At 38.3% G+C, this 144179-nt stretch overlaps 4 protein-coding genes across 5 annotated transcripts in view; 2 read left to right on the forward strand and 2 right to left on the reverse strand.

The window, feature by feature from the left end:
- Positions 1 to 57263: 57263 nt before the first annotated feature.
- Positions 57264 to 101226, forward strand: LOC105438798 (exonuclease mut-7 homolog). Its single transcript, XM_030985575.1, has 17 exons — positions 57264 to 57295; positions 68392 to 68875; positions 72305 to 72478; positions 73145 to 73198; positions 75727 to 75866; positions 76314 to 76485; positions 78552 to 78751; positions 80625 to 80781; positions 87313 to 87380; positions 88200 to 88336; positions 89175 to 89284; positions 89544 to 89691; positions 92309 to 92496; positions 93078 to 93224; positions 97059 to 97112; positions 97938 to 98056; positions 100136 to 101226. Exons 2-17 carry the CDS (start codon positions 68567 to 68569, stop codon positions 100155 to 100157), a joined length of 2199 nt encoding a protein of 732 aa, XP_030841435.1. The 5' UTR covers positions 57264 to 57295; positions 68392 to 68566; the 3' UTR covers positions 100158 to 101226.
- Positions 101227 to 104439: 3213 nt separating this feature from the next.
- On the reverse strand, positions 104440 to 118383 carry LOC757273 (neuroguidin). Its single transcript, XM_030985576.1, has 12 exons — positions 118265 to 118383; positions 112705 to 112761; positions 111894 to 112006; positions 111116 to 111350; positions 110489 to 110591; positions 109489 to 109581; positions 108461 to 108492; positions 107949 to 108004; positions 107458 to 107506; positions 106299 to 106414; positions 105381 to 105399; positions 104440 to 104566 (listed from the first exon to the last, which is right to left on the reverse strand). The coding sequence occupies exons 1-12, from the start codon at positions 118295 to 118297 to the stop codon at positions 104504 to 104506; spliced, it is 969 nt and encodes a 322-aa protein (XP_030841436.1). The 5' UTR covers positions 118298 to 118383; the 3' UTR covers positions 104440 to 104503.
- Positions 118384 to 127194: 8811 nt separating this feature from the next.
- LOC100892443 lies at positions 127195 to 138119 on the forward strand. Of its 2 annotated transcripts, XM_003730247.3 has the most exons (10): positions 127195 to 127604; positions 129040 to 129557; positions 130745 to 130828; positions 131583 to 131705; positions 132196 to 132291; positions 133129 to 133215; positions 134869 to 134997; positions 135505 to 135681; positions 136306 to 136389; positions 137490 to 138119. In XM_003730247.3, exons 2-10 carry the CDS (start codon positions 129516 to 129518, stop codon positions 137538 to 137540), a joined length of 873 nt encoding a protein of 290 aa, XP_003730295.2. In that variant the 5' UTR covers positions 127195 to 127604; positions 129040 to 129515; the 3' UTR covers positions 137541 to 138119. The 2 variants fall into 2 exon arrangements, with proteins under 2 accessions (XP_003730295.2, XP_003730294.2); XM_003730246.3 differs by lacking the exon at positions 136306 to 136389 and having other exon boundaries at positions 127198 to 127604.
- A 5136-nt stretch (positions 138120 to 143255) lies between these two features.
- The window catches only part of LOC590061 (pantothenate kinase 3), a 14124-nt gene continuing 13200 nt past the window's right edge, over positions 143256 to 144179 (reverse strand). Inside the window, exon 8 of the mRNA XM_789681.5 lies at positions 143256 to 144179. This exon is cut by the window's right edge and continues 140 nt beyond it. Within this exon, the coding sequence (XP_794774.2) occupies positions 144122 to 144179 (58 nt within the window). The 3' untranslated portion in view covers positions 143256 to 144121.

Here is a 144179-nt window from a genome sequence, read left to right on the forward strand (position 1 = left end):
ATCCTGAATACTTTTATGACAATTAATGTTGATCGTCAATCGATATTCCAGGTCTTTAATTTCTTTTTCCAATTTTTCCATTCGGACTCTTCTGAGTTTTGCTCTTTCACGGGAGAATTTCATTATATATTCTCTTAATTTCAATTTCATAAAATCCCAAAATTTAATTTTGCTCGTTATATGATTCCGCCAAGTTTCCTCTATTTCAGAAATTTTCTTTTTTACCCCATCTACAAAATCTTTTTCATTACATAGACTACTATTAAACTTCCAATCCGATTTCCCATAAACAAAACTATGGACTAAATTGTTAAATTCTATTCTAACTCCAGCATGGTCAGGTGTAACAGAAGGCAAAATTTCAGACTTTCTTATCAACTTGTCTACTTTCGAAGAAATGAAGATATAATCCAATCTACTCTGAACTAATGGCTGCTTCTGTCTGAAAGTGAATTCTTTCTTATTAGGATGACGCTTACGCCACACGTCAATTAAATCAAGCTTATCTAGAAAGTCTAATAATGAGTCCCTATATTTGCTTTTCGAAATATTACTTGCACCCATGTAATCCAAATTATGATTCATAATAACATTGAAGTCTCCTCCAATTATCAAGGAATATTCTTGACTAAATACAGAACAAATTATTTTATTTAGATCAGACAGAAAATCACATTGGGCGTTTTCTTTATTCCTTGTGGGAAAGTACACGCTTCCTAATATTAGCTTTTCGCCTTGACATTTGCCTTTAATGATGACGTATCTTCCCCCTTCGTCAATTAAGGTTTTTTCCACCACAAAAGTAATACCTGGTTTAAACATTACAATAACCCCCCTACTGTGGTTACTCCCGTGGCTAAAAAACATTGAGCCTTCCCAATCACCCTTCCAACTGTATTCAATGTCTTCTGTGCTAAAGGTTTCCTGCAAGAATATCATATTTGCCGACATTTTGCACCATTGAAAAATCTTCTTTCTTTTGACTCTATCTCTCAGTCCTCTGACATTAACTGAGAGTAATTTTAAATTAACCGACATCGAGAACTATGAATCTATACCAGTAACAAAGAACCTTTAGAAATGTACATAGTGGTGACAGTTTCACAGTAGATGGGAAGCTTGATGCATTTCCAACTCTAGGAAAAACAAACACTTTCAAGTTAGATTGCAAATTAAACAAGTACAGGCAGACATCGGAACTGGAAAACATACCACACATACCATCACCCAACCCTTCAACACTATCAACCACATTCATACACATAAGCATAATATATGCTGTCATGTTCGAAACCCCTCCCATCACTTATTCTAAATCTAATGGCGTGGCAGCCTTTTAAACAAAGTATTAATACAGTCTTCTTATTACTGTGACAAAAAAAAAAAACCAACACCGAAAATAAAACAATAACTCCAGACGATATAACTTGACCTCATAATTAACGGATTCAGATAATGTGTAACTAATGATACTTTCGCCCCAGGCTCAAACGGCTATATATAATATTTTAAAATAAAGAACGTAATAAACGAACGTAATAAATAAACCCCGTGCATACTTTAAGCTTCAACAGCTTGTACCCCACCAAATGGCTTTTGATACCATTATAAACTTTACAGTATATAAGGTGTTTCTTCCCCTCCCATCTTTTTATTTTATTTTTATTTTAAGAAAACGAATTAATTAACTTCTGAACTATTCCTCTTCTTTTTTTTCTTTTTTTACTGTTAACGACCGGCTTAAGGTAATCGTAAAAGGGCATTATTTATTTTCCCCTTTTAATTTCTCTCAAAACAGAGTCTAGATATTAAATGTATAGTTAATTTAAAGACCTCGCTGGTGTCTAAGACCGGCTGGGGACGAGACTTTTCTAAATAAAAGAACAACGTCCCACCCACCTGCCGTCATAGACAGTGGCCACAAGCAGCCGGTGACGAGATCTAAAGAGCCACTCTCGTCCTCCAGCTCTCGCAGGTCAATCATAGATGAAAAAGTATCTCGTCCAAATCATTTATGCTTTCCAAAAATATTTCTATTCATCAGCTGTGCTTCACCAGGCATTAACGTTAATCCTCCTGCTAAGATTGTAAGATTACATGGATATTTACTATTAAAGGGGGGGGGGGAGAGCAGAAACAAATCGACGATTATGTTGTATATTTCAGGTGCCATTTGTCTCGATCAACTGAAGTGTCTAGGACCAGCTGGGGACGAGACTTGTCTCAAAACACGTCCCGCCCTCCTGCCGCCGCAAAGACCATTCAGCCAATCAGCATGTCCGGCGTTGGTGACCACGAGAAGCCGGTGACGAAAAGAACAAAAGAAACACTTTCGCCCTCCAGCTCTCGCTGACCAATCATAGCTGAGGAAGCCTCTCACGTGTTCATGGCTATTGATTAGTTGGATTACTTTGCTTACCAAATGGAAAAGGAAAGAGAAATGCGATTGTATGTAAGTTATACACACACACACACATGCACACCAAACCACTCCCCCTCTCCATTTGTAAATATCTTTAAAAGGAACCCGTTCTATAATTGCGTTGTACAGTGTTCACATTCCTCAAATAGCACATTTTAAAGATTAAGTAACAAGCTAGACATCTCATGGAATGCAATAAGGCAAACCTATGCCTATATTAGTACAAATTGGCGGGTACTATTTTCTCTTTACATTCATGAGTTTTGACTGGTGCTTTAAATTGCATGGTACTTCCAACCAGATTACATCTCATGGAATGTCGCAAGGCTTACATTCTTGAGTCTTAAAATCTATACCTCCAAGTACGATATGGCGGGAATTTTTTTTTCTTTTTCACTTTATACATTCCTGAATTTTCGACGTTTGGAGAATTCGTTAATGCAAAAACAAAAGTTCTCACAACAGTTCTTTTCCAAAATACACATATCCAGGGATTGAACTTTAATATAATATAATTACAGTTTTTGTAAGTATATTTCCAGCTGGAGTAAAATACATCTCTAAACCCACCAAGGTTGCATAGATTTCCACTCAATGATGGAGACTAAGGGGGAGTAATAACCTCTTCCTTCCGTTAACCTGACTACATTCTCAGATCCATACCTATGTAGCCATTTCAGGGTTTCTAGCGCCCTCTATCATTGTAAACCTTATTTCTTATTTTGCAGATGATATTTATAGATAGTAAAAATAGACAAAAACCACCAACTTATTTGGAGATTAAGAAAAGATTATTAGAAAATAGAAAGGAGGAGAAGAAATTAGCTGGGGACCGAGGTACACTCACATATCATTTTAGAAAGTGGGACAATTTAGAATAGCTTCGTGCAGAATAAATAAAATAAGGAAGGCGAATAGAAGCAATGAAATGGACATGGCTGATATAATGGTCGAGATTCCCACAAAATGTAGGCATGTTTTAAGTGGGTGTTTGTGTGGGTGTCTGTGCACGTGTGTGTATGTAAGTAATTTTTTTTTTCTTCTTCTTTTTTTCTTCTCTTAAATGTCTTTTTATCTTCATGCATGCATGTTTCATGCTTTTTTTGATGTAAATAGTAAAATTTCATTTGTATTATTTAGATGTGAATGTAAAATCATATTCTATATAATAATATTAACATGCAGATTATTTTATGTATTGATTTTGTTATTGTTTGCGAAAAGCAATGGAGAAAATAAAATATCATTGAAAACAAAAGATTGCTATAAAAGAATATTGTTACATGTTAAATTGAGATGGAATAATAGGAGTAGGAGCAATGTTTAGGGTTAGACCAGGAGATTATTGGAGTTTGTTTGGTAGTAAGAAAAGTATGGAAGATAACTGAATGTGTTGCTCTATATGAGGTTTATATTGACTGTTACTTCTAGTTGTTTAAGTATTTGGGTCAGGTATTTACCTGTGTTAATGTTGAGAGTTTCAGCTACATTGTACTGTGGCCATTGATTTTTAAAGGGCAAATTTACTCGTTTAATATTTGATAACATGACATGTTTTGGAGAATGCATGATCTCCATGATTATCGACCTTAGTGATTCGAATGAGTCTGTTAATGGTTACTACTAATAAAGACTCTTTGCTTGGCCCTCTCACAGGATCTGTCTGTCATTGATTTCGAGTTCTCGACCACCTCACATTACGGTCAGATGAGCATCAAGGGGACCGCCTTAAGGCCCTTGGTGGGGTTCGGGGCGGAGCCCCCGTAAGCTCTGGGGTTTAAGATATTTAATTACAATTTTTCGCTCGACTGTAATTTGGGAATTTCTTATCGTCCAACAAACGCATAAAAAGGTAAGACCGGAAAATCATGTCATAACAACAACATTTGTAAATCACTGGTATCAAATAAGAAATACACCCCCCCCCCCATCAGTACGCCAGCGTTCGGGGGCTCATGTCTTCTCACCCCTATAACAAAAAAAACAGACACGCTTTCCCATTATCGCACAATATGTCCACGATATGCGCGTATCGCTATTAAAAAGACCTCCATTGATAAATACCGTATAGGTGGCATGCGCAATGTTTATGAAATTTAATTCCTGTGAACTTTTCATTTCTTTGAATGGAATTGTATATGTGATTTAATTCAGGATTTTATTATTGTTATGTTCTTTTGGGTTAAAAATACAAACCATGTTTACTCTTTTACTGCTTTTTTTTTGGGGGGGGGGGGGGGGGAGGGGGGCAAAAATGCGTTTTGTCCCCCCCCCCCCTGCCCCCCACTTCCGGCGCCTATGATATAGATGGTAATATCAAACTTATCTATTAGAGAAGAGAGTTGCGACGAAAGTGCGTCTCTTTGCTCATTTACCACTACCCCTCGTGCCTATGACATTCATAGTTAGCAACTGGGAAAGTATTACATTCAGATACTGTACAAGATTGTACATTAATTTCAATTTTGAAGAGATCATAATGATGATTGTTAGCCGACACAAACAGCCTTTTTACCATCGCAAATCGGCCTGCATATATGACGTACTGTCAAGTACATGATCAGGAAACGTATTAACATGTTAAAGTACAAACACTTTTCCCATAATTATACACGACATAAATAAGATAAGACAACGTTTCAAACAAACAACATCAACAGAAGGAGCTTCCTTGCATTCTGTAGCATGTGTCAAATGTGCCTGTTGGTTATGGAAAAGGGATTAATGGTATTTGCCCATTTTATTGTATGTCTGTTTACGTTTATATACACAATCATGCATGTACGCTTTTAAACTCTCATACGAGTTTATTTTTCTTACTAGTATATTCAAAATGTTAATTACTTCGCTCAATAACGATTCATCACAATTAACTCCTCCCTCTCCAGCTCATGTTTTACCAAGACAACACAAACTTGTTAACAAATTCGTTGTTATTCACATTCTCTCTAGTATAATTATATGGGAGATAAATTCAATGTTGTACAGTCAGTTTACATCTCAAATGCAGCTGTGCACATGTTTAAAACATTAGACATGGCAACCAAGTCACAATGAAAACCACATATTATTAAAAACATTTACGAGACCAGCTTTGCCTTCGTGCTTCATTATGTTGTCATCCCTTTGGAATTAAGTATTGTGTGGAGGTCCTACATAAACAGCACAACAATTTCGCCGTTCATTTCCGATTCTCTTGAATTCATAACGACTGAAATAAGATCCATTCAAGTTGCAAACTTCCGACGAATCAACAGTTTCCCAGTTGCATGTACCTGCATAGGGTCTTGCGGTACCGCAAAATATTTCGGGAACAAGGTGTAATTGCGCATTTGCCAGGTATATTGAGGTTCATTTGTAAAATATATTCCACATATTACAGAATGTTACAATATATGTTTTCTCTACAGTTGTATTAGAAAAAGATATACAGGCTAGTACAATAGAATTTTAAATTATTGACGATAATATTTTGGAGAGTACAAGTTTTATAATTTGTTTGATAGTCTGTTAAATAAAGAGGACTGTTTTTTTTATTTTAGCGCTTAGAGACTTCGGTGGTAAGCGCTTTATAAGTAACGTTTTTATTATTATTATTATTATTTCATTGTTAATGTATCTCACCCGTCTACATATCAAGCATATCAAACTGTTTATTTCAGTTCATCCTCGTGAAGCAATTATTGCTTATACATAAACCCACCGATCGGAAATAATAAATCTCTTAAAGGTTTTGTTTGAATCCCATGATCTCTTTTTCAGCCAACATGAAAGTCTGAAGAACTTTGCAGGAATTGTGAATATGTCACGTATGTCCTATCTGTCAGCAGTGTCCTATAGAATTCAAATTATGCAAGGAAACCTGTTTACTTTTAAGACTTCACCGTCAGACGCTATTGAGTGAATGATTGACTTGCTTTGGTAATAAATAGAGCTGTAAGGGGTACACGAGCATTTGTCTACATGCAGGCGCGGATCCAGGATTTCTTAGGGGGGGGGGGCCCAAATTTGAAATCATGCGAGCCAAATATTGGTACGTTAAGGTGACCAGCAGTGACGTAATTGGGGGGGGGGGGGGGGGGTGGGTGCAAGGAGGGGCGAGTTTCCCCCTCCCTCCTGCGCGAAGCGCGGACGCTTTTACGTTTCATTAAATCATTAGAGAAAGAAGACGATTCGTTGTACCGTTCTCGACTCTTAATCCTTGTCTAAATTCAGTTCCCCCCCTCCCGTGCGAAGCGCGGAAGCTTCGACGTTTCATTTAATTTTTAGAGAAGACGATTCGTTGTACCGCTCTCGAAAATATTCTTCGTCTGAATTTATTTTCCCCCTCCCGCGCGAAGCGCGGAAGCTATTACGTTTCATTAAATCATTTGAGAAAGAAGACGATTCGTTGTACCGTTGTCGACCCTTAATCCTTGTCTAAATTCAGTTCCCCCCCCCCGCTCCCTCGCTACGTGTTTTTGGGGGGACCACCCCATCGCCCCCCTGGCTACGCGCATGTGGTCAGATGAACTTATGTTGATACCTTGTCTGCCCCCGGAAGCTCAGGGGTTTAAGGCAATAATTTACGGTCAGATTAGCATTCAGGGGTCTGCCTTTGGGCCCTAGGCGGGGTCAAGGGGGCAGAGCCCCGGAAGTTCAGGGTTTTAGGCATTTAATTACGGTCAGATGAGCATTATTTTGATACCTAATTGTGACACTTGCAGGTCACTAATTGGCGTGGGGTTCAGGGGGCGGAGCCCCCGGAAGCTCAAGGGTTTTAGGCACTCAATTACGGTCAGATGAGTATCAAGGGGCCCGCCTTGGGGCTTTTGGTTGGGGTCAGGGGGCAGAGCCCCCGGAAGCTCAGGGGTTTTAGGCGTTTACTTACTGTCAGATGAGCATCTAAGGGCCCGCCTTAGGGCCCTAGGTGGAATACAGGGGCAGAGCCCTCGTGGTTTTAGGCATTTAATTTAATCATGGTCAGATGAGCAGATTTTGATACCTCATTATAATGTTACACTGGCAGTTAACTATTTTTTATTTCTTGCTCTCTTTCTTTCTATTTCTCTCTAATATACTTTTTCAAAAAAAGTTGGGGGGGGGGGGGGGGCTCGAGGATCCCGATCCCCGCCGTTCCACGGGCCCTGACATGTAGGCATCTCAAGATGCATTTTCTTGCCTGGCAGTAAATTTAGGAATTTGTCATTTTCCAACAAACGCATAAAAAAGTACAATTTACTTAAAAGTGATGAAAAATCTCGGAAAATTATGTAATTTCAGCATTATTTGTAAACCACCGTTATGGAATTAGAAATAAACCACGTTTGAATTTTATTTCCCCAAAGCCCCCCTCCCCTATCAGTACGCTAGTGCCTCCCCCCCCCCCCCCCCCCCGATTTACACCTTGTTGACGAGAAAATTACAACTGATATCCCTTACCTTTCTTCATTCTCTTTTTGTTCTTTCCCTTTCTCTCCTCTTTCCCTTTCCCTTCCCTTCCTTCTCTCTCTTTTAAGTTTGCCTGGGGGGAGGGGGGCAAGGTCATTTTGGCCCCCACTCCGCTCCACATGCACATTGTTGACTGATCTCCCCTTCTTGTCTCCCTTTACTTTTCTTCCTCCTCTTTTTTGTTCCCTTTTAGCTCTCTCCTTTTCCTTTTCCTTCCTTCTCTTTTTTTTTTAACGCGGGGACGGGGGGGGGGGGGGGGGGGGGCAAGGGCCTTTTGCCTCCCCCCCCCCCCCCGATCGGGAAAATTGCAACTGATATCCCCCTTCTTTTCTTCTTCCTCTTTTTTCCTTCCCTTTATCTCCTCTTTCCCGTTTTTCTTTCCCTTTCCTTCCTTCTCTTTTATTTTTTGATTTGGGGGGGGGGGGGGGGGGGGGGGGGGGGGGGGAGGCAACAACCTGGGAGACAAAAGCCTGGGAGGCAAGTCCTTTTGCCCCCCCCCCCCGATCTCCTTCTTCCCTCTTTTCTTTTCTTCTTCCTCTTTTTTCCCTTTCTCTCCTCTTTCCCTTTCTCTCCTCTTTCCCTTTCCCTTCTTTTCCTTTTCTCTCTCTCCTTTTTTTTCGGGGGGGGGGGGGGGGCAAGGCCCGCTCGGCCCCCCTGGATCCACGCCTGTCTACATGTACTAAATGTACATTTGTCTATTATGTATGACCATTGAGCATTCGGTACAATGGTCTAAAAATCAGACTAATTGAACGAGCGTGCTCGTTAAATTCAATTCGACAACTAATGATCATTATTTTCTCACAAAAAGACATTTTCAAACCTTTTGGTTTTGAGGGAAGTTCTAAATTATTATTATCTTTCAAATTACATTGGAATTTAACCTCGTCATTATTTTTGGCCTGCACATAGGACCAGGCGCGGATCCACGTGGCGATTTTCCGGCCTAGGCCCCCCCCCCCCTAGCCCAACAAACTGTTTAAAAAAAGGACAATAACGCAAATTCAACCTTTTTTTAAAACAAAAAACAAAAGCGGGCCCCCTCCCCCGAATTTTTTTTTTTCGCCCACACTAGCAAAAAATTAGTGGTTCTCCTTTCCATCACCCCCCCCCCCTGCGTATTCACCGGCTGGATGAATCGCTGCTAAACATTCTCTCACGAATTGCCCCCCCCCCCCCCACACACACACACACACACCAAGTCGGCGCTATTTTTTTCTCAAGATTTGCCCCCCCCCCCCTCTTGTCGTCGGCTGGATCCGCCCCTGCATAGGACATAATACCCGTTTAAATTCAATAAACTGTATTGTAATTGGGTGGCGAAAAGTTAACGTAAGGTGGTGAAGAAAAAATATTCCACTTTATCCATAGACAATGTACATGACGCTAGGGTGGTGAAAAATTAATATTCCAGTAATTTTATCCATAGACAATGTACATGACGCTAGGGTGGTGAAAAGTTAGCGTAGGGTGGTGAAGAGTTAATATTCCAGTTTATCCATAGTCAATGTACATGGCGCTGTACATAGGGTGGTGAAAAGTTACCGTAGGGTGGTGAAAAATTAATATTCCTGTTTATCCATACTAAATGTACATGGCGCTAGGGTGGTGAAAGTAAGCGTAGGGTGGTGAAAAATGAATATTCCAGTTTATCCATAGACACTGTACATGGCGCTAGGGTGGTGAAAAGTTAGCGTAGGATGGTGAAAAATTAATTCCAGTTTATCCATAGTCAATGTACATGGCGCTATAGGGTGGTGAAAAGTTAGCGTAGGGTGGTGAAAAATTAATATTCCAGTTTATCCATAGTCAATATACATGGCGCTATAGGGTGGTGAAAAGTTAGCGTAGGGTGGTGAAAAATTAATATTCCAGTTTTTCCATAGTCAATGTACATGGCGCTATATAGGGTGGTGAAAAGTTAGCGTAGGGTGGTGAAAAATTAATATTCCAGTTTTTCCATATACACTGTACATGGCGCTAGGGTGGTGAAAAGTTAGCGTAGGGTGGTGAAAAATTAATATTCCAGTTTATCCATACTAAATGTACATGGCGCTAGGGTGGTGAAAAGTTAGCGTAGGGTGGTGAAAAATTAATATTCCAGTTTATCCATAGACACTGTACATGGCGCTAGGGTGGTGAAAAATTAATATTCCAGTTTATCCATACTAAATTTACATGACGGTAGGGTGGTGAAAAGTTAACGTAGGGTGGTGAAGAGTGAATATTCCAGTTTATCCATAGCCAATGTACATGACGGTAGGGTGGTGAAAAGTTAACGTAGGGTGGTGAAGCTATATTCTAGTTTATCCATAGACAATGTACATAACGGTAGGGTGGTGAAAATGTAGCGTAGGGTGGTGAAAAATAAAAGAATAAATATTACCATTTATCCATAGACAATGCATGACGCTAGGGTGGTGAAAAGTTGAGATCGTGACAAATTATATCCATAGAAAATATGTACATGACGGTGACATAATGGTGAATAGTTGATGTGATTTGGTATTTAAAGAGTTAATGCCCCCTTTCCCAGAGAAAAGGCATATATGCATGACTTGCTTATAATTATGGTGCGGGGATATATTGCAATTCGAAAGAAGATAATAACTTTTTAATTTCGAACATACATGAGGTGAGGTCTTAGTATAATTCTTTGATTTGCCCCTAAGTACTGCGCTTTACCCCCCCCCCCCCCTCCCTCCATCACGATCTACTCTGATTATATCCGACCACCATGCCTATTTTAATTGGTAGCCAGCCATCGTTGCACTGATCATTCCTGATGGATACAATACACAAAGAATATATTGCGTGTGTGTAGTAAAGCGGTTGTACGTGTACAATGCGATCCTTACACTTATCAAATTGGCATTTTTTACACATTGGATGGGCTACCTTCATCTCCGATTAGGTGTGTGAAGAAAAGCTTCTGTATCTGTATGATTTGGTCAGCAAAATGTCCTTTCCAGACACATCCACGCTAACGTATTTGTAGACAGAGCACGCTGTGTGTGGGTTGACTCAAATCAAATTATTGGGAATGTTTAAGTAGATTGTTCTTAAAAGTGGTTAATGATGGGCTGTTTACTATGGAGGTTGGGAGGTTATTCCAGTCCTTGATGGTTGACACAAAAAAGGAATCCTGGTAGGCTCTAGCTTTGTGGCGAAGTTGTAGGAACTTCTGGTTGTTCCCCCTGGTTTCTCTGGGATTCGGTTGTACATAGTCATACAAAGGAATGTCGACCAGTCCATTCTTCATTTTGCATAACATGCCGAGTCTCTGGTTTCTCCTTCTAGTTTGAAGCGATTCCCATCCTAGGTCTTTTAGCGCATTGGTGACTGTGCCTTCTTCTCTACTGTAGTTGCTAGTACAGAATCTGGCTGCTTGTCGTTGGACACGTTCTAGGGACTTGATATTCTGCTTGGTAGAGGGATCCCAAGCTGACGATGCATACTCAAGAAGCGGTCTTACTAACGCCAGGTACGCAGTTGATTTCACCTTCTTGTTGCAACTCCACAAGTTCCTGCGGACTACATTCTGTATTCTCTGGGCTTTCTTGGTAGCTGCCTGAGTATGAGTATTCCAGCTCAATGTATTCGATATGTGAACACCCAGGTATGGATGAGAAGACACACTCTCGAGACTATGGTTACAAAAGTTATACTTGTGATGAGGGGGGTTTCTCTTACCAATGGTCATGGTACAGCACTTGGTTGGGTTGAAGTTCATCAGCCATGTGTCTTGCCAGCTTTCCAGTTGTCTAAGATCTTTCTGCAGTACGCTGGTATCTTGATCAGCTGATACGGCTGTATACAGCAGACAGTCATCTAGCTGCGAACAATCTGGTTGTGCAGGCCATGTTGTTTGGTAGATCGTTAATGTACAACAAGAACCATAGTGGGCCGGTCACTGTACCCTGCGGTACGCCAGATGTAACAGATGCAGGTAGAGATGAATGACCATTGATGACAACTCGTTGTGTGCGGCCCATCAGAAAACTTCTCACCCAAGAAGTGATTTCTCCCTCAAGACCATAATATTGTAGTTTAGAGATTAGGCGACGATGAGGGACCTTGTCGAAAGCTTTTGTAAAATCAAGCACTGCCATGTCGACTAACTTATTTCTATCCAGTTCTTGGCTAATATCATTGATTGTGAGAATAAGCTGCGTTTCAGTAGATCTTTTAGCACGAAACCCATGTTGGAAGTATGATAGGATATGTTGATTTTCTAGGTGTTTCATTACGTGGCTATGTATGATGTGTTCCATGACTTTACTCAATACTGATGTTAACGAGACAGGTCTGTAGTTTGCAGCACTCTTCCTGCTCCCCTTCTTGAAGATGGCGGCTACGTTGGCGTCTCTCCATTCTTGCGGTACTATTCCAGTGTTGATGGAAGATTGGAACAGGTCTTGCAAAGGTGCAGATAGCTGCTCAGCTCCGATCTTCAGGAACCACGGTGGAATGCCGTCCGGCCCTTGTGCTTTGTTGGTCTTCAGCGTGCTGAGTAGCTTTTCGACCCCTTTCCTAGTAATGTTGAGATGTCCAATCTTCTGGTAAGGGCTGTAATTGCCAAGGGACTGTGCTAATCCAGGAGGCTCGTTGGTGCAAACGCTCCGGAATTGTTCATTCAAAACGTTTGCCTTGTCTATGTCGTTGCTTACAGTCTTCTCCCCTTGCTGGAGATCTGCTACTCCCGAGTTTTCTTGTTTCAGTTGCTTAATGTAAGACCAAAACCTTTTTGGCTCTTCTAGAATTGCCGATTCAAGAGTGTCCCTAACATATAAAGAACGGGCTTCTTAATGAGCTTGTGGGTGCTTTTCCTAAAGGCCTTGAACGATTCCCAGTCATCCGGCTTTCCTGTCCTGCCTTGTTGTATAATCTCTGTTTCTTCTTAATCGTACGACGTAGTGATCTATTGAACCATGGTAAGTTAAATCGGCTAGTGGAAAACTTGTGCGGGACATGTTTTTCCATTGTGTGTAGTATTGCACTTCTAATTTCTTCCCATTTGTCCTCTACACTTTTGTCTTGGTTCGTTTGGAAATAAGTATCTGAAAAGTCCTGAAGTGTCTCCTTGATACCCTGAGTATCTGCTTTACCCCTGAGGTAGATTTTCCTTCTTATCGGACGCTTCCTAGTAGGAGCTACTCTTAAGTGCACTATCACTGAGCTGTGGTCAGCAATGCCATCTGTAACAGATATCTTGTCCACTATTTCAGGGTTATTGGAGAAGATCGAGTCCAAGATGTTTTCTGTGTTTCCCTGAATTCTTGTAGGTTGGGTGACATGCTGAGTAAGTCCCAATTCTTCCACTAGAGTGACAAGCTTATCAGCTGCTCTGGTGCTGTATCCACTCCTGCTGGAGACAACATGATCATCCCACGAGATGTTGGGTAGATTAAAATCCCCTGTGAGGATGACATTTTGAGAATTGATCTTATTTCCTAACCTTGTAAAGGATTGCGCCAGGTGGTCGATTGCTTCACCATTGCTGTCATTCGGTGGACGGTAGAAGACTCCCACAAGCAAGGGTCTACACCCCTTTATTTTTGTTTCAGTCCATAATATTTCACAATCAGAGTTAAGTTCATGCACTGCAGTGCGTTGTAATCAAATCCCCCTTCACTGCTTGGAAGACTCCACCTCCAGTCTTTAGCTGTTCACGATCTTTCCTGAAGATAGAGTGGTTGTCTGGGAAGATTTCACTGCTATTAACATCTGGGTCAAGCCACGATTCTGTTCCACAAATGAAGTCTGGTTTAACGGAGTCGATGAGCACTTCGATATCACCAGCTTTAGATCTTACACTCTGGCAATTAGTCAATATCAATTTAACTTTGTCTCTCTTCTTGGCATTACACTTTCTATTCTCTTTATTATGTCTCTTATTTCTTTTACTGTTGGGCTTGGGCTGCGATGCACCCACATCCTTCTGGCTTGCCGGCTGGGAGCAGACATCAGCATCAGCATCAGTATCAAGAGCATCAAAAGGGTTTTCAGTTGAGATTTCACCTTCGCTGAAGAATGAGTCTGAAAAGTTTAGTTCACTGCAGAGTGGGCAAACCCACGTACAATTGTTGGCCATAAGTGATGTGTACAACTGGTATATCACAGCAGGCTGTGTGTAACCATTTATCGCAGCTATCGCACTGGACTGCGTGGTGATCCCTTAATACATTTCCATTGCACATACTACACGGGGCGCAACGATCAGAGCAATACCACTGTGCAGAGTTGGCTCTCAAGTTCGATAATTGCTTTTGTTTGACTCTAACACAACTAGGATGGAATAATAGTTGGCAATCAGAGCATGTAAGTTTGTTCTTGCCGATCACAAGTTTACTGCAAGAGCTGCAAGCCTTCGCTGAGCTCTTCTTTCTGTTGGAAGGTCGAGCTGGTCCAGGGTTGGGTTGTACATCCCCAGCACACATGATTAACCCCAAAATAATAGTTCTAGGTTGGGAACAGCTTAGATCTCTTTGACTAGTCTGGTTATACATGGTAACAACATGATCCAGGAATTTGTTTCTGTTTGATAATCTCGAGTTCCAAATAGGATCAAATACATATCTTGCTGCTAATGTAGTGGTATCCCTTCTCGGCATGCAGAAGGCATAATTGCATACAGCATGGTGGCTAATGATTGTCAATTTAGGTCTACTTACAGTCTGTAATCCCTTCTCCCCAGCATGAATATCTGTCAGACCTACCAATAATTTGGCAGTCACAAAGATGAGCACGGCCTTGTTGAGGTTGAAGCGGCGTCGTTCGGTCCCCATGACGTACACGTAAGCAATACAAAATGGCGGCAGAAATCCAAGATGGCGGAGTCCGCGAAAAATTAAAAAGTTAAAACTACACAAATAACTCAAAGCGAATACGATTACAAAACTGCAGATAATCAGTCTAAACGATTTATTGCACTCCAGATAAAAAACGCTATCATAAAATCCATATCATTGAAGCTTGCACATGTAGATATAATGTCGAAATGTCTCGTAGAAAAGGTTGCGGTGGTAGAGTAGATCTCCGTAGTATACGCTATTGCACTGTAGTATCGCGTAGGTGATCCACTGTGACTCGCGAGCTCAATCCCAGATAACAATACGACGTTACGCCAACGTGGGGCCAACGTAAGCTGTTACGTTGGTCCAACGTCGCCAACATGATGTTGGGCCCACGGCTTTTTTTGCCGGCGGGCCAACGTTGGCCCGACAGTGACAAAATGACATTAAGCCAACATCGGGCCAACGTTATGCCAACCCCTATCCGACCATATGTGCCGATGTCCTCCCGACATTGAACCAACGTTATGCCAACCTTTTTTCCACCGTATGCCGACGTCCTTCCGACATTGGACCAACGTCATCCCAACCCTTTTTTAACCATGTGCCGACGTACGACCAACGTTATGCCAACCCCTATCCCACCATGTGCCGACGTCGTTCCGACATTGGATAAACGTTATGCCAACCCTTATCCCACCATGTGCCGACGTCTCCTCGACATTGGCCCAACGTTATACCAACCCCTTTTCAACCATGTGCCGACGTCTCCACGACGTAGGGCCAACGTTATTCCAACCCCTATCCCACCATGTGCCGACGTAGTTTCGACATTGGACCGACGTTATGCCAACCCCTATATCCCACCATGTGCCGACGTCGTGGGCTGTTACGTTGTGCCATCGTCGCCAATATGATGTTGGGCCAACGACTTTCTTGCCGGCGGGCCAACGTTGGCCCGACAGCGACGAAATGACATTAAGCCAACATCGGGCCAACGTCCCCCCGACGTATGACCAACGTCATGTCAACCCCTATCCCACCATATGCCAACATAGGACAAACGTAATGCCAACCCCTTTTCCATCATGTGCCGACGTCTCCCTGACGTAGGACCAACGTAATGCCAACCCCTTTTACACTATGTGCCGACGTCTCCCCGACGTTGTCCTAACATAATGCCAACCCTTTTCCCACCAAGTGCCGACCCCTCCTCCACCATGTGCCAATGCTAGACCAACGTTATGCCAACCTCTTCTCCACCATTTGCCGACGTAGAAGCAACGTTATGCCAACGTTGTACCTCCCCTTTCCAGTTCATGCCAACATCCTTCTGACATTACCAACACCAACTCAAAAACATATTCACACCAACATCAGTCGTCCGTTCATAAGAACATCGTCAAGATCATACTACATCGGACATGTACAATCATTCAAACACATGCATCACAACGTGACAAGGAAAAGCCAAGTAGTTTAAGATTGGATTAAATAAACAAACAGAGCAAAATCCACAAAATGAAAATAGTAACAATTTCATCAAAATTAGACTGAATTTGAGAAAGTTCATTATAGAACTCGACTTAGATCCCTCTGGAACATATGTATAATAACAATATTGCAGCAAGAAGGACATGTTATTTTAATTTCGTCATGTCTATTATCTGGTACATTTTAATCACTATCAAAAATTGATAACAACTTATTTGTCCAATTTTAATAAAAAGTTCACCATCTTGCTTCTTAGAATTTGCTCTGAATACATCCCCCTCCCTCCAAAACAAAAGAACAAGGAAAATAAACTGATTTTGTGATAAAACATACTTTATTTTATGTGTAATAAACAAACTGTTGTAAATGTGAATACAATTATTGTACATCTTTCTTTGGTATTTTCGTTTGAATTAAAAAAAGATGTAAACATAGTTTCAAGTTCAAGGTATCTCAATGTGTCACAATATAGGCCTACTATCAATGAATGCTAGGACGATAGGAGCTGTTATAAAATGAAGTGTTGCTTACACGTAACACAACATAACATACTGAAATTCATTGTACGAATACAATAAACAATCCTCACAACTTCACGAGTAAAACAAAACAAACTTTCTGGCAGACGAACACGATTGCTTATGACAAGATTCCTCTACATATGTACAGCACAAAAATATAAAGAAATGAATAAAGTGTCCAACATTTGCATACCAAGAACTAGGCAATTAATGTAAACAATTTTCCATAAAAAATAAAAAAGAAAATTCAGAGAAATTGCCAAAATTTTTTATGCTTAGGCATTTCAGAGATGCTGATACATTTCGTCGCCATATCTATTGTTAACACATCTACAAACTGTTTTTTCAGGAGGAATAGGTTACATTGCTTGAATGTGTGAGGTAAAGCAATCGCTAAATGTTTATATAACAAGAGGGGAAATTTGAAAGAGAAGAAAGAGCAGAGCTTGTAAAGGGAAAAACACAAGTTTCTTCACTTTCAATATTTCTTTAAATTGAGAAGAAGGTAGTACGAAAAACATTCAGTCACTTAGATATATGAAATATTTTTTTCTTACCTTTGACATTCTTTATAGCATGCATTTAGTTGACACGCTATACAGGCATTCAAATCAATTACGACCTTCTTCGGTTCATGGTATAGCTCTCTTTTTAAAATTGGGCCATTAGTGAAATTTCACCACAACAAATAACAAGTAAAGTTGCATAGCACATTATTTAATAACAAATTTTATTGTTTATGTTGTGTACAAAACATATGCCTGCAGAGCTGGCTAGCAAGTACCGTAGCTTGCCTAAGCCGAGATCGTTCTTGATATAACATCACTAATCCTTTGGTCAATCATTCCGAGGAACTCTGAGAATTGTAAGGGGCGGGGTCCACCATTAGACGAGCAACTTGGAGAGGTTTTCAAAAAATTTGTAAAAAATATAAGGAGGCATTTATTTACCAAACAATTGTTATTATGTTGCTTTAAAAGGGTCTTGATACAGGACATAAAAGTTTTAATTTCCTAAGGCAATGGACCTTTAAAGAATGGGTTAGTCGGAATCAAAATCTTGTCTAGCTTGTGGTGGTACAACTTCGGCATCTGCGGCAAAAAAAAAAGAAGGAGAAAGAAACCAAACAAGATTTAAAAGCAGATCATGGAAACATCACCTTGAAATAGAACGGATATTAATCAAATAGTACAGCATTCAAGGGAAGTAGTCCTGAGTGCCACATCCTGCCTAGTTTTGATGAAATTTCATGGATAGAAGTACTTTGTCATGAAAATAACTTCGTTCAAACTTTAGAGCGAATGACCCAGTAGAAAGGAAATTAGAAAGGAATGTATTTCTTTTATTTTTGTCTTGTTTAATTAGAATAGCATCAAACACTCTTCTTAACAAAGGAAATATACATTTGAGGTAAAATGGCAGTAATATTCTTCAATAGAAAGAACCAATTTATAGTATCTGCTTGCTCAGTGTTGAGATGCTTGATTGATAACATTTTAAAGCCCCTCTTAAATGTTGGATCCCAAAATTAGCAAAAGAATAGATGGCACAATCTCACTTAAATGGTATGATGTAAAAGAGGATGTCATTAACACCCGGACACTTCTGCAAATAGAATATTGCCCAAACAAATGTGTTTGAAGTAGAATATGGATGAAAGAATACAAAATTTGCGTTTTCTGCATACAACACAAAACCCTTAGTAAGTTTGTATTCTTTCTAATTTTTAGGACAAATGTTTGAAGAAGAGTGGCATTCTCTTTCGCATCATTATAAAATTGAAGTGAAATGTGAAGCTCCCAATACTTGAGAGAGCTCGAGAGGCTTCAAAGTAGAAACAAAAACACAAAGCTATATCGTTAGTTGCTTATACAAGAAACAAATCAATTGACAGTGTTTTGTTTTTTGTGGCGCCCTGCATTCAGAATTGTTTCCAAAAAAAATACTGCCATAAGCAGTATTTCATGATTTGTTGTTGTTGAATAGTTTTGTAAGTAATCACAATGCAGTTTCTCAATATAATCAGGAAAAAGATACTTGCATCCGTTAGCAGCTATGTCATACACAAACGTACATTAATCCAGTACATTTGTACTTTGTGTGCAGGGCACAACTATAACGAATACTAAGAAGTGCTATCCTGTCTGCATGTATAACTAAATACAAAATGAATAAAATGCCAAATGACATACCCATATTTCTGAATGTTGAGGTCAATGGGGTCGTTGGGGTCGACAGTGTTCTGGAGGTTGATGGGGTCGATGTCTAAGGGGTCCTTGGTGATGTTGATGCTGTTCTGGATGATCGAGGTAGGGGTAGCTGGATCTGGAAGGGTAGAGGAATCTGGAATTTGTTGTGAAGTTGACGATATGAAATGCAGGATTTAATATTTAAATTTCAGAATTGTAGGGATTATAGGAGAAAAAAGTATTGGGATTTGGAAGAGCTATATAGATTTGAATGTATTAATAAAGAACGTCAGAATTTAAAAATAAATAATTAGAATATTTACCTTCAATTCAAATTATAGCAATTTAATATACATGTGCATAAACAATAAAAACTAACTTGAAAATGAGAATAAAAATGCAGCAATAATCAAATTTGTGAATGAAAATTGTGAATGAAAATTATGGGATCGATCAGTGTTACCCCCGTCCCCAATAGTTTTGCCTATTTACTATTTGATCAAATTGAGGTTCTTGGCCAATTGCGACTTTAAATGATTGCAAATGCCCAAATGAGGGTAATTCCCACCAGATACCTCTTTCACATCACACTCACAATCCACTAAATGTGTTGATACAAAGTTATTGCATATTTGGCAGACTTGGCACACTCCCTTGTAAGCGGGATATCTGAATTCACAGCCCAATCTCGTAATTTATTCCTTTTCGAACTGAATCATCATCAGCATTATCTATATTGAGCTACTACAGAGTATAGTATAGACCTACTTCTAAATCTGAAAGTATCAGAGACTATAATATCATTTAGATATGCATAAAAAAATACGCGTCTTCCCATTCAGCTCTATATATCAAGATCAGTATTTGATTCAATTGGTCTTTCAAACAATGCATCAGCACCTTCAACACTTGTAACGCCAACAGATTCACAATCATTTGATTCATGGTCGATATTGCATATTGGGATGAACATCATCACTGTCACGGACGCTGCAACATAGTGCATCAATACATCACCTAGGTCTAACTCTAAGTCAGGAACATATCAACATTTATCACGGCAAACACTCAATGCATCTGATGCCGACACTTCGGCCCCCATCATAGCCATCATAGCCATCACTCACACTTCAATTGCACGCAGCGGGTGGGCATGCTAAGCGTACGCCGAGCGGTACACTCGTAGCTCACTTTCACTTTCATTCGGACAGGGAATTATCAATGATTACTTTAACAATTTCTCATGCTATTTCCCTCGCTTTGTGACGGGGAGTTCTCACACTATACAATTTATCAGTTTCACGCGACATGCTCACAAAAATAACGTTGAAAGAGAAAGAAAATCATTCATTTACCATGCAGTGTTGGTAATCCCCGGCAACTAATCCAGACAAACTGACGAACGTTGCAATTGCATGAGCACATGGGCATGCGCACGCATGCAATTTTTTACCCGGATGTAGCGGTACTAGATCGTATTTGCTACGTTGGCCCAACGTCATATAGCCAACCAATATATACATGCACTATTTATCAGTAAAGATGTAGACGATATAGACCAACGTTAAGCCAAGGTTGGCCCAACGTCGCGTATAGCCAACATATCCACCATTTCTCAGTAAAATTTGAAACGATGGACCAACATTGAGCCAATGTTAATAGCCAAACGTCAAATAGCCAACCAACAGCCAAAATTTATCAGTAATAATTGAGACGATGGACCAACGTTCAGCCAACATTGGTCCAACGTCGAATGGCCAGCCAAAAGCCAACATTTAAAATTTAAAATTGAGACGATGGACCAACGTTCAGCCAACGTTAGCCCAACGCCGAATAGCCAACCCAAAGCCATCATTTAAAAGATAAAATTGAGACGATGGACCAACATGAAGCCAACATTGGCCCAACGCCGAATAGCCAACCAATAGCCAACATTTATAAGTTAAAATTGAGACGATGGTCCAACTTTCAGCCAACATTGGCCTAACGTCGAATAACCAACCAAACGCCAACAGTTATCAGTAATATTTGAGACAATGGACCAACGTTCAGCCAACATTGGCCCAACGTCGAAAAGCCAACCAATAGCCACCATTTATCAGTGAAAATGACGACAATGGACCAACGTTCAGCCAACATTGGCCCAACGTCGAATAGCCAACCAAAAGCCAACATTTATCAGTGAAAATGGCGACAATGAGCCAACGTTAGCCCAACGTCGAATAGCCAACCAAGAGCCAACATTTATCATTAATAAGTGAGACAATAGACCAACGTTCAACCAACATTGGCCCAACGTCGAATAGCCAACCAAAAGCCAACATTTATCAGTGATAGTTGAGACGATGGACCAACATTTAGCCAACATTGGCCCAACGTCGAATAGCCAACCCAAAGCCACCATTTATCAGTGAAAATGGCGACAATGGACCAACATTGAACCAACAATAGCCCAACGTCGAATAGCCAACCAAAAGCCACCATTTATCAGTGAAAATGGCGACAATGGACCAACGTTCAGCCAACAATAGCCCAACGTCGAATAGCCAACCAAAAGCCAACATTTATCAGTGAAAATGGCGACAATGAGCCAACGTTAGCCCAACGTCGAATAGCCAACCAAGAGCCAACATTTATCATTAATAAGTGAGACAATAGACCAACGTTCAACCAACATTGGCCCAACGTCGAATAGCCAACCAAAAGCCAACAGTTATCAGTAATATTTGAGACAATGGACCAACGTTCAGCCAACATTGGCCCAACGTCGAAAAGCCAACCAATAGCCACCATTTATCAGTGAAAATGACGACAATGGACCAACGTTCAGCCAACATTGGCCCAACGTCGAATAGCCAACCAAAAGCCAACATTTATCAGTGAAAATGGCGACAATGAGCCAACGTTAGCCCAACGTCGAATAGCCAACCAAGAGCCAACATTTATCATTAATAAGTGAGACAATAGACCAACGTTCAACCAACATTGGCCCAACGTCGAATAGCCAACCAAAAGCCAACATTTATCAGTGATAGTTGAGACGATGGACCAACATTTAGCCAACATTGGCCCAACGTCGAATAGCCAACCCAAAGCCACCATTTATCAGTGAAAATGGCGACAATGGACCAACATTGAACCAACAATAGCCCAACGTCGAATAGCCAACCAAAAGCCACCATTTATAAGTGAAAATGGCGACAATGGACCAACGTTCAGCCAACAATAGCCCAACGTCGAATAGCCAACCAAAAGCCACCATTTATCAGTGAAAATGGCGACAATGGACCAACGTTCAGCCAACATTGGCCCAACGTCGAATAGCCAACCCAAAGCCACCATTTATCAGTGAAAATGGCGACAATGGACCAACATTGAACCAACAATAGCCCAACGTCGAATAGCCAACCAAAAGCCACCATTTATCAGTGAAAATGGCGACAATGGACCAACGTTCAGCCAACATTGGCCCAACGTCGAATAGCCAACCAATAGCCACCATTTATCAGTGAAAATGGCGACAATGGACCAACGTTCAGCCAACATTGGCCCAACGTCGAATAGCCAACCAATAGCCACCATTTATCAGTAAAAAATGGCGACGATGGCCCAACAATTAGCCAACGTTGGCTTGCCGACTGCGACCCTGCCGACCGTGGCCGACGTTGGCCCAACGCCGTATTGTTATCTGGGATGCTGGCTACAAATTGCAGGTAAAAATCCTTCCAAAATATAAGTCTAAAATTCGAAATAATCACACAACTTAGGTTTTTAATATTAAAAGAGCATATATTGCTCGGTTAAAAAGCAGGATGGCAGTTTAAAAAGGCAACATTTTAGCGATTTTGTTGAAAAGCTACGAGCGAAAGTTTTTTTAGCGTCTATCCCAGGCCCCCCAAGCTCCGCCATTTTGTCCGGATCCATTAGAAGCCAAAATAAGCCACCTAGCTTGCATAATTCATGAGCCTTATGAATTATGCATTCTGTAGGATGCTCCCCGCGAAAAGTGTACTGGAATGATGTTCACTACATGGTAAAAGACAATGCGCGTATCAGCGTAATAAGAGAGGTCAAATGATCTACTGTACGGAATTATGGGTAATTTATTCATCACGCTGCGCGCTAGCAACGCAAGTGATTCAGCGAATCAGTGTGGACTATTCTGATGCGATCACCGTTAGGTGAAATACGCGCTCGAACTTGTATTATCGATCACCAGTATAACAGCTGGTGTACCCAGGATGCATCGGGAAGTGGACCTTAAAAGTTCCTCTCGTTGTATGTTGTTGTTGTTTTTTAATATGGGGGAGTGGTCTTAACTTCATTGAGAAAATGTCTCGATCTTATTCCCTTTTTAGTCTGTCAATAACTGGGTCTGTTTATGTTTTATTAAATCAAACATGCTATGAGCCATATAACAACACATTCTCTGGCTATGATTATACCATGGACCCTACTACAGATGGACTAATAATGAGATTCTTTCTTTGATCACATCATGACCACCGCCACCTGAAAATGTGTATGTTGATTAGGACATTCATTTGACGCGACAATGTTGATTATGTAATCACGCATCATCACAGACAAAGGAACCTTTTACATTTCTTTAGATTCTTTTCACTGGGCCAGGGCCCAGAGGGTAGTTTTCAGGAAAAGTATCGTGATTTAAGACTAGTTAGAGGAGCAGTGAACCCCAAAATATGGCAATTTGTGTGATTTTAGATTGATTATTAAAGAAGTGGACACTGGTGGACATACATCTGGACCTGCCAAACTTTGAAACAAACATATTCTTTACTGTCCTATTACCTTCTATTCCTTGGAAATGGATAGGATTAGTTTTAAAAAGAAGTTTAAAATCATTGTGTTATAGCCAAATTTACAGGTTTCTCTTGTAAACTACTTTTAATTTTCTGTTAAAAACTTCATATACGTTAATATTCATATGTACGCCACAACTGCACATGCATTTCCTTGATTTTAAGCGATTCAGTTTCTTTTGCGCAGGGATTTTGTAGATTCTTCAAGTCACAGTTCTGTCTTTTTATGGCTGACTGGCGGCGGTCGTGATGAGATCAAAGCTTGGAAGTATGCTCGGAATGTCATTATGATACTTTTGACAGAGTCAGGTGCATGAATATATTATGGTACCGTTCAGTGTCCATTTGTAGTAGGGTCCATGATTATACATTTCAAATATGCTAATGTATAAAGTTTCCTTATTTTATTATTAGACAAACAAATTATGTGGCAAAGTGGATGGTTTTCTCCACCCACTCTCATCGTACCTTAATGATTCCCTTTCTCTCTCTTTCTCTGTCTTTCGTAAATTATCTTCTGCAACTAACGGTTTGTTGTCTTGACTGAACAACCTGTTGCAGTTCCTTTCTGTCTCACTTTCAGTCGTAGTTGTTATTACCACTCATTTACATTTACTCGTTATCAACTACGATCAACCATTCCATATTCACTCCATTACTGTCCACATTTCACTTTGATTCTTCACTTTTCCTTTATGCAGCCTTTGCAGGAGCTTTGAACATTTTTAATGTAGAGACCAGAGAGATCGGAAAATATGTTAATCATTTTATTCAAATTTTCTAACTTGAAAACGGAAAGTGAAACATTGTTTTTCAACATCTTGACATAATTTTTGTTTAAAGACAATGGAATTTAACACTGGAAATTTTGAATTGGGTTGCCCCCCCCCCCCAAAAAAAACAAACAAAACAAAACAGAAGTGGTACTAGGATTAGTTAGTTAGGAGGCCCATGTCCTTTATAATTTTATTTTTAAGAATAGTTTTCTCTTTTTGTATTAATTTTACAGTGGTATACCGTCAATTCACTGGGAAAACCACCCCCTTCCCTTACACATCAATACTGCCATTACTTCTAGCAACAGTAATTTTATAATTCAAAACGTTTTCATTTTCTAAATCCTTCTAATATAAACATATAACAAATATAATATTGTTTACACTTTTGCAACCTGTTACATGGTCCATTTAGAAACAGCACCAGGAAGAGGATAACAAGCCCCCCCCCCCCTGTTTTCTTAAGCTAGGAAGTATCAAAACATGATTCTATTAAAATTAGCAGTTTGGATACAAAAGGCAATGATGATTAGCAGTTTCCATATTTAGTGCATTTAGAGGGTTGTCTTTCAAACCTTCTTACATACAATACTTGAAGCAGCAATAATGTAATAATCTACAAAACTTCAAATACAGAAGTCCATAGACTGAGGTAAATGAATTTCAACATGTATAATTATAATTATAAATATCATTGATTGATTCAATCTTTGATATAGACTGATAAATCTTTATCACTCAAATTTCAAGAAAATTTCCTCTGATGTCTAAGCTTTAAGTTGATACCAAATTTGGCTGCCCGATCTTGCCCGTTGTGTTAGAGCCGATTTCCCTTGCCACATTGCCCCGAAAAATGTGGGTTTTGGGGGTCCGCGGCTGAATCATGAAGGATTCGTGGTCATAAATCACGGCGCGAGGGGCGCGTGACACTTATTCTGACACCGCGGACCGAAATAAACACATTTTCGGGGCAATGTTGCAAGGAAAACGGCTCTAACATAATAACGGGCAGAATCGGGCAGCCAAATCTGGTATCAACTTAAAGCTTAGACATCAGAGAAAATGTTGGTAATAAAATTTTAGCGCAAATCCCTGGAAATCCAAACATTTCCTCTGGATTTATAAAAAATAAATCCCCAAACATGAGTTTTGGCGCACTTTGGTTCCTCCCTGGCCTACTGTGCGACGTCGCCATCTTATATCTTGGATTCAGAAGAGTTTTGACTGCAGCTAGTGAAAAATTGGTACGCATAATTATTCATATGGTTTTAAACGATGCTTTTTATGACTGGATTCGTGGGCTTATTATACAAAATGATGCATGCGTTCATTTTACGATATCCGCACTCGAGTTGATGAGGCTGTGTGTAACTTAACTATATAGATTCTACTGTATCGCACGAAGCCGTGTCGAATGAAAACATGCATGATCTTGCATCATTGTTTTATACAACGAAACTCCTAGATCCTTGTTATTTGATGTAAAACGAATCAATTCAAGATTGTTTCGTGACAGTATGGGTGACAAATAAATCTCAAGTTAAGGCTTAATTTAGTGCGTACAAAGTAGATTTTTCAGATTCGGGTAGCGGGACCACCGATTACATCGCTAAAATGTGATATTTTAGGATATATTTTCCATTGCAAATGTGGACAGTGACTCTGGCATGGTATGGTATGTGTGTGATAGGCCTAGGGAGTAGGGGGTCTATGTCATGATGCACCCACAACAAAAAGTGAGTCACCCTTACTCAAATTGATGAGTCACTGGTTTGTCCGTACAGTGAAACACTTGAAGGATCGTGTGAGTCACTATGACTCGATACAGACTCATTTGTATCGAGTCATAGTGACTCACACGATCCTTCAAGTGTTTCACTGTACGGACAAACCAGTGACTCATCAATTTGAGTAAGGGTGACTCACTTTTTGTTGTGGGTGTACCATAATTCATCGTATAAACAGACTTTCGTTAATCTTATGTTGTGTTCTTCTTCATCTTCATTGCTCAAGAAGTGAAAGGACCACTTACAAAAAAAAAGTAATGAGTGGTCCTGTGTATACCCTACATGTATGATCATTATCATTATTATGTAGTGCTTTGAATGTGCATTTGACATCGTTCTTCTACACACAGGACCTCCTGTAAATAAGGACAAACCCCTTTGTAAACAAAGAAAGGGAAGAACTAGAATAAAATATTCCCTCCACTATACACACTTGAAACATACACTTAGTTCCACTTCCTTTTTAGTGAATTAATAGTTGGTCGTTTAATATTTGTGTGCTAAATATCCTGAAAATTTTTACCTCCATGGGACTTTCAGCTTCATCTTGAAAATATAAGAAATGTTGTAATGTCTACTCATCAGTTAGCTCCTTCCAGCTCTTCATCAGTTTCCATCTGTTGGAACAAAAAGAAAACAAAATAAATACGACAATCAAGGCATCCCTTTCTCCTTAACAAAATAAAAATAGATCTAGCATAAAAGCTATTTTTCATGTCATGGTTGGCCTTAATTTTAATATAGTGTGGAAATCAACATTCCAATTTAATGGACCACAGTACAAAGTACAATCAAATGGAAGATTTAACTTGTGCCTCAAAAAGTGCTTCATATGGCCTATATAAAGTAGTCTTAAGTAGAAGTTGGTTTATTAAGACAAGAAGAAGTGGACTTCATAAGTAAACATAATTGTGGACAAGGGGTCTTCTCTTACACAAATAGATTTATCAACATGAACTGCACAATTCAAAAAAAAAAAATCTCTAATAATATATTAAAAGTAATAACAGGAGTCAGAAGCGTACGCAGGGGGGGGGGGGGTAAACCCCCCTACCTTCATTTTTTTTTATGTGTATGTTTTTCTGGAACCCCCCCCCTTTTTTTTAGTGTTGTGTTTTGTTTTGTTTTGTTTTTGTTTTTTAATACAAAAAAATCCAAATGGATGACCTAAACCCCCCCCCCCATGCTTATTCAGTGGCTGGCTGAGTCGTTGCGAAATTTTTGGTCCGATTTCAAAATGTTAACCCCCCCCCCCCCCCTCCCCCTTGAAAAAATCCTGCGTACGCCACTGATAGGGGTCTAGATCTAGATCTAGTAGTAAGGTCAAGGTCTAGACTCTAATGATAACTTGACAAGCATGCTGGACCCACACAAAATCTAACTATTAAATAAACAAATCCTAGTGTTGATGTTTTTTGAATACTTTTTATTAATAAGTTCCAGGTTTATATCTAAATGAAATAGGATTTGGAGTTGTTTGATTATCAATGGTCACAGATAATTTTGGGCTAGATCTATATAAAGTTGACACGGATGCAACTGAGCGAACGGATGGCACTGATAAGTAAAGCCATCAGAGTCAACATCTACTAAAGATTTTAACAAGAATTAATCCACTTGGATTATCAAACAGCTAGATTTTTGGGGAAAAGACTAGGAAAATATTGCTCTTGAAATTGCACTTTGATTTTCATCGTCATGAAGTAGTTTGACTGCGCGGTTTGCCGTCATTTCACCGTAGTAGTCCGGTTAGGGCCCCGGGCTTCCGGCAGGCCCATCCCGGGAATTTCGGTGCTCATTTGCATCAAGATCAAACTTTCTAATAAAGTTTTATTTGAGATTTGATCGTCATCGTGAATCTAATTCACCAATCACCGATTTAATTTAAATCTAGATTTAACGTTACACCATAAAATATTCTACGAGGCATGATTTTTTTGATAATCCAAGTGGATTAATTCTTGTTAAAATCTTTAGTAGATGTGGACTCTGAATCTGATGGCTATACTTATCAATATCGGTGCCATCCGTTCGCTCAGTTGCATACGCGGTGCGTGTCAACTTTATTTAGACCAAAATTGTCTGTGACCATTGATAATCAAACAACTCAAAATCCTATTCATTTAGATGTAAACCTGAAACTTATTAATAGACTCTAAGATATATTTAAAAAACATCAACACTAGGATTTGTTTATTTAATATTGAGATTTTGTGTGGGTCCAGCGTGCTCGTTAAGTTGTCAATCATACTAGGCCTAGATCTACTATAGAGTCTAGACCTAGGCCTAGACTCTACTACTAGATCTAGACCCTGGCTATCAGTGGCGTACGCAGGATTTTTTCAAGAGGGGGGGGGGGGTGGGGTTTAACATTTTGAAATCGGGCCAAAAACTTCGCAACGAATCAGCCAGCCGCTGAATAAGCGGGGGGGGGGGGGGGGTAAGAGGATTTTTTTTTTTGGGGGGGGGGGGGGTGGGGAATCAACTTTTTTAGGTCATCCATTAGGATTTTTTTTTAAAATTTTATTTTAAGCTCAAGGGGGGGGGGGTTAACCCCTTGTTGTAAGTGGTCCTTTCACTTATTGAGCAATGAAGATGAAGAAGAACACAAAATAAGATTAATGAAAGTCTGTTTATAGGATGTATTATGGTTGATATGTATCTATTATTATCACTTTTTAATTGAAGTACCTACATTGTTTTCTCTTATGTAGGATGATGCTTCTCTACAGTGGATGATGAAGGCATGCTGGTTACAAACCCAGGAGAGGAACAAAGAACAGATATTGACAGAATCATATCTAGAGATGTGGGCCTACTACACTTCATACGAGCAAGAACTTGTCTGATCCAAGCTCCATCAGGCCTATTGTCTGAATGGGATCATCAGAAATAATCTAACATGTGGTCAGTAACTAGTTTTGTAGGAAAAAAAGTTTAGGTTTTCCCACTAGAACCCCAAGTGAATATTAGTCCTTCCTCTTTTTGTCAGAGCAGGTATCAGGGTGTATGTTATTAGTTGTTGTTTATTTTCTTATACACTGTATCTTATTTCATTTTTCCATTCAACAGACTTGGGTTATCATCACAGCCCTTTCTTCTGAAAACTAGCCTACAACTTCATCGATGAATGCAGAAGACATCTACATGGGACTACGTCTTAAAGATGCCCCCTCATATAATGAAAGAGGACAGTAGAGATGGGTTTAATCTTGAATATTTACATACTATTTATTTATTATTTGTATTATATGTTTGTAGAATACCACATTTAAAAAAAGCTAATGAATTTATCATCTTGTCAATTTTCAAATAATTAAAGATAACTAATCATCAATGAATAAACATTAATGACATTTTAACAATGTCAACTACCATCTTATAGGATGAAACTGAGTGCTGGGCAGAAAGAAATTTCCTTGAAATTTGAGTGATAAAGATTTATCAGTCTATATCAAAGATTGAATCAATCAATGATATTTATAATTATAATTATACATGTTGAAATTCATTTACCTCAGTCTATGGACTTCTGTATTTGAAGTTTTGTAGATTATTACATTATTGCTGCTTCAAGTATTGTATGTAAGAAGGTTTGAAAGACAACCCTCTAAATGCACTAAATATGGAAACTGCTAATCATCATTGCCTTTTGTATCCAAACTGCTAATTTTAATAGAATCATGTTTTGATACTTCCTAGCTTAAGAAAACAGGGGGGGGGGGCTTGTTATCCTCTTCCTGGTGCTGTTTCTAAATGGACCATGTAACAGGTTGCAAAAGTGTAAACAATATTATATTTGTTATATGTTTATATTAGAAGGATTTTAAAATGAAAACGTTTTGAATTATAGAATTACTGTTGCTAGAAGTAATGGCAGTATTGATGTGTAAGGGAAGGGGTGGTTTTCCCAGTGAAATTAACGGTATACCAATGTCAAATTGATAAAAAAGAGAAAACTATTCCTAAAAATAAAATTATAAAGGACATGGGCCTCCCAATTAACTAACCCTGGTACCACTCCTGGTTTTTTTTTTTTTTTTTTTTTTTTGAGGAGGGGGGGGGGGGGGGGGGGGGCGCCCCAATTCAAAATTTCCAGTGTTAAATTCCATTGTCTTTAAACAAAAAATATGTCAAGATATTGAAAAACAATGTTTCACTTCCCGTTTTCAATTCGAATAAAATGAATAACATATTTTCCGATCTCTCTGGTCTCTACATTAAAAATGTTCAAAGCTCCTACAAAGGCTGCAAAAAGGAAAAATGAAGATAATCCAAGTGAAATGTGGACAGTAATGGAGTGAATATGGATCAATGGTTGATCGTAGTTGATAACGAGTAAATGTAAATGAATGGTATTACGACTGAAAGTGAGACAGAAAGGAACTGCAACAGATTGTTCAGTCAAGACAACAAACCGTTAGTTGCAGAAGATAATTTACGAAAGACAGAGAAAGAGAGAGAAGGGGAATCATTAAGGTACGATGAGAGTGCATGGGTGGAGAAAACCCATCCTCTTTGCCACATAATTTGTTTGTATAAAATAAGGACACTTTATACATTAGCATATTTAAAATGTATAATCATAGCCAGAGAATGTGTTGTTATATGGCTTATAGCATGTTTGAGTTAATAAAACAAAAACAGACCCAGTTATTGATAGACTAAAAAGGGAATAAGATCGGATCAGTATTTCTTATTCAATGAAGTTAAGGCCACTCCCCCATATTAAAAAACAACAACAACACAACAACGAGAGGTCCACTTCCCGATGCATTCTGGGTACACCAGCTGTTATACTGGTGATCGATAATACAAGTTCGAGCGCGTATTTCACCTAACGGTGATCGCATCAGAATAATCTACGCTGATTCGCTGAATCACTTGCGTTGCTAGCGCGCAGCGTGATGAATAAATTACCCATAATTCCGTACAGTAGATTATTTGACCTCTCTAATTACGCTGATACGCGTATTGTCTTTTACCATGTAGTGAACATCATTCCAGTACACGTTTCGTGGGGAGCATCCTTCAGAATGCATAATTCATAGAGCTCATGAATACACCAGTTTACAGTTGTATCAGTGTGCATGCGCATACAGTTGACCTCGGGTCATTGGCCCCGGAAGCGGGGCCAATAAAGTTTGACCAGTGGTATTTATGCGTAAATTAAGATTGCGCCCATGCAAATGATGATGTGCGCGCACAACGCAGCGCGTAGGGCAGGGATATCATCAAAATTTGCATGGGCGCAATCCTAATTTACGCATAAATACATGACCTCTAGGTCATTGGCTTTGTTTAAAATGGCGCACACAACTGTAAACTGGTGTATTATGCAAGGACGCTTATTTTGGCTTCTAATGGATCCGGACAAAATGGCGGAGCTTGGGGGGCCTGCCCTACCTCATCCTTTTTTCTTTGTTCTGACCAAAGAATATTACTGATTGAATGAACTCTAATTTAAGTCGTCGACGGTAATATTTTTAAAAATAATCAGGAGTTTACCGTAGGTTATTTCATCACAGCACATCTCGTAATTTTAAGTTCAGTTCATAGCTTGATTACCGATAGGAATCGGTAGTAGATGTAGACCTGTTGTAGACTGCGCAAATGGCTCATTGCTAGTCCAAGCCGATGAGATTTCGTGAAGCGGTTTATGATTTTCAATTCGCCGGTGCTAGCCGCCTGTAACACTCCACCAATAAGCGACTGCGTTTCCTGAGCTGGCGCGGCTATAACTGGCTACACTTTAGTGTTACTGTAAAGCCTAGGCTGGTATTCATAGCATAGAGTCTAGCCTGAATTTTCTGTCTCTTTCGTTCGTTAGCCTCTGATTTGGTAGAGTCGGCTTCTCTCTTTAGCCAACCCTACCCAAATCAGAGGCTAACGAACGAAAGAGACAGAAAATTCGGGCTAAGGGCAAGGCATAGGCCCTGGCCTAGGCTAGGGTCTAGTCTAGATCTAGTTATGCTGTTGCTAGTGTGGCATTATGTATCCAGGTCCAGCTTAGTTTGGATGTAGGCTAGATAGACTATATCAACAACAACAAAACAAAACAAAACAAAAAGGTGTCCCTTCCTAGCTTCCTAATTTTACCCCCCCCCCCCCACCCCCACCCCCACTCCTCTTTTTTCTTCATTGTGCTCTAACTTCTAAGTTATGGCACTGTGCCTAATTGTTTGAAATATTTAGAGGAAAATGACATGTTTAGAGAGAAAATAGGTTTATATTATTTACGTATTACTAATGTCCGAATATTTACCTTGTTTACAGTAAAGTTTCAGGACTAGATTCTATTTGCTACCCCCTTTTTATTTGGTATTGCATGGGTATTTCTAACTCTAGTCTAAAAGACATAAACCAAGTTATAAACTGATAACTAATGCAAGCATTTGATACTATTATACTTGCACGAACCTTACTAAGTTTCTGTTTTCTTTTAATTGTAGATCCTATGCAACCAAAAAGCAGATAATGACCACAGATGTGCAACAGAGACTACCAGTACCTGATCATCATATGTTATGGTGTAGATCTCAGGAACAGGACACCTAAGTTGAACTCTGGCAAGGTATGTTTGTATAAAGTTCGAAAATATTCAGGCTGTATAATCTAAGGCTAAGCCCATGCCAACATCGCACTCATCTTGGACTAATCACCAATTACCATCTTAATTATAATAATGTTGCATTATATCTTGTAATTCTCATTTATTCTCTAGCTTTATTTAGGTGACAAACTACGGTGTTGCTTAATAAACAAATCACTTTATTCTCTCAGCATGATATTACAATACGTACTCAAAGGTTTTTTTTTTTCTTCTTCAATATTACATATCTATCAAAATTTTTCTCACAAAATCAGACAACTAAACAGTAGATACTCCTATGTTTATAAACAACTTAAAATTATTCAATAGACTTCTACCTCTACATGTACTGCCTGTTGTATGCAGCAAATGTTTCACAAATAATAATAATATTATAAGAAAAACAATTTTAAAGTTCCTTGTTCAATAATTGGAAATGAATATAAACCTTTACTCTACTCTTCAAAAAAGGCCCTATCAGATAGACATAAGTCTATCATTTTGTAATAAAACTAAAATGTAAGACCCAAAAGTGGGAAAGGGTACTATTAAACAGAAAAATCTAATGTAGTGCAGCTAGTTTTAATCTCATTTGCTTTCTCTCTTTTTGTTTGTATTATGCAGGTTGTCCCATGCAGAAGGTTTGATACCCAGGCTTCTTTCTATCCACTCTCATCTTGAGAACTCTTGAGATCTCTACATCAGCACGCTACATCACAATGGAAAATACAAGAAAACCAGCAGTGTGACTGAGATGATCAGCACATTTTAGTGCATACATGCCAACTGTTCAGATTAAAGAGGAACATTCCTCTTTTTGGGAGAAGATAATTATCATTTTAATGCAGGTGTTCCTCTTCCTGTACAAATTTGTCTGTAGTATTGAATAGGAGAGTTAGGATTGTTCCTCTTTTTTTTTAAAATAGCATAATTTGTACAGATTTCTGATTTTCAAATGTTGGCATGTATGTTAGTGGCATACCTTATCTACAAGGCACTCTGCATGTAGACTGGGAATTGTGCACAAGGTAGTCAATGGTCTCTCTGCCTTTCCCTTGAAAGCCCTATTTTCCTTCACATATCACAAACATGGGAGAACCAAGCCAGAAGCGACATAGATCCGTTTGTATTTGCCCAACGCTCCGTCCCAAAGTTTAATAATGGAACTGGCTTCCAGCAAATGTATGCCGACAGTCCTGCCAGGTCGAACTGCAAGGGACTACTCCTGAGGCATCTAATGCCCTTATCCCATTAAAAAAATATCATCTGTCTTCCTCACACCCCTTCACTAGTTCATCTTCGTGATAAGCTGTATAGCCCTTTGAATAAAAGTATTTGTTGTTTTAATGTGTGTACATGTAAGATACAGGTAGCTTTTTGATATTTAATCTGAATTCAAATTCTGACCAATATATTAGGGATGCTGAACTGGATATTAAATTCAAGGTGGGGGAAATAAAATAATGTAGGAATAGTACAATAGTAGTACTCTAATAGTATTAGTAATAATTAGAGGATAACAATAATGATATTAATAATGATGACAATGAACAAAAATGTTCAATGTAAAAGAAAAAGTACTCGTACCAACCGCCCAAGGGAAACACAAAAAGTGGTCTATGTAGACAGGCTCGTTTAGTACATGTTTCAATGAGAAACCATTTTCAAGGGAAACAAAACAAATGTGGTCTTTGTAGACAGGTGGTCACTAAAGCAGGTTTGACAATATATACCCATGCTTTACATGTTGATAATTGAATAAATCATATGGATTTTATTTTAATATATCTAATTTTCTAAATCTGTAGTAGAATTATACATCTGAACAATTTGAAGTTCAAGAGACGACAGCCACCCCTCCCCCGTTCATTTGTTACCTTTCTTTAGTTCAGGTTGTATTTTAAAAGATCATTATAGAAACATTTATGTTCATAAATGTTAATAAAATTAGTTAATACTGCTTAATTCTTTTCTTTTCATTTTCTTATTTTTTGGAAGTTATGTGATGATGCTGGTGATTATAATCATCTTTCCTAATGAGAGAAAAAGCGGAAATGTAACAAGAGAGTGGGCAAGACTTAAGTATAAATGCAATATAAAAATTGGTTTACAATAGAGATGGGGGTGGGGGGGGGGGTTAAATAAAGAATAAGTCAATGCCAAAATGACAGCATAGGTAATGGTGGTGGGGTTGGAGGAGGGAGGGTAATAGAGCCTAGTGAAATGTCAATATTGGAAGAGGTCCTGTATTGAAAATGTAACTGTAGGGGGGGGGGGCGGGGTGGCAAATTATTAAACAAATCAGTGGCGACGAATGCAAGAATGAAAAGAACGAGGCAAAATTGAAATTTCATTGGGGATATGGGGCACAATATAAAAGATCATTGATGGCGAGGCGAGAATGATTCATTATTTGGACACTAGAAATATGAAAATATCATTTAAGTAAATAAACGAACAAAATAAAACACACAAAAAAGAGGTAAAAAATGAATTGAGGTACCACGGTGAAATGGGGTCATCATTTTTGCTTTTTAACTGAACTTAATTTTTGTCAATGTACTTTCCATTCTGGTGACAGTGAAGTTTGTGGCCTTAAGTCACAACCATTTGAAAGTTATTACTCCCCCCCCCCCCCCCACCCCGCCTCCCCGACTCTGACCTTTGTTCTACATTTATCGGCCCAATTAAGGATTCTGTCGATATAGTAACGCATGCGCATTGTCTTTTTTTATTGCGATAATATGCTAATAAGTGGAAAAGAGCTCATGAATATTCCAAATTTTAATTTAAATATTTTGCGCGCTGCGCGCAGTCCAAAATCCCCATTTCGCTGGTGCACTAAAAAGTTGTCGTCTCCATAGACTAATACACGATAAGTGGAAGCAGTGTGCACTTTTGACCCTCCAAAATTTCCCCATGGATGCAGAAGCGGAGTTAAACCATATTGTATTACGTCTATGGTTAAAGGTAGGCAATCTTTTGGAACCTGTAGAGGTTTGCGCACGTGACTACGTAAAGGAAATGTTGACGCCCCCTAATGAATATGCATTATGCTTGTGCCGCGGCTTGTGTACACGCTGTGCATGCATATCTATCTAGGCTATGACAGCACATCTGCACTACCCATTCAAGCAAGAGAATATATGTATTTCACTACACTTGCATAGGCGCCGGAAGTGGGGGGGCAGGGGGGGCAGTTGCCCCCCCAGTCAAAAAAGTGGGGGGCAAAACGCATTTTTGCCCCCCCAAAACGCCCCCCCCCCCTCCAAAAAAAAAAAAAAAAACAGTAAAAGAGTAAACATGGCTTGTATTTTTAATCCAAAAGAACGTAACAATAATAAAAACCTGAATTAAATCACATATACAATTCCATTCAAAGAAACGGAAAGTTCACAGGAATTAAATTTCATAAACATTGCGCATGCCACCTATACGGTATTAATCAATGGAGGTCTCTATAATAGCGATACGCGCATATCGTGGACATATTGTGCGAGAATGGGAAAGCGTGTCCGTTTTTTTGTTATAGGGGTGAGAAGACATGAGCCCTTGAACGCTGGCGTACTGATGGGGGGGGGGGGGGGTGATGTATTTCTTATTCGAAACAATTGATTTACAAATGATGATGTTGTGACATGATTTTCCGGCATTTTTTCTCCATTTCTTTTTTAAGTCATACCTTTTTATGCGTTTGTTGGAAAATAAGAAATTCCCAAATTACAGTCAGGCGAAATACGCTAATTTAGAAGCCTTTATGTCATGGTCTGCAAAGTGGCTGGGCTCGAGCCCCCCCCCCCCCCCCCCCTCCTTTTTGAAAAAGTATGTTAAAGAAAAAAAGAAAGAAAGACGGAGAAAAAAATAAGTGACCTGCCAATGTCACAAATAAGGTATAAAAAATGCTCATCTGACCGTAATTAAATGCTTAAAACCCCAGAGCTTACGGGGGCTCCGCCCCCGGACGCCACCAAGGGACCTAAGGCGGGCCCCTGGATGCTCATCTGACCGTAATTAAATACCTAAAACCCCCTGGACCCCACCAAGGGCCCTAAGGCGGCCCCCTGGATGCTCATCTGACCTTAATTAAATACCTAAAACCTCTGAGCTTCCGGGGGCTCTGCCCCCTGGACCTCACCAAGGGCCCTAAGGCGGGCCCCTGGATGCTCATCTGACCGTAATTAAATACCTAAAACCCCTGAGCTTCTGGGGGCTCTGCCCCCTGGACCCCACCAAGGGCCCTAAGGCGGCCCCCTGGATGCTCATCTGACCTTAATTAAATACCTAAAACCTCTGAGCTTCCGGGGGCTCTGCCCCCTGGACCCCACCAAGTGCCCTAAGGCGGCCCCCTGGATGCTCATCTGACCTTAATTAAATACCTAAAACCTCTGAGCTTCCGGGGGCTCTGCCCCCTGGACCTCACCAAGGGCCCTAAGGCGGGCCCCTGGATGCTCATCTGACCGTAATTAAATACCTAAAACCCCTGAGCTTCCGGGGGCTCTGCCCCCTGGACCCCACCAAGGGCCCTAAGGCGGCCCCCTGGATGCTCATCTGACCTTAATTAAATACCTAAAACCTCTGAGCTTCCGGGGGCTCTGCCCCCTGGACCCCACCAAGTGCCCTAAGGCGGCCCCCTGGATGCTCATCTGACCTTAATTAAATACCTAAAACCTCTGAGCTTCCGGGGGCTCTGCCCCCTGGACCTCACCAAGGGCCCTAAGGCGGGCCCCTGGATGCTCATCTGACCGTAATTAAATACCTAAAACCCCTGAGCTTCCGGGGGCTCTGCCCCCTGGACCCCACCAAGGGCCCTAAGGCTGCCCCTGGATGCTCATCTGACCTTAATTAAATACCTAAAACCTCTGAGCTTCCGGGGGCTCTGCCCCCTGGACCCCACCAAGGGCCCTAAGGCGGGCCCCTGGATGCTCATCTGACTGTAATTAAATACCTAAAACCCCTGAGATTCCGGGGCTCTGCCCCCTGAACCACACCAAGGGCCCTAAGACGGCCCCTGGATGTGTGTGTGTGTATTGGGTTTTTACAGACGTGTATCAATCAGATATGATTATTTACGTCTGGGACCGACCTTTAAACGTCACCATCCGAAAGACGTGACTCAGTTTCGAACCTGCGTCCTCGGCTGAATCAGTTTGTAACTTCCACTTTTTAGCTGGATTACAGGCGCACGCCACAACGCCTGGATGCTCATCTGACCGTAGTTAAATATCAAAACCTCTGAGCTTCTGGGGGCTCTCCCCCCCCCCCCTTGGAACACGTCAATTGCCTTACAGAGGGCCCCTGGATGCTCATCTAACCGTAAATAAATACCTAAAACCCCTGAGCTTCCGGGGGCTCAGCCCCTTGACCCCCTGCCGAGGCTCATTCCCTGGACCCCACGCCAATTTACGCTCTACCTGATCGATAATACTCCACTTTGAAAAACGTTCCGCGGGACCTGCATGTAACGTGTAAGACTGGTGGTGATGCAGAAATTTCGTGTGCCCCCCCCCCCTTCCGAACTTTTTGTCTCATTACGTCACTGCCCCTGGAAAGTGAGCCCCCTGGAATGTTTGCCCCCCCAGTCCCAAACTGCTTCCGGCGCGCCTGTACACTTGTATTGTTTTGAATACATTATTTGCATCTATACTTGCATCAATTAAGTTAGTGCATTTCTATATTTGTATTATACTGTTGTGACTTCATACTTGCATCAATATAAGTTGTTGCATCTAACCTGTTCCAAACTGCATTTTGCGTGTCCCAAATTGATATCTTTGTCATGGGTGCGTTGTTTGCATCAATCAAGTTATTGCATTGTATATGTTCCAATCTGCATTCTACGTGTTTCAAAATTTCTGTCTTTCGGTAATTTTATTGTTTTGCCTACACACTCCAATTATTCAAATTATTGCATTGTATATGTTCCAAGCTGCATTCTACGTGTTTCAAAATTTCTATCTATGGGTAATTGTATTGTTTTGCCTACACACTCCCATCATCCAAATTATTGCATTGTACATGATCCAAGCTGCATTCTACGTGTTCCAAATTTTCTATCTTTTGGTAATTGTGTTGTTTTGCCTACACACTCCCATCTTTCAAATTATTGCATTGTACATGTTCCAAGCTGCATTATACGTGTTCCAAATTTTCTGTCTTTCGGTAATTGTATTGTTTTGACTACACACTCCCATTATTTAAGTTATTGCATTGTATATGTTCCAAGCTGCATTCTACGTGTACCAAAATTTCTATCTTTGGGTAATTGTATTGTTTTGCCTACACACTCCCATCATCCAAATTAATGCATTGTACATGTTCTAAGCTGCATTCTACGTGTTCCAAATATATCTTTTGGTAATTGTATTGTTTTGACTACACACTCCCATTATTTAAGTTATTGCATTGTATATGTTCCAATATGCATTCTACGTGTACCAAAATTTCTATCTTTTGGTAATTGCGTTGTTTTTGCCTACACACTCCCATCATCCAAATTATTGCATTGTATATGTTCCAAGCTGCATTCTATGTGTTCCAAAATTTCTATCTTTGGGTAATTGTATTGTTTTGACTACACACTCCCATTATTTAAGTTATTGCATTGTATATGTTCCAATATGCATTCTACGTGTTCCAAAATTTCTATCTTTAGGGGATAATATTGTTTTGCCTACACACTCCCATCATTCAAATTATTGCATTGTACATGTTCCAAGCTGCATTCTATGTGTTCCAAAATGTATATCTTTGGGTAATTGTATTGTTTTGCCTACACACTCCCATCATCCAAATTATTGCATTGTACATGTTCCAAGCTGCATTCTACGTGTACCAAAATTTCTATCTTTGGGTAATTGTATTGTTTTGCCTACACACTCCCATCATCCAAATTATTGCATTGTACATGTTCCAAGCTGCATTCTATGTGTTCCAAAATTTCTATCTTTGGGTAATTGTATTGTTTTGCCTACACACTCCCATCATCCAAATTATTGCATTGTACATGTTCTAAGCTGCATTCTACGTGTTCCAAATATATCTTTTGGTAATTGTATTGTTTTGACTACACACTCCCATTATTTAAGTTATTGCATTGTATATGTTCCAAGCTGCATTCTACGTGTACCAAATTTTCTATCTTTCGGTAATTGTATTGTTTTGACTACACACTCCCATTATTTAAGTTATTGCATTGTATATGTTCCAATATGCATTCTACGTGTACCAAAATTTCTATCTTTTGGTAATTGCGTTGTTTTTGCCTACACACTCCCATCATCCAAATTATTGCATTGTATATGTTCCAAGCTGCATTCTATGTGTTCCAAAATTTCTATCTTTGGGTAATTGTATTGTTTTGACTACACACTCCCATTATTTAAGTTATTGCATTGTATATGTTCCAATATGCATTCTACGTGTTCCAAAATTTCTATCTTTAGGGATAATATTGTTTTGCCTACACACTCCCATCATTCAAATTATTGCATTGTACATGTTCCAAGCTGCATTCTATGTGTTCCAAAATGTATATCTTTGGGTAATTGTATTGTTTTGCCTACACACTCCCATCATCCAAATTATTGCATTGTACATGTTCCAAGCTGCATTCTATGTGTTCCAAAATTTCTATCTTTGGGTAATTGTATTGTTTTGCCTACACACTCCCATCATCCAAATTATTGCATTGTACATGTTCCAAGCTGCATTCTACGTGTTCCAAAATGTCTATCTTTAGGGGATAATATTGTTTTGCCTACACACTCCCATCATTCAAATTATTGCATTGTACATGTTCCAAGCTGCATTCTACGTGTTCCAAATTTTCTATCTTTGGGTAATTGTATTGTTTTGCCTACACACTCCCATCATTCAAATTATTGCATTGTACATGTTCCAAGCTGCATTATTCGTGTTCCAAAATTTCTATCTTTGGGTAATTGTATTGTTTTGCCTACACACTCCCATTATTCAAATTATTGCAATGCACATGTTCCAAGCTGCATTCTACGTGTTCCAAATTTTCTATCTTTGGGTAATTGTATTGTTTTGCCTACACACTCCCATCATTCAAATTATTGCATTGTACATGTTCCAAGCTGCATTATTCGTGTTCCAAAATTTCTATCTTTGGGTAATTGTATTGTTTTGCCTACACACTCCCATTATTCAAATTATTGCAATGCACATGTTCCAAGCTGCATTCTACGTGTTCCAAAATTTCTATCTTTGGGTAATTGTATTGTTTTGTCTACACATCACTCAGGCGCGGATCCAGGATTTTCCAATAGGGGGGGGGGCCGGAAATTTAAAAATTGCGCAGACCGTTTTTGTCCAACTCAATATACCAATACTGACAAGGTCATAATGGAAGCACGATACCGGAACATCGGGGGGGGGGGGGCTATAGCCCCTTGCACGAAAAAGTAATTTTCTGGTTTCACAATTCGGCTAGAGAGTGAAGCGAGCGAGCAAAAATTTGAGCATAAATTGTATTTTGTGAAAGTGTCATTTGTCACCAAAATAAATGAGAAAAGATTAAAAAAAAAAAATCATATTCGGGCAGTTCGCTGTTCCCCCTCCTATTACTGGCGAAGTGCATAAGCTTTGACGTTTTATTAAATTATTAGAGATAGAAGATGATTCGTTGTTCCATTCTCGACTCTCAATCCTTGTCTAAATTCAATTTTTCCCGCCCGCGCGTAAACTTCTGACGCTTTATTAGATTATGAGAGAAAGAAGACGATTCTTTGTTCCATTCTCGTCTCTTAATCCTTGTTTGAATTCAGCTTTCCCCCTTCGGCACGAGGCGTGGAAGCTTTGACGTTTTATTAAATTATTAGAGAAAGAAGATGATTCGTTGTTCCATTCTCGACTCTTAATCCTTGTTTGAATTTAGTTTTCATTAAATTATTAGTGAAAGAAGACGATTCGTTGTTTCATTCTCGACTCTCAATCCTTGTCTGAATTCAGTTGCCCCCGAGCGAGCGAAGCGCGGAAGCTTTGACATTTCATTAATTATAAGAGAAAGAAGACGATTCGTTGTACCGTTCTCGACTTGTCAGAATTTCCAAAAATGTTGCTTTGTCTGCTCCTTTTTCGTCCTATGTCCTCTTACTGCCCCTACCGCCCCTAGCTACGCGCCTGCTTTAAAGGGAAAATGAAACAATCATGATTGTGATAGCACATAATTAGTGAGGAAAATCGTAACGCAAAGTGAATGCAATTTTATTTCACTACCGTCACTTCGTGAAAACAGCGACAAATTAGGTTAGTAGAAATGAAAGAAAAAACAGATCTATTACACCAACCATGGATAAATCACGGCCCGGGAGCGTCATATCATAGTTTTGTGTTATCGGGCGAGGACCGGGGTGTACGTAGCGACCAAGCGAGATTTTGCAATGTTGAATGCTGAAATCATGTATTCTAGAAAATCCCTAAGCTCAATATGTACCTTCTTTCCGCTAGATTTCTTTCTAGCTATATTACTAAATTTCCTGGGGGACGTGTCCCCGTATCGGATCCAGGATTGCCGCCCCTGTCCATGATTACTACCAACATGAGTTCAAATATACAAACACAAGCGAGTTGGTTGTGAGCTGAATCCAAATGAAGGGCAAAATAAGAGTTGTGAAGCGCCCTTCCGTTTATTTAAAATCGGAATGTTGAGTATATAGCTTCTATTTAAAAGAGATCCAACATATTGTGCCCTTTTCAAATTTCTCACTAAAGAGTGATGACCTTTGTAGCGCAGGGGCTGTTTTTAACGTTTAACTTTGAATCCGCGGCTCGAGATTTTATGCGGCCGGCCCGGCCCCCTCTATTCAATAACGTTTGCCAAGCCTTCAGGAATGACCCCCAAATCTCCGGATTACAGTTTTCCCTTATTCGTCGTTACTGTCACTTAGCGCCATTTCCTTGTCTTTCCCCCTTTTTTCACCCGACTTTTCTCTTCCCCACCCACTCAGTGTTATCTAGGGTACGCACAGGGGCGTCGCTAGACCCTTTTTCTCTAATAATTTTATGAAAAATAAATTCAAACAAGGATTAAGAGTCGAGAATGGAACAACGAATCATCTTCTTTCTCTAATAATTTAATAAAACGTAAAAGCTTCCACGCCTCGTGCTGAAGGGGGAAGCTAAATTCAACAAGGATTAAGAGACGAGAATGGTACAAAGAATCGTCTTCTTTCTCTAATAATTTAAAGAAAACTGAATTCAAACAAAGATTAAGAATCGAGAATGGAACAACGAATCATCTTCTTTCTCTCATAATTTAATGAAGCATCAAAGCTTATGCGCTTCGCCAGTAATGGGGGGGGGGGGGACTGCGAGCTGCCCGAATATGATTTTAAAAAAAATCTTTTCTCATTTATTTTGGTGACAAATAATACTTTCACAAAATACATATTATGCTCAAATTTTTGCTCGCTCGCTTCGCTCACTAGCCGAATTGTGAAACCAGAAAATTACTTTTCCGGGCAAGGGGCTATAGCCCCCCCCCCCCCCCCCCGATGTACCGGTATGGTTCTTCTATTATGACCTTGTCAGTATTGGTATATTGAGTTGAACAAAAACGGTCTGCGCAATTTTTAAATTTCCGGCCCCCTCTATTGGAAAATCCTGGATCCGCGCCTGAGTGGTATGTAGACAAAACGATACAATTACCCAAAGATATACATTTTGGAACACGTAGAATGCAGCTTGGAACATGTACAATGCAATAATTTGAATGATGGGAGTGTGTAGGCAAAACAATACAATTACCCAAAGATATACATTTTGGAACACGTAGAATGCAGCTTGGAACATGTACACTGCAATAATTTGAATGATGGGAGTGTGTAGGCAAAACAATATTATCCCCTAAAGATAGAAATTTTGGAACACGTAGAATGCAGCTTGGAACATGTACAATGCAATAATTTGGATGATGGGAGTGTGTAGGCAAAACAATACAATTACCCAAAGATAGAAATTTTGGAACACGTAGAATGCAGCTTGGAACATGTACACTGCAATAATTTGAATGATGGGAGTGTGTAGGCAAAACAATATTATCCCCTAAAGATATACATTTTGGAACACGTAGAATGCAGCTTGGAACATGTACACTGCAATAATTTGAATGATGGGAGTGTGTAGGCAAAACAATATTATCCCCTAAAGATAGAAATTTTGGAACACGTAGAATGCAGCTTGAAACATATACAATGCAATAATTTGAATGATGGGAGTGTGTAGTCAAAACAATATTATCCCCTAAAGATAGAAATTTTGGAACACGTAGAATGCAGCTTGGAACATGTACAATGCAATAATTTGGATGATGGGAGTGTGTAGGCAAAACAATACAATTACCCAAAGATAGAAATTTTGGAACACGTAGAATGCAGCTTGGAACATGTACAATGCAATAATTTGAATGATGGGAGTGTGTAGGCAAAACAATGCAATTACCCAAAGATAGAAATTTTCGAACACATAGAATGCAGCTTGGAACATGTACAATGCAATAATTTGGATGATGGGAGTGTGTAGGCAAAACAATACAATTACCCAAAGATATATTTGGAACACGTAGAATGCAGCTTGGAACATGTACAATGCAATAACTTAAATAATGGGAGTGTGTAGTCAAAACAATACAATTACCCAAAGATAGAAATTTTGGAACACTTAATGCAGCTTGGAACATATACAATGCAATAACTTAAATAATGGGAGTGTGTAGTCAAAACAATACAATTACCAAAAGATATACATTTTGGAACACGTAGAATGCAGCTTGGAACATGTACAATGCAATAATTTGAATGATGGGAGTGTGTAGGCAAAACAATACAATTACCCAAAGATATACATTTTGGAACACGTAGAATGCAGCTTGGAACATGTACACTGCAATAATTTGAATGATGGGAGTGTGTAGGCAAAATAATATTATCCCCTAAAGATATACATTTTGGAACACGTAGAATGCAGCTTAGAACATGTACACTGCAATAATTTGAATGATGGGAGTGTGTAGGCAAAACAATATTATCCCCTAAAGATATACATTTTGGAACACGTAGAATGCAGCTTGGAACATGTACATTGCAATAATTTGAATAATGGGAGTGTGTAGGCAAAACAATATTATCCCGTAAAGATAGACATTTTGGAACACGTAGAATGCAGCTTGGAACATGTACACTGCAATAATTTGAATGATGGGAGTGTGTAGGCAAAACAATATTATCCCCTAAAGATAGAAATTTTGGAACACGTAGAATGCAGCTTGGAACATGTACAATGCAATAATTTGAATGATGGGAGTGTGTAGGCAAAACAATATTATCCCCTAAAGATATACATTTTGGAACACGTAGAATGCAGCTTGGAACATGTACATTGCAATAATTTGAATAATGGGAGTGTGTAGGCAAAACAATATTATCCCGTAAAGATAGACATTTTGGAACACGTAGAATGCAGCTTGGAACATGTACACTGCAATAATTTGAATGATGGGAGTGTGTAGGCAAAACAATATTATCCCGTAAAGATAGAAATTTTGGAACACGTAGAATGCAGCTTGGAACATGTACAATGCAATAATTTGGATGATGGGAGTGTGTAGGCAAAACAATACAATTACCCAAAGATAGAAATTTTGGAACACGTAGAATGCAGCTTGGAACATGTACAATGCAATAATTTGAATGATGGGAGTGTGTAGGCAAAACAATGCAATTACCCAAAGATAGAAATTTTGGAACACATAGAATGCAGCTTGGAACATGTACAATGCAATAATTTGGATGATGGGAGTGTGTAGGCAAAACAATACAATTACCCAAAGATATATTTGGAACACGTAGAATGCAGCTTGGAACATGTACAATGCAATAACTTAAATAATGGGAGTGTGTAGTCAAAACAATACAATTACCCAAAGATAGAAATTTTGGAACACTTAATGCAGCTTGGAACATATACAATGCAATAACTTAAATATGGGAGTGTGTAGTCAAAACAATACAATTACCCAAAGATAGAAATTGTGGAACACGGAGAATGCAGCTTGGAACATGTACAATGCAATAATTTGGATGATGGGAGTGTGTAGGCAAAACAATACAATTACCCAAAGATAGAAATTTTGGAACACGTAGAATGCAGCTTGGAACATGTACAATGCAATAATTTGAATGATGGGAGTGTGTAGGCAAAACAATACAATTACCCAAAGATAGAAATTTTGGTACACGTAGAATGCAGCTTGGAACATATACAATGCAATAACTTAAATAATGGGAGTGTGTAGTCAAAACAATACAATTACCCAAAGATATATTTGGAACACGTAGAATGCAGCTTAGAACATGTACAATGCAATAATTTGGATGATGGGAGTGTGTAGGCAAAACAATACAATTACCCAAAGATAGAAATTTTGGTACACGTAGAATGCAGCTTGGAACATATACAATGCAATAACTTAAATAATGGGAGTGTGTAGTCAAAACAATACAATTACCAAAAGATAGAAAATTTGGAACACGTAGAATGCAGCTTGGAACATGTACAATGCAATAATTTGGATATGATTGGAGTGTGTAGGCAAAACAACACAATTACCCAAAGATAGAAATTTTGGTACACGTAGAATGCAGCTTGGAACATATACAATGCAATAACTTAAATAATTGGAGTGTGTAGTCAAAACAATACAATTACCGAAAGATAGAAATTTTGAAACACGTAGAATGCAGCTTGGAACATATACAATGCAATAACTTGATTGATGCAAACAACGCACCCATGACAAAGATATCAATTTGGGACACTGACGCAAAATGCAGTTTGGAACAGGTTAGATGCAATAACTTATATTGATGCAAGTATGAAGTCACAACAGTACAATACAAATTTAGAAATGCACTAACTTAATTGATGCAAGTATAGATGCCATTAATGTATTCAAAACAATACAATTGTAGTGAAATACATATATTCTCTTGCTTGAATCGGTAGTGCAGATGAGCTGTCATAGCCTAGATAGATATGCATGCACAGCGTGTACGGACAGTACACACGCCGTGTCGGCTCAAGCATAATGCATATTCATTAGGGGGCGTCAACATTTCCTTTACGTAGTCACGTGCGCAAACCTCTACAGGTTCCAAAAGATTGCCTACCATGGTTAAACCCCCTGTTAAACGTCACACACAGCGCCCTCTCTCAGCTTCACCCATGATGCACCAACTAAAACCAAGGATCCATGTCAGCTCGCCTAATGTCAGCCCGCCCCCTTACAAAGTCGCCCTCAATTGGTCATGTCGCCTCCCGATTTTGTTTGCCGATTTTGGGATTCTTGGTCAGCTCGCCCCCAGTTTTTTGGTCAGCTCGCCCCCTAATTTGTTGTTTTAATTTGATGTCTTTTACAAATTCAAAGTCAAGCCATTTTTAGTTCCTGGCATCTCAGTTCTATGATATTACTAAATATTGAAAAATTTCCTCGAGTTTTCCATTGTAACGCATATTTTCGAGGATATTTGCATCTAAGTTTCCACCAGCTTACGTACTAACACATCGACCAATCTCTCAATATTATTGTCTCCTCTCTGTCAGTGCTGTGCTGCGGAGCGGGGAGACCCTCTTCATGGCTTTCTGGCTAGCTCACTGTCTTGTTACTCTCACTCTTTGCCCCCCCCCCCCCTCTCTCTCTCTCTTTCTCTCTCTATCTCTCTCTCCTCTCTCTCTCCCTCTATCTCTCCCTATCTCTCTCCCACCCCCCCTCTCTCCCTATTCTCACTCTCCTTCTTTCTCTCTCTCTCTCTCTCTCTCTTTCTCTGGTATAAGTTCTTAAATAAAAGGGTGACATGTGAATGCATTTTTTAATAATGTTACTAGGGTTAGAATATAGAATTTTACTTTTTTTTTAAACTAAATCAGTTTTAATTGTATAAAATCCTGTTTGACTTTTTAACAATTCCCAAGATGATGCACACTATATCGAATATTACAATGGCAAACTTTTACCTATGTTTTTTATGCGAAACTTATCTTATTTTTATGCAATATCATATTCTACATGTACCTTCTAGTAAATTGGCCCAAATACAAAATGTTCTGCATTTTGCCTACAATGTATAATTTGTTTAAATCATTGTAGCATCTATTTGATTTTATAATTCCTGGATTTGGTTTCTGTTGTTGTCTTTGTTTCTGTTATTGAAGAAAACACCATAACCATACCATAGTAACCATACCCATCTGGCTATGCATTTTCCAACTAAAACATTTAATTCTTTTGAATATCAAAAATGTATCACTATTCATATATTGTATAAGTTCAGTATATAATTTAATTGCAAATATGGTAATACAATTCAGATTTCACTCTAAAAACTGAAATTTTAAATGTAAATTTAAAAGGGCCGAGGAGTGACCACTCTTTTAAAATGTCAGATTGTTTCTTTTAACCTGCTAGATTCGACCTTTATAGTGTTGGATCCAGCATGTTCAAAGTGTTAATCTACCAGTTTGAAAGAGTGGTCACTCCTCGGCCCTTTTAAATGGTGATTTAACATTTCAGTTTTCAGAGTGTACCAAGCAATTTGCCAAGGTCGTTGAAGCACAATTATGTACAAAAGAATTGCAATTTATTATGCTACCATGCATAATTTTTATGTGTAATTTTACTTTGTCACTGATGTATACTTTGTAAAAGAAACTGATTCGGCTCTCGGGCCGCGAATGTTTTTTAATGAAATAAACCATTTTAAATAAATAAATAAATAAATCGTTCTGGCTGGCTTAGTGACGGAACTTAAGGGAGTATCCACATGCTATAGAGATAATAAGGATTTAATAGATTGGCTTTCTTAGCTTTTCTCAAGTGTACACGCAAGCAAATTAGAGCATTTTCAGATCCCTTTTTAATCCCATATAGTTTGTGTTCACTACTTACAAGACCCATACTAGAACGTGTCGTCATGATCTAGTTGTAAAAGTTTAAAAATAGAAATAGAAGAGAATGTCTCTACATTGAATTAAAAGTGAGCTATAATTAATATGATTTATATAAGTTTATTATGAAGCAAATAGATCGAAATAAAAGCTTTCGGCGGTAAACCCAAATGAACGAAACGTTATCTAATTTTACTCTCAATTCATTATATATATATATATATATATAAGTGCGTGATTTTGTTTAATGAATATTGTAAGGGACGACCATGCGTGACCAACATGAACATCTGCTCATCTTTTCAAGTATTCGAAAGCACTAGTAGGTTCCAACCTTAACCTGTATAATAATTTGTGTTTATTTTGTGTATAGATGTCACTTTTCTTTTAATCTGTGCACAAATAAAAAGCAGTTATTCTTCCAAATACATACCTTATTACTATGTCGCGGCGCTTTTGTCCTTCATTATTATAAAGCGCGCGGAGGATAACGCTGAAACAATAATAATAACAAAGAAACATTTTTGATAATTCAAACAATGATGAAGAGTCGGTACAACGAATCGTCTTTTTTGTTCTTTCTCTAATAATTTAATGAAACGTCAAAGCTTCCGCGCTTCATGCGGAAGGGGGGGGGACCTAATTCAGACAAGGATTAAGAGTCGAAAACCATTCTCTAATAATTTAATGAAACGTCAGCGCGGTGAGGGAAAACTGAATTCAGACAAGGATTAAGAGAAAAATATCATAATAATAAATACAGTACAGACTACGTCCAACTTTCTATCTCCCGCCAACCCACACTCCCCCTCTCTCCCTCTCTCTGTCTATGTCCATCTTCATCTTCCATAATGTTGTCTATTCCGCCATTTGCTTGTATCCCGGCATCATCCCTTCCTTGAGATTAATTATTATAACATATTCCTGATGGTATACGTCTGACATTATACTTTAGCGACAAGATATAATCACACCAAAAGAGAAAAAACTAAAGAACAAAATCAGAGCCGGAAGGGAGTGATTGGAGGAGGAGAGACAAATATCATAACAATAAATACAGTATACAGGCTACGTCCAACTTTCTATCCCTTCCCCCTCTCACATGTTATACCTTATATTTAGTTTAGGGAACGAAATAGAGAACGAGGGGCTGATAATATCGAAATGAGAAGAATATTACTGTAAATCTCTGTTAATTCAAACTGATAAATAAAAATAAAAAAAATATTATGCTATATTGACGGTATATACGTCGGATATTATACTTAAGCCAAACGATATAAACAAACAAAAAGAGAAAAACTAAAGAAAAAATATGAGATGGGGGGGGGGGGGAGTCGGTGAGACAATTATCATTATAATAAATACAGTACAGACTACGTCCAATTTTCTATCTCCCGCCACCCCCTCTCTCTCCCTCTCTCTCTCTATGTCCATCTTCATCTTCCATAATGTTGTCTATTCCGCCATTTGCTTGTATCCCGGCATCATCCCTTCCTTGAGATTAATTATTATAACATATTCCTGATGGTATACGTCGGACATTATACTTTAGCGGAAAGATATAATCACACCAAAAGAGAAAAAACTAAAGAACAAAATCAGAGCCGGAAGGGAGTTGGAGGAGGAGAGACAAATATCATAACAATGAATAAAGTATACAGGCTACGTCCAACTTTCTAACCCCCCCCCCCCTCTCACATATACCTTTTATTTAGTTTAGGGAATGAAACAGAGAACCAGTGGCTGATAATGTCCGAATGAGAAGAATATTACTGTACAATTATAAAAAGTAAAACCTTTGAATGTAAATCTCTGTTGCATCAAAATGAAATGAAACGTCATTATATTAAATAACCTGCTTCTGACCGCTGCGCTAGCGTACTGCCTTTGTACGTAGGGGGCGACTGTGTATATAGGGGGCGACTGTGTATAGGAGGCGACTGTGTATAGGAGGCGACTCGACCACACAATTTGGGGGCGACTACGTTAGGAGGCGACTGCGTATAGGAGGCGACTGCGTGTAGGAGGCGACCGGCTTGGTAGCGTACTAAGGTGCCAAGGTACCGGTATTGCGGCCTCATGAATAAACATGAGTATATGACGTCACGAACTCGCTACGAACTCGCCACGCCTACTCTACCCCTTACCATTTAGCGGGTATCTATGTTAACGTTGTCGCCTCTATAATCTATTTTTGTTGTACGTACGGCCGTACCTACACCCCGACTATATTTATATATACCTACCTATATACCTACATATACTTACCTACCTACCTACCTACCTACCTATATATATGTCTCATTTTGAAGAACTTCAGTCATTAATTTATTGTTCTCGCTCATAATAACTCCATATATATAATATATATCCTAGCTTGATAGCACCCCTCCATTAATTATATTGAGCAATAGAAATATTAACTCCATCACTATCCATCATTTAAACTTGCTCGAACTTCATCCAACCTAGCACCTCCTCTATACAGCCTAGCACCCCCTCCATTGAGCCTTAGAAATATTAACTCCATCTATCTCCATCATCTAAACTTGTTCGAACTTCATCCAGCTAGCTAGCCTAGCACCCCCTCTATACAGCCTTGCACCCCCTCCAATGAGCCTATCCATCTATCTCCATCATTTAAACTTGAACTACATCCATGCTAGCACCTTCTCTATACAGCCTAGAGCGACCATTAAGCTTGCATGTTTTCAGACCTAGCTATGACGATAATGTGTATCTGTCCAACCTAGCTTGCACCAACGATATCCTGGCCCCTATATAGCAACAACTCCATATGTAGCTATTGGTATACGGGTAATTTAACAGAACCAATTTCATATATCTTTCATCAATATCTAGCTATAGGTGAAGGATTTGAAATGTGATTTTAAAGATATTCTTTCATAATCAGTAATGCAGGATCATACATGCACTTTTCTTTTCCCTCTCAAGACTTACATTACCATACACCTCACTGGTTATCAGTTGAGAAACGGGTCATCCCGGTAACAAAGTAATTTGCGTTCTAAAAAGTCAGAAAATCAGTAACTGAATAAGTGAAATTAGAGACATATCTGAAAATTATTAACTAATTATGAATTTCTAAATATTACAAATTTGCAAAGTGATGACACTGCCTGGCTTCCACATTTTCTACATACCTATTCCAAATATACATATTCATGTTCAGCATGGATAATTTTGAATGGTTTTGAAAGACCTTAAATGGATCATACCGGTAACTGTTTTTATATTGTTATCGAGTTTTCTCGAACTGATGTGTTTCATTTTTCCATTTTCATAGCAAATAAGTTATTTTTAACTGGAGTATGTATTCATTAAGATATACTCATAATACTTTCAAAGCTTTGAATAATACCTCGCACAAAAGTACACAGATTTTGCAAACGAACACACTCCAGCACACACCCTAGGTTAATTAAGTCCAGAACATGTTATTTCACATATGGCAACAGAACATTCTCATCATCTGACCCTGTACTCTGGCACTCTTGGTCAACCGAAATTACAAAAATATAATGTTCAAGACTGCTCATAATCACTTGCCAGTTTTCAAATATGTAATTTATTGTAACGAACCTGTGACTGCCAACTACATGTATGTTTTCTTTCCCTTCAAATTTTGTTGAATCTTACTTTGTCATAGAGTCAACTCTGCTCAGTCAAGTAATCGTAAGTCAAAGGTTTTTAAAGTCCTGCTCTTCATTTTCCATTGCTTTTTTTTACCCAAGTCAGATTTTGTCTAGGTGAAATCTATATTTTTTCTATAGTCCCAACGGATTCGACTATGACAGAGTGAAGTGTACATGTCACTAATTTGTTTAAAGTGAATGGAGAACAATTATTATTATCATTATTATTGATCTAGCAATTATGCAATTGATAGAAAGATCTTCACTTCACACCACCTTCTACACCATCCAGCCACGCACAATAAATATAAAGTATAATATAAGGATTAAATCAATTTCAAATAATTGGATTATAAGTATTGTTTTATTTAAAAAACAATGTACAGAAAAAAAAACATGACTGCATAATTGTCTTAATTTTAAAGATACAGTACATGTATTAGGTGACTGATTTGCATGAATAAAATTCAATAAAAGGAGTACACAAAAAAATCAAATAGTAACATTTTTTTGTTGTTCGGAGTTGAACTAGCTACAAATATTGTCCCCCTTTTATTAGTTAGTGTAATTTTAAAACCATTCATATTCCTCAAAAACCTGCAGATTTCATTGATTATTATCCTGCACCCAATTCTCACAATACATCTGAAGTGATTGCACCTGTTTTACGTGCATCATAATATGTGTTTCTATGATAAAGACATCATTTTATTCTTTTTGTGTGTGCCTTGAATTTACTTTTTTATGTATGTTTATAAGGTTCTTGCAAGCACTGCATCACTAATCAGCATGCCTGCAAAATGCATAAAATTGTTATGCTTTTGGTTCCAAAAATATGCTGAGAAAAACCCTATTTTTAAAAGTTATTTCATAAATATTTCTTGAAATTCTTTTACTATTCAGAAAAATATCTTACATAAATATTTGAGGTTATATTTCATATTAATTTCAGAGTCCTTTTTTTGGTTGCATTATTGGAGTGTTCCAAAACTGGGCAAAAATATAAAACAGGGGAAACGCTCTCGGCGGTGTCACCTGCATTACACAATTCAATATGATTAAAAATTGAGGTTAGGACATTATTTATAGGCAGGGTGGCCCGTTAGCAGGCCCCCCAAATTGAAATCCTCTGAATACAATCGGCATTTGAAGTGAATATTGACTTACAATCACCAAAGGAATTATTTACTCTAATTTTTACCAAGATTGATATCTTTAATGAAATAGGAACAAAAACCAAAAATTGATTTATTAAGTCTCATATTAAGTTGTGAAAACATAATCCAAGTCTACTGACCTAAAATATCCTTGACTTTGTGACCTGGAATTTGTGTCATATGATTTGTGATACTTGATAATCCTTGGGTACAAGTTTCATGGAATTTAAACAAACACTTTTGAAATCATGATAACATTAAACAGGTCAACGCAAAGCGTAGCATCCCCTCGGAGGGTACAAATGGCCTATATACATCAGAACATTGGATTATTAATAGGCAAGAAACCACAATTTCACATATATAATTAGGTGTTTTGCATATTTAATGAGCTATGATTGGTGATACTTATTAACCCTTATGTTCAAGTTTCATGGAATAGGAATGTATACAAAATTATGATAAAAATTCAAAATCTTAACCTTTGGTCAAGTTTTGATGTTGATGCTACAACATACTTGAGTCAAAGTTTGTTCACCTGAAATGACCTTTGACTTTGCAACCTTAAATTCTACTCACATGATTGGGGATACTTTACAACCCCTATGTTCAAGTTTCATGGAAGAAGATTATACACTTTTAAAATTATGTTAAAAATTCAAAAACCTAACCCCGGGTTAAGTTTTTGATCATGATGCCACAACAGTCTAATTGTTTAAATCTGAAATGACCTTTCACCTTGACTTTGTGACCTGAAATTGTACTCACATCATTGGAGATTCTAGATAACTCTTTAATCAATGTTTCAGTGAATAAGAACTTACACTTTAAAAAATTCAAAAACTTAACCTGTTGACGCCGCTGCCGTCAACGGAAAAGCGGCGCCTATTTCCAAGTATATTTTGTCCAAATATATGTTTTGATAAATATTCTTACTAGTATTTTGAAGTTGCAAAAGAACTTTGCCACTAATTCTCAAAATATCTTCCTTATTATGTGGGGGGGGGGGGGCCTATCAAAGATTCACTTTGTTTGTTTAGGCATGTTCCATTTTGTCAAATTTGGAATAATAATTTGCCCATGATATCTGGGCGAAAAACGTATGTAAATGTATTGAAATCAATTTCCTAGTAATCATGGCACAATCAGCATAAATACGATCTAACAATATTATCAAATAATGGTAATAATAGCATACGGTACTTATATAGCGCATATCACAATATGTCTCTATGCGCTGTAGGAAAGAGTAAGAAGGAAAGGTGGATAGATTAACATAAGAGAAATTTAAGATATGCTCAACATACTAGGCTGTATAGAGGAGGTGCTAGGTTGGATGAAGTTAGTGTAATTAAGTTTAAATGATGGAGATATAGTTATTTTTCCAAGGCTCAATGGAGGGGGTGCTAGGCTGTATAGAGGAGGTGCTAGGTTGGATGAAGTTCGAACAAGTTTAAATGATGGAGATAATATTTCTAAGGCTTAATATGGAGGGGGTGCTAGGCTGTATAGAGGGGGTGCTAGGTTGGATGAAGTTCGAACAAGTTTAAATGATGGAGATAGATGGAGTTAATATTTCTAAGGCCTATTATGGAGGGGGTGCTAGGCTGTATAGAGAGGGTGCTAGGCTGGATGAAGTTATAGTGCAATTAAGTTTGAATGATGGAGATATAGTTATTTTTTCAAGGCTCAATGGAGGGGGTGCTAAGCTGTATAGAGGAGGTGCTAGGTTGGATGAAGTTCGAACAAGTTTAAATGATGGAGATAGATGGAGTTAATATTTCTAAGGCTCAATGGAGGGGGTGCTAAGCTGTATAGAGGAGGTGCTAGGTTGGATGAAGTTCGAACAAGTTTAAATGATGGAGATGGATGGAGTTAATATTTCTAAGGCTTAATATGGAGGAGGTGCTAGGCTGTATAGAGGAGGTGCTAGGTTGGATGAAGTTCGAACAAGTTTAAATGATGGAGATAGATGGAGTTAATATTTCTAAGGCTCAATGGAGGGGGTGCTAAGCTGTATAGAGGAGGTGCTAGGTTGGATGAAGTTAGTGTAATTAAGTTTAAATGATGGAGATATAGTTATTTTTCCAAGGCTCAATGGAGGGGGTGCTAGGCTGTATAGAGGAGGTGCTAGGTTGGATGAAGTTCGAACAAGTTTAAATGATGGAGATAATATTTCTAAGGCTTAATATGGAGGGGGTGCTAGGCTGTATAGAGGGGGTGCTAGGTTGGATGAAGTTCGAACAAGTTTAAATGATGGAGATAGATGGAGTTAATATTTCTAAGGCCTATTATGGAGGGGGTGCTAGGCTGTATAGAGAGGGTGCTAGGCTGGATGAAGTTATAGTGCAATTAAGTTTGAATGATGGAGATATAGTTATTTTTTCAAGGCTCAATGGAGGGGGTGCTAAGCTGTATAGAGGAGGTGCTAGGTTGGATGAAGTTCGAACAAGTTTAAATGATGGAGATAGATGGAGTTAATATATCTAAGGCTCAATGGAGGGGGTGCTAAGCTGTATAGAGGAGGTGCTAGGTTGGATGAAGTTCGAACAAGTTTAAATGATGGAGATGGATGGAGTTAATATTTCTAAGGCTTAATATGGAGGAGGTGCTAGGCTGTATAGAGGAGGTGCTAGGTTGGATGAAGTTCGAGCAAGTTTAAATGATGGATAGTGATGGAGTTAATATTTCTATTGCTCAATATAATTAATGGAGGGGGTGCTAGTTACTAATATATGAGCGAGAACAATTAATGACTGAAGTTCTTCAAAATGAGACATATATATAGGCAGGCGCGTACGCAGGATTTTTTCAAGGGGGGGGTTTTAACATTTATAAATCGGTCCGAAAATTTCGCAACGACTCAGCCAGCCGCTGAATAAGCGGGGGGGGGGGGGGGGGGGGGGGGGGGGGGGGGGGGGGTAAGAGGACACATTTTTTTTTTTTTTTTGGTCCCAAAAAAATCGCAACGACTCAGCCGACCGCTGAATAAGCGGGGGGGGGGGGGGGGGGGGGGGGGGGGGGGGGGGGGGGGGGGGTAAGAGGACACTTTTTTTTTTTTTTTGGTCTCGAAATTTGGAAATTTGACATTTTGCTCCGTTGGGGGGGGGGTAAGGTCACCTTTTTTAGGTCGGCCATGGGAATAATTTTTTTTTTTTTTTTTTTTTTTTTAATAATTAAAAAAAAAAAAAAAAAAAAAAAAAAAAAAATCCAAAAGGGGGGGGTTTTAGGTTTTTTTTTAGGGGGGTTTACACACAAAAATTTTCCAAAGGGGGGGGTTTAACCCCCAAACCCCCCCCCCCCCCTGCGTACGCGCCTGTATATAGGTAGGTAGGTAGGTAGGTAGGTAGGTAGGTAGGTAAGTATATGTAGGTATATAGTCGGGGTGTAGGTACGGCCGTACGTACAACGAAAATAGATTATAGAGGCGACAACGTTAACATAGATACCCGCTAAATGGTAAGGGGTAGAGTAGGCGTGGCGAGTTCGTAGCGAGTTCGTGACGTCATATACTCATGTTTATTCATGAGGCCGCAATACGGTACCTTGGCACCTTAGTACGCTACCGACCGGCTTGGGGGCGACCTGACCAGACACCAAAACGGATATGGCTGACAACGACTACGAGATGAGACTTTCTCGGATTAGACTCTAATCATTAATTTTGGAGCTGAATAAGCAAGCTATCGTAAGTCAAAGTATATATTTAAGTTTTCGTTATTGTATAGATAACGGGGGTGTAGAATGGAAGAAAAATTACATTTGATGAAGACGTAAAAAGAGAAAAACCTCGGGAGCATTTCGTTCATCTCTGTTCGGTCACTCTATCCTCACGGTCCCCATAGAGGCCGTAGATCTAGAGTAAAACCGCCGAACTTCGGACACAAGTCAAAACGGGGGAAAACATTAAATTCTTTTTTAATTATTGAAAGATCATACAAGTCTAGTCTAGTCTACTATTATTGTACACATACTGTTTATGGTAGAGTGCCCAGTATTCGGTCACTTAAGGGGAAATCACTAATATTTTGAATTCTTAGTAGGGCCTAGAGTAAAGTACCCGGTAATCGGTCAGCTCCGGTTTTCGGCCAATTGGTTGGATACATGGTAAAATCACTTTAAAATACATCGCATAATAGCATAACACATATCCCACACATACCATACCATGCCAGTGTCACTGAAGAACCACATTTGCAATGAAAAATATATCCTAAAATATCACATTTTAGCGATGTAATCGGCGGTCCCGCTACCCAAATCTGAAAAATCGAGTTTCTTACGCGTGTATGTAAGAAATATGGGTACCATAAAATGAGCTTTATTTCAAGTATTTTTGAGATATAGAGCCCGATTTTGTGCTGGTCGCAAGCTCAAAAGTATCTCATCGCATGTATTAAATCAATGCAGCCGCACACCGCGACGCACACACGATATGTCCGTCTAATTCAGATTCCAACTTCCGATCACCGCTGTGCCTGTATTCGGTCAGGCGAGCACCCGGGAGCTCCGGCGTGGGATACCTGCTCCGCCCGCTTGTGCTATACATCAGCGCAGAAACGCACGGCGCGCGCGAGCGCTTCCTATTGACTTTGTACATGCGGCCGTAAACTGAAACGCTTGGCCGATAACCGGCTCCAAAACAGTGAAAATTGAAATGAATATTGTCATGGCAATTCGTGATTTTTTTTTGGATTCTTTTTTTGTTTAAATAATAATAATATTTGCTTCATGATTTGAACAAGAAATGATAATAAATAGGAAGTAAAGAGTCCAATAAATAGGATTTTGTCTTAAGTGGCCGAAAACCGGGTACTTTACTCTAGAGTAAAGGAGCCCGTTTTCGGCCACTTAAGACAAAATCCTATTTTTAGGACTCTTTACTTCCTATTTATTATCATTTCTTGTTCAAATCATGAAGCAAATATTATTATTATTTAAACAAAAAAAGAATCCCAGAAAAAAATCACGAATTGCCAAGACAATATTCATTTCAATTTTCACTGTTTTGGAGCCCGTTATCGGCCGAGCGTTTCAGTTTACGGCCACATGTACAAAGTCAATAGGAAGCGCTCGCGCGCGCCGTGCGTTTCCGCGCTGATGTACAGCACAAGCGGGCGGAGCAGGTATCCCACGCCGGAGCTCCCTGGTGCTCGCCTGGCCGAAGACGGGCACAGCGGTGATCGGAAGTTGGAATCTGAATTAGACGGAGATATCGTGTGTGCGTCGCGGTGTGCGGCTGCATTGATTTAATACATGCGATGAGATACTTTTGAGCTTGCGACCAGCACAAAATCGGGCTTTAAATCTGAAAAATACTTGAAATAAAGCTCATTTTATGGTACCCATATTTCTTACAGACACGCGTAAGATACTCGATTTTTCAGATTTGGGTAGCGGGACCGGCGATTACATCGCTAAAATGTGATATTTTAGGATATATTTTCCATTGCAAATGTGGTTCTTCAGTGACACTGGCATGGTATGGTATGTGTGGGATATGTGTTATGCTATTATGCGATGTATTTTAGAGTGATTTTACCTTGCATCCAACCAATCGGCCGAAAACTGGAGCTGGCCGATTACGGGCTCCTTTACTCTAGAGTAAAGGAGCCCGTTTTCGGCCACTTAAGACAAAATCCTTTTTTTAGGACCCTTTACTTCCTATTTATTATCATTTTTTGTTCAAATCATGAAGCAAATATTATTATTATTTAAACAAAAAAAGAATCCCAGAAAAAAATCACGAATTGCCATGACAATATTCATTTCAATTTTCACTGTTTTGGAGCCAGTTATCGGCCGAGCGTTTCAGTTTACGGCCGCATGTACAAAGTCAATACAAAGCGCTCGCGCGCGCCGTGCGTTTCCGCGCTGATGTACAGCACAAGCGGGCGGAGCAGGTATCCCACGCCGGAGCTCCCTGGTGCTCGCCTGGCCGAAGACAGGCACAGCGGTGATCGGAAGTTGGAATCTGAATTAGACAGAGATATCGTGTGTGCGTGGTGGTGTGCGATGTGCGGCTGCATTGATTTAATACATGCGATGAGATACTTTTGAGCTTGCGACTAGCACAAAATCGGGCTCTAAATCTGAAAAATACTTGAAATAAAGCTCATTTTATGGTACCCATATTTCTTACAGACACGCGTAAAATACTTGATTTTTCAGATTCGGGTAGCGGGACCGCCGATTACGTCGCTAAAATGTGATATTTTAGGATATATTTTTCATTGCAAATGTGGTTCTTCAGTGACACTGGCATGGTATGGTATGTGTGGGATATGTGTTACGCTATTATGCGATGTATTTTAGAGTGATTTTACCTTGTATCCAACCAATCGGCCGAAAACGGGAGCTGGCCGATTACGGGCTCCTTTACTCTAAGTTAGTCTTGCCTCTTTTATTGGCAATCTAGTAAAGGAGCCCGTTTTCGGCCACTTAAGACAAAATCCTATTTTTAGGACTCTTTACTTCCTATTTATTATCATTTCTTGTTCAAATCATGAAGCAAATATTATTATTATTTAAACAAAAAAAGAATCCCAGAAAAAAATCACGAATTGCCATGACAATATTCATTTCAATTTTCACTGTTTTGGAGCCAGTTATCGGCCGAGCGTTTCAGTTTACGGCCGCATGTACAAAGTCAATAGGAAGCGCTCGTGCGCGCCGTGCGTTTCCGCGCTGATGTACAGCACAAGCGGGCGGAGCAGGTATCCCACGCCGGAGCTCCCTGGTGCTCGCCTGGCCGAAGACAGGCACAGCGGTGATCGGAAGTTGGAATCTGAATTAGAGAGAGATATTGTGTGTGCGTGGCGGTGTGCGATGTGCGGCTGCATTGATTTAATACATGCGATGAGATACTTTTGAGCTTGCGACTAGCACAAAATCGGGCTCTAAATCTGAAAAATACTTGAAATAAAGCTCATTTTATGGTACCCATATTTCTTACAGACACGCGTAAGATACTCGATTTTTCAGATTTGGGTAGCGGGACCGGCGATTACATCGCTAAAATGTGATATTTTAGGATATATTTTCCATTGCAAATGTGGTTCTTCAGTGACACTGGCATGGTATGGTATGTGTGGGATACATGTATGTGTTATGCTATTATGCGATGTATTTTAGAGTGATTTTACCTTGCATCCAACCAATCGGCCGAAAACTGGAGCTGGCCGATTACCGGCTCCTTTACTCTACCCATCAAAAGAAAAGAAATTTATTCCTCTAACAGTAGGGTGTCTGATCGCGCACCCGATGTTGTGTGCTAAAATTCTTCCCATAGAGATTACACGCATCCCTATGCAGCCTACGTGCATTGCGCGACCATGCAAAAAAAGTCAATTTTTTTTTTTAAATCGAGATTCAAACCTTTATCTGTTGTGATCCTGAAGGTGATAATCAATGAATGAGGTGTCATATGAAAGAGCAGGTGAATTCCAATATTTCCAAAGGGGCGTAGCCCCCGAAATTCTAAAATATCTTGGTCAAAACAGCAATTTAAACATTGTGTCCTGGCTAACTCTGAGGTTTGTCACTTTTGAGATATGACGCCCCGATTGGTAAGTAGTCCCAGTCCTAAGGAACAATTCTATGTGATTATATTTTCGCTAGCCCCCAGGGATCACAACTGATAACAGTTTAAAAATACCCTTCTCGCTATTTGGTGGATCAGCTAATTAGGGGGCGTGCGCTCCGCTCAGTCCAAACCATGGTTACATCGCGTAACATCTCCGCGCACGAACGAAACCCCAAATTCAATTACACATTATAGTGACTGAAATTATGGTTGGCAATTCCCTCGATAAACCCGGAAGTGAATACACGTTATAGTCAATGGCAATATCGCGGAGATATTGCCACGATATTGCCATTGACTGCAACGTGTATTCACTTCCGGGTTCTACGGCGGGAATTGCCAACCATACTAGTCAATGGCACATATCGCGGAGACAGCGTGGCTCAAGCTGCAAGTCGCGCATTGGCTTAGCAACATGCGTACTATATGCATACGCTTGCATATCGCGCGATACAGCTGTTTGTCTGAATTTAGCAAAACAACATCACTCTGCGTGGACGTCTTTTTCGTCGATTTTGACCAAAATGATATGAATATACCAGCGCTTTGGAGGGGCTGTAACTTTTGATAGAAACGTCGGTGAGACTTGAAATTTGAAATGTATTATTCTGATAACATTTTTTATTCAAATATCAAACAAAAATGGTGAAAAACGATCCCAAATTGACAATTGAAAAATCGTTCAGACACTCTATTAAAGGTAGCCACAGTAGGTGCAGACACTATGTCGTTAGATAAGCTGTTCCAAGGTTGGACCACTCGATTTGAAAAAAAGTGGCCAGCTAGTTTTGTGCAAGTACGTCTTTGGTAAAGTTTTTTAGTATGACCTCTTAGATCTTTGTTTGGAGCAGAGAAGAACTTTTCTGAACTATTCCTATATATACTGTATCATGGAGATATTTAAAAGACTAAGTATCAATCAAATCTGTCTTCTGTCTCCTCTCCTGTAAGGACACTATCTTAGTCTTGGTCTCGTTACTACAAAGACGTATACACCTCGTCTGCACCTTCTCTTATGTCTCAATATCTTTCTTAGTGTAGGGGCTCCAAGCTGTTGAAGAGAATTCCAACGCTGGTCTCACAATTGATTGGTAAAGAGTCACAATCTTGTCTTCATTTAGATTTGTAAAACAGCGACGAAACATAGCCATAGGTCGCAGCTACCATTGTACGGCCGTAGGAGCTATTTTAAATTTATCAAAATTTACCTGGAGCACCGGTACGGTACCATAAATCTTATTCAATTTTTCTCGAAAGCAGAAGTGTGTTAGGGGCTAAAATTTCTTGTAGTTTTAATACATCCACAGGGGCATCCAAATATATTAAAATTGTAAAGAATCACTATCCACCCATTTTTCAAAATTCACCAAAACTTTGTAATACCTTTAAGGTAGGTCTAGTATTAATATAATATAACTTTATTTGCCCATCATTGATTTGTAATTGTGTTATTTTGTAGTCTTACCCTTCAATTTAATGACTCAATTTTAATGAGATTTTGTATTGATAATATTAAGAATTTGTGGACTAGCTGTAGATGTAGATCTAGACCCTCTAGTCTAGGCCTAGATTATCTGTAATCAAAATGGAAAATAAAGGTGGAGGTTCATATATAAAGGGATCCGGTAACTTTGTCTTGGATCCTATAGATATAATCCTTGATTGAGCTCATGATCATGCTGCAATGATAATTATAAAGCTTTAGGTCAGTCAGGAACTCGATGACTTTTACAAGCCGATCGCCTGTCTGATTATCAAGATATTAATGATTGGAATTACATATTTTGAAAACCGTTCACCGAACGGTTTTCATAACACTACAGTCTATTGGGGAAAATGAGTATGGTAAAACTGGTCACTCAAAGATTTTTACTTTTTTGAGGCACTAGCTTCTTGATCATTTTGAAGCGTGATTTTTATAGGGCTTCAATATTACACCATATCACAGACGCTGGTAACATACATGTATATGTACATTGTAGGACCGTGTATCTCAGATTTAACATTGTTAAACGATCCCTTTAAAGAGAAGGTTGAGTTCTGGGAAGACGTGAACAATAATTTGTGAGCGTTGTCATTGTTATAGAACATCAGATAAATCATGTTCTCTGCAAAGCATATGGCTCCGGCTCTTCAATTGCCAGCTTTGGCATATAACAGCATAGAATTTGGGACAGAATTTTATTCCACATGTTCATGTAGTCCCATCAGGCGCGCCGGAAGCAGTTTGGGATTGGGGGGGGGGGGCAAACATTCCAGGGGGCTCACCTTCCAGGGGCAGTGACGTAATGAGCATAAACATTTGGAAGGGGGGGGGCAGAAGAAAAATATGCATCACCACCACTCTTACACGTTACCTGCAGGCCCCGCTGAACGTTTCTCAAAGTTTAGTATTAACGATCAGGTAGAGCGTTAATTGGCGTGGGGTCCAGGGCCTGAGCACCTAGAAGCTCATGGTCTTTAGGCTAGGCTTGAGTCGGTACGGTCGATCACACCGGGACCCGACCGTTGCCGTCGGGTCCCGGTTTCGTTTTTTCAGAACCGACGCTCCGAAAAAAATAACGAAATATGTAAGAAATTGCAGATTTGCACACCACTAAAATCAATCCACCTTAAAACTTAAGTATTTAATTGTTACCAATCATATTCTAGCTCATCCTGAATCAATCCGAACTGCTGATATAAATATATGGGTTCCAAGGCAGTTCGCCCCATGGGGTTGTTGTTGCCAGCTGCTAGCTAGCTACTGTACTGGCCGGGTCTCTCGGCAGGATTAATAAATCAGGTTGAAAGAAACATTAATGTTTGAATAATAAAACGGCTTTCTAAAAAGTACTTCTTTACAACATACCGATCGAATCATTTTTAAAAGACAAAATAGATATTTTTTCTTTGATTTTGAACACCGCATGCTTCTTTTAAAAGCTGAAAATTACTTGGTAATCACAAGAAGTTTCGATACGGATAGCTGTTGCAAGGCAAGTTCAGACTAGTCTCGGAAAAATGCGCAGTGCTTCTCGTTAGCTGTAATGCGTGCCAGAACGAACCCAAACAAAGACGTGATCGTAACGAGAAAAAAATCACTAAAAACTACGAGAGCACAATTGGAAAGACAACTACTCAAAATTATCGTAAGCAGATACATAACTTGGAGGAAGAAAACAATAGTTGTCCAAGGAAAGCCACATAAATAGTGATATTTAAGGAGTTACTATAGGTGCAATCATTATCGGAAGGGCCTGCTGCAATATCCGAATTACACGTGTTTAAATTGAACACGAGGCTATATGAGGCAAATAACGCCCTCTACGGTAAAAAGCAGTATAACAAAGGATTAGAGTATTTGCAGCAGGCCCCTTGCGATAAAAATGTACCCAGTTACTCCTCGATTATCACAATTTCTGAGGCATTTCTTGGGCGATTATTGAATTCATTGTCCAAGTTATCTATCTGATTATGGTAATTTTGAGCAGTAGTTGTCTTTCCAATTGTGCTCTCGTAGTTTTTAATGATTTTTTTTTTCTCGTTACGATCACGTCTTTGTTTGGGTTCGTTCTGGCACGCATTACAGCTAATTACGAGGAGCACTGCGCATTTTTCCGATACTAGTCTGAACTTGCCTTGCAACAGCTATCCGTATCGAAACTCTTGATTACCAAGTAATTTTCAGCTTTTAAACAAAGCATGCGATGTTTAAAATAAGAGATAAATATTTATTTTGTCTTTAAAATAATATGATCGGTATATTGTACAGAAGAAATTTTTAGAAAGCCGTTTTATTATTCTAACATTCATATTTTTTGAGCAGATTTATTCAACCTGCATAAATCAAAATGGCGGCTCGAATGCTGTCTTTCTATTTCTGCTCCAGTTTTTTTAATTTTTAGAGGCACGAAAATGGCACTAAACATCGCCAATCATGGATAAAAAATAATGTCAAATGGAAGAATATACCGATCTGAGCAGAGGTATGCATGTGTTGATTTATTTAATTGATAAAAAAGGTCACTTTTAAGGGACATACTGATGATATGCGCTTTTTATAGAGGCAAGTGGCAAATCCTGCGAGCTGATTTCGGGACACCGGGTCCCGATCGGTACAAGGCCGTCGGGACCCGGTTTATGAAAATCCCGATATGACTCAGGCCTACTTTAGGCATTAAATTACGGTCAGATAAGCATATGTAGATACCTTATTTGTGACACTGGCAGGCCACTAATTGGCGGAGAGTACAGGTAGCAGAGCCCCCAGAAGCTCAGGGGTTTAGGTATTTAATTACGGTCAGATGAGCATCCAGGAGACTGCCTTAGGGCTCTTGGTGGGGTCCAGGGGCAGAGCCCCCATAAGCCCTGGGGTTTTAGGTAGTGCTGTAGCCGAACCGCCGAACCGAACGGAAGTTCGCCGAACATGGCACTTCCGAACCATACTGAACCGAACCGAACGCAAAGGCCTGATTCGGATGTTCGGCAGAAAAATTTTTAACGTTTTTGCAAGCTATTAAACTTGTCATTTTGTACCTAATTTTTATGTCATGATTGCTCATTTTATATATACTTTTTTCCCATTTTCCGCCTTTGTGATTTATGCCTATCCAGTGGTAGGCGCGACTTCACTGGCGCCATTTTAATCCCGAATCCTGACCACGCTACGTCGCGATCGCAAGCCATAAACAAGAATACATGTGCGTGATCAAAACAACTTCAGCTCAAACCCATTCAACAGAAAAAATATTTTAATTGTAACAATATCGGACAAATTTTACAATATAAATAATTAAATTAATATATATTATAGTATGGTATTTATTTATTCAGGAAAAATAGGGATTTTATATTTTTCCTATTGAAAATAAAAAATTATAAAAAACAATTATTGACGAGCCTGAATCTCTATTCAAGATGGCAGCTTTCATGACTCTAACATTAGGCAACAACCGTCTCGGAAAATCTTTAAAGAATATCTTTTAAAATTGAAAATAAAACATGATTCAAGACGGAAATACAAATGTAAGTACGGTAGTATATTTCTTCACAAATAATTACGTTTAGAGCAGTTTTTTAGTGTGAAATTTGTGCTGGTCGGGAGCAGTGTACAGATGTCCTCCGTGCTGGTCGGGCAGGGCACGCCGGCCGACCCGCCCAGTGCCGACCGCCGTGGCTATAACGCTGCTTGCTATTATATTACTGAACCAAGTTCGGCTGAAAAATTGCCGAACCGAATCGAACCGAACCAAACACGAACATAGCGTCTGACTTACAGCACTAGTTTTAGGCATTTAATTATGGTCAGATGAGTATATTTTGATACTTCATTTGTGACATTGGCAGGTCACTTATTTTTTCTCTTTCTTTCTCTGTAACAATCTTTTTCAAAAAGTGAGGGGGGCTCGACCCCCCCCCCCCCCCCCCCCCCCCCCCCCCCCCCCCCCCCCCCTCTAGCCGGGCCGGTTCTGCAGACCTTGACATAAAGGCTTCTAAATAAGCATATTTTTCGCCCAACTATAAATTTGGGAATTTCTAATTTTCCAACAAACACATAAAAAGGTATGACGTACAACAAAATTGAGAAAAAATACTGGAAAATCATGTCATTTCAGCAACATTTGTAAATCACTGGTATCGAATAAGAAATACCCCCCCCCCCCCCCCCCTATCAGTATGCCAGCATTCAGGGGCTCATGTCTTTTCACCCCTATAACAAAAAACAGACACGCTTTCCCATTCTCTCACAATATGTCCATGATATACTCGTATCATTATAAAAAAAACCTCCATTGATAAATATAGGTGGCATGCGCAATGTTTAGGAAATTTAATTCATGTTAACTTTCCTTTTCTTTGAATTGAATTTTATATATGTGATTTAATTCAGGTTTTTATTATTATGTTCTTTTGGTTAAAAATACAAACCATCTTTACTTTTTTCTCGGGGGGGGGGGGGGGCATCTGTTTTTGAGGGAAAAAACGACTCAGCCAGCCGCTGAATTTTTTTTTGTCCTGGAAATTGGAAAATGACCTACGTGTTAAGAGTCATCAGTGTCTGTGATATTGAAGCCCTAAAAATATTGTGCTTCTAAATGATCAAGAAGTGCATCAAAAAAGTAAAAATCTTTGAGTGACTGGTTTTACCATACTCATTTTCCCCCATATGCTATAGTGTTATGAAAACCGTTAGGCAAACACGAAATTTGGTTTTGATTTTCCAATCATAAATATCTTGATAATCAGACAGGCCATCGGCTTTTAAAAGTCATGGGTTCCTGACTTCCTGACTGACCTAAAGGTTTATAAGTATCATTGCAGCATATGAGTATGGGGGTTGATTAAACAATTATTTTGAAGTGCTCACTACCCCCTTCGTTAAAGTAAAATATTAAAAATATTGGTGCTCTTGATAAATTTCAAATAGCGCCTATGGCCATACAATGGTAGCTGCGACTATGAACATCTTGGAATATGCAGTATGTGCTATATATATATATATACATGTATATAATTTCCAAACGGGAATAGAAAATCAATTTTAGTCAAATTGCATTGTTTTGAAGCAAAAGTAATATCAATCTTGAATAGTGTAGCATAACTATCCAGTAAATTAGTAAGACATAGAGGGCGTTATAGTTAATTGTACAATATATATATGGACATCGTAAGATGTTGGTGAGTTAGCGTTGAGCTGTCGTTGCGACAGGTACGTTACAAGGAACAAGATAAAGTTACTTGAACTGCAGATACTGTGCAAGAGTTGTTTCTTGAGTTCCTGTCAAACAGTAAGTGGTTGCGGGAGTGAGTGAAATGAGAGCTAGTCCACGTTTTTCTTACACATGTCGATATGCTTTTGTGAGAGCCCACTGAGAGATCATAATGACTGATTGTCAAGAGCGTGGACTGGGTTTTGAGAGTCTGCACAAGGCAGAACGCTACCCCGGCAGAGCCCATTTACGCCACAATAGGAAAAATAAAAGTATACAACATAAAGAGTTTATAATTCACAATTTCATCATTTAGACTCAAATTCAACCGTACGACAATGATCATTGAAAATTGTAGGATCGCATATAATATTTGCTTCCAATATGTTGATATTAAGTTTTGAACCAAATTCATATGACTCCATACCAAAACTTTGTATTACCTTTAAGCTTCGTACTGGTAATTATGACCTTTTCCTTCTCTATGTTTTACTTATTTTTTTGCAGCTGGTAGACTGAAGGCGAAGCAGAGTAAACAAAAAAGATTCAGGGAGATCATTTACCAAAGAATTTGAACTCGGTCTGTAGGATTCATAGGGCTCTCATCCGTGGGAGAAAATCAACATTTATTAAAGTGACCTGAACATATCCTGCAACAAAGTACTTTTGGAAAGCAGGAAAAATGAACAATCCAACAAGTACCAGAAGTGGTGGAGGAGTTGAAACTGATGCTTCTTCAAAACATCAGCGGGAGAAACCTGTTGACATGATGGAAGTGTGGATTAAGCCTTTTGAAAACCTGTGGAAGGACCAGAAGAAGAAGGAATTATGCCAGATGTTCCATGAAGCTCTGTCTTCCATGGATCGCAGAGTTCAGCATTCCTTTGTGTTAGACCTGGTAGGTCATAGCCAGGATCATTGCAAGAGAATGGCATTTCTGATCTTGACGGAGTTTGAAACCATGCTCAGTGTCAAGAAAATGACTGATGAGGTGAGTGTGCATGCTATAATTATGAAACCATTTGTATTTCACTTGGTGGAAATCTTTTGGCAAGGGAATTTCTAAATCTAATATTTAACAAGTCAACGCAAAGCGTAGCATCCCTTCGCAGGGTACAAATGGCCTATATTCGTCAGAACAAGTTACATGTACCTCCATTGGCCATACTATTATATTACTAGGCAAGGAAGTTTACCACATCATTTTCACATACATAATTAGGTGTTTTTGCATATTTAATGAGCTATGACCTTTCACCTTTGATCTACAGTACATACTCAGAAATCGAACTTTGGCTGTACATGTACTTTTATACCATGTACCTTTATATCAAATTTCATTAAAATTTGTCAAACATTACTCAAGTTATCGAATGGAAACCAGATTCGCATATTTAATGAGCTATGACCTTTGACCTACCGGTACATATTCCGAAATCGAACTTAGGCTGTGTTTTGATACCATGAACCTTTATATCAAATTTCATTAAAATCCGTCAAACATTACTAAAGTTATGGATCGGAAACCAGATTTGCATATTTAATGAGCTATGACCTTTGACCTACATATTCCAATATCGAACTTAAGCTGTGTTTTGATACCATGTACCTTCATATCAAGTTTCATTAAAATCCATCAATTTTTACTCAAGTTATCGAATGGAAACCAGATTTGCATATTTAATGGCTATGAACTTTGACCTACATACAATATATATGTAGTATACAAATATTGACTGCTCATGAGGATGATGGTGGGAACTATCACTCCCAAGGTGGTGTTCACACCGGTCCTTCTATCACCCCCGAGGCGAAGCCAAGGGGGTGATAGAAGGGCCGGTGTGAACACCACCGAGGGAGTGGTAGTTCCCACCATCATCCGATTACAGAGCAGTCCATATTTGTTTTATATACCTCATCCTTTTTATTGATTCATGATTAGGCCTAAAAAAAAAAATTGATAACTTGGCGTAACGGGTCACTGAAAATTAGGGTAGGTAGGGCGATTTTTTTTTTTTTTTTTTTTTTTTTTTTTTTTTTTTTTTTTTTGTTGTTGCTTATATTTGCATACATGAAATTAGCCATTCATACACATACATACATACAGTGGCGTAGATAGGTCCTCAGACCTTGGGGATGATCTGATGAGAGGGGTAGACCACAATATGTTCAAATAACTCCACGCACACACACACACATATATGGACACACACACTGTGGGAGCAAAGTGAGCAAGAAATTGTTGAAATCTTGATCACCTTGGGACCTGGGGGATGCATACATACACCTGGGCCCCCCCCCCCCCTGCATACATACATGTACATGTACATACACCCTCATGCACATAAAATGCAAACATACGAACGCATTAATAGGTTTCCAACAGACCCCAGTCTGAGATATCTCAGACACTGTCTTCAACAGGATAAACAGGTGAATATGTAGGTTTAGAAGGGGCTGTTCACAAATATTAGTATTTTTACAATGTATTGACTAGCATTTTTATAACTTGTCTAGAGGTTAACATGTTAACATGTTAACATGTATCCAAAATCTTGAAGAATGAGGGTTGAAAAGAGTAGCCAATTACAACTTGTGAAAATATTTACAATTGTGAATGGCTCTGTAATAACAAACAGTTAAAAAATGTCTCCAGTATTTCAGAATCCTTAATCCAAAAAAAAAAAAAAAAAAAAAAAAATTAAAAAAAAAAATTAAAAAAAAAAAATTTAAAAAAAAAAAAAAAAAAAAAAGCGTAGGGTCGGCGATAAAAATAGGGTCGGGCAGGTTACGCCAAGTCATCAATTTTTTTTTAGGCCTTAGGTCTAGCTGTAGGTCTAGATCTAGCACTAAAAAACAGGAAACTAGATCAAGAGGAATTACTGTACTCACCAGAATAAGAAAAATCCAACATCAAGTCCAAGGCAAGAGTATTAAATTCCTACGCGCGATTGCGGTAGCCTAGCAACTCAAACAATTTGTGTGCGCAACTAAGTCGCTGGAGGGGTTAGGGGTCCTATCCCGGGGTTTGATAGTAGCTATCAAACCCTCTGACGTAATGATACTTGATAGATCGAAATGCTCCTTGACATGTGATATAGTTTTGACCAATCAGTGAATGGCAATCTATGTATGAGGTATATAATAGTAGTAGTAGCCTTAAAAGCCTTTTTTGAAACGGAAAATCAGTATCCCTATTGATTTCCCCATGTCATTTGCCAGGTTATATGATTTGTATCATATTGTGCGCATGACATTGTGCGCATGACATTTCACAAAATCTTTATGAACTTTGAAGAATTGATACTATTTTCTGAATATTGTATATTCATAATTATTGATTTTTATATAAATGGTTTATGAAAATTCACATTTTTCATGATTTAACTGGACAAAATTAATCTAAATTAGTGCATACACACATAAAACATATTGCTATCAATCTAAATTGGATGCTGGTGTGAAGAATAAGATTCTTAGGGGGAAAATAGGAAATTTATATTATAAATAACAAAGAAAGGAATTAGTGGATAAAGAGGAATATGATGTCACAGATTCATGAGTGAGTTGCCAATTTGTCCTGTGATTTTCAAAGTTTTTTATGTCATAAAAGATTCATAACTTTCTTATTAGTTATCCGATTTTGCTCAAACTTTTTTGATTGGTTTGTCTGATTTTTCTGCTTCTATTGAAAGTTCGTTATTTTTGGAGTGGACGTGCCCTTTAAAGGTACTACAGTTTGTCCAATTTGCCGGCCCAAAAAATTAACTTCCTTCAAAAAGAAAGGGCTTGAAAATGTCTTTTTGTGGGAAAATAACGACTGTTAGTTGTTAAAATGACTTTAGTGATTGCATTCCATTTAGTAAATAGTCTGATTTTCAGACCCTGTATCGAATGGTTGTACGTTTTGTGCTGCGCAAATATTCAATCAGTTTAATTTTGGCCATTACAAGCAGTGGGATGTATGTGTACCCTTTACAGCTCATTTTATGTATGTTATTACCAAAGAAAAAAAGAAGTCAGTTAGTCACTCGATTCATGTAGTGTCTGACAGTGAAGTCTGGAAAGTAAACAGGTTTCCTTGCATAAGTTGAATACTAGGACACTGCTAACGTTAAAATGTTACAGATAGGACATACATGTAGATGTATGTGACATATTCATAATTGCTGCAAAGTTCTACAGAATTTGATGTTGGCTGCAAATGGGATATATAGTACCTTTACATGGAAGTCTCTGTCTACTCAAGTGGACTAATAAATCTAATGCTGTATATTTTTTATAACCATGAAACATTTTTTCTCAAAGAAATTACAATTATTATGTCTACAACATGAAATTCTAAATATATTGCAAATTAACTAATCAAGTCAGTATTGGAAATATATAAGAATCTAATCTTGTTCTCTTATTTGTTAAGGAATTGACCAGAATCCTAACCCCAGAACTGAAGATGCAAGCCCTTCACCTGGCAGCCAGTGCTCACTCCAACGTCTTTGATATCCTGTCCAAGCTCTTCAACCTGCAAGGACCAGACAACTCTTTCCTGGTGTCCGGAGTCAGGGTCATGCTGGAAAAGAAACTGTTCAAAGAGGTCAGTAGCTCTCTAGACATTGTAAAAATAATAATGAGTTCTTGTATAGCGCTCATTTCTTACAGACCTGACACTCTAATAGCACTCTAACAGTTATTACCCCAGCTTTGGCATTTACATGTACACCATTATGGCGCTCTAGGATTCCAAAGAATTAATTCTTGCCGGGTACCTATTTACGTCACCTGGGTCGGAATATTGATATCTTGCCAAAGGATGTTAGAGCTCAGACAGGTATTGTAAGAAGAAGAAGAAGAAGAAGAAAGAGACGGAGAAGAAGAAAGAGGAGGAGAAAGAGAAGAAGGAGAACGAGAAGAAGGAAAAAAAAAGGAAGAGAGGAAGAAGAAAAGGGAGGAGCAGACAATGTATTTTCAGAGAATTTTTAAGCACATATTTTTCTGTGCTTTCAATTTGTCTCTGCTCAATCTGTAACTAACTCTTTATTCTTTCCTTATTCTTTCTCCCATTATTATGTCTTGACTTTGTCCTTTTGTTTTTATTAACAGCTTCCACAGTTCTACAGGCATTTTTATATTTTAGAGTTTATCGTGATATATCCATTTTCACTCTTAGCTGGATCATAGATTCTTTGCTAAAGAAAAAGAACCCAATACTTCACCCATTTTTTTCTCTCTCTCTCTCTCTTTCTCTCTCTCATTTTTACAGGCTGCAACATGTGTTACTAAATGTAAACTTCAGAACTGCTTTTCATTGGAGGATGTAAGTATACATCATGGGAACAGTTTTTTTAATTCAACATTAGGAAGGGTTAATCTGCAGTTAGATATATTGTGGCAAAACCAGAAAATGGGCGAACTGGGGGAGGAATCCGTTCCAGGGGCAGATTTTTTATTTTTATGCCTCCGTTACGAAGTAGCCGGAGGCATTATGTTTTCTGGTTGTTCGTCCTTCCGTCCGTCCGTACGTCCCGTTCTCGTGATCGCGTTATCTGAAGAACCGATTGATGGATTCCTGCCAAACTTTGGTCATGTATGTATCTTGCAGAGCCGATGAACTGAATAGATTTTGGGGTCACGAGGTCAAAGGTCAAAGGTCACAGGGCTCATTATGTATGCAAAAACAGCTCGTGATTGCGTTATCCAAAGAACCGATAGATGGTTTCCTGCCAAACTTTGGTCATGTATGTATCTTGCAGAGCCGATGAACTGATTAGATTTTGGGGTCACGAGGTCAAAGGTCAAAGGTCACAGGGCTCATTATGTATGCAAAAACAGCTCGTGATCGCGTTATCCGAAGAACCGATTGATGGATTCCTGCCAAACTTTGGTCATGTATGTATCTTGCAGAGCCGATGAACTGAATAGATTTTGGGGTCACGAGGTCAAAGGTCACAGGGCTCATTATGTATGCAAAAACTGTTCGTGATCGCGTTATCTCAAGAACCGATTGAAGGATTCCTGCCAAACTTAGGTCATGTATGTTACTTGCGAAGCCGATGAACTGATTAGATTTTGGGGTCATGAGGTCAAGGTCAAAGGTCATGCGGCTCATTTTGTATGCAAAAATAGCTTGTGATCGCATTATCATTAGAACAGATTGATGGATTCCAGCCAAACTTAGATCATGTATGCATCTTACAGAGCCAATGAACTCAGTAGATTCTTTGGTCATGAGGTCAAAGGTCAAAGGTCATGGGCTCATTATGTATGCAAAAATAGCTTGTGAACGCATTCTCATTAGAACTGACAGATGGATTACTATTTAACTTGGGACATCTTGCAGAGCCAATGAACTGAGTAGATGTTAGGTTCATGAGGTCAAAGATCAAAGGGTCATATATGTATATGAGAAATTGCTTGTAATCACAATATTCTGAAAACCTATTAATGGATTACAATTGAACTTGAATTTGAAAAATTTCTTCTGTTTTGGTTTGTAAATTACTATGACGGAGGCATCATTTCGACTGCGCGCAGTCGAAGTTCCATCTAGTTTTATTTATTTATTATTATTCTTTTTTTTTGGGGGGAGGCTTAATGTGCCTGGCAAGCCTTGTTTGCTGCATCCCCAATAGCAAGGTTTGTTTTTCCTAGATTTATGAACAGGAAATAGGGATTATCAATTTCTTTTGTTATTGAGGAATCAGCTTGAAGTTGAATGAATTGATTATCAATTTTGTCTTATACCAGCTATCTGCATCAAGAACAAATTTTCCACCTAGTCCAGTATACTGTGTGAGTCAAAAAAAAGTTTACACCTAGAAAATTGCTATTATTTTAAAAATCATCTATGAACAGTAAATTATTATACATCTTATGAAAAAGCGTTTTTTCCCAAATCGTTTGGTATCATTTTTGTGTGGTATGTGTTCACGCTTGGATGAACAGGAGGCATTGTTTGCGAGAGTGCAAAAATTGACTTGCGCCAACGTGATGCCTACAGTATATTGGGATTGAGTGAGAGAATGAGTTGAATGTATCAAATGAGATGCATTGCATATGCCTTTTGCAGAAGCAAAGTCACACAAACACACACACGCTATTTGATATTTGATACCCAATTAATACCCAAATCCCAATTGTTTTATTCAAACATCACATAAGCAACTTTGGCGCAAGTCGATTTTTGCACTCTCGCAAACAATGCCTCTTGTTCATCCAAGGGTGAACGCATACCACACAAAAGTGATGCTAAACGATTCAGAATAAAACACTCTTTCATAAAATGTTTAATAATTTACTGTTCATAGATGATTTATGAAAAAAAATTCTAGGTGTAAACTTTTTTTTGACTCGCACTGTATTGACCACCACAAAAACTCCAATATGTTTATAAGGATTGTTATTATCAACCGATAGTCGGATACCGATATAATCGTGATTATGATCTGGCAGTTGTAAAATGGAGACTTCGCTGTGATATTCTTATCGTGGTTTTCGGAGGCCGTTGTCGCTGAATTAAAAGTGTTAAATCTCCAATTCCTGTCTGATCTCAGGTCAGTCCTGTTTGTACTTTGGTGAATCGTTACATGTTTACATAATGTTTGTTCCAGTGTACAAATACTTTTCTGTCCATGGGAGCTCTTTAAAGATTTGGTGTTGTATAAGCACAATTTTCTTCACAGTGATATTAAAATTCTTCACCAGGGTTATTTATCAATTTACCAGTGCTAATTTCTAGAGCTATTAATTGTTCACCACTCCCATTGACTTTTTTTGCTGGTTTGTTCCTACTTGCACAAATTGTTACTTCTTCTTCATCTTCTCCTTCTTCTTTTTGTTCTTCAGATCTGTCTACCTCTCATGATTCAAGACAAAGCCAACATAGTAGAGAAATATGTCCAAGGTTTTCCAGAATTGCAAGAGGCTCTTGTACGACAATTGGATGTTTTCTGTGAGCTGGGCTATGATATAAATGCATATCTGAGGTATGTTTGTATTCGCAGTGACTATGTATTTGTGTTATCTAGATTTGATGATTTATAAATAATTTAGACGTTATGAATTTAAACATAGAGATGAAAAGCATCATTTTTTAGGGGATGGGTAGGGGGCAAAATTGTATATATCTACTTTGCACTTAGAAAAAAAAATGAAGGCATTTAAATGCATGCAGTAAAGCAACTGTGCAAAGTGTGGATGCGATTCAAAGTATTACATAGAGAGGCTGCTAATTATACCTTTTCCATAGACTCTGGACAGTAAAAAGGTATTGCAGGATAAGTACCCAATAAGTCAGTACAGTGTTTGAGCCTCCTTTATTATGAATTTATGTTTCAATTTAATCAGAGTGACGAAATAGAACCACTGTGAAATTGTCTACAATGGAACTAAAGCCTGACAAAACTTGTAAAATGTACCTTTCAACCATGCAGAAAGATGGAAAGCAGTGTCCCATGGGTGAAGGTTGAGAAGCTAAAGAGACGTCCCCTGACCAAGCTTATACTTCAACTGGTCAAGATGTTCAAACTGGACAGGTCGATCTGTCCCAACACTTCCAAGTCCGAAATCGCCATCAAGAACCTCATTCATGAGAGGTATAGCAAGGTAACTTTCCATTTGACCAGGAATTGTTTTAAAAAAGCAATGTACAAAATATAATAGATGTATGAGGCCTGATCATAGTAATCAAATCTCAGGATGTTCTCAAATGCTAGTGAATGAACATCATTACATGGCTATGATGGTCTGCACAGGGCGGGCCCGACCAGCACGGAGGACTTCCGCCCACCACTCCTGATGAAAAATACTGCTTCCGACCGGCACAAATTTGACATAAAAACTGCCTTACATGAAACTATTTGTGAAGAAAAGTAGTACTTACATTCATATTTCCGTCTTAATCGTGTTTTATTTGCAATCGTACAAGAATCATGTTTTCAATTTGACAATAAAAGATTGATAAATATGATTCATGCTAGCTGCCATATTGAATTTACCGATGTATACGTTATAATACACAGAGATAGTAGCCCATGCTCGTCCGATTACTGTTCTTATAAATTTTTATTTTTGATAGGGTAAATAACAAAAATTGAAATTTTTCAGAATAATTAAATTAAAATACTATAATATTTATTTCATTATTTATATTGTAAAAAGTTATCCGATATTGTTACAATATTTATTTTTCTATTGATTGGGTTTGAGTCGAACCTGTGTTGATCAGCGCCTAGTACACTTGTGTACCGTATTTGCCGGCGATAAGGCCGCACCGCCGCATAGGCCGCAAGAAGAAGGAAAAAAAAAAAAAAAATTGTCGAAGACGGGATTCAATCTCTTGCGTACAAATGTTGATGTGACTAAAATCACCGCCTTAGACCGCGCGGCCATCCTGCACTGATGCTATACCCTGCTGTTTTCTCAGATGTATACATTGAGATGGATTGAAAAAGGTGACTTTGCATGCTGGATGCTTCGCGGCAGCTCCGTTAAACAGGCCCTTCTTTTACTTTTGCAATGCATTGGCACGAACTTAAATCAAGATCTATCGGCAGATGTTGTTTTTGGAAGTTTATTTTGGTCTTCATGTCAACAATGCAAGATAAAATTGTCGGTAAGATATGTTGAAATGTCCTGTACCATAGTGGTATAGTTATTTTACCGTTCGTAGTCCCATATGTGCAAATTCGTGCTGGTTTGGACTTACATTTTTAAATTTTTTTTTTTACTGATTCGCCGTAAAGGCCGCACCCGACTTTTTGATATTTTCTCTTCCAAAAATACTGCGGCCTTTACGCCAGCAAATACGGTATTCATGTTTGAAGCTCGTGTTTAAAGCTCGCAATCGCGATGTTGCAGAGGTCAGGATTTGGGATTTAAAGGGCGTCAGTGAAGTCGTGCCCACCTCTAAAAATCTAAAAAAAAGTCTCTAGTTATAACCCTGATTGACGTTATAAAACAGGTTACATAATATGTACGATAAAACAGGTTCAAGAATGTAAGAAGTCTAATTGGTCACATTCCACCACATGACCGTGCATCATTCATCCTACCATGCCTACTGTGCAAAAAAGGTCCCATCCAAAAGTGAGAATGCATGGCTGAGATGGGGGTATGCGTATCTCTGACGCATACAGGTACAAAATATAAAGGATGATGAAATGCACTTAGCTTCAAATGGCAAAGATATTGATGCGCACACTGAGACATGCACTACACTGTTTGACTGTGTTTATGTACTGCAGTGTTAGTCAAAGACAATGCCCCCCCCCCCCCCCCATGACTGTAATTCTTGTCATATTCATCAGATTTTCGGCTTATTTCTTGATTTATGTTTATATCAAATAATTCATGTTTTGAAGCTCGTGCATTAGTGATAGGCAGCACTGCACTTGGTTGAGTCACAATTAGCTGGATAATGAACTTGACAAGTCTCGTTTATTATCCAATTGTGACTTCAACTGCAATTAAATTGCAAGAGTTTCTTTTAAATTAATGCTAATTTAGATTTTATCGTTGTTCAACTGTGAATTTGATAAACTTTGTGCCTATAATCTTGAATATCAGTGAGTTTACCCCTGATGTGTTAATGTGGGGGGAGGTGGGGGCTCAACAATATTCCAAGATTTATGGCAATGACATGTGGTTTCTTTTTCTTTTTTTCTTTGCAGGAGTCCATGGCGCAAGATGTATGGGAAGAGCTTATAGTCTTCACCATTGGAGATAACAAATCCTTCCAGATTTGTTTCATTGACCAACTGGTATGGTACAAAGATGTCCCAGCAGCCGCTCGCTGGGCAAGGCATTATGGGATTGATGACAATCAACTACCTGAGGCTGTCTTAAAGGAACTGCAGAGGTCGGATGCCAGGTATGCTTGTTGTAGCCTTGATTCAATCAGGGAGGTGGGAGGGAAAGAGTGGACTCTTTATTTTACAACTTTTCAAGGGGTGTTAAAAAAGCTTATTTTGCTGCAATTGATTTTCCAATCTCCTGATAGGCATCGCTCAGGCAGCTGCTCAATGCCCGCTGGTTATGAAAGTTACGCAACAATGAGCGCTTGGTCGTAAATCAGAGCGATAACGAAGTCCTACGTTTTTGAAACGTCAAAATCTGACCAGATATAGCCAAGTTACACGTTAAGTTAAGATTATTTTTGAAAATATGAATATGAATATTAAGGGGAATTTATTCAACCTTGCGCTATGATAAATTTTTCCTGAGAATGAGGATAAAAGCTGTTCTTAAGAGTTTGCAATCGGCACTCATATGCACATCTTACGTTCTTGTCATAGGATGTGATTTTCTGCATAACAAAGGAGATATCCCGTATATGTATTAAGTTTTCCATAACAGGAACTCCACAGATACAGACGGTTGTTTCCCAACTCTCAATTTCCCATCTTCCGGGTAAAAATACTAATCTCCGGCAGGGCTTTTGGACTGAATCTCAGGAGCACACACGGTCGCCATTTTTACATCCCTACACTGAGCGAAGGCGCATGCGCAGAAACTTTTTGTGACCTCGCCTGTCACTTGCTTCGAAGAAATTTATGAGCGGCAGTAACTAGGATCAGTTGGGATAACATTCTGCAGTGTCGTGGATAGAGCATGGGGACATAGGGAAAATATCAAGAGTCCACTCCTTCCCTCCCACCTCCCTGATTCAACCTTAATAGCAAGCTGTTCTGAGTGATTTCAGAAAAATCAGAGCATATGATAAGTGGAAGTTTGATAAGTTGGAAATGTAATAAGAAAGTTAAAGCCCATAAAAGTGTAATTCCGGTTTATTTTGGATCTTAAATAGGTGAGGTCATGAGGGTATGGTGACACTTTTCATGATTCTCACATTTAGTTGCTTATAACAAATTTTGGTTGTTAAGCAGTTAGTCATACATGCGATGGTCTCTGTTTCTATTAATTTAGTCAAATCGAGTGACACTGTGCAAGCAGCTTAAAGGTCGGGTGACATCCAAATATAAGTTGATTCTTGCTGATGTGCAGGGCTGCATACAACTCATATTAGATTTTTAAATATTTTTTTTAATAATTTTATCAGACCTTCTAAGCTCAACCCTAAAAAAAAGCTCCAGATCTCATTCATCTTGTGACATCATCTGTCAATCATTAGTGAGCTAACAAGAGACAGTGGTTTGTAGCTTCACCAGAGCTGACCACCTGTTTACAATACATCATACAATACCAACATGGGAGTTGCTATGTCAGACATGCTGTAGCATCACCAGGAAAAGAAAGGTAATGTTGGGGTATGGTATGAAAGAATGCAATTCTTTTATGAGCATGTGCTAAGCTTGGGGAAGGTACATACCACTGTCTCTTGATAGCTCACTAATGATTGACAGATGATGTCACAATATGAATGAGATCTGGAGCATTTTTTTAGGATGGAGCTTAGCAGGTCTGAGAAAATTATTTTTTTAAATATTCAAAATCTACGAAATATATTTAGATGTTTGAATAACAAAATATGATTTGTATGCAGCCCTGCACATCAACTTATATTTGGATGTCACCCGACCTTAATTTTTAACATAATTAAGTAGGGGTCCATATTTTTGGAAGCTTTATAGAGTTTGAAGCAGAACCCTTGAATCTTTCTTCTTTGTGTGTGTGTGTGTGTGCAAATCTTGATATTTGGGGGATGAGAATATTATGACCTTCATAAACGTTTCATTGCAATTTCATGTCAATTTCATAACAGTACATGTATCTTTCTTATGAAGCAATGCTGAACAAGATGGAGTAGAAGAGAACTGGGATGAAGAGTTGCCAGATGCTCCTAGTGTTGATTATTATTCCCTCAATCTGCCAGGAGGAAGGGTCATTCTAGTCTCCACTGCGGCCGGTATACAACAGTGCCTTGTAGACATCACGAGTAAGGTAATGAACACTTTGATTGCTTCCTGCGCCCCAATGCACAGTTGCTTGTTTGCAACACATGCAAAATGTCAATTGAGAGACACTGCAGTAGCTTAATGTTTGTTTTAACATCACAAGTAGCAAGATTATTTATTTATTTATTTATTTTAAAATATTTCATAGCGCCTCTGTAGATTAATTTATCTGTTAAGGTTGTTTTAATAATAACGCTTAAATTTATGATACATGTACTTGCTATAGAAGGCCTGATACATGTATTTCATAGATTAAGATTAGAGACAGTTGTACAGGAAATATATACAGTGCGTCCCAGAAAAAAACGAAACCAAGAATTAGCGATGTTTTTGCATAACTTAATCACAATTATAATTAATAAATGACACATATTTGTAAAGCTTAGATCCTCCTCTTTCATTTCATGCGGCTCATATAATGCATATTTCATGCATAAGTGATTAAAAACAATTTGAAGAGAAGGTACCAGAAAGTCGTTTGGCGGACGGTATCTGAATTTCAAAGAGAAAATCACATTTCTAGAAAGTTCATTTTCTGCCCTTTCATATGACACCTCAATCAGGAAAAATGAGCCTGGAATAACAAAGTTCTGTTTGTTTTAAGTGATGCTTGCATTTCCATGATTTGATGTAACAAATTTGTTTTCACTGGCTGCCTGCCGTAGCAACAAACTAAGGCTGCGACGGGTAGTCGAATGCTCGAGTACCCGCACGGTTAACAACTACTCGGGTACGATTTCTTGTACCCGAATATTCGGCCGCAAAAAAAAAAAAAAAAAAAATTTAATTTTTAAAAAAAAGTCCAGGCCCACGCTTACCCGTGCCAGGGAGAGCGGCAGCCGCTGGCATGGTACCGTCGGTAAAAATGTTTCCCAACTCAAGCGCTGTCAAACTCACCTTTCAGAAACTGGGACCAAATGTCCAGATTTCTGTTTGGACTTGGAGGAAAATGAATTATTCCATCTTTGGTTTTTAAAACAGCATTGTTTACTGTTATTATTCTTATTAAATCGGCGCCTTCAACTGCAACTCAAAGTAAAGTTGCATGCAGTTTTCGGCGAGGGATCTGGGAAACTGCCGAGTGGTATGGTAGTGGCAAAAAAAGAAGAAAAAAAAATCAAAAAATCAAAAAATTAAAATTTTTTTTTTTTTTTAATTAAAAAAATTCTAAAAAATTATAAAAAATTATAAAAAATTATAAAAAAACATGGCGTCCGAATATTTGAGTATTCGCTTGTGAGCCTGGGAGTGTACTCGGGTACTTCATTACACTGTTGTGCACAGCCTTACAACAAACAGAGTTGACAGAAGACTTAACTCTGTTTCGTTAACGATCAGCCATGCACAAAGAAGTCAAAAGACTTGATGTCAACTCTGTTTGTTGCTACAGCAGGTAGCCAGTGAAAACAAATTTGTTTTTTATTTGACTTGACTTGACTTAGGTGCATAGAACGGTGTGTCCCCTTGCTCCCCTACGAGAAATCATGCTCCAGTCTGATCAGTTTCGGGCTCGTTGCTCTGACTGTTGTGTGGGTAATCCCACATCGCATTGAACCTGGTCCTTCCATCTCTTTGGAGGGCGTCCCCGAGGTCTGCGTCCATCAAAGTCATTATGGAATGCTTGGTATGGTAGGCGGTGATGCGGCATGCGTAAAACATGGCCAAACCATTTCAAGCGACGTGTGATTATTTCCTCGCATGTGGTGCTTGGGATGTTCAGTCTCTGCCTGATCTCATCGTTCCTTATCTTGTCCATTAGGTGAACTCCAAGGATGGTCCGGAGACACCTCATTTCAAATACCTCAAGCTTATTTCTATCAGACTTTCGGAGAGTCCAGGATTCTGCTCCATATGTGGCAATAGGGAGGATAAGTGCTCTGTAGATCCTGACATTGAGTCTCCTAGAAATATCTTGGTTGGACCAGATGGCACTTTTCAGTCTTCCAAATGCCCAAGCAGCCAGTCTTGTACGTCTCTTCACGTCCTCTTCTATGGAAGGAACTGGGCTGCCGAGAAAGACAAATTTTTCTACTTTCTCAATGTTGGTGTTGTTAAGTGAAATATCTTGTTGATCCTCTGACTTTGTATTTTGTTGCATTGATTTTCATACCCCATCTTCTACATGCCTTCTCCAGTTCATTTGTTGAGATTTGGAGGTTTTCAAATACGAGATCCATAAGGGTGGTGTCATCTGCATATCTGATGTTGTTGATACGCATGTCACCCATCGGTATTCCACTATCTAGTTGTTGGATGTCCTTCATCACACATTCCTGGAATATGTTGAAGAGACTTGGAGAGAGGAGGCAGCCTTGTCTTACCCCAGTTATGACACCAAACCATTCACCATAACAGAGCATTTGGTTTGTTTGTACATGCTCTTTATAAGGACAACTAAGGACTTGTCCACTCCAATGGAACGCAAACATTTCCAGAGAGCTTCTCGCCATATGGTATCAAATGCTGCTTTAAAGTCAACGAAGTGTAAGTGGATTGGTATCTTTCTTTCTCTGGCAGCTATTTTGTCCCACCCGCAGGCCTTGTTGTTCTTCAATAGTTTTATTGCCATATCTACTTCTTCAATTGTGAAAGGTTCACTTGGGTTATCAGTAGGTTGTGGGTCAGGTATGGTCTGAAGAGCATTTTCGTCCCTTGGAAATTGCGTGTTAAGGTGAACCTAAAATGTACTTCCCAGCATTTCAACACATCTGCAGGAGCAGTTTTTAAGATGCGGTCCTTGTTCTTCATGGCAGGTTGCATTTTGTTTCTCTCACCAGATAGTTTCTTCACCTTCTTGAAGAGCTCGTGGCTATTGTTCTTTGCGTGAGCTAATTCCATCTCTTCCACCTCCGTGTCAAGAATTTTTTAGTCAAATCATAAGTGAAGTTCATAAAAATATTTCTATCCTTGTTGAGATTTTCATACTGTTAAACAGTTGCCTAGAAATGGCTTATTGAATAATAAATTCCTTACTTGACTTTAAATTGATTTCAAGTTATATATCTTGTTAGTCTGGTTTGCCTAGTAAATTAAGTACCGGTATGCATTGTTGATGATAGTATATGAAATCTAGAGTAGATTTGGAACTACTATAGAATTTAAGAGGATATTACTATTTCTAAACAAGAACACAAAGACCTTCGTCTGTGTATTTCAGACAAATGGACTCAGGTCATCGTGCCTTATAAATCGCTTGAGTGTGAAAGGGAATAAGATACTATTTTTGTTATTACCAAGTGACTGAGTAAAAGACTTGATACTGAGTGAAAAACTTGATACACAGAAACGAACGAATGGGACATGGTTATGGTCTTAATGATGTATGAGACTTACGAGAGGGACAGAATCATGATTATTTCCTACTGATGTGATACTTAGTTTATATCAGCAGTGAGAATAATACTCACCTATACAAGAATAGAACTTATTGTGTAGTAGTTTGAGACCCTAGAAGCTACCTTTAAGGGGAAAATGGCCAAATCAATGCAGTTTTCTCAGAGAGTGAAACAATGTGTGTTGCACGTGGTGAGAGACGGATTGGAAAGTGCGAGACAGAGCATCCCAAAAGGAAAACAAATTGCCATACGTAACAATGAGTTTCAGCGTATACTAGTAGAAGGACGCATGGTCTGGTTTACATTAGGATTGGTGTATGTATGTGAGAGTGTATCAGATTACTGAGTGAATCTAAACACACAAAGTGTTGTTTTGAATATCCTAGCTAGCGCTCTAGATTTAAAGACAGAATAGGCCATTTTCGTAATGTAACCAAATCTTTGTGAAGTGCCTCAATACAAATTCTTTCATTCACCTGATAAGAATAATATTATTTCAATAGTCAGAATGCAAACTGCATATATTAAAGCCCCACTGTCCTACTTGTAGCTACTTGCTCCCTCTATATAGAAAACTTCCCCAATCGGTGCCTGTTGGTCCCCCATGATCCTCTTTTTCTTATGTTAGTTGAGAGCTGAGTTAATGAGATAGCCACCTGTCAGTGACCTCGCTGTGTGGTCTAATCACTTCTGGCCCAGTAGTATTGACGGTCTTTAAGTGTTGCTAGGTAGGTCAAGTCATAATGTTTGTCCAACCTGGCAACAACTAATGTATGCAGTTCGGATTCTGTCTATTGAAATATTATTATACTTATCAGGTGAATAATATAGTAATAATGTCTGCTATGAGAGACAAAGACATGCCAAAACCGGTCAATAGTCATATGGCGCGGACACCATTCAGTGCTTTTTTTCTGCGACTCCCAAATGATGAAACTTTCAGTCACATTTCTAGTGAAGATTAACAGATAGTGTCTCAGATTTTCCTTGATGTTTTAACCAATCATTACTCAATAAAAGGATAAGGTAAGAATTCTTGGTAGATTTTTGTGTCAATTCGGCATACAAAAGACATATCGATTGTTTTAATATTCGAGGTCTGTCTGTTTTATAGGCTCTCGGGAACTTGCACATCCTACCATGACCCCTCGGTGCGACGCCCAGCCAGGCGCACCTCGGGGTCATGGCAGGATGTGCACATTCCCTTGAGCTTATAAAACAGCTAGGCCTCTCAAAGCACTATTGACCGGTTTTGGCATTTTACGTATATGCGTGCAATCTCAAGGGAAGAATTTTAGCAAACAAACTCGAGTGGTATATAAAATAGTATAGAGATATCGACTGCATTTTCTACCCGATTGACAACCAGCTCATCGACCACCGTTTTCGACTAGCTAGTTTCTACACCTAGAGGTCTACTCTGAATTCGACTCCCATGACTCACGTAACGTTGATTATATTGTGATTTATGCATTGCATTGTTTATCATTGTGATGGTTATCTTGACTAACTTTGACTGAGTGCCTGTTATCGAGTGTGTACGCATAAATCGTAACCCATACTTTACATGTTTATAATTGCACTAGTCTAGACTCTGGTCTAGGTCTCGACTTGCTATAGACCTAGTCTAGATCCACCGATCTATTGTTATTTTCTTGTGTTGTGCATTCAGTACACATACACAAGTAGAGATTTGTTTAGTGGGTTTTTAAACCACAATATTCCGTGCCTATTTAAGTAAATCTAAACGCTATAAGTCTAGCTAGATTTGAGTAGTATTTTCTTGGTTATTATTCATGCAGTGTGAATGATATTTAACTGACTCTGTTTTAGTACCGTCTTAAGTTGTACTGAACAGGACTCCTGATATTTCGAGACTTGTATAAAGTGGTAATCATTTATACCATAGTGACTATGTTGAGTCTCCTTTACATAAATTTGCTTTTGGAAGTTATCGATGTTTGATTATTAATAGTAACTACCAAGGGCCTAGCTATAGTTTAGTTGTCTGTCACTGTTGAGATAGACAGAGGAGGTTTTTGATAATTCAGTAATCATTGTTACTTATGTGAAATTATAGAATATAGAACCAGTTTTTAACCATAATCAATTTGTCTGAACGTGATCATTTATTATGTGTTTCATTGTCTGGAGGGATGCTGCTTTTTAGTAGTTTAATTAAAAAAGGAATTATGTGAAATTACTACCGGTAGTTAACACGCAACATAATCCATACCCCATGTAGTTTTCTTTTCCAGACCTGGGATCAACGTTCTGTCGTCTCCATGGATGACTGGGTGGAGGTGGGCCCAGTGGTGGTCGGAGAGATGGAGAGATGCAGACCTACAAAGTGTCCCTCTTTTTACGGGACGTGACAATCCCCCCCCCCCAAAAAAAAAAAAAAAAAAAAAAAAAAAAAAAAAATTAAAAAAAAAATTAAAAAAGGAAGAAAAAAAATGGAAAAAAAAAAATGAAGAAAAAAAATGAAGAAAAAAATGAATTGAGAAAAGAAAATGGAAAAAAAAATGAAGAAAAAAAAAAGAAGAAAAAAAAAAATGAGGAAAAAAAAGAAGAAAAAAAATGGAAACAAATAATGAAGAAAAAAATGAATTGAGAAAAAAAATGGAAAAAAAATGAAGAAAAAAAATGAAGAAAAAAAAAATGGAAGAAAAAAAAAGAAGAAAAAAAAGAAAAAAGAAAGAAACAGAATGAAGAAAAAAAAAAGGAGAAAAAAATGAAGAAAAAAATGGAAAAAAAAGAAGAAAAAAAGAAAGAAAAAAGAACTATTAAATTAAGCAGTAAAATATGGTTTCCAAATTTTTCATCTTTTGTTTGTTTTAAGAAATCTGATCTTTTGCTTTAGTCATTACTTAGTCAATGGAATAATGCCCAGTTTTTGTAAACTTAAGCTTTAAAAATCCTTATTTTTAGGCCTCTGGAAACCCTTTCCCGCATGCCTGAAAGTGCCAAAACCCATGATTGTCCATGAGTCCTGATCTAGGAGTTGTGGGGTGCATCTACATTTAATGCACAGTGCTTCTCCATTAGAATATCAAATGTGTACTTTACCTATATTATGTGAGAAAGAACAGTGAAAAGAGTTTTATTTCTACTTTGAAAATGATTCTTGTCACAAGTATAAGATATCATCCTCATTTTGGGTTTATTTTTCTTTCTTTCAGAAGCCAAATGCAGTAGTAGGAATTGACATGGAATGGAAACCACCATTCAACCGAACACAGAAAGTCAAGTAAGTATAAACTTATAAAGCAGGTGTGAAACCCATTTCCTATACAGTCAAACCTGTCTATAGTGACCACCCAAGGGAAACACAAATGGGAGAGTCCATAATGAAATGTGCAAGAAACCATATCCCGTCGGTATATATATATATGTTTTTATTAAAGTTTTGATAAAACTTAAAAGCTAGAGGATAATGGACTCACCCATGCATTCATGTTGGGGTTGGATAGTTTTTTGTGTGTAAATGACTGTTATATCTAGCTTTACAGGTTGCCACTGTGTCGCCGATTGCCTAGATGTGAACGAAATTGCTCAAGCGCTGTTGTTGCTGATCGCTACACGGCTGGCACTGGCGGTCGTTGTGTGGGCATTTTTGGTGACCAGCGGAAGCAAAATGTGTTGCTGCTGGTCGTGTTAGGCAGGTGGTCGTTGTGTACAGGTTCTTAACTACATGAAATCTGATGGGGGGAGGGGGGTTTTAAGTGGTCATTACAGACAGGTGGTCGTTAAGACAGATTTGACTGTACTTCCTTCCTGTTGATTTCCCATTGTGATCTAGTTTCTTTGCAGAAGGTTATGCTATAGTATCTAATTACTTCCAGCGGGGCATGTGATTAAAGGGAAGGTATCTCTAATTTCTTGTAATGAAAGCGTACTAATCAAGGAAATATATATTTTTTAATAATCTGATTCACAAAAAAATCAGTTTCGAACTTTTAAAGTTGTACATATTAATTGGCAAGTCTCTCCTGCTGCCGAATGATTTTGGTATTGAAGTATTCAAAACAGCTATGGTATTTCATAATTTCCTGTACTGTTTTTTTAGGGTGGCCGTGTGTCAGATTGCAACCCATGAGAAAGTCTACCTACTAGACATGAGAGCCTTGTGGGTACCGGAAACCAAGGATATTGTCAAGACTTTCTTTCAACGGTTATTACAGTCTGAGGACATCCTTAAACTTGGTGAGGAAACAGATGGATTTCTTTGTTTGAGTTTAGTTGTGATCTAAACTTATCTTCACATTAATTCCCTGAGAAATTGGTGCTATGACATTTGCTTCAGTGACTATCAAACCTATCGCAAATATAAAAAAATAGATGACGACCTTCCTCCCACACTGCACAGGTCAGCGCATGCGCACATACGATATGACACTGGGCAAGATGATAAAGACAAGGTTTCTTCCGGCTTCTATAGAGAATGTACAGTAGTGTCAACTAATTCCTCATTTTATTAACCTGTTCAAGTTTCATGAACTCCCACAATGATTTGATGAGATCTATGAAGGCACCATCATATTCTATTACTTATAGGTTATTGGTTGCGAAACTATAATTTCTATCAGACTTTCCAGTTCTTGACCTGTTGTATTTGTATGGGAACTGGAAGTGCCTTTGCCAAACATGCCCATGGCCCATGCTGCCCTCAATGGCCAAATATCATTGTTTCGATAGAGAGAATTGCTCCTGGTTTATTTTCTCAGAAAATATAGGGTTGGGTGAGGGTTGCGGTTCGGTTTAATTAGGTTCGGTTTATGGTTAGGGTTATGGTTGCAATTCGGTTTAGGTTAGTATTATGGGTTTTAAATTAGGTCAAGGTTTAGGGTTATGGTTAGAGGTTAGGTGTAATGTTTGGTCAAGGGTTAGGGTTAGGATTTGGTTAATGTAGGATATTGACTACAGAGCAATTGTTGCGGGATTATGTGACATAGAACCATTAAATCCTAATTAGATTAAACAAGCCATTATAATGTTATATCTGATTGAGAACTTTTCTTTAATACTTACAATATTCTGTTAGGCTTTGGGATATCAGGAGATTACAAGATGCTAAGCCAGTCCTTTCTAGAAGTCCAGGAAGCTCTGAAGGGAGAGAAGAGGACTGTGGATATCAATGGATTAAGCAAACGGGTAAGACTTTTCTCCTGTCAGTTGTGTGATCACTTTTATGTAGAATATGGGAAATTTTCAACATTCATAGTCTTTGATGAACTTTACATATTCCTTATACTTGCTAATTTTATTGAAAGATATACTAAATCAGTGTTGAGATTTTGATAGGTTTTGTACTCGAGACTCAGTCCAGGACTACGACCAAAGACAATGAAATATGGCCTCCAGGCTGGCCTTGACTATTAAACACTGCTTGATATTCTATTGTTTTCTGTAGATCCTCCAGATGATTTCAGCCCCTGTGAACAGTTCCTTTGGACTGACGGACCTGGTCCACTTCTGCTTCGGAAAGAACCTTGACAAGAGGGACAGGATGTCTGACTGGGAAAAGCGCCCTCTAAGTCAGGCCCAAATGACATATGCTGGTAAGTTGTAGGGTTTGGATGATGGCTAGGTAAAATGATAAAAAGTACATTCGCTTTTTATTATAAATATATATATATATATATATATATATATGTATATATATACATATATAATGTAAAAATAAATGGTTCTGCGTCGGTGCATAAAATGAATAGGACACAAGGTAGATAAATAAAAACACCGGAGAAGTGAATATTCCACTGACGTTTCGGGCATAGCCCTTTATCGAAGTGATTCAAGCATAAACAACAATATACAAAATCAAAAATATATAGGCGACGCTTGGTAGTCAAGATGCAAAGGCGCGTGAGAGTACGCGAAAGAAGAGAAAAAGAGATAGAGAAACGTCACAAAGCTCAAAAGTTGGACCATTGTGACGTGAGAAAATAGGAGAAAATTTGAAATATAGGGAGCGTTAGAAGAGCGTATCTCCAGGGGAGATACGCGGAAAGCAAAAGAAAAGGAAATCGAAAAGAAGAGGCGCACAGAAAGAAAAATAAGCAATTGAAAAAGCATTATGACGTAATAAAGATATTAAAGTTCAACAAAGTTCAGTGTGAGTTAGGGAAAGATCTGAAAGTGGCGTTCATCCCGTCCGGGTGGAGAGTGCCAAGTTTGAAGATTATCCTCTCCTCCATCAGCTTCCTTTCTTTCTCATCTCGGCAAGATTTCAGCACACATACTTGAAGGTCATCAGCATTATGATCTCCGATGTTGAAGTGGTGAGCTACAGGTAGTCCGGCTGTCTTCAGGCGTATGGAACGCAGATGCTCCGTGATTCTATCGGCTAGGCGTCTCTTTGTCTCCCCGATGTACACCATGGAACAGCGGGTACATGTCAATCCGTAAATGACATTAGTGGTGGTACATGTGAATTCTCCTCTGATATGCCAAGTTCCTCTGGGGCCCACCACATCATGGGATGAGACATGGGCGCAGGTCTTGCAACGAGGACGCTTACACCGAGTGGTACCAGGATTAGTGATGCTGTGGGGTATCTGACTGGGAAGTCTTGAGCAGACAAGTTCGTTTTTGATGTTCTTCCCCCTTCTTACATGATGGGGGATGAATCCCCCATCATGTAAGAAGGCCATCCCCTTTTCACAATTTCTGAGACTAAGACGAATTTGCGGCGACGACACTAATTTCAAGTCAAGAGCGAAGGAGATGAGAACTTTCTTCTCTGACAGAGGCTATCCCGACAAGATCGTCGAAGGGGGAATGATGAAGGCTAGCCGAATCACACAACATGACGCTCTGACTAAGAGACGTAAGGATTCTAATTCCCGCACCCCTCTTGTACTCACGTACAGCCATACATCTCAGCGAATTGCTAAGGCCGTACGTGAAAACATCAACATCCTCCGGGCTGACGAGACGACTCTTAGTGTATTTGGGGCCAACCCATTCATCACGGCGTACCGGAGGGGGAAGAACATCAAAAACGAACTTGTCTGCTCAAGACTTCCCAGTCAGATACCCCACAGCATCACTAATCCTGGTACCACTCGGTGTAAGCGTCCTCGTTGCAAGACCTGCGCCCATGTCTCATCCCATGATGTGGTGGGCCCCAGAGGAACTTGGCATATCAGAGGAGAATTCACATGTACCACCACTAATGTCATTTACGGATTGACATGTACCCGCTGTTCCATGGTGTACATCGGGGAGACAAAGAGACGCCTAGCCGATAGAATCACGGAGCATCTGCGTTCCATACGCCTGAAGACAGCCGGACTACCTGTAGCTCACCACTTCAACATCGGAGATCATAATGCTGATGACCTTCAAGTATGTGTGCTGAAATCTTGCCGAGATGAGAAAGAAAGGAAGCTGATGGAGGAGAGGATAATCTTCAAACTTGGCACTCTCCACCCGGACGGGATGAACGCCACTTTCAGATCTTTCCCTAACTCACACTGAACTTTGTTGAACTTTAATATCTTTATTACGTCATAATGCTTTTTCAATTGCTTATTTTTCTTTCTGTGCGCCTCTTCTTTTCGATTTCCTTTTCTTTTGCTTTCCGCGTATCTCCCCTGGAGATACGCTCTTCTAACGCTCCCTATATTTCAAATTTTCTCCTATTTTCTCACGTCACAATGGTCCAACTTTTGAGCTTTGTGACGTTTCTCTATCTCTTTTTCTCTTCTTTCGCGTACTCTCACGCGCCTTTGCATCTTGACTACCAAGCGTCGCCTATATATTTTTGATTTTGTATATTGTTGTTTATGCTTGAATCACTTCGATAAAGGGCTATGCCCGAAACGTCAGTGGAATATTCACTTCTCCGGTGTTTTTATTTATCTACCTTGTGTCCTATATACATATATATATATATATATTGTGTGCTTTTCAATGGGTCCTCATGAACTCTGTCCTCTCTTCTTTTTCCTTCTCTTCTCTTCTCCCTTTTTCCTCTTTTTCTACTCTCTCTCTCTCTCTCTCTCTCTCTCTCGCCCATATTATTCTGACTCGCAGCTGAAATCTATTATATTCATTTTCAGTTTGTATAACAAATTAAGCAAAGTACAACAGTAGAGATTTGGATGCTCTTCCATGTGGTGGTCTCATGTCCTCATGAGTATTAATAATCCTGTCATCTTTTTTTTCTAGCCCTGGATGCCTTCTGTTTGCTAGAAATCTATGCTCATCTCAAAGAGATAGTATCAGACCATGGCTTACAGATGAACATGGAACCATGGATCTCTAGTAAGACAAACGAGAAGTCCAAATCCAAGACCAAATCCAAATTAAGCATGTCACCCAAAAAGAGGCCTCCAGTTGATGAAGCCGTTAACCAGGTTTGTAATCCTTCTATTATTGTATGTTTTTCATAATCTTCTCTTCATGCATCCCTTCTGCTCTCCAATTTACTACCTTCTCTTCTCCCATCTTTGTCTTGCTACTTCTCCTTCTTTTACTCCTTCTCCATTTCCTTCTCTTTCTTATCCTTTTCCTTATCTTTCTCTTCCTATTTCTTCTCCTCTTACTTTTTCTTCTCCTTCTTCTCCTGTTCTTCTTTTTCTCCTTCTTCTTCTTCCACTCCTTCTTCTCCTCCTTCTCCTCCTCCTTCTTCTCCTCCTTCTTCTCCTCCTTCTCATCCTTTTCCTCCTACTTCTCCTCCTTTTTCCTTTCCTCCTTCATCTTTTCATCCTCATCCTTATTCTTCTCCCCCCTCCCCATCCTTCTTTTCCTATCCTTCCCCTTCTCATCCTTCCTTTTTTTTCCTCCTCCTTTTTCTTCTTATGTTTTAAATGTGTGTCATCTGTGTAATATTCTCGTTAGTGTGATGGTGAATAAAAAGATAATTATCGTCCATCTTATCATGAGAAATTCTATTCTAGTCTCCTGTTTTTCCTCCTTCTTGTACTACCACCCATAGCCTCCACGAGCTCCTCGTATATCATCGGATAAACTAGCCGTGGTATGCGACAACATGCTGAAGGGGTTAGGGAAACATCTCATCTGGAAATATGGAGTGGATGTTATAAATCTTGATAAGGAGGATGAACATGAGAAGGCTGTTGAGGTTAGCTAAAAACCCTCTCTTTATAAAACTCTTTGATAAGTGAGTCAAATAGCTCACTCATGTTATCTGACATGTGTTCTCTGGACATGTGTCGATGGTAACGGCTCTAATTAGTGATTTACATGTTCAAATCAGATTCCTTTGCCTTATGAGAAAGTCTTTCGTAACAATTTAGCATTACATTCATCTAGGAAAAATCAATTTTTTGTGAATGCAAATAATAATGATAATAATAATAATGATAAGTATGGTGTTGTGGTGTAGCGGATACAACGTCGGACTGTGGATCACATGGTTTGTGGTTCCAGTCCCACTGCGGCACTAATGTCCTTTTGGCCATTCTACATTTATCACTTTCCACCCTGGAGTAATATGGGTACAGGTAGGAAGGAATTCCTTAAATGCTGTGAGCACCAAAACTGGTACCTTAGTAGAACCTTGCGTGGTGGATGTGTGCGCTATGAAAATATCCAATATTTTTAATTAGGTTTTAGCAAGATGCTAAATTTTTGTCTAGTAAGAATGTGCTCATTTAGTGGACTCAATCTTCATTCATTTCTCCTAAATGTGATTGAATTTTCACATACATTATAATTATGTTATACTGAATAACTGAATCATTCATACCGCTTGTAACAACAAAGTCTCTCTTTGTTGAATACTTATAGATGTAAGTTTTAATACCGGTATGTCACATTCTCAAAAAACTAAATTGGGACAAATCAATTTGTATACATACTTGATGTTTTTTGTGTTTTTCGTAACTAAAGAATGAAATGTGGACTTGCAGAATTAGGGCCTGTGTTGAATACTTTTAGCTGTACACTTAAAGAGAATGTTGAGTTCTGGGAAGAGAAACATATTTTTTTAGCATTATCATTGCATTATGCAAGTGTGGAAGAACATCAGATAAAATATGTTCCCTGGAAAGCAAGGCTCTTCAAATGCCTTAATATTCTAATATGGCATGTAACATAACAAAACAGGCCGGATTTTTATGCCTCATGTTTGTGTAGTCCCATATACATCTTTCTGTGTACAGTGCTTGTAACTTTACCAAGAGTGGACCAAATTTCTTATCATTTTGATGATTCCAGAACCTTGCAGTACACACCAATACTTATCTGTATCTGTATTGTTACATGTACGTCAGCAAAATTTCTGTTTGGACACATCCACGCTAACTTTGTGATGACAGAAGTGCATTGCGTGTGGAAAGACTTTATCTTTAAATGTTACCAGGGGAGGGCTATGAACAATTGAAGAAGGAAGGTTGTTCCAGTCCCTAACAATATTTACGAAGAAGAAGTCCTGTAATACTCTGGCCCTATGCCTGATCTGAAGAAACTTCTGGTCATTCCCACTAGTAGCTCTTGGGTTACGTTGAATGAATTCATCCAAATGTATATTAACTAATCCATTTTTCATCTTATATAACATGGAAAGTCTTTGATTCTTCCTTCGTGTGTCAAGGGTTTCCCACCCAAGAAATTTAATGGCCTTGGTAACAGAGCCCTTTTCCCCTCGGTAGTACAGAATCTTGATGCTTGTCGCTGCACCTTGTCCAGGGACTTAATGTTTGTCTTCATAAATGGATCCCAAGCAGCTGCAGCATACTCAAGTATTGGACGGACCAGCATCTGGTTTGCAGTGGATTTGGTGTTCTTGTCACAACATCACAGATTCCGCCTAATGACGTTCTGGACCCCTCTGTGCTTTGGAAACAACCTCCTTGGTATGTGTGTTCCAACTCAGCGTGTTAGAGATATGTACACCTAAGTATGGGTGGGAAGAAACACAGTCCAGATCTCGACCACAGAAATTGTAGGAACGCTGTGGCAGAATTCGTTTCCCAAACGTCATTGAGTAGCACTTGCTCGGATTAAAGTTCATTAACCAGGTGTCCTGCCAGCGTTCCAGGGACTGGAGGTCATGTTGGAGTAAACAGTTGTCATGCTCTACCGACACTGGGGTGTATAAAATGCAGTCATCTGCAAACAACCTTGTCTTAGAGTTAATGTTATCAGGCATGTCATTGACATTTAGTAGAAACCACAATGGCCCAGTCTCTGCCCCCTGCCGAACTCCGGATGTCATCAAAGCAGGAGCTGAAGAGTGTCCGTTGATTACTACTTGTTGTGATCTATTTCTCAGAAAATCTTCCACCCAAATAGAAATTTCCCCTCCAAGACTATAATATTGAAGCTTTTCTATTAACCTACGGTGAGGGACCTGATCGAACGCTTTCGTGAAGTCCAGTAAAACCATGTCGACTAGGTTGGCGTTATTGAGTTCCCTACTAACATCGTGGATAGAGAGGATAAGTTGCGTCTCAGTAGATCTTTTAGCTCAGAAACCATGTTGACAATCAGTAAGAATATTCTGGTCTTCCAGATATTTTATTACGTGGCTGTGGATAATATGTTCCATCACCTTGCAGACTACCGACATCAAAGAGACAGGCCGGTAGTTTCCCAGCGAACTTCTGTTCCCCTTTTTGAAGATAGGAGCTATATGTGCTTTCTTCCATCCTTTAGGCACGGACCCAGTGTCGACCGAGGACTGAAATAGATCCTGCAGAGGAGAGGCTAGCTGCACAGTACCAATTTTCAGAAACCAGGGTGGAATACTGTCGGGCCCAGGTGATGTACTGGCATTCAGTTCTCTAAAAAGCTTCTAAACTCCATCACTGGTGATAGTAAGGTGACTTATTCCCTACGGACTGGAGCTCAAAGATTGGATATCCCTATCAGATTCGGTGACAAAAACACTCTTGAACTGGTCATTCAGTAGGTTTGCATTGTCTTTGTTGTCACTGACAACACGACCACCACTTTCTAAATCGGAAATGCATTGACTGTCTCTGTTGAGATGTCTGATAAAACTCCAAAATCGTTTTGGAGTTTCTAGTAAGGCAGTACCCAAGAAGTCTTCAATGTAGGAAGATCTAGCTTGCTTGCTGAGTTTATGAGTGTTTTTCCTACATGTATATTGCCTGAAGACCTCTCAATCCTCGGACCTCCCTGACTTTACTGCTTTATTGTACAACCTCTGCTTCTTTCTTACAGCACATTCTAATGTGCAGTTAAACCAAGGAACGTTGAATCTGCTTGATTTCTCCATGGTGACCTTGACAGCAGATTTAATTGCTTCCCATTTGTCATCAACACTTCTCCCCAACATTGATTGAAAGTATCTATCAGAAAAACTTTGAAGATCGTTTGTAATAGACGAGACGTCGGCTCTGTCCCAGATAAACCTTTCTTTTGATTGGCCGTTTCCTGATAAGGGCAGTCCGCAAGTTGAATACCACTGAGTTGTGATCAGCAATACCATCCATGACTGAAACTTATCCACTACCTCTGGATTATTGGTGAAAACCAAGTCCAGGATATTTTCGGTCTCACCCTGTTTCCTAGTTGGTTTGTTTACGTGTTGATGTAAACCCATTTCCCAAACCAATGATAAAAGTTTATCAGCAGCTTTGTTGCTACCGCCCTTCCAGGTATAATACAATAATTGTCCCAAGAGATGTTAGGTAGATTGAAGTCTCCCGTGAGAACTACGATACGTGAATTTTATTTTATTTCCCAAGTCCAGAAATGATTGACCGTAATATTTATATGCTAGATGATCAACCTTTTCTGATCGATTCCACAACATTTCGTTTACAATGCAATTGCATGACCAGAACTCAACCTTCTCTTTAAGTATGTCACATTCTCAAGAAACATAGATTGGGACAAATCAATTTTTCACATACTGACAAAATAACAAAACATGGTAAGGGTATGAATAATTTGATTGTTACCTGAATTTTTTTTAATCTTGCAGATTGCACAGAAAGATGGTCGTGCTATTTTGACAACTGGAGCGCCATATCACATGGTATGTACTAGATATACGAAATGGCTACCGGTATGCTGTTTTGTAAAGTTTTTATGAATTGGCTTATGTCAGGGATTCTTATTAAGAAAAAAATTAATGTAATATCTTTATGCCTCCATTACAAAATGGGGCTCATTATGTATGCCAAAATAGCTTGTGATCACATTATCATTAGAATAAATGGACAGATTACCATCAAACACCTAACATGTATGTATCTTGCAGAGCCAATGAACTGAGTAGATTTTAGGGTCATGAGGTCAAAGGTCACGGGGCTCATTATGTATGCAGAAATAGCTTGTGAACTCATTCTCATTAGAACTGACGGATGGATTACTATCAAACTCAGGACATGTATGTATCTTGCAGAGCCAATGAACTGATTAGATTTTAGGGTAATGAGGTCAAAGATTAAAGGGTCATACATGTATATGAAAAATAGCTTGTAATCACGATACTCTGAGAACCTGTTAATGGATTACAATCAAACTTGAATTTTATAAATTCCTTCTGTTTTTGGTTTGTAAAATCGCTCTTTGGCAGAGGCATCATTTTTCGACTGCGCAGCCGAAGGTCCATCTAGTTTCTAATGCCACCAGCCTTGAACTATTTGTCACAGATCTAGAAAAATACATTAATGTAAAGTTGTAATTGATACTGAAATATCAGAATAAAAAATGTAATAATTTCAAGGTTTTTTTACATATTTTAATACATGTATAAACTATAATGGAATGAAGTCTCATATTGATACATACTTGTATTAAGTTTGAGTTCATGCCTCAAATGGTTAGTCTTTCTCATTCCATATTTCTTGACTCCCAGCTAAAGTCACGAGTGGAAGAAGGTCGAATCTGTTGTGTCAAAACTGGCAAGACGGTCGAGGAGCAGGCTCGAGATGTTCTAGGATTCTTTAACGCGCAGCCTTTGGTTGAACCTCGCAGGTGAGATGAAAAAGTTATTAAGATGTGTAAGAGGTACTGCAGTGTCGATGCAAATTATTTTAACTCTTTTATTTGCCTCATTATCTTCCTGAGATAACTGTTCCAACAAAATTTGTCATCATATTTATAGAATCCATTGTTAGTAGTTTTGCAGAAACGTAACCTAATAATAATTGAAGTTTATTGTTTGTACCGATCCGCATGTTAGGCAAATACATACAGGGCGAAAAGGTGATTCCACTTAAGCTTGATGTCAATAAATGCAGGAAAATCAGAAGAAACAAGTCGGGGGGGGGGGGGGGGGGGGGGGGGGGGTCTTCAATGAATCCTATTAACATTGTCAAAAGCTATACAAAAAAGTGATATTGCCCTTCGAAACTCTGTAATTGGCACTGACCAGCAAAACCATATGACTCTGTATTTATGCCTCCGTTACAAAGTAGCTGGAGGCATTATGTTTTCGGGTTGTCCGTCCGTCCATTCATACGTACGTCAGTACGGTTATCTCAAGAACCGATTGATGGATTTCTGCCAAACTTGAATGAATTGAGTAGACTTTGGGGTCACGAGGTCAAAGTTCAAAGGTCACAGGGCTCATTATGTATGCATAAATAGCTTGTGATCACATCATTAGAACCGATGGACACATTACCATCAAACGCAGAACATGTATGTATCTTGCTGAGTCAAGGAACTGATTAGATTTGGGGGTCATGTGGTCAAAGGTCATGGGGCTCATTATATATGCAACTAGATGGAATTTTGACTGCGCGCAGTCGAAAATGATGCCTCCGCCATAGAGCAATTTAAACAAGTTTGGAGTTTAAATCTCCAGTGGTTCTTGAGATATCATGATAACAATCTCAATGTATGAAATTTCATAAGTTGACCTCTGTGACCCTTGACCTTTGACCTACGTGCTCCAAAATCTAATCAGATTGTCTTCCTATGGTGATACACACTATCATTAAGTTTGAAGTTTAAATCTCCAGTGGTTCTTGAGATATTATGATATGGTGATACATACATGTACTATCATTAAGTTTGAAGTGAAAATTCTCCAGTGGTTCTTGAGATATCGCGATAACGATCTCAATGTATGGAATTTCATAAGTTGACCTCTATGACCCTTGACCTTTGACCTACGTGCTCCAAAATCTAATCAGATTGTCTTCCTATGGTGATGCACACTATCATTAAGTTTGAAGTTTAAATCTCCAGTGGTTCTTGAGATATTATGATAACAATCTCAATGTATGGAATTTCATAAGTTGACCTCTATGACCCTTGACCTTTGACCTATGTGCTCCAAAATGTAATCAGATTGTTTTCCTATAGTGATACACACTATCACTAAGTTTGAAGTTTAAATCTCCAGTGGTTCTTGAGATATCATGATAACAATCTCAATGTATGGAATTTCATAAGTTGACCTCTGTGACCCTTGACCTTTGACATACGTGCTCCAAAATCTAATCAGATCGTCTTCCTATGGTGATACATACTATCCTTAAGTTTGAAGTTTAAATCTCAAATGGCTCTTGAGATATCGCGCTAACAAACTCAATACAAGGAATTTCATAAGTTGACCTCTGTGACCTGTGACCTTTGACCTACGTACTCCAAAATCTAATCAGATCGTCTTCCTATGGTGATAAATACTATTCCCGAGTCTTAAGTTTAAATCTTAAATGGTTCTTGAGATATTGCGATAACGGTCAAACGGGACGGACGTACGGACGTACGGACGGACAACCCGAAAACATGATGCCTCCGGCACCACCTTCGGTGGCGGAGGCATAAAAATAGCTTGTGATCGCATTATTATTAGAGCCAATGAACTGATTTATTTTAGGATCATGAGGTCAAAGATAAAAGGGTCATACATGTATATGAAAATAGCTTGTAATCACAATATTCTGAGAACCTGTTAATGGATTACAATCAAACTTGAATTTTATAAATTCCTTCTGTTTTGGTTTGTAAAATTGCTCTATTGCTGAGGCATCATTTTCGACTGCGCGAAATCGGAGTTCCATCTAGTTCACATTTAACATTTTCTCTGTCATTTGCTCTTAGGAAGAAGAAGAGAGTCCCATGACTCCTATAAAGTCTGCAACGGATCAAGCACAGGATGTTGCAAGTCAGCCCACCGTTGTAGGAGATCCATATGGCTATATGACATCTCATGCCAGTAACAAAGACAGATCCAGAACTGTTGCAGATTTATCTTCCGAATTTGATTCCGTGTTGGTGTGCACAGACACCGCTTTTGAGGCGTCTGGTGGAGCATCGCAGTACATGAACAGATCACCAGCGTCGTACACGGAAGGTGCCCTTGACTTCAGTAATGTCAAGGTCGGAAAGTCTGTTGACCTCCAAGTGGACTTGGTTCCTGAAGGGATCTTTGCTTCATAAAATTCCCTGTCTTAGTTGTTCTGTGGAATTTTTTGTAATAAACCTTATTTTGAAACATGTGTGTTGCACACTTTATGGACAGCAAAAGAAAGTAAACAAAGCTTCATTTATCGGAAATTCTAGTGCAAGAAAAGAACCCCACTGTATCATTTATAGCTACATTGAATTGTGTTCCTGAGTGCACAGGCACCCATGTGTGCACACTCTCAACTTTCATCATGAGCCTCTGTTGTCTTTCCATGAATGTATATATATATATATATATATATATGCCCTTTATAGTCAAGTATATTTTATCATAGTCGGTCTACATTTTGGCAATTATTAGTGGAATTATTGCGGAATCAAATACCACAATGAAAAAATGCAATTGCAAGCATTTGTAGTTGCTCAAGCTTTCATTACCTTTACATTATAATAATAATGGTACATGTGTTTATTCAATAATCAATCATCATTGCAGCTCAAGAGCTGAATTACGAATGATCATGTACGCTTAATTGTGACAGCTAGTGATATTCAAATTTATGCCATATACGTATGTGTGATAATAGTATTGTTTATGGCGATTGGCTTGGAATAAATATGTCCAAGTCACCGTGCCTTATGATGTTTGAAACTTTCTTTATTATGCTGTAATGATTTCCTTTCTCCACCCAGATGTTAAATGGGTACCCGGTAGGATGCGAAAGCCAATGTGCTTAGATTAGCAAGTGTGTGCTTGTAAAAATGATGCACTGGCTGGAATGCTCCCCAGGGAGTGGAGAATGTGCATACATTGTGTGCGGGTAAGCCTGAATCCGATGACCGGGGTAATAATATGATTGCAGGGCCCTCAGGGAGGACAGTATGAATACTGATGAGGCTACCCTGGGTAAACAAGACATATTATTATTATAGTAGTCTGTGGTGCCCAGAATATGGGTGTTGCAAAAATATTAGGACGGAAATTAAGGTATATAAAGATACATTCGTCTCGGGTTATAAACTACGTACACTATAGGTTCTATGGAGAAAATCAAAAATTCTTGATGATTACTAGTATATAGTAATCAAGAATTTTTTTTTTTTTTAAAGTTTATGAATGTTAATGATTTAAACATGTCAATGACTACTTATTTGCCTGCAACTCCATTTTTCATTAGAGGTTACTCACTCAAAACAACAACTCAACATTTAATCAACTTTGTGAATGTGTAATTCATATTTTTAATAACTGCACAGGTGTGCATTCCTGCTTGTTACCAATTGCAACTACATTCCATTTGCTCAGTGGGAATACATTCCTTTTTATTGTTGTTACAGTTAGTAAATGTCATTCCAAGATCTATTGTTTTTAGTAGATCTGTGGCATATGTTTGTATTTCTATCCTGTATAATAAACACATTGAAAATGTAAGACACCCTTTGATGACCCAACAAGAAGCTCTCATTAACATTCCTCTCTCTCTCCTTAATAAAGGTCATTGGAATTCATTATGAAAATTCATCAAAGAATATAGATGCGTTAAAGAGAAAAAAAGTTGATGCAGCTTCAAACAACATCTGAAGTCTGTAATGTAGGACAATATAAACAAAATATATCTATTTTTACCACCTGGCTTGCCCTGTTTAGGAAAAACAAAGGAGGAAAGCTCTTCATTGGGATTTAGTACACTTTTTGAGGCAACCTGGCTTAGAATACAGACTGTTTCAAGAAGGTTTAGAGACATGGAGCCAACTTGACTCAGGGAATGACATGCTTACTTTTTATAGGCTAGATCAACAGGAAATAACGCCAGAGCGATGTTGCTACGCAAGAATATACAACCCCCCCCCCCCCCCAAAAAAAAAAAAAAAATATATATATATATATATAAATACATAAATAAATGACTTTCACAGAGGAAGTGGGCGAAGATGTTAGACAATTTTTTTTTAAACTTTCCCTAATACCTTCTCACCAATGTGTAATTTCCTTGACATGATTTTATTTCAATGATGCCTCACATGAAAATCACTTGAATTGTTGCCAATTAATCATGCAAAGCAGTTTTACTCTTTTTTTTTATGATGGATCAAGATTATCTTAATATATTTTCTTCGTGCCAATACCTGCATGCCGTGAGATATTATTTCACTGTCCATCAAAGTATAATCTTCCCTATTTTTTATATTTTTATTTGTCAGTGTGATGGGAACTTGCCTGTCACATCTAATGTGTTAGAATCATGATGTAATTACACGTAGCAAGTTAATACTGCATTTAAACTGTCTGAACACATTGTCTGCTGAGAGCCAGAAGGGCATTGACTAATAATATCTTGGGACCAAGTTATTAACACCCTTCTGTTTCTCAGCAGAAAATGTGATCTTGCACCCACACACGTCTGAATGTTATTTATCTGAATATACTGTAAATTATTTTATTTAATATTTATTTAATTATTTATATATTATATATTTATTTTTAGGATAATCATGATATTTTGAAATAATCATATGTTGAAATATTTCCTCTACATGTGCAATGTGTGTACAATCATCGTTTTCAATGGCATGTTGCCCTTTGAGATGTGTATATACACTGTATATATTAAGGTAAAGATATTTATTTCTCTCCATGCTGATTTGGAAATAAAGTATATATTTATACATGAATTGATGTATGTCTTTTGTTTGCTCATTTCCTGTCCAATTTTCACAATGTTGGAAAAGAAAGCATTTATAATTTTTTTTTTTAATTTCATTCCATTGAAGAGTCTGAATACTTTATGTATGTTATGACCCCTACTGTACAATAATAATAATGATCATTTATCCTCCGCTATACACTTAAAGAAGTCTGAAGTGCTTACAATGTAAAAAAAAAAAAAGATAGGTAAAAGACACAAAGACTAGCTCTGTAGAAAAAAAGATAGTTCTCCAATTGTTTTTTTAATGTTGACAGATTTTCGTTCGATTAGAGTATGCTATATTATTCCAGATTTTAGAAGCAGTTGAACTAAATTGTGTATCGGTAGAAGAAATACATGTACCCTGTAGTTGATATATGAATTACAAATCTAGAAGCATCATTTATGGAACAAAGATTACTTTAAGAGATGAAAAGGAAAAATAATGTTCGTTAGGTAAGAGGGTGCAGTACAATGTATTGTTGATTGATTTGTAAACAGTGCCAGAGTTTGAACTGAAAAAAAATATTCAAGCAATAAACGAGCAATAAATTATTTTGCTTAAAATATATATTTGTATTATTGACTTGAAAACATCCTGCGACACAGTTCTAACAGCACTCACAATTATCCTTGTACAAACAAAAAAGGCCTTTTATTTGGATCCATGAACCAGATACGCAGTTCACACTCTGTAGCAGGAAATTCAAGGCAAAAATTACAGAAGAAGAAGAAGATACAGAAGATGGTTTAAAATAAACTATGATTTTATTATATGATAGTTCTTAGTAGCAACTTTAGTGCACGCTGACAATCCAGAGAACTTCCAAGGTCAACTTCTGAGACATCCAATGCCCCTTATCCCCTTAAAAATAATTTGTCTTCCTCACACAGTTTGCAAACTTCATGATAGGCCGATATAGCCCTTTGAAGATTACCAGAAGAAGGAAGAATGTGTACTTCAATTCTCATGGTTGACCCTTCAGAAATCTTGCTACATTACAGATTAGTCAGACAAGTATTTAGTTGTCTTTCAGTTTCACAAGCTTATGAATTAAGTGTAGAATTTTTCACCTAGCTTATCAATGCATTGACTTATTTGGTTTACTAGTCATAAAAAATGTAAATATGACTCTTATTCACAAAGTTGGTGTTAATTAAAAATTAAGTTTTTTAATTCATTAATTTTCATTAATTAACACTTTAATTATCAAATTCAATTAAAATTTACACTTTGATCATTAATTATTTTTACTGAAATTTGTTGATTAAAAATAAAAAAGGAATCATTCTTCACCCAGCACGTAATGGACAAACCACAAATAATTTTAAATGGTGATAAAAATGGATATGCCACGACAACCAAGAAAACAGCTCAGAATTTCTTCCGTCTCCTCTTCAGTGCTTTCAAAGATTTCCTCTTGTTGGCCTTTCGAAGCTGAAAATTAGAGAATAAAAATCAAAATATTAGTTTTAGAGATGGGGATGATATCAGACAAATAGAGAGATGAAATATGGCTGAAAGACAAAACCAGAAAAGCAGGGACAAAGAAGGCTTGGAAGTGGCCATTACCAACTTTGGAACTGTCAAAAAAATTCTTGAAACAATCAAACTATACTGTGGAGGTTAAATACAGAAATAATTCTCTAAAAATATCAATTGTGACATATCTTAATCATAAAAACAAAAGACATTTATCGACACAAAGTTCCTTTGTTTTTGTTATCATATAGTAGTGTCGAACTTCAAGGTGTTTTTATAAGGCCTAAAAATAAAAAGATGTTGTAGTGCCCTTTAGGTGACAGAAACTGGGTCGGTTGATACCTTTTTATTTTGTTTAAAAACTTTTTTCCCCTCAAAACAGCAACCATCACCCCAAAAGACTCAAAACCGTGAACGTCACCGAAATTTCGCTGGTTTCTAGCTGGTGTATTGCATGGTACATGAACACGAGGCAGGGGTCTACTTGTTTATGCTAGCAGGATTTTGAAACTAGGGCAGAAGACAAGTGAGATTTTGGGAATAATTTGATGATTTTTAAGCATTCATATCCCAATTAATCAAACATTAATTAAACATTTTTTTCTAAAAACCGGTAAAAAAAAAAAAAAATTATTAAAAAGCCGACCAGAGATTTTGGGGTTGGTCGCAAAGGGCAATACAACATCTTCTTTTTTTTGGCCTAACACAAATTGAAGAATAACCATGCATGCTTCTTGAGTATCATCTACATTAAAATACAATATCTTACCTTGCTTGATACTTTTCCCCTGGTAAAGGAAGTAGGATGGAATGAAAATAAACAAGAAACATAAATCATCAAATTAAAAATACCATCCAGTAAAATTGCATCCATTTTAAATATATCTAAGACTTTTGCAGATCTATATAATATCACACATGACTGATATGCTGAGTGTGTAATCTTTTTCTTCTTTCGAACAGGCACATCTCTGGAATTTAAATACTCATAAAATTTCTGATTGATAATCACCTATATCCTGGTGCAGGGAAATGCAAAAAATTATATTTTCCTTCAATATCACACTTAATATTACTTCACTACCTAGTAATGACTAACCTTAATTCTCACGTAATCCCACAAGATTTATTCAGAATGTTAAAACTGACAAATTAATGATAATTATCTGGAACAAGATTTGTTATAAAATGTATCGTAAGTGGAATATGAGCACTTAAAGACAAGAAACGTTTGCTATAATATTATTGTACATCAATGAAACACAAAGTCCTATATGAGTATTATCATAAAGTTTTTGTAAATTATGTTTTTTTTTCTTCAAAGTTTAATTAATTTTGTGATATAATTATAATTCATGTGTTTTTCTTTGTAAACAATATACATGTAATTAGGTGTTTCTCATGTACGTAGTATTCAATTAATAAATGATGATGAACAAAAGTTTTTGTGAAGTTATTGACATCTTGCTGTTCCAGATAACCAATTTCATTTTAATTGTTTCATTCTAATTGACGCTACAGATCTGGTGAAACTATAAATAAGATGAAAAGTAGTCCCGGGCAGCTCAAAGACATTTCAAGAAGAAAGAGAAAATCATGGAATGCAAAAATGCAGTTTTTATTTGAAGTGGGAAAAATTTATAGGACTGGTCCAAAAGCTTTTCATTTTTCTTTCAAAATATCTTACTTCTTTCTTGGCGGTCCTTCCGTGTCACCATCAAAGTTTCTATCGAGGGCACTGATGTTATCAAACCTCGTCAAACCATCCAGACTGGCCATGGTGGTCAAATTACGCTCTCTTTGCTGTACCAGAAACAAGTAGAATGATAATAATAATAATTTGCCATACCTGTACTTATATAGCACATAACACAAAGTTTATGTCCCTATGTGCTGTAATATAGAGAAGATTGATATACACTCAGCATAATTCCTTAAGTCATTAGTTACAATTGGAAATTGTTTCTAAAAACAAATGTTTTAAGACAAGTTTTTAAGTTTTTAGAGATCATCTCTGACCTATAACTTCAATCACGTCAGATCTTTACAAGCTGTAATCAAAAACATTTTCTTTTCCCCCTCAATCAATAAGGGTTCAAAGGTTATAACTAGACACTAAAGGGAACTGAAATGAACCTCTGATTTGTTTACAAAGATTCCTAGAATGATCCCTAAATCTGGGAAATTGTTCTATTGTTGTATGAACTCTTAAATTACACGTTTAAAAAAAAATCAGTTCAAAATGATATGGGAAGCAAGACTATACAGGGAGTGATGATTGTATGGCGTTTAGTGTAAAAAATAACTTTATGTTTGCAGGGGCTCTTTTTAGGATTCGGTGTTGTACATGAGCTATTTAATCACAATGATATTTAAGTTTTTTTTTTTTTGGGGGGGGGTACCATTAGAGCTTGCAGAGCTAAAGCACTCACCATACTGATTCAGAGCTCTTTTGAAACTTTCCATGGAATAAAACTCCCAAGCTGATTTAATTTTCAACATTATTTTATCCTACTGTTATTACAATCTGTAGAGCACGATGTATCACCTCAAAAAAATTCAAATGTTATCTTATCATTTCAAAATTAAAGGTAGGCCTATCTTTGGTTTATCTACAAATTTTCCATGCACCTTTAATCATATAGTCTGACAAATTGTCATACTTTAATTCGTTGATGACTATAGGAGTAACTGCCATTAAAATGTGGAAAAAAAATGTTTTTTTTTTTTTTTTAAACTCTGCTACAATAGCATAGTTAGGGGAATGACCAGAAAGGGGAATTGGAGTATCGCTGACGATGATAGAGATGATATGAGACAGGTCTTCCTGCATGCCGATTTCATACCTTGTCTTTCTTGGTTACAGGAAGTCTCAAGAAATTCTCTTCTTCATAACTGAAATATAAGGGAAAAGACATTCACAAACCATTAATATTATCAATCAGCTTCCATATACATGTATGTGTTGACTCCTCAAAATAAATTCAGTTTATTTTGCATGATCATAATTAAACACTTAAAAACACTTTAAGCAAATTTTGAAATTATCTAAAATAGCAACAGAAACAATTTTAGATGCTGCTTGTAAGTATCGGCTTGTAAGTATCGGCTTGCATGGTGAAACAATTTTATCACAGCACTGTAATCTCTGACCTTTAACCTCAATCTCACCAGCTGACCATTACAAGCGGTAATACAAATCCTTTCCCTTTTGACCTCCAATCAAGGGGCAACAATCCAATATTCTTTAAAAAAATCCTTGTTATAAAACTATACTAGAGAACATTATTAAAATGTCCAAATATTTAAAGTATAGCAATTCTCTTCCCACACTTACTCATTCTTTTCTTTGGTTTCTTTATCTTCCTTTAGCCTGTGAAGACTCATAGATTCCTGTACAATGTAATGAAAATAACAATATTTGCTATTGAAATAACAACAACAGAATTTGCAATTTGTTTATGAACTGTTTAATAAGTTTACTACCACCCCCCCCCCCCCCCCTTTAAAATGTTCGTTATCAAATTAGTTAATACTGTCATATAATTTGATCAGCTCGTTTAATCTGTCTGTAAATTTAAAAGTCTAAATTCCTTTTTAATCCCCTTTTTTTTGCTTGATGAAAAAGTCACATTATTGCCCATCAGCTAACATAATTTGAAGGGTGAGGGATAGGGTTCTTCAAAAAATGTTGGCAAACTTAATTTGTTGGGACATGTACAATTTCAAACTTTGTTACACATCATATTTTTGGTAAAAACTAAATATGCTAGTGATATTGATATGAATAAGATTAAATCTAATAGAACATCACACACTAATTCTGAACAGTTTTAATCATTTACGTACCTGGACTTCTTCAGGTCCGTCATAGTACTCGGCTACATAGAAAGGAAGAACAAATGTAAAATGTATATAATTTTTGGTTCACGTCAAAATTGAACTTCATTTCACAAATTGAAAATCAAGCAAAGTTTATGCGATAAATTAATCATATTTTGTGGTCTCAAACATAGTTCTCATCCGTTTCCCAGAGGCACAATATGTGTATATAGTGGTGGGCAAGCAAATAATACATAAGTATTACAACTACTTGCCCTGAATGGGCAAATTAAAATTACAAATTCCTTCAGGTTTCCAGTGGTGAGTGGAGGTGAGGAGACAAGTATAACTTTGACAACGAATATACTGTGAGACAAATCTGCTACTGTTTTTAAGAGAGTGAATTTCTCATGCACCATTCCTAAAAAATTGAAGTGAAAGTCAATAAAAGAGAAAAGATGAGAGACTGTTCTACTACTTTTTTTCTAATAACTAAATTTCACCTACAAACAAAAAGTAAAAACAAATTGATTAAAAATGGTTTGTATAAAATGAACTTGCAAGGCATTCTTCCTTTTGTTTTAGATAACTAAATTTCACCTACAAACCAAAAAATGAAAAATAAGGTTAACTAAAATGGTTTGTATAAAATGAACTTGCAAGGCATAGTAACAAATACTTTGTTGCTGGCAGGAGAGTCACCTACACAGAGCCATCTATACACAGAGTTCGGACACAATATGGCAACTACTGCTTTGTTGGGCAAGCACAAAGAAAAGAATATACGCTATGTTGTGACCCAGTGAAACCAAGTTGGCCAAACTCTGTGTACTATAGATGGCTCTGCATCTACATAATGAACAGCGCCCTCTCAGCCTACACCCGACAAGATCTTGGGCCCATTTCACAAAGCCTTTTTTCAATGACAAATGACAAAAATCAGTGATAAATCTCTTGATAACCAATCAGAAGCAAGGATATCAGTAGCTTTTCACAAAAAATTTCAATTGTCACTGATGACAAGTTTTGTGAAACGAGGCCCAGATGATACTTACCTCGGAGTTCTCTGATCATTTGACTACTGAGGGCTCTCTTCTTGGCCTTCTCTAGTTGACGTTCCTTCTTCTCCTTCAGCGTATCATCTCCATCTGTGACAAAGGTGGAGAAATGTTCATATTAATATGTCCTCTTTTTAAAGTTCTTGCAGCATCATTCCAGCAGAAGTTACATGCAAGTATTGGGCTCGATGAAAACCACACTAAAGATTTAAAATGTCTCAAATTTCAGGATCGATTACTTGAAAGTTTGTATCAGAATGAAGATCCATTTGTCGTCTAGTACCATAAAAAGATTAAGGTAACACTCTGTGTCAGGGTTAAAAATACAGAAAAAGAAACAGATAGCAAATATGAGTCAAGGAATACTGATTCAAGACTTATCATTAAATGCAATTGCAACCCACCTGACCTTAAGTGATGTCTATCATAAAAGTAGAAGGCTGAAATTTCTAGCATTGATATATACCTTCTCTTCATCATGAAGAATTAGAATTATATGATCTTGGTTTTAAGAAAAATATCTTCTGAAAATAATTAATAAAGCCTTCTTGAGGATAAAATATAAAGGGGTCTGAACTCTGAACAAAGTTCATCATTACAAAATTTACAAGAAATTATTCAATCATAAAATTGAAAAAAAACATGGAGAAGTGTTGTGGGTTAGTGGATAAGTTTCGCTCTGGACTGTGAACCACAAGGTACAGGGCTTGAATCTTGCCGCAGCACTGACGTCCTTTGGCAATACATTCATCTACTACTGCCACACTTGACACAGGTGTAGTAAGTAGGTAACTGGTAGGATTCATTCCTTGAATGTACTGAGAGCTACGATTGTCAGAGCTAAGGGGTAATAATATCTAAAGTCCTTTGGCAGCGCAAAGATATGTTATAGCATAATGTGATATGTGCTAAACAAGAATAGCAAATAATCATTATTTTATTTTTTTAAATTATTTTCACTCCCTAGTAATCCTAATAAACAGGCTAATGAACCTACCATAGAACATAGCAGCTACTTTGGGTGGAACATATTTCTTTGGCTTCTCCACCTTCACCTCTTCATCTTCATCACTATTCTCCTCTCCTTGCTCATCTTGCAGCTGAGAATTAAAAGAAACAAACAAAAATCATTCATACACACAGGATTTAAACCATATTCACAAGTAGTGGTTCATCACCAGGTGAATCTACAAGGTGAAACATATGATCTAGTGACACTTGCTCTAAGAATCCATTTCTAACACTGTATTCCTTACTTCAAGAGGGGATACAATGCTATACTGGTAATGCTATACTGGTAACTAACATTTTTAGCTGAAAGAAGCCTTTTGAAGAAGCTCTACACAGCAACTGAATAAAAATAAAGACACGTATGTCTCTTTCACAGGTTTCATTTAGTTGTTCAAAATACATCAATCATTTCGATTCACAACATTTTGCATGCATCACTATAAAACCAGATATTTGTGTGTGTAAGTAATTTTTGCTAAGTGGGTCAGATTAGTGAAAGTTTCATGTTGCTAAACTTTCTGGTCTTACAGTAGATGTTGCTAAGTTAGACTAGCTTTTGAGATGGTCAAGAGCAACTTTTCTCAAAAGCGCAGGCAAATCAAACTTCCCTTACCTTGCTGACGAGTCCATCAGGATTTGGTTTGAAGCGTAAAGGATCATTAGCAGCCGGTACACCCGTGGTGGCCGTCTTGATGAGTTTGTCAATCTGATAAGTCAGCTTCTGGTCGATCGGTCTCATTTTCTCCAGCACGGTGCGGTTCTCAGCCAGACGCAGTACAGCAGGGTCACCATTGATGGATTGACCTTTGACCTTTTGTAGCATGATGTAGGTCAGGTCCATGACATAGCTGTTTGATCAGAATTGATAACAAAGTATATATCTCAAACGTAGCTTTTAATAAAAAATCTGGGACATTATAAAAGTAATCCTCAAGATCATTTCTCAGCAAACACACATAAGAAATAACAAAAATGATTTTGTTTAATCAGGATAAGTGCTGTTCTTCATGAGAGCCCTGTGATTCTCATTACCCCAGGCTCCCATTTACATCCCAGTGGAAAGTGGCATATGTGGATGAATGTGCTCCCCAAGAACATTATTGCTTGGATGAATTTGACCCCCTCTACGCTCATATTACAATTGAGATTACATGTCTTAAGCCCCACTGCACTACTTATAACTACTTGCGCCCTCTATATAGCAAACGATGCCTAATAGGTGCCTGTTTGTCTCCCATGATCCCCTTTTTCTTATGTTAATTGAGAGCTTATTTGACGAGATAACCACCTGTCAGTGACCTTGCAGGGAGGTCCAATTCCCCCTGGCCAAACTAGTGCAGACGGGCTTTAATCATTTTCACATGAACCCATCATTCTGCAGTCTAACTCACCTCAATAACAAGTGATGCTTGACCTCTAAGAAGCTGACCCCCTTAGCTGTGGAAGTCTCTCCACCTTCCACTTTCTTCTGAAGCCCTTTCACTGATTTAGTTACTCCAGACACCTGTTAATGAATTGAAAATTACATTAAAGATGGGAATAATCATCTTGTTTTAAAAGTGCATCTTCTTGTAAAGATAATAATAAAGTGATCACACTCCTAGTTTACTCAATTGAAGACATTCAGTAATGCGTTATGGAGCAAAACACATTACACACACTAGTAGACAGTTTCTCATTTATTCCACAGCTCTGTATATATCACAAGGCATCAGGAAGGCTCTAATGTGGGATACTATCGGTATATATCCATTTACAATCTTATAATATGTGTATTTTGTCAATGATTTTTGTGAACTTTGTTACATGTCTTTATCTGCTTCTAGTGTATTAACTGGGTTGTTTCGCTAGTTAGAATTAATGCCTAAGAAGCATCAGAGTCTTTGATATCTGATCTAGCATCTGACTTATTTTCTAAACAAATATGCGGTCACACAGTAGTTCCAGACTTTTATGACTGCTTGACTATTTGGCCCCGGCCCCCTGGTCATTGTAAAAGAGTCTGAACACTATGGCCTGAATTCACAAAGGAGGTTTGTTGACAAACCTAGGTTTATGTGCGTCATATGATGCGTTTCGACGCGATTTTACAAACCTTGGTCTGTAAAAACGTATAAAAACGTGTCATGTGATGCACATAAACCTAGATTTGTTGACAAAGCTCCTTTGTGAATTCGGGCCTCTAGTTCTGCTGATACTTACTTGTTCTACAAGGCCTTTGAGAAGCGTCTTGAACTTGAGCAAGTCTGCTTCTGGTACCTGTATGAAAAATAAAAGAGCATTTCAGTCACACAAATGTCAATGGTAATGTTGATGCTCACTTTTGTTACTTTCTTTTAAGATATCCATTAATATGCTTATAAACACATTGGAAAGAAAAGGTTTCCTTTGCTTTGTGAGTTCTATTTAGAGGTTGGAACTGAACTTACTCACACACAAGTGAGTCTTCAACTTATCAGTTGGTCTAATACATTGCTCAATGGCTGACATGAGCTATAGTATAGACTATAGCAGGCCTTAAATTTCAATATTTTTAGGGCAAGGACACTTTTCTGTAGGGCACCTATATTACAGCACAAATAGGAAGAATTGGAAAGGACAGACAAAATCTCCAAGGCCAATGAGAGGGGCATTGAGGCCAATCAAAGGGGCATCCACGGCCATGGCCTTGGTGGCCTTGGATTAATTTAAGCCCTGCTATAGGCTTACACTGCATCTTTTATCAAAGTAGTCATCCACAAACCAAACAGACAAGTTATATTTTTAAAAGATCATCTATTGAGTAAAAAGGTGAACATTAATGTTTGACTCAAACTTCAAAGGAGCCATAATCGGTGTGTCAAAGAAAAAATTGTTAATAAGATGTTGTTAAATCTTCCTCTTCTTGAATTCTTCTTGGGTTCTTCTTAATTGATCCCATTGCCATGCCATTGTTGTTTCATCTTCTTCCTATCTCATTGTGTCTTCTTCTTCTTCTCCTTCTTGAATTTCTTTAAGTTCAACAAGTCCTTCTTCTTCTACTTCTACTTCTTAGTTTAAGTTCTTTTTATTCTTCATCTTCTTGAATATCTACTTCTAAGTTCTTCAATCATGCATGTCAATGTGACTCTGAGTCCTTCTTCTGCCACAACTTCCTCTTCTTTTTCTTCTTTGTATTTCACCGCCACAATTATTCCTTTTGTAGAAAGTCTCACAGGAAAAGATGTAAATGCATATGAGTAATACATACTAACTAGCGCGTTGGTAACCTTTACATGTGAACAGCCAGACGCTCGCTCCTGGGTCGCCACCTCCCAGTGCAGTGCGGACGCGGACGCGGCGGCTGAGCGGCGCTAGTGTAGTTCCATATCCATTTTTTTAGCAGTTTCATATCCATTCTTAGCAAAAGAATTTTAGCCCAATTTTTTACTAATTTTAATCATAATCATATATTGCATTTTCCACCTGAATTTGGATCACATCCGACATCGGTAAGCCTCCGTTTAGTACAGTCGCTCAGTCGCTCAGTACCGTCTCCGCGCTATAGCTTTGCAACTCAAACTGAAGCCATCAGTCTAAAATTATGCAAGCTTCTCGTATAGTTTATGGTATTGTAACAAATCAGTGTTTTAGTGTTGGACGAAGGTTAAGCATTTTCTGTTGTACGAGCATGCGCTATAGCAATATGGTGCATCGTTGATTTAGCAATTACCAAACTGAAGGAAAATGAGCATAAATTACATATTTTGATCATGTTGGTGCAATTATCATGTTTCTTTTGGAGATATTACTTGTATAGTAGTGATCTAATCAGGAATAAGGGGTTATACTGAAGATTATATGTGAAGATTTTATGGGATTAGTAGAAATGTTGTGTTGAAGTGTTGTTTTACTAACGAGGACATAATGGTTCTTTTATACGGTTATGTATAGGGAAATTTTTAGGATAGTCAGGATTGTGTAATTAGGACTTTCCACTGCACTGTATCCGATACGGGCCAGCCTCACCGAGGCTGGCCTACTTATAGTTGGCGCTGGCCTTAGTCTGTACTTGAAGTCTTACTTTTAGTCCACACCTGTACTTACTGAACGAGTTAACCCTGAATGTTGGTTGGTTCGCATTAAAAGAATTCAACATGCAACTCATGATTGGTCTGATTTCTTAGAACAGTGAAACCGTAGTTAGACATTGAGATCGAGAATCAGTGACAGGAGTTGACAAAGCATGGTGATTGATTGATTGATTGCTCGAAGGATGTTCAATTGACTGTTGCTGTGCACAACGATTGGGGTGACCGATTGCAGTCGAAGGATGCATGATTGTTAATACGCCCTGTGACGTGAGCAGTGAAAGAACTCCAGCCATCAAGCTACGGGCATATACTTTGTCCAAACGAACGACGGGGAGCACCAGGCCAGACACGGGCATCCTGACAAATACCGTGTAAGCCGGGGTAGCAAACCGTGTCCGTTACACATGGTGTCAGAAGTGGGATTGCTGATGGCGTGGAGTGGTCGAGCTGACGGAGCTGGGGGACGACGGCAGTAGCACTGGTTGAGCTGGGTGACGACGGGCAGTAGGTCTGACGGTGTCACAAGCTGGTAGAGCTGACGGAGCTGGGGGACGACGGGCAGAAGGCCTGACGGCGTCACAAGCTGGTAGAGCTGACGGAGCTGGGGGACGACGAAGGGCAGTAGGTCGGACGGCGTCACAGCTGGTCGAGCTGATAAAGCTTGGGGGCGACGTGCAGTGAGACTGACGGCGTCACAGCTGGTCGAGCTGACGGAGCTTGGGGACAACGGGCAGTAAGACTGACTGCGTCACAGCTGGTCGAGCTGACGGAGCTTGGGGACGACGGGAGGTAGCATTGACGGTGTTGCAGCCGGTCGAGCTGACGGAATTGCGGAACGACAATGGAGTCGTATAATGAACCAAACATGCTGCCAGACTGGTTTGACGGGGAAATTCCCATACTGGACTACTTGGAGCATTTCGAAGCATGCGCAATCATCAACAATTGGACGGAGAGGAAGGCAACGCATTATCTAGCAGCCAGTCTACGTGGGCCAGCGTTGAGGCTCCTGGGGAAGAATGGTGAGGCAGAACTGACGTACAGTGCATTGACCAGCAGGCTCAAACATCACTTCGGACCTTCAGGAAAAGCTGATGTATTCTTGGCAGAACTACGTTCCCGACGAAGGAAGCCGAACGAGACCCTTCGGGAATTGGGCCAAAGTATCAGATACATGGCAGCAATGGCTTACCAGGAGTTTGGTGCCGATGGACAGGATGAGCTGGCTCGGGGTCACTTTCTTGACGCAATAATGAATCCAGCCATCCGAGAAGGTTTGTTTCGGGCTCATCCACATACCCTGGATGAGGCTATTGAAGCAGCTCTGAACATGGAGGCTTTTCTTCAGATGGAAGCAGAGAAGGGAGAATTGTGGTACTCTCACCGTCACAGCCACAGCCGTGCTCTGACAGGTAGCGGTCGACCTCAGCACCCTGATAGCCCTTATACATCCAAAATGGTGAAGAAGATGGAGAAGGCGCTAACTGATCTTACAGCCAGATTGGAAGCACTGACCCGCCAAGTAGGAAGTACGTCGCAGTATGGCAATACAGGGCCACACTCCCGGGGAAGACATCAGGACGGGCCTTGTGATGATTGTGGCCAACAAGGACATTTTTCTTGGAATTGTCCTCATCCAAAGATGCTGTACGCACATGACCGTCCAGAAATGAAGGAAGCAGAGACCAGACGTTGTCACCAGTGCAATGAAGCTGGGCATTTCTTTCAGAACTGTCCTCATAATCCAGCTGGAGGCGGTGGGGTGGCGACTAAGCACCCTGAACAAGACGTTGGTGGTTCAGTTACCATTCCACCAGATGAGGATTTGACGAATGTTGATGCACTTGGGGGGACGGTAGATGACATTCTACCAGACGAGGAGACGGCTGGGGATCCACCAGATACCCTTCTACTAGTGGACGAGGCAACCAAAGACCCGTCAGAGGCTGTCCCAATAGATGAAGAAGTAGCTGGAGACCCACCGGACAACAGCCTAGCAGCTGACGACACAGATACAGGGTTGTCAGACGATGTCCAGTCAGACAAAGAGCCTGTTGATTGCTTCCCGAATGTCGATCCTCTAGCCGGTGATGCGTTACCTAAAGATCCACCAGGTACTGGCGTAGCAGTTGGCGAGGTGATCAACGAGGTGTCAGTCGGCGGCCCAGTGAAGCATGAGGTAGCCCAAGACCCATGATTTGAACTTTTGAACTGTTGAACACTTTTGGAAAAGAGCCATTTTGAACTGTCAGAAAAGACTTGGATTCTAGTTTTGAATTGTTTTGATAACATGTTATGATTTGTTGTTTTTGCATAAGTTAGAGATAAGTTAGCTTGGGGACCAAGCTTGGGAGGGAAGGGAATCGTGTAACAAATCAGTGTTTTAGTATTGGACGAAGGTTAAGCATTTTCTGTTGTACGAGCATGCGCTATAGCAATATGGTGCATCGTTGATTTAGCAATTACCAAACTGAAGGAAAATGAGCATAAATTACATATTTTGATCATGTTGGTGCAATTATCATGTTTCTTTTGGAGATATTACTTGTATAGTAGTGATCTAATCAGGAATAAGGGGTTATACTGAAGATTATATGTGAAGATTTTATGGGATTAGTAGAAATGTTGTGTTGAAGTGTTGTTTTACTAACGAGGACATAATGGTTCTTTTATACGGTTATGTATAGGGAAATTTTTAGGATAGTCAGGATTGTGTAATTAGGACTTTCCACTGCACTGTATCCGATACGGGCCAGCCTCACCGAGGCTGGCCTACTTATAGTTGGCGCTGGCCTTAGTCTGTACTTGAAGTCTTACTTTTAGTCCACACCTGTACTTACTGAACGAGTTAACCCTGAAATGCCTGAATGTTGGTTGGTTCGCATTAAAAGAATTCAACATGCAACTCATGATTGGTCTGATTTCTTAGAACAGTGAAACCGTAGTTAGACATTGAGATCGAGAATCAGTGACAGGAGTTGACAAAGCATGGTGATTGATTGATTGATTGCTCGAAGGATGTTCAATTGACTGTTGCTGTGCACAACGATTGGGGTGACCGATTGCAGTCGAAGGATGCATGATTGTTAATACGCCCTGTGACGTGAGCAGTGAAAGAACTCCAGCCATCAAGCTACGGGCTACTTTGTCCAAACGAACGACGGGGAGCACCAGGCCAGACACGGGCATCCTGACAAATACCGTGTAAGCCGGGGTAGCAAACCGTGTCCGTTACAGTATCGTGCATGTGCGTAATACCATAAAGCATACGCGGAGTTTGCATAATTTTAGACCGATAGCTTCAGTTTGAGGTGCAGAGCTATAGCGCGGAGACGGTACTGAGCGACGACGTCGACATCGAAGCCCTAAAGTCTAAACGGAGGCTTCCCGATGTCGGATGTGATCCAAATTCAGGTGGAAAATGCAATAGATCTATACGATTATGATTAACTTTAAAATTAGTAAAAAATTGGGCTAAAATTCTTTTGCTAAGAATCGATATTAAACTGGTAAAAAAAACTGCTAAAAAAATGGATACGGAACTACACGCCGGCTGAGCTCCTGTGTTAGTGTTACGTCTTTACTTATATTTATACCACAGCGAATCTATGGCGTGGGACTGTACACTAAATAGGTGAAGACGAGAATGCTTGAAACATGTCTTATTCAAGCACATATCAAAAACTAAATGTTTAAATGTTGAAACTTACATCTTCAAGTGAACTTCCATCGTGGGTTGTCATCACTTTCGTCTTTTTTTCACCAAATATGCTGCCAGAATCAATTCTGTTAATTCTACACGGAAAGCGTGCGTCATGTAGTCTCGACTTCAGACTTTACTGTTTTCAACAGTTCTTTCTAATTCTTGTAATACAGTAGTCTAGATCGAATATTCACCCACTTCAGAGGCCTATAAATTAATAAATCATTCTAGAAAAACGCGTGAGCGAGTACTCTATAGCTTCAGTAAAATGGCCTATCATTGGTCAAAAAAAAAAGATGAGCAATTTGAAGTTTGTAGACCCCTCTATACATTTTTTTTTGGGGGGGGGGGGGTGGGGGGAGGGGCTATAATCACTTTTCCTTCAGAATGGACATAGTGTGGCCAGTTATGACTCATGAGCGTCGAATCCTTTAACTATCTTTCAATATTTTTTTTTATTGCTATAGCTCGATCGACGAAAAAAAAATTACTTAACATAATTATTGGAAATTGACCTATTTATATTACCATCACAGTCTGGTTCCATGACACATGCTCCGCCGACGATTGCTCCGCCGACATTTACTCCGCAAAACGCGACAATTGCTCCGCGACATTTGCTCCGCGACATTTGCTCCGACGTCAAATGCTCCGCCGACAGGTGCTCCGCCGACAGTTGCTCCGCCGACAATTGCTCCGCCGACAATTGCTCCGCCGACAGATGCTCCGCCGACAATTGCTCCGCCGACAATTGCTCCGCCGTCAATTGCTCCGCAAAACACGACAATTGCTCCGCCGACAGATGCTCCGCCGACATTTGCTCCGCCTGAAGCGACACTTGCTCCGCCGACATTTGCTCCGCCGACATTTGCTCCGCCGACAATTGCTCCGCCGACAATTGCTCCGCCGACAATTGCTCCGCCTGAAGCGACAATTGCTCCGGTGACATTTGCTCCGCCGACAATTGCTCCGCCGACAATTGCTCCGCCTGAAGCGACAATTGCTCCGGTGACATTTGCTCCGCCGACAATTGCTCCGCCGACAATTGCTCCGCCGACATTTGCTCCCCTCAAAAATTGCCCCGTAAAATACAAAGGCTACTACGACAATTGTTGCTCCTCCCCAAAAGTACCCCTTAAAAGACAATGCTCCGCCAACAATAAAATTGCTCTCCGATCCAAAAGTGCGGCCTCTTGGAAGATATGAATGCTCCTCTGGTAAATGCAATAAATGCTCAGCCGTTTTTTGCTATTCCGCATGTTTGATTAAAAAGAGAAAATCAAGTTATAGCTCCTTTATATGCAAGTTCTCCGGCGAAAGATAATTACTCCGCTCAAAATCTGTTTCATGTATTACTCATTAGCTGATCCAAAGCTCAAGGCTATCTCTCTCTCTTTCTCTCTTGCTCCTCCTTTTCCTTTTTACACCCTTTTCTTGTCTTCTTGGCTCTTTTCTTTCCTCTCATGCTATTAGTCTTTTTTCAATTTCATCACTTCTTCTCTTCTCCCCCTCTCGAGTTCTATTTCTCTCGTGAAATTGTAACGTAATGTAGTACATTCTTGTTTAGAATAGTATTTTCAATAATATCCAGTCCGTTTTCTATAGGTTTCTTTCCTTCAGTTAAGTGTATGTAGCTTTACTATAATTATATATATATATATATATATATATATATATATATATATATATATATATATATATATATATATATATATATATATTAGTGTGTAAAACACCCCGTCTCATTCGAGTACTTTGTTTTCACTGACTTTAAGGGACTCACGGAGCCACCGGAAGAAGAGCAATTTGCTTATTATGAAGAACTAACATCACACTGCAACAGAATGATTTGTATAAATGGGAATAAGCAGAAAGGCTAAGAACTAAACCATAAAGATAATAAAATAACAGTGTTATTCATTTTCTTTATTCTTATCGTTTCAAATAATAATTACAAAAACTTACATCACATATTCAACCAAACAATTTCATGATGCAGATATGTTATATCATAAGTTACTATCATTTCCTGAAAGAACTTTTTTCAAAATTATCTTCATATTGTTTCAACCTAATTCTTCTACAAACTGTATAGGCCTAATTTTCATGACCGTCACATCATTTTCTACTCGGTTTATCTTCTTCTTATCTCAATTCCAATCAATTTTTATTAGAGTTCTGGTCATCCAATTACATTTCGAAATAAACCGTTTCAAAGCATTATGAAATTAGATTAGGTGTACATAAACAAGATTTAGGGATTATCGAATCGATAATTTTGCACACGAAAGTCCGCCTCAGGCACTTGCGCTGAATGCATAAATGAGTAGTACTACAAGGGACCAAACTCAATTTGTTCTGGCATGAATGTTCAGCCCGAATCCAGCCATTTCTTGACATTACTAAATATACATGATAAAGGCCTTTGACGAGCAACCCCCTTTCAGGGAACCTTTAAAAAAGTTATGACATTCTTCCTAACTCAGAAGGGGAAAAAATGCGAAAACACACAAAAAAATCCTTTTCCCAAAACTTAAGGTTGTTTTTAACCAGTTTTGGGATATGCATTATTATGCAAGTACAAAGTAGGCCTATTTATGCGTCATTCCGAATTGTCTCCAAAACTAGGCATCACGCAAAAAGAACAGACATCCGAGATATTGATCAAAGAATCTTTTAAAAACCAAACTCGAAAACAAGAGGATTGAGCACCATACAATTAATACAATTAACATATCAAAGAATCTATGCTGATATTGCAAATATGTTCAAAAAGGATAAGCAACATTTCTCTTACTCCTGTTAACCGAACAATTGCCAAAACTCTCTCAAATGGTATGCAACAGGCAGCATTATAACATAAAAACAATCCTACATATCAATTGTTGGATGGTAAATATCCTTAATAACAATCTAACAAATTACAGCTCAAACAGGAAACGTACATTCGTCGAACTGCTCTAAAATAGAAAGATTGCAAAATAAGCTTTTAAAATTAATAGGCACCGTTAAACGGGGTGGATGAGAAAAACAAATGAAAACATGTTTTGGGTAATTTGTTTTCTCGATTATTACCCACATATTTCCAGCTTCCTGGCTATGAATATCATGCTGTGAATCATCAGTCAAGTAATATATCCTCTCGGAGGGAATATGTACATTGCTTTAATGTTCTGAGATATGTCTACAATTTCTTTCTCTTGACCTTCTAGATAATGATCTGATTTACATGAAGACCTCACAAGTATGGTGTTTCATAACATTCCTGAGGAAGAAAATGATTGCATTTTGAAAGGGTTATAATTTGTTTTCCCTTTAAATAATCTTTTTTTTTTTTTTTGGGGGGGGGGGGGGTAAATAACCGCAAGAATATTCAAACTGTCATATTATTACATCTTATGGTAACTCTTCAAGATATAAGAAAAACTTATGGTGAAAGAACAAATAAAATGTCTAAAATAAAAACCTCGATTTACTCCCAAATAGCTAAAGTGGATTTAGGTCCTTTTGCAAGAAAACTCTTCATATTCTTGGCGTATAACATACCTACATCAAGGGATTATACAGCTCCACACTACTAAGTACAATTATACTGATATTGCAAATGGCTATTATGGAGGTATTAAACAACTGGTAAGCCGGAGAACATTACTGAACGGCATCTCCAGAACAGACATTTTCAGGCACCTTAAGAAAGCTTAAATAATATCCGGCACACTTCGGCAAACAATATATCCCTCCCCTGTTGTTTTCTAGAACTTCCATGATGAACTAGTACATTGTATAATGCTTTACTTGCAGATGGTTTACCTAGTAAGATGCATGTGCTTGCTTGCATTGAGGTTATTTCAGGTCTTACATATATTGATGAGCTGTTTGAAATTAACTAGGAGGTATGCGCGTATTTGGGAATGTGGCTTGCTGCTCTACTTTTTTTAAAAACTTCCCACGACATGTAATGAGTGTTTAGTGTACATTATATGGGACGTACAGTGATAGATGGAAAGTTATTTCAGTATATTCGACATGACTTTTAGGTAACTCCTTTTTCCTCCCACTTCATCAACATTCATTCATTTCATTTCATCTACATTTTTTCATGAAATGCATTCAAAAAATGAAGAAGAAAAAAAAGAAACGAAAATAACCCGTGTAAAAAAAATATTGTCGGCGAAGCATTTGTTGTAGTACTAGTAGCATTTGTAGTTTGGGACACTTTTTGGGCGGAGCAAATGTCGTCGGAGCAATTGTCGGCGGAGCAATTGTCGGCGGAGCAAATGTCGGCGGAGCAAATGTCGGCGGAGCAATTGTCGCTTCAGGCGGAGCAATTGTCGGCGGAGCAATTGTCGGCGGAGCAAATGTCGGCGGAGCAAATGTTGGCGGAGCAATTGTCGCTTCAGGCGGAGCAAATGTCGGCGGAGCAAATGTCGGCGGAGCAAATGTCGGCGGAGCAAGTGTCGCTTCAGGCGGAGCAAATGTCGGCGGAGCAAATGTCGGCGGAGCAATTGTCGCGTTTTGCGGAGCAATTGACGGCGGAGCAATTGTCGGCGGAGCAATTGTCGGCGGAGCAATTGTCGGCGGAGCATCTGTCGGCGGAGCAATTGTCGGCGGAGCAACTGTCGGCGGAGCAACTGTCGGCGGAGCAACTGTCGGCGGAGCATTTGACGTCGGAGCAAATGTCGCGGAGCAAATGTCGCGGAGCAATTGTCACGTTTTGCGGAGTAAATGTCGGCGGAGCAATCGTCGGCGGAGCATATGTGTCGGGTTCCACACAGTAGTGTTTAATATAACAACAGGTCCGATATTGCTTAGTAGAGACCTTGAGACTGATAAAATGATCATTATGATAACAACCCCATTATTCAACTCAAATATGTGCATAAAATAAAACGCAGTACGTGGCACACTAAAGTTAACAAAGGAAATTTACCTCAAGTGGTGGCAATTACCATGCCAACCCCAAACCCTAATTATTTTCAAGGATGTTTAAAGTGCAATCCAACCCTTGTAGGCCTAATTAGTTCGTTTATATGGAAGCAGAAAGATAAGATAAACCGATTGGTGAAAGTGAATAAATCAATAATTTAAGAATTATGAGCGTTATAACTTATAAATATTAGATCACGAAATAAGTGTGAATCTCAAGCTGGCAATTTGGTCCATGGACTGTGACGCAAAATAAACACGGAAAACTCTCCCGTTTGTCGTTTACACAAATATCATTTATTTTCTGTTTTTCTCCTAGGTGCCATCTCCCTTGGGGCCCTTTACACAATGTTTTATTGATAGCATATCATTTTAGGTTCTCTAAAGTGAAAAGACACTCCTGAGAGTCTTACCATTTTGAAAAATTGAAATATTAGACATTTTGCGTGTTTGCATATGAACAAAATAATGGGAAAGTTGTCCGATATATAGAGACAACTCAGTCAATTAATTCGGAGCATGAGAGCTACATCAATAGGTAATTTTAATATAATTATGTTAATTAGTCTTTATTTTGACCTTGATCTGCATTTAGTTTAAGTTTTGAGAAAGCAGAGAGTAGAACATAGAAGCGTCAATCTATATAGGACTAGGTGGATTGATCTATACCTCAAAAATATGACACCAGACACCTAAATCCGGACACAACAGAGTCTTTAAGGAAAAAATGATAACTATCATTTAGTATTTTGAATCACCTTAATTTTTGGAACATATCTCTCCAAATGGGTATTCCAAATGGGGGAGGGGGGGGGTCGAACGAGGAAATCACGCGGTTTTCCTGAGGGTGCTGTCTGGCGACTTTTGGATTGAAATGGGTACCGCCCCCCCCCCCCCCCAAAAAAAAGGGGGGGGGGTAGAGAGAGAGAGAGAAGAAATATCCCTGTGAAAAATTCGCTCCCATGTTCATAGGTTACTATATAGTCCGGGGATATATAGTTGCCCGGATACATACATGTGTATCTGTAAACATAATCCGTAATGTTCAAAGTCTATATACCCCCTTCAATTATCAATGTTCAGGAGACGATATAGATCACGTTTACAGTGTTCATACAAACAAACAAGATGAAACGACACTAGATCCCTTTTTCCGCTTTCGGTCACTCCAAGCTCTAACATTTCTTAGTAAAAGACAAGTTCTAAAAGAAGGGGTTCTTTTCACATGTCGACATTCTTTTTTTTTTTGGGGGGGGGGGATATTTGATAATCTTTGACAAGTAACAAACATGTTCCATATTTCTGGGAGCCTTTTAAGCCCACACAGAGTCCACATTGCTGACAAACAAATTAAAGGGGTTTATTTCGGGTTTAAAATGTTATACCATCGAACAAAATTCAGTCCCTCACCTCTCCCCTCCCCGTTCTGCAGGTGTCATTGGAATACGAATATATTAAAACTTGCTGGATGATTCATGGCGATAACCGGGGCGATAAAACCTTTGTGAATATATCCTGACCAGCTGCACGGAGAAATACCAGATGAGCAGACCTCTTTTGTATCGTAATTGGTCCCCTCTTGCACTGGTTCATTATTATGATTCATTTTTTCGATGTACATAATCAACATTACTGATAGCTTGTACTGCTACTGCTATCTTTGTACCTAGCTGTGGCTTTCATACAAACGATGAAAATATAGGCACATATAGACAGACGAGGAAGCTCTCTGTTCAGTTCAGAGATCGAGTTAAAGGGGATAAAACTGGAAATTAAAATGTGACACAGTGTTCCACATGGATGTATCACATGAATGCTGTCAAGAGCATTCGAATAGAACTTCATTTTGGTAGGTAAGTTTATGAATACAACTTTTTAATTATCGATATAATGATGTTTAATAAAAATTATGGTCTTCGTTTTTAGAGTTATACCTCCATAAACGCTGTTAATGTTTACCAAACTCTTACAATTCCGTCAAAAGACACTGGCATCAAGTTTTTAATTCACCATGTTTAGTACAGATACAGTGCGTCCCATAAAAATCAATTTGAAGAAAGGATACCAAAAAGTCATTTGGCAGATTGTATCTCAATTTCAAAGAGAAAATCACATTTCTAGAAAGTTCATTTTTCTGCCTCTTCATATGACACCTCAATCAGGAAAAATGAGCCAGGACTAACAAAGTTCTGTTTGTTCAAAGTAATGCTTGCATTTCCATAATTTGATAAAACGAATTCGTTTTTACTGGCTGCCTGCCGCAGCAACAAACAGAGTTGACAAAAGACTTTACTCCGTTTCGGAGATCAGCCAGGCATCGTCGTCTTCGTGCATGGCTGATCGTCAACGAAACGGAGTTAAGTCTTTTGTCAACTCTGTTTGTTGCTACGGCAGGCAGCCAGTGAAAACGAATTCATAAAATGTCCCAAAAATGTGTTATAGTAAAACATGTATGTTTCTATATCTATATATTGGAAATGTCAACATGTTGCGCTCACATCAGTTCCTTGATATCAGACGACAAGTCGGCAACACAATACATGATCGATATCGAATCGATCGACAGCAGGAGAGCGTCATCATATTAACCGTGATCACTTGATATACAAGCAGAACTGACGATCACAGATTCGATTAATTAAATAAAACAACAATGCCGCGGCTGGTAGCTATTACGTGATTAAAAGCTCTGACCAGAAAAATATCGATTGTATTTAACCATAATTATATCTTCATGCGAGCTGCATTTATTAATTATCGACTCATCGTAACAATTAAAGGCGCCAGAAGTATTTTGCCTCGGAATAATTTGGACTTGAATGAAGCCACGGCTCAATTCATTTCATGCAGTACCCCGCACTTATAATTTAGAAAAAACGGTGATGAAAAGGATCAATCCCCAATTAAATGTACATATTATACCGATATTAACCACCAAGTGCTTTGACAATAACGGGACACTAATCGGCCTAGCAACACTGACGCATGCCGACGTACATGATTGTATGCCAAATAGCAATGGGTGGAATGCTTTTATTTGCAATGCAAAAGCATCCATCAATAATTGTTCAAAGGTGATACGAATGTGGACATTCTAGTACTTAATCTTGTTAATATAGAATAAATTGCCATATAACATGTCATGCTAATTATGATAGTAATCATTTTGCCCAAAGAATGGAAGGATTTTGATTAATGTGTTTCTTTACAGCATTAATGTTTTGATACTGAGTAACATAAGGTCGAGGACGAAAAGTAATTGTCATGGCATCCGTTGTCATTTGTCAACATTTGTCATTATAAGTATTAAAACGAGGATAAAAAAACACAATTTGGCAACGTTTATCAAAATGACAGATGCAATTTTTAGTTTTATGGTATCATCGTTTATTCGCAAAAATAGTGTGTCAGAAATTGCCAACGTTTTTGTATCTTTATTCGTTCGTTTTGTGTTTTGTTTCGTGTATTTAAAAAAATTGTATTTTCTGCTTTTATTTGTTTGTTGTATGTATGATTCTGACTTTATGTGTTTCATTTTTAATGATTAGACTTTTCTCTATTTGCATTAATTTGTCCTTTTATTTCGTTTTTGACATAAAAATGAATGTTTCGATGTTCAATTACATGCATATACTGTTTAATGAACTATATAGGCCTCTTAATAATATTGGAGTTTGCATTATTTCAGTCGATTTATGCACCAAGAAAGAGCATGAGTCTTAACTGGTTCATTACAATCTATTTACGGTACTTGATTTTCCTCAATCACTGCAAAATCATCCATTCCATACGTGTACGGCTTCCATACAGGGTAGAGAAATGAATGCTTCACAGAGTTATTCTTCAAGCAAGAGAAAGAATTGCTCTTTTATGGTTTCAACTTCGGCAAACATAACGACTGGATAATAATACTGCCAGGCCCTCGTTATTCTCATTCACACAACACAGTTAACAAAGTTGACAGAAGTACTTTAGCGTTTATCGTAGCCTAGCAATGCGAGAATACAAAAGTTATATTTACATATAACCTTACGGGTCCCAGAGTTCACCTTCGTGGAAACAAAGTTGAGAATTTCACGACGTGGTTTCGTATTTATATCAGTCCATGAACGTATATTATTCAGTGCATATTATATGCGAACACGGGTATTCTCGCATCTTTGATGGCTATATTTTTCGGTGTACGCGGGCTGTCTTTTATCAAAAGGCCATTATCAAATAATAGTCCTGTCGTTATTAAATTAGGATCTCTCTGTAGCGATGCGACGGTTATATTATAATGAATGACAGAGCATCGGTATCTGGTCGATTCAGTGTTAGTTGTCAGAATTGAAGGTTTGTTAACGTCATACCGTGCTTGCATTTACATTTGACATCTATACCACCTGGCTGGAGGTGAGTCGTAAGGCTGTTCGTATTTGGTAAGTATACTGTGACAGTGCATGCAATTGGACATTTTGGAAATTGGAGTCTGATATCAACATTTTGTGTAGTTTAGAAATCAATGAATGTTTTGAATGTTTTTATATTTAGATTTTGATGTAATATTTGTAATATATTTAGATTTTGATGTAATATTTGTAATATATTTAGATTTTGATGTAATATTTGTAATATATTTAGATTTTGATGTAATATTTGTAATATATTTAGATTTTGATGTAATATTTCATTTTCATTTTGTTTCATTATGCATTTATAGTCGTACGTTTTAATCATTCATACTTTGATCGTTTATTGTGTTGTACATTGACTTTGTAAATTGAACAGTTTCAGCTTCCCAGCTGCATGTTCTTTTATTGCAATAAACCGAATCAAATCAAATCCAATCAAAACGTATATGGAATTTGTAATTATACATTTGTAATTATATATTGCATTTATAGTGGATTGTGAATATCAATACCTTTACATTTATATTGCTATTTCGTCATCATTGTTGCAGGCTGTTAATAGTTAATCCTTTATACCTAAAATATAAAGTAATTAACCGAATCTTCTTATTTTATGCATGAAATACATAAAAATATCAATTCCTTTACATTTATATTGCTATTTCGTCATCATTGTTGCAGGCTGTTAATCCTTTATACCTAAAACATAAAGTAATTAACCGAATCTTATCTTATTTTATGCATGAATTTCATTTGATATGGGTTATATCATATATATATATATATATATATATATATATATATATATATATATATAACACGATCACAACTACTTTTGAAAATCAATTAAAAAGCAATACCCATATAAATCATGCCAATCATGTCATTGTAATATTCGCATGTTTTCAAATGGTAATGGACAGGTCTATATTGAAGCCCCAGAAATGTAATGGCAAAATTTCACCTAAATAAAATATTGTATCAGAATGTGAAAGAGGAAGTCATTTAATATTTCTGCAAGGATTTTAAAAAACAAATGTGTTTGGGGCTCCCAAGACTTTAGAGGGGCTTAATTTAAGTTGATTTTTATTTAGAGTATAGTTGCAATCCTATATATCAGCACCAAAAATATGAAACAACCTCCCGTATGTTTTCCGTAATGTTTTCCTGATTGAGCTGTCATATGAAAGGGCAGAAAATGAACTTTCTAGAAATGTGATTTTCTCTTTGAATTTCAGAAACCGCCCGCCAAATGACTTTTTGGTTTCCTCTCTTCAAATTATTTTCAATCACTCGTGCATGAAATATGCATCATAATTATGAGTTGCTTCAAATGAAAGAGGAGGATCTAAGATTATGTGTCATTAATATCCAATCCAATCCAGGTATTTAAAGCGCCAATATCTAGTTGCCTAATCAAAGGCGCTAATATAATATTCTACCACTTATTCTTGATTTGTAGGTCTTGATCGGAAGATGAGTGTTTGATTATTCTATACTCATCAGTATTGGTACAGGTGAGACGGATAGCAGTGTTACGTAACATCATATATTCGCATCACTAAGCATATGACGGTCATCAAGCCTCTGGTCGATATGAACATCAACGAACATCGCGAGATCTCTTGATAGAGGCTTAATTCATTTACATATACCTTCACACTCGTCGACACAACGTAAAAATAATAAAAAGTTTGGTCCGGTCTGGTATTGGTTCTAGTATTACTTCTGCAGGTCTAGGGTTCAAATTCAGGTCCCAAGATGACTCTATGTCAGCCTAAGTAGTACTGTTGTGATCATTGCATCGCCTTATTGAGGTTTATGATGTGACACTGTCAGACTGAGAAGTGCCAAGACGTAACTCAACTAAAGGAGAATTGTCAGTTTCATCTTTAGCTGGAAGATTTACTGGATTTATTTTTCCTGGATTAAAACACCATGGCGTTATCAGAAAACGAGAACAGCAAAGAGAAAATAAGGGTAAGGTTTTGTTTTCTCATAAACTGTTTAAATGTGTAATTTATTTGTAAAACTTTATATGTTTCATTCATGACATAAAAATGATATAGCAGCACATCAGCCTTTATGCTACCGTTTGATCTGTTTTGGGACGACAGGCCGTCCTGTCAAATGTTGAAAAGAAGTTTCAATTAGCAGTAGTTCTGCGTCACATGACCTGTAGACACAATTAATCATGCATTGAGTTATGTTCGTATAGTAACTACGATACCCTCACAATCGTCTGCCAAAATATTACACATTTTCAATGAAGCGAGACGCAATCGATACCCACACTACGTCCCGACAAAGCGAGTACACCGGTCTGTAAACAATGCCCACAAAAGCAGATAAAGATAAATGGCGGAGTTATATGAAAGGATGAGCGCTTTTAACACCGGCTTGTGAAGGATCTGTATAGATCCACCATCCCATTCTTAATCCGAGGTCACAAAGTAGTTATATATTCGATCGTGGATTCTTAAATGGATGTTCTAATAACGAAATCTAATCAATCATGTTTGAACGTAGAACATGAATTTTGATCATTGTGCTAATATCATGGCCTTTGTAATATTATCTCCATTGTTAAAATGCTGTTTTGTAATATCAGAGCAAAGTTAGCAACGAAATAAATATGTTCATTAAATTACATTTTATAAAAAGTATCTTTTTTTTAAAGCTGAAGGATGACGAGACTCATCAGTGCTGTCAATGCGCACACGATATTTTTAAAAAAGAAGAAAAAAACATTATTTCAATCGTTAACAAAGTATGTGGTGCACGATGATTTATTGCGTTTCTGTAACGGTTTACCGAATAGAGAGATCTACATTTATGCTCTCCCCCACCAACCTTGATAATATGTTTGTTAGATATGGGAGACAAACGAACAACCATTAATAATGTCGCCAAGCTAGTCGAAATATGGTTTTCTGCAAATGATATACTAAACAAAAATACATTTTCATATTTGTGCAAAGTTCGTAATTTATTGTAGAAGTTTAAGGCGGAGGCATTATAAGTTGAGAAGATGGACTTGAAGTGTAACAATATTAAAATGATATCGAGTCATAATCATTCGGTGAATGTCTTTCAAACAATTTGTAATATTTAATTAATCTATAAACCGCATAATTCATGTTCATCCTAATCATTCTATGTTGCAGCATCTCTGTGCCGCAGTGCAAGCTGGGAAATTGGCAGAGATTGATACAATACTACAGCAAGGAATGTATATAAATGTAGACGAGGTAAGAATGGTCACTTATAAGTAATACCATGTTATGCCAGGTGGCTCAATCGCTTTTAGTTTACACAATAATTTTGTGTGACAAACATCGCGATGTATGTTCGCCAAAATGGCGCAATTTTCTTATTTTTTCAACAATAGACGCAAGAGAATTCTCAAACCCCCAGAATGTCAAATTCAGTGAGGGGATGATTTGAGAATACGAGAGTAAAATTTGCAAGACATTTAAACCCGATAGTAATGATAATTTTGTTAACCCTGGGAATCCTCATCAGCATCAATGGTGTGCGTGGCGTTATTATCATTACCCCAGCAGTTGGTTTTACACCTGGGTCCCGAGTGCCAAATTTTGATTAATGCCTTGCCAAAGGACATTAGTGCCAGCCTGTGATTCGGACCTCAACCCTTAGATTGAGAGTCAAGTAAATGAACCACTATACCATGACACCTCTATCCAATGTTATAGGTTGAAATACATGAAGTGGCGGACTATTATAGTGCATAATATCTCTTAAAGATTACCAAACCCTTTTTTCATTGCTTGTCACTTGTTGGTATAAAAATAATAAACATATCCTGTAAAAATGGTAAATAACTCAATTCTAAATTATAACTACATTGGATGCTAATTCAGGTTAATTCAACACTTACAATTCTTATCGTTCATAATCGGTATTTAAGTATATATCATAATTATTGCTAATGATCTTGTTAAATCTCAATCTAATCAATCATGTTTACTTTATTTTGTGTAGGGCGGGAACATGATGGCCAAATCTCTATATCGGAACCTCTTGATGCTGGCTATTGACTCGGTTCAAGTCGAGACTGCTAAACTTCTAATTGAGAGGGGCATTGATGTCAACCATAAGACATGGGTAAGCCATGAATCCAGACATTCTTAAATCCCTCTTAAATTGTATCACAATCAATGTGCAGAGCTGAATGGCCGTTTTCTCACGAGCTCTTAAATAGTCTGATGGTTGAGATCGCCGAGGCCAGGGGGCCGAGTTTGAATTTGAGCAAAATCGGCAAAAGTCGAGATAATTAAGGCGTCAGAGCTCGTAGTAATTAATATACCATGATCTTCTGATCGTACTGACTCATATTGTTCTAAGCCGGATACATCATACATTTTGAGCAAGTGAGCATGTTCAAACTACTCGTGTCTCTTTTCGAATTCCTATTTTAACATGATATCGTACATTACTATGACCTGTGAGACATTTTGTTTGTCAACCAGTAAGATAAACGTTTAGATTTGTAACTTTTTAAATAATTTCTTTTACTTTGTTTTTACTGATCAGTATCATTATTCTAATGCATTACACTGTCCACACATGACACACCCTTTCCCATCGTATCTAGGGTGTAAACGGCAAACAAGGAGCAAGGGACATGGCACAAGAGTCTGGGCTTCAAGAAATTGTTGATCAGATCGACTGCAGACTACCCGTTCCCAAGGTAACCAACTCACTCAATTTGAAAGAGCAAGTCGATTTCATACACTTTTGATGCAACTAAATTATTGATGTTTGAAGAAATTTTCTGTCGTTGTAATAATCGTTCATAAGCTATGTCAGTCAAGAAATGGTGAACGATGATGATTGAAGAGTCGGAAGTGTTGGCTGCGTTTATCTCTTCTCTTTGGTAAATCTTTCGAATTTAACAAGTTGGCCTGTGGTTTTTCCCCGTATACTATTTGCGTCCCGAGACGACCGTATTGTTCCGACGCCCCTGTTTCGACCATTCGACGCTCGCGTACACAGTCATGTTCGGCAACGCCCGATAATGTTTCGACTTCGGACACCCCTGTGTTCCGTCGAAGCCGTCTGTTTTGACGACCTTATGATATCCGTCCATTATGACGTCCTACATTCGACAACTTGTTTTTAACTCCCTAATATATTACTAAAACCCTCTATTATTGCACATCTTTATTTTATGTAAGGCATGCTTCAGCGTTTCGACGCCCATATTATTCTGACAACCCTATCATAAAATACAGACTATTTTTCACCAGGCACGATTTATACCGGGGGGGGGGGGTTAAAGCATATCTCTCGATCCGCCATCCATTCCTTTCGATATTCAAATATCTCCGACACCCCTATGTTCCGACGCCCCTTTTATGGACGCCCACTTAATTCCGAAATCCCTATACACTCATTTCTCACACTACCTTCAGACTATCTTAGATCAGGGGAATTCATTGCGCTTAGTTGCAATACAGGCTTCTTTCCTTATCTACACAATTTCGGAGATGTAAACGCCCCTTTTCTTGTTGTTTTCTGTTTGCAGCGTTTATTTCACGCCGTAGTCGATGGTCAGCAAGATAAAGTGAATAATCTTTTACGTCACATTGATGCTGATATGAACATGAAAGTGGTAAGTTACTAAAGTTAGAAGCAGTGGCGGAAATCAGATCCGTTCCGAAGAGTTGGGGGGGGGGGGGGTGGTCGCAATCAAGCGCAGAGATATTACGTGCGAACACACACGACTCTATTTTAACTATGCTTTATACTTATAAACATTAGCGATAATCTTTCACTACTAAAAGACGTTTTATTAAATTTGTCCAAATTTCAGACAATAATTCATTAAAAATTATGTTATTCTCTTAAAAGTGGGGGTTTGTAGAGGCTTGGTTTGACCACAATAATGTGGGTTGCAGTCAAGTAGAAACAATTAAGCATCGAACAAACAAACACGCAAAAAACCCCGGAATATCTGCTCCAAGAAACTCTCTCCTTGGAAATGATTTAACATTAATCGTTTTCAAATCTCTAATTAATGACGCTTTATCACAAAACAACTGTGCAACTGCAACTTGTTATATCAGAAATTTTCTGCAGATCATTTTAGTTCATATCATTGCAGTTGGCGGTGTCTTTTTCCATAATGTGACGGATCAAGAAGACAATTATAGATTATTGTTAAACTTGTAAACGTTCTACAAGTTGAGAACAGAAAGAAATTATAAGCGTTAACCATATATGCTCATATTATATTTCAAAGAGTTTGCTCATATTGATTTTATGAATCTCCCTTTCTAAAGTTATTTGTACAAGAAAATGCTTCTCACATTTTTTCCCGAATAGTTTTAGTCGTGGATGTCTTAAAATCAACATTTTATTGCCTCCTCCTATACACAATGAAATATTGTCCATATTACAAGATTACAAACCAGGTCGGTACATAATATTATTTGCCGAAACAAATATACGAACTTTTTGTCATAGGAAATAAAAAAAAATCAAATGATCGAGCATTTTATTAGTTATGAACCTTAATAATTATGAAATCTATCATCTCCAAAGTTACTATATTGGTTATACTTTACTTTCCCAATGTATTACGTATTTTATTGCAACGGATGTTAAAGGGCTTCACTCGCACTGTTAGTTATCCACATATTTTGAGGAAGATCGCAAAACTTTCGAAAAATCAACCTGTAACGGCAATCTTGATAGCACTTCCCATCACCTATTGAAATTTTGTGAAAATTACCATGACAAGACTATATAGTCATAATCCAAACGTGATTCCTATGGCCAATACATTTATGGTATTGAAATTGCCTAATTTCATTTCTCGAAAGTCTTTGTGATCTTGTTGTTTAAAGTGACTCGGTAACATTGCCTTCGATTCTGAAACAAAATCCTGGATTTAGCTCATGCTTCAATCATCATTATAAACCTTTAGGTCAGTCAGGAATCCCATAACTTTTACAAGCCGATCGCCTGTCTGATTATCAAGATATTTATGATTGGAAATCGAAATTTCATTTTTCGTTTTCCAAACGGTTTTTTTTTATAACATTTCAGTCTATTGGGGGAAATGGGTATGGTATAACCGGTCACTCAAAGAGTTTTACTTTTTGAGGCACTTCATGATCATTTTGAAGCGCAATTGTGTTAGGGCTTCAATATAACACCATATCACAGACACTGATACCACGGCGTATAGGGACATGCATCTCAGAGTTAACATTGCTAAACGATGCCTTTAATTAATTGTCCCCATCTTGTTTCCTTCAAGGATTTACACGGTGATAAGGCAGCTGGATGTAGCGCTTATACTCTCCTCATGATCGCTCTCAGGAACGGCCATGTCGAGATCGCCCACCAGCTCATCGACCGCGGCATTGATCTGGACTTTGATCATCAGGTAAATAATAGATTTTATGTAGAATGCAACAACAACAACAAATAAGATTTGCCCTCACTGATTCGCTTACGACAGACGAAAAAACGCGGACTTGCATTTTGCTTATTTGAATTTGGGCAGATGAACATCCTTTAAAAAAAAAGTGGATAGAGTATTATTTATGCGGGGTAATCTGAAAAGACTATGAATTGAATAATTTAAGAATGGGGTATAGTGGCAATTGCTTCAGGATAAATTCGGCATATTTAACTTTCTATCCACAAAAAGAGAACACAAAAATGCAAGTTAGTTATTACTGTTTTGCTTGGACTGCCTTCCCCTGAAGACTGTGCTTGTATACAAACACTGTTTAAACTTGTAATAAACCAACAGGTCTTTACACAAAGTCGTTTTATTTATAATTAATTTATCATGGGAGATCTAAGACCTCTCACTTTGTCGTTCAAGTAATAATATATCCCGACTCCGAATATTTTCAATGTTTTCACCTCTTTTTTTTTCTCTCAGGAATGGGATCGTCCTGATGATTCAAGTGAAGAAATCATGGTCGAGTCTTTCGATGCACATAAACTCGCCATGGATACGGGTATGGTGGGCGTGGCTAAGGCCATTGATAAACGAAGAGGAGGCGTGGCTAATGGTAATGAAACAATGTCACCGTCCAATGGAATCAAACATGAAAAGGTATAGGAATCACTTTGCTTTTTTTAGGCCCTCGTATTGTCAGGTGTTCTAATGCCTTTGAAATAATTTTTTTAAAAATCCTTGCATGCTATATACTATTGATTACAAGATCCATGCATAATTATTCAAAAGTAACTAACATCTAACGATTTGGTTTTTTTCTTCCGAAGTGCCTTATATACCCACTATTCTGTCTCCCCTCTCTCTCTCTCTCTCTCTCTCTTTCTATTCATAAATCACTAATTGCAATTTAACGACAAGTATTATAATGGTACACTAATCATTGTTTGATTTAAATATTAATATATCTTAAAAGTGACGTTTTGGTTTTACCTTTATTATATTGGCACATTTTCATCAGATGGCGTATTCAGTCGGCAAAAGCCCTTACCCTCCCCCTCCCCCGTAGCTAATTGAAAAATCAACCAGCTTGTAGTTGGCAGCAACTGCCCAGATACATTTCCCTAAGCCACCACCCCCCCCCCCCAAACCCGGTCCCTTCTGTTCTTGAAGGTATAGCCGCCCTTGTTGAGTATCGATTTCTTGATACGCCTCTGTCGTCTATTTTCACTTCTACTAACCAATAACTTAACCTCTTTATAATACTCCTATCCGATCTATTAGCAATCGGATGTAACTAACGGTGCTGAGGAAAATGCTAACATCACTACAACTCAATCACAGATGCCTATTAATACCAAACAACCTGTAAGCATTCCAATATTATACAGTGCGTCCCAGAAAAAACGAAACTGAGATTTTTTGTCATAAATTAATCACAACTATAATTAATAAATGACATATATTTGTAAAGCTTAGGTCCTATGAGTTACATCAAATGAAAGAGTAGGATGTAAGCTTTACAAATTGTGATTAAGTTATGATAAAACATCGATAATTCTCGGTCTCGTTCTTTTCTGGGACGCACTGTATATTGATAAGTCGTGAGGCCAGTTTCTCGAGACCTCATAAGTCTTAGTTCTGTGATATACCATAAGTTTAGAAATTCACGTGTTCCAATGAGCCTCCACGATTGTAGACATGACAGTTTCAAGATACTGGCCTTTGTATTTGAACTAACTCACAAAACATATACTAAATAAACTCTGAATCGTGTCACAAATTTTGATTATCATGTAGGCCTACCGTGAACATCGGCTTTATGTATGAAATGCTTTACCTTTTCTAGGCTTTATATTTCTTTGTGAAGGATTTGATGCTTATAATTTCATGCATTAAAAGTGTTGATTTTCAAATGGTAGGGGGTTTAAAAATATACGATAACGGTTGGTCTTGTAGCATACAAGTTTGTAAATCAAGTCAAGTTATCGACAAGTCCGGCTAAAAAATACTTAGGCCTAGCTATGTCATTTCGGGCTCTGGTTGATAACCATGGATCGTAAATATGTATTTTTAATCTTGTTCATGCATGCACTACACTGCATAAAACATGTTCTATGTAATCAAACAAAATACAAGTATTAGGAGTGGAATGTTCCTGCTGAGGTCATGTAATTGAACATGAACATTGAACCAAAGTAACTGGTATTGAGTAAAATTAGTACTTAAATTCCCAATATTTTGGTCAGATATATTTTGTTTCCAATTACCCGATACGAGTTTAGGGGTAGAATGTGACTTATGCCCACAAAGTGTGTCATTATTTGTATATATTCCTCTTGAAAAAGTTCTTGTTGTAATTAAACTTTCACAGCTTTTTAATCCTATCTGAAATATTTTCCATCCATAGACTATGGATTTGATTCTCTCCAAGTAAATTGATAATTTCCTTTTAACTTGTTTTTCAGGAACCAAAGCAAGTTCGAGCTTCAACAAGCTGCTGCTGTATAATTTCTTGATGGTTGGCATCCGATTCGACGGAAAAAATCCGAGACTCTGTTTGAGAACGGAACCATGAAAACCATTATATAAACGCGTTTTATCTAATAAAACAGTCGTTTACAACTTTTATGAACACGGCACCAAAAACTTCGTACGTCAGTCTGAAATCACATCGAGTTCAGATTTCCATCGAGAATGTTTAAAGAAACATTATACGGTTACAGTCATAGATAGACATATGATATGGAGACTCGACAGTGCCACATCATGTTTATAATTTAACTTCATGAGTGTATTTCTTGGAAACAAAATATTTGATGCAGAACAGATACAACTCTGTAAAATTTTGTCAACACAACTCTATAGTATGGACACTATATTATTTTGTAGATACTTTTGCTCAAAGCCTACTACATGTATTTGTGAATCGAGAATCAAATAAGTCCGAGTCCGAGTCGGAGACCAGCGATCTGGATTTTAGTGAATGATGTGAGTTCCTGTATACTATTCACGTTTATTTCGAGTATGGCACGTACAGGCTACGCCCACAAGTTAAGGTCTCGTTTCGGTGTCGTCAGGGGACGTGGGGATTCATGCCCCATGCCCCTCCCCATCCCCTCATCAAGAGGTGAAAAAGAAGGGGAAACGAAGAAAGAAAAAGCGAGGAAAGGCAGAAATGGAAAGGGAGAAGGGGGAAAAACGAGAAAAGAAGATGCCTTTGACAACCTCATGCACCACCCCGTCACCTCATCCGTAGCCTTGTAAATTCGCATTTAATTTTCAGAGCAAGGCCGGTGCCCCCCAATCGACAATCGTTCCAGTACCTCCTAAATGGAAGCCTCGTGACTCGCACTACGTCACTGGCCATATCAACAGGTTTAGACACATCTCAATCAAGATGTTTAACCTATAAAGCGCTGACTGGCCAGGATCATCATCATTTCAAGTATACACACAACTATTTCCCAATGTCTAGCAAAGTTAAGAGCCACATCGTTTTGGGCCTCTGCTGGTCCCTTTCAAAGCTTTCTGCATTTCACAACTCAAGGGTACATCATGTTGTGTCCTCTGCGGCCTCTGAAAGAAGTGATGGCGCTTTAAAAGTAACCATTCATTTTCCTTGAAGTACGTAAACCGTACAAAAATAATAACTTTCAATTAGTAAAGATTAATGATTGATGATAAATTATGATAATATCATGACACTGTGATGCGATAATTATTCAAAACTAATCGAAACGTTTGATGTCTTGATGCTTACGACGGAAAAAGAAAAGGAGATATAAATTTATAAAAAGGGAGCGAGAATATAATTTAGAACAAGCGGAATTCGGGAAGGAACTAGCACTTTTTTTTTAAGTTCAGCAACTCCGTCCGAAATCGTGAGGACACGTGATGATTGTGCAATATGAGGATATATTGTCTTGATCAATATGATCACTATTTAATTAATAAATCATCTCAGAAACCGTATTCTTTTTGAAGCAGTATTGCAGTGTGTGAAATGAAAGTAGTAGTTATTTATGCGAACGATATGCAAACATTTCTAGAGATGTGGGTATACACAGTGTCTTTATGTTCCCAATTTTTGGTAGTATGAAACTTGTTTGCCTAAATTATTTTCATCGTGTTCTTTTCGCTACCCCTCCTACTCTTCCACCTCCTCCTCCTCCTCCTTTCCCCTTTCTTCTTTTTCTTCTATGGTTGCATACGATTTGATCACGATTTCACTTCAGGTCTGTTCTGTTGAGGGTCTAAACCCTGTTCGATGATTTTATATCGAGTATCATTCCTTAAAGTGGTCATTGTAGTCACTAAACGACTAGATAAAAAAAATATATATACCTAACTTTGGTAGCTTAAAGTCATAATCGATGTGACCCTGAAATCTATTTTATGATAAAGAGTAACTTGTTTTCTGTCTAATGATACCATATTCATAATCTTTCTGCGAGTCATCTGTGGTAGCAGAGTTACGAATAAGGTACCATTAATACAACAACATTAGTTACCCTTTAAAATGAAATATAATTCAAGGCCACACAGGTTATAACTTTCAGAAGGAAATCTACCAAAGTTGGGTATATTTTAATTGTTGATACGCACTGTACTATCTGTATAAATTTTGCGCATGTATATATATTGATCTACTCACCAAAGATAATAAAGTAAATGACCCTAGAGTTTGAGTTGCGTGAATTTGTCCATGGGGAGGGGCGGGCTTAAAATGCGGAAAAGGGTGAAAATTCATTTCCCGCCCGTCCCCGAAAACAAAAAGAAATGGTTTCTGGGCTTCAATAATGCTCGCGATGCAATGATGATGGTGGTGGTGGTGGTGGTGGTGATGGTGTTGGTGCTGATGGTGATAATAATGGTGTTGGTGGTGTTGGTGGTGGTGGTAGTGGTGATGGAGGTGGCAGCAGTGACATTGATGCTGATGATGCTGTTGGTGGGTAATCATCTAATGATGATGATGATGATGTGATGAAGGGAATGGTATTCAACTGTGATAACGTTGATGGTGACGATGATGCTACCGATAGTGCTGCTGTTGATAATGATGGTGGTGGTGGTGATGATGATGCTGGTGGTGGAAAATGTTGAAGCTAGTAATGATAATGATGGTGATAATGAATCGATAATGATGCTGGTGACAATATATACATCTGGAGTTGATAACTCTCCTTTTCCTGAGCATTAAGATTAAAATGATGTTGACTAATGATGAATGTTGTGATGAGCAGTTACAGGAAAATGAAACACTAAAAACATAGATGAACAAAGTTGAGACACACATTTCTAACAGAATACTTAGAGCACTAATACAAGAAAGAAAAAGATTATAAAAATTACTCCTTGTACCGGTACGCAGTCCTTTAAATCCTCAATTGATTTTTGACATTGATGTTCATAATACGATGTAAAATGTTTCACAAAATAAATTATGCACTCACTCAAACTAATTTTCATCATAATTTGGTTAAAATTTTAATCTCATCCTAGTATTCAATATGTACACAAATATTCATTTTATGGATAAGAGTATAATCATGACATTAAAACAGTTTATTCAGAATACAAAATAAACCATCAATTTGAGCCTGAATTGGCAATAACGTCTGAAAGTTTACAAAATCAAACTTTCACATCAATGTCTACGGAAAACATTGGCTTCCGAAGTGTACCAAAATTTATATACAAAATGTACAAATGGGTCTTAGACATGTGGAAGAATTTCATAAACGGTCATGGCATATCATTTCTAAAGTATGATCATAATGCATATTGCTTCAAAATTCTTGTCAATATGAGAAAATTCTGGATTCTTGACAGCAGAATTTGGTAGGCACAAGACAGAATATTTGGTTCACATGTTTGGTTCACAAGTTTCAACAGGAAACCCTTATAATGACTTATATGCCATAGTAAATCGCAGTGGTTTACATGTACTACACAGGCAGTTTAAACTTACCTAAAATACTGCACTTCATATTTTTGTATCTAATAACACACAGATAAGTAAGTACGCCTAGGACCAATAGGTTTTTTTCATCCCCACTAATCATTCATTTACATGTAGTACACACATTAAAAGTTGTCAAGAACCAAGGCAGTTTACTGTGGGATATATGAACAAGCCATCAGTCGGGCAAATTACATATCAGTCCTTCAACCCTTACTCAGTATATAAAGGATATCATTGCAACAATTTAGAGAAGGTTCTAATCCTACAGAGAGAATACTTCAAAGGGGGAAACCCCATTTTCAAGCAAGTGAGTGTGTATGTATTTGAAATTTTACAGACGCATATTAATACATTTAGTATTTACATCTGTGGACCAAACTTTAATGTCACTTGCGAATAGATGTAACCTGGGATTGAACCCTGGGTCACAACCCTATGCCACAGTACAGAACCTTACCAACTGCCTTTTTAAAACCTAATATTATCCTTTATATCTCAGGCTACAGTTCTATACATGTACTTCACAAAATGACGGTAGTGAATGAAAATTGTATACAATTTGCGTGCGGATTTCCCTCACTACTACCGACACTTCGTGAAAACAGGAACGAATTTCTATGCCCAAATCTTACCCCAAAATAAAGGGGGGGGGGGGAGTAGTATCATACATGTTTTTCAAAAATCTTGAACTTTTTTTACTTTTAATATCATTACATTTCATACATTTAATTCCAATTCCACAATTGCTCACAAATCAGGTAGTAGCAGTTTTGTGCACTTGCCGTGGTTTCTAAAAGAAAAGTTTGAAAGAGTATCCAGGTATTACTTCCAGACTACTAGAAAGTAACTCACACACATGGCAAGATAGTACTTTATATAATGTTGTAGGAACTGTTCCTAAACAAAATGACTTAGAGACATCAGATATATCAGGTATGATGCTCCATCTGTTTTCCATCTTAAAGATGAATGAAGTGCATGATTGCTATGTGGCAGCTCCTGGTAATAAGTATTGGCATGATGATCCAATACAGATTTTGCTAAGCAAATAACATAGTAACCAAATAATTTATGTGTTTATTTAAAAGTCACATCCCATGCTTAAAAGCCTATGTTTTACCATTGCTTCCGTAGAGCTCAATTAATATTTTTATTAACCAAAAAACTTAGATTGAAGAAAATTTTGGATAACCACAACCCTGTTAACATTAATGCAAAAAAAATATTAAAGTCAATATATAAAACTAAGTATACAAAAACAGGTTTATAAAGATATGTATAAAATTAGATATAGTTATAAACTCTATACATGTACTACATGTACCTCATATATGCAAACTTAAACATTGAAAGTTTGTTGAACAAATATAACATATTGGTACTATAACTCATTCACATTCATAATGATGGTAGTTATCATTTTATGATTAATATGAATTTGTGCTTCCATTAGGAACATGTACTTAAGAGCTGAAAGAATACGATCTCTGACATGGGATTCACCTACAAGATATCTCAATATAATTATAAATTATGTTTTACATAAATACAGTGCGAACTGCTTTAAAGTATATATATAATATGCTTTGCCTTTAATAATAGAGAGGTGATAATTAATTTCCTAAACAAGCTTTCTTCATCAAATTTTAACAGATTGATGCAACCTTGAAAGAAAAAATAGAATCTTGAAATATAAAATATCCCCCACTTTGAAAGGAATCTAGGAGTCCATTGAAAGAAACCATCATGAGTTTCAAGTATGTGGACAATTCATTCAAATAAATGAGTTCAAAGGATGTTCACAACATCAATGGTTTATGGTTGATAGTTTTCTTGCAACGGGCCAAAGCTTCAATAACCATAGCGGAATGTCACAGTCCTAATGATGTCAGATGCTCTTTAAAGCCCCACTGTACTACTTGTAGATGTAGCTACTTGCTGCCTCTATATAGAAAACAAAGCCTAAGCGGTGCCTGTTGGTCCCCTATGATCCTCTTTTTCTTATGTAAATTGAGGGCTGAGTTGATGAGATAACCACCCGTCAGTGGCCACGCTGGGTGGTCTAATCCCTCCTGGCCAAACTAGTACAGACGGGCTTTAAGAAGACATGCTACACACTACTAAATATTACAACAAACTGGACGTTTCACAGTATTTTTATCCTGACAAATTACAGTACTAATCAATTCTTAGAATTTGGATGGGCACTTCATCTATACACCCCATGTGTTTATTACAGATTGAGCGCTTAAGTCCATCCACATCATATGGAAATAGTACAATCTTTTTGGGGCAGGCAAATCAAATTTTGTGCAAACATCACCATCCCTGGCACCCCTTTATCCTAAAAAATATAATTCCTAACATGAAAAGGAATCCCTACCATTGCACTCAGTTGTAAAGTAATATTTCTATGCTTCATCAAATGACATTAAAAAACCCATCATCATCAAAGACCAAGAAATACATTTAATTAGTATCACTGTAATTTACAGTAACCACCTGAAATGCGAGTTGATAATTATTTGAATAGTACACTTAATTTCATCCTGTTTAAATCTCATTTATTAGGCCACTCTCCATTTCAAATGTAAAAAGTAGACGAGACAAAATGTTTGACTCCATATGCACTCTACCTAATTCATTCCTTTGATATTGTCATTGAAATAGAGGAAGCATTTTCATTTGGTATCTTAATCATTCTCATTATGTAAATAAAAACCAATGCCAGGTAGAGAAGAAACCATAATAGATGTAGTAGTTCCTTTCATAATAAAAAGAATGTGTATCCACATGGCATCGGTTTTTATTCCTCCATCCTCATAAGAAATACCACCTCCATCCTATCAATCTGAGGCATCTCAAGACCGACCAGTTTCCATGGAAACATCACACCCAAACTCTTCCATCCTGAAATCAAATCATATATCAGGTTCACTGATCACAATCACTGATTACAATCACGGATTACAATCACCGATTACAATCACTGATTAAAATCACTGAAAAAATAACTACTGGCACCTTGCGAACATGGACATGACAGTGGCTCTAGCGCCAGAATCCCTGATTTCATACTGGAATTAAGGAAGGTCACTGATCTGAGGTCATGGGGGGGTCAAAGGTCGTTGGTCAAAGAGAGACGTCTTCTGCCGTACTCGCTTCTATGTGGTTCTCCACACTGCCGTTG

The sequence above is a fragment of the Strongylocentrotus purpuratus genome, unplaced genomic scaffold, assembly GCF_000002235.5.
Source record: "Strongylocentrotus purpuratus isolate Spur 01 unplaced genomic scaffold, Spur_5.0 spur5_scaffold_15, whole genome shotgun sequence".
Classification (NCBI taxonomy): Eukaryota; Metazoa; Echinodermata; class Echinoidea; order Camarodonta; family Strongylocentrotidae; genus Strongylocentrotus; species Strongylocentrotus purpuratus.

What these genes read in the sequence shown, in the direction of transcription:
- LOC105438798 (XM_030985575.1), top strand. Translation starts at nt 68,567, where the DNA reads ATGAACAATCCAACAAGTACCAGAAGTGGTGGAGGAGTTGAAACTGAT. An exon ending in AAAAGAAACTGTTCAAAGAG is followed by an intron (nt 72,479 to 73,144) that starts GTCAGTAGCTCT and finishes TCATTTTTACAG; the next exon opens with GCTGCAACATGTGTTACTAA. An exon ending in CTGCAGAGGTCGGATGCCAG is followed by an intron (nt 78,752 to 80,624) that starts GTATGCTTGTTG and finishes TTTCTTATGAAG; the next exon opens with CAATGCTGAACAAGATGGAG.
- LOC757273 (XM_030985576.1), bottom strand. Translation starts at nt 118,297, where the DNA reads ATGACAACCCACGATGGAAGTTCACTTGAAGAT. An exon ending in ATGGAAGTTCACTTGAAGAT is followed by an intron (nt 112,762 to 118,264) that starts GTAAGTTTCAAC and finishes TTTTTCATACAG; the next exon opens with GTACCAGAAGCAGACTTGCT. An exon ending in AATGATCAGAGAACTCCGAG is followed by an intron (nt 108,493 to 109,488) that starts GTAAGTATCATC and finishes CTTTCTATGTAG; the next exon opens with CCGAGTACTATGACGGACCT.
- LOC100892443 (XM_003730247.3), top strand. Translation starts at nt 129,516, where the DNA reads ATGGCGTTATCAGAAAACGAGAACAGCAAAGAGAAAATAAGG. An exon ending in CTGATATGAACATGAAAGTG is followed by an intron (nt 133,216 to 134,868) that starts GTAAGTTACTAA and finishes GTTTCCTTCAAG; the next exon opens with GATTTACACGGTGATAAGGC. An exon ending in CTATTAATACCAAACAACCT is followed by an intron (nt 136,390 to 137,489) that starts GTAAGCATTCCA and finishes CTTGTTTTTCAG; the next exon opens with GAACCAAAGCAAGTTCGAGC.